Source organism: Poecilia reticulata, linkage group LG15 (genome assembly GCF_000633615.1).
Source record: "Poecilia reticulata strain Guanapo linkage group LG15, Guppy_female_1.0+MT, whole genome shotgun sequence".
NCBI classification, from domain to species: Eukaryota; Metazoa; Chordata; class Actinopteri; order Cyprinodontiformes; family Poeciliidae; genus Poecilia; species Poecilia reticulata.
This window is the reverse complement of record NC_024345.1, coordinates 26970657-27103363: the sequence shown is the minus strand read 5'-3', so window position 1 is coordinate 27103363 and position 132707 is coordinate 26970657. Positions and strand designations below refer to the sequence as shown.

General features: G+C 39.0%; 1 long non-coding RNA gene across 2 annotated transcripts; it reads right to left on the bottom strand.

The window, feature by feature from the left end:
- Nucleotides 1–14717: 14717 nt before the first annotated feature.
- LOC103477299 (uncharacterized) lies at nt 14718–126632 on the bottom strand. Of its 2 annotated transcripts, none has more exons than XR_535617.2 (6): nt 126240–126632; nt 90814–90909; nt 51008–51098; nt 31016–31083; nt 15325–15409; nt 14718–15101 (listed from the first exon to the last, which is right to left on the bottom strand). It is a non-coding gene; the product is annotated as an uncharacterized LOC103477299 (long non-coding RNA). The 2 variants fall into 2 exon arrangements; XR_001777379.1 differs by lacking the exon at nt 126240–126632 and adding an exon at nt 91783–96680.
- Between the last annotated feature and the right edge of the window lie 6075 nt (nt 126633–132707).

The following is a 132707-nucleotide window of genomic DNA, read 5'->3' as shown; positions in this document are numbered from 1 at the left end:
TATATATTAGTGTGTGTCCAAATCTGTCATTAGCCAGGCAGCTCTTTGGCAAGACACTACGTTCACTCAGAATGAGTCAGGGGTGACTTTGTCCCAGAGAGAAAGTCTTGAGTGAGAGAGAGTGGCCTGATACACATGGACCAGACACAAATCCTCTTAGCCAAAAGGGAAAAAGAAGGCTTTTGGGTGGCGGCTTAAATCGGTCATTGTGGCTCAACTTTAAGACTTCCTCTGATGCCTTTCTGCTTTGCACTAATGTAAATAAACGAGCCCCCTCGGGACGAGTGAGAGGGAAGTGAGACCAGCAGGTAAAAGGGGTAGCATCCTATCCCGCACTCTGGCAGTGGCCTGAATAGCTACATCATCGCTCACTTTGGATGGGTGTGCCGACTACGTTGCATTCTTTAAATCCTGCAAATAGACGGTTTGTCGTCCCCTGTACTTGTGTGTTTAGAACTGAAACGGGAAAATGTCACAATAACACAGACACCTTAATGTTCTCTGTTGGTGTAGCTGCCGCGACCATTATCACTTCAGTGATTATTGTGCTGACAGATGAATCTCAGTATTCCCTTGGCACAGAGTGTACCTAAATGCACCGCGTGAGTAGCCATCTTGAGAAGTATGCAAAATTACACTCTCTACACACCCCATCGGAACCATGTGTGTCTACATTCTCAGCTCCTACAAAAGCAGCTTTGCATATGTCACATTGTCACACACAACACAAGTGAAACAGTAGTTAGTCTTGTAGTTAAAATGAATTAAATAAAATAGTACTTTATTATAAAACAATCAAAAACAAACAAAAGGAGGTAGTTGTGCGGTTGGATTAATTGGATTAATTGAAAGTGATCTAAAATTTAATCAACAAAAGGTAAAACATTTGTCAGCTGACAGAATCTTTCTTAAATCAAAGCCAAACCCAAAAGTTACCACGATGGAAATGTTTATTCTCCTCTCAGGAAAAAAAGAGTTACATATATAGACTACATATCTACTGTCAGCTGGGAAATTACAATTCTCAAAGGCTCGCTAAAATTGGATAATAACACAGTGGAAAAAAAACCCTTGTCAAAAAAGTCTCAATTTAAGCAGTGAAATTCACATGTGGTCAGAATTTGGCGTAACATGAAAGGATTGAACCACCCACCCTCCAGTCCAAGTGTCAGGTGGTTATGTAATGGAGTGAGGGATTCTTGTGATTTTTGACAAATGGGCCAAGTGAACATTATTTTAACACCACACTGCACTTTATTGCTGCTGACCGTATACTTTGTATTACAGCAACATGGGCGCATCTCCTGATCAATTTTCCATTCGTTGGCTGTTAATCACTGCAGGATCACAGGGGGTTGGTGCCCATCTCCAGCAGTCATTGGGTAATAGGTGGGGCTCACCCTGGAAAGGTTGCCAGTTCATGGCAGGACAACACAAAGACACGCAGGACAAATCTAGAGACCAGTTAACCTAACAGTCATGTTTTGGGGCTGCGCAGTGAAGCCAGAGTTCCCACCCAAACGTGATACCCAGATTTTATGAGAAACTGAATTTGGGGGTCTTCTTTGTTGCAAGTCATTAAAAAATGTAAAACTAAACATTTTAAATAAAGTAAACTTTATTATAAATAAAGCCACTTTTTGATAATGCTCTGATTTATTAGATCCACCTGCACAATAAACACTAAGACAGAGGACGTATCGCCGATTCATTAAAATGCACTGTGTACAACTTACCTGCTTAAATAAAACCTACCGCCTGCTGTGATGTCTGAAAAATATGCTTAGGAAGTTACAATTAGAATGGAGCTTTGTTGAGGTGTTGCTGGAGTTATGTAACTTGGCAGAAAGTGTGAGTTTTATGGGGAGTTTTTTTTTTCTTTTTAATGTTACCATCATAAAATGCAGGACTTGTTGAACCGTTGCCTTCTTTGTCTCAATGTTTCATGAAAGCAATCAGCCACTTGACGCTTAGCTTTACAGCGATACTGCAAAGCTTCTCATCTGCCTCTCCACTGTTCCAAAACCCACTGTAGTGAAGCCTCTCATGGCTTACCGTTTTAAATATACACTGTAAAGTGACGTGTGATAAGGGTTGGGAGACAGGTTTTTGCCGTTAAAATTTAGATGATCAAGTCAGCTGAACGCCCTGCGAACAGCGAAAGGTTTGCCGTGAAGATGTTTTATAAATTCGTACAGAAAGACACTCCCCTTCAACTGTCAGCGCTGTCAGCGCCGCATTTGTTTTCTACAATTTCCTTTTTTTTGTTCCCGTCATGCACCAGCGACGAGCCATTGGAAATGAGTGGGGATTCATTGCCCTTTTAGAAATCCTGACAAACAACCAGTCAACCTTACAGAGCAGGCTCGCCACGGCCGGTTGGCTAAAGCAGCTTCGTCGCTGTTATAATGTTGCATGCCATTCAACTCGCATGCGAGCGTGTTTGGTTGCTGTTGCCATTCTCGCCGCTTCTCTCAGCCGCCATGTCAGCAAGGTACACATCATCCTCGTTAAGCGTTTGTCTCCAGCCTTATTCACAGATGATTATTCATTTAGTGACTTTAGACAGCTCCCGTCAGCCACAAGGACTCCGCTCATCCACCAAGGGACATATCAATGCTCGGTTTTTTTCCTCCTCCTTGCTTCTTTCTCCTCTTCCTATCCCCTCTCCAGGGCTATTACACTGAGTGTTATGTTTACTATAACCCACATGCTTGTTAATTATAAATCACCGGCTCCTCTTTCGTTCTATTAATTGGTGCCTCCTCTCCTGCTCTATGTGGCGGCTCCCACAAATAAATTCAGGTACGACTTCATTAAGTGGCACTCTCGCAACAGATCTTGACACACGCAACGAAGGTAATAAAACCAGGAGGTTGGAGGGGGTACGAGTGGAGGGCTTCAACAACTGTAATCAGTGTTTAACAACAGTCTGCGCTCCGATTTGAAGACCGCCACGCTCTCTGGTGCTGCTGCTGATGGGGAGCGGTGTTGGACAGAAGAACAACACTGGCTTACATAATCTATGCATTTTTTTTTTTTTTGCGTCGAGCTTGTAAACTTTCTCTGTTTTCTTGTCGTCGGTGTTACTGACTGAGTGGCAAAATTATATCCTTTATTGTACATTGACCAAACTTGCAGGACTTAAAAGAAGTATTTACACCCCCACCCCTTTTTTTTCTTTTACATTTCTTGTCAGATTAACAACAAACTTCAATGCAACATAAAAAAAGAAGAAAAAAAGGCATTGCTATTAGAAACATTTTAGAAATAAAAAATTGAGAAGTGTGGCCTTGGTTTTCTAATAATAAAAGCCATGGCATATGTAATCATAAAATTACTAAAGAGGAGGAAATCTTTGTATAAGATAACTGCGGTATAAATCCTGCGCTTTTGTGAATTTTCCGGGTGCTAGCCTGCCTATGCAATTCCCTTTGATTCGGAGCTTTCTCCCAACAACTTGGATTTTTCCGGTAGAATTTCAACCGGGCCAATCGACGAACAGGAGAATTTGTGAACAACGACGTCAGTTTTCTGCACTGTTTTAGAGTTGTTGTCTGCCTGTACTTCAGCAATCGCAGCAGAGGAAGTGAAAGAAGCTGCTCAGTCCATGTTGGTCATGCATCCAAGTATTGAATTAACATTAACAGCCATCTTGTTCAGCTAGGAACTTGGTTGTTTACACTGCAGGCAATTTTTCTGTAAACTTCGTCACATACGTCACAGTCAAAAGTTAGCGATTGAGTTCATTAAAAAACTTCAACAGAGTCTCAGCAAGAAGCAAACCGTTGAACAAAAGGCTGATTTTCACCAGGTGAGGGTTTTGCTTGAGAGCAAACGCCACCATAAAAACAACAGGCAGGTCAGGGAGAAAGTTGGACAGAAGTTTGAAACAAGGTTATGTTATAAATTTGTGTTCCTAGGCTTTATTAAACCTGTCTTGGAGAACTTTTCAGTCCATTATCTGAAAATAGAAAAAGTTTGACACACCTACAAGCCATGGCCATCGACCCAAAGTGACAGGCTGGGCAAGGAATGCATTAATCAGAGACTCAGCAGGAGCTGCAGAGATCCGCAGCTCAGAAGGGGGAAGCTGTTGACAGAACAATTATTATCACGCGCTCCACCAATCAGGCCCTTATGAAGGAGAGCCAGGAAGAAAGCTGTAAAAAGGCCTGTTTAAAGCCTGTCACTAACCATGTAAGAGACGCAGTGAACATGAGGGAGAATCTCCTCTGGTCAGATGAGAGGACATTTTTGACTTGCATGCAAAACACTAAGTGGAGCAAAAGAATTTAGGCTTCACATCACCCTTAACAGACTTTAATCAAATCATACATGGTGGTGGCAGAGTCATACNCTTCAGTAGACGCAGAGAGTCTGTTCAGAGATGACGGAGAGACCTGTGTGACTTAGTGTTGGAAAGCTCTGAAAAAAAAGAAAACATTTTGAAAGCTGCAAAACATTTTAGGCTGAAGTGAAAGAAGACGACTTTGGCTTATGCGATTGCAGAAACTTATTTGTGGGAGGTCATGGAGAAGGATTTTCAGTTGGCTTCATAAAAGTTATAGAAAGAACACTGCTTAAAGAGCGGATAGGGACCATCCCTGGCTGCTTGGTTTGGCAAGGAACGGGACAGTAGACCCCACAATGAGGAATATTGGCCAGGCACGGCAAGGAGGACTTTGAGTCCACTATCTTAGCTTTTGGTGTGCTGGGAGCAGCCGAGACACCAGTCATCAAATTTATGACTTGTCATTTTCCTGCTACAGAGCTTCATTCAGCCAGCTGACCACAAGCGAAGATGATGCCAGGGATTGGACTGTCTTGATTTCAAAGAAAACATTAGAAAATCTAGCATCTGTGCTATAAATGATACCCACAGGGATGGAACATTTTCAAATAAGTAGACTAACATATTAAAGGCCTGCTCATGGACATAAAATGACTGAATACGCCATCACACCGGACGGTTCCATTAGACCTAATTGGATGAATTTCATGTTAATATATGCTGTGCCACTTAGCACTACACAGAGGCTTAACCTCTGCATGGGATTTCATCTCCTGCCAAGTTCTGCAATCATGCTCTTCAGGTTCACTGTAATGGCTGGAACACAGATATTCAGAGCAGTGGCGGCAAAACGGGATAAATAGAAAACCTGTATATAAAGAATATGCAATGTTTCTGGGTGTGTGTGTTTTTTAGACTACTTTAAATGTCTGTCCTCTATTTTTTTTATAAACTTGTTAAAAAGGTGTTAACTGATCTATTTAAAATAAAATAGGTATGCACTTCAACTTTCACACATTTTGTAATGTTACAAAATCATTACAACATCTATAATGCAATGTAATTTCATTGGGATTTTTGGTGAAAGACCAACAAAAATTAATGTGTTGGAAAAATAAATGTTTCCAGCAGGTTTTACAAATAAAAAAATTAAAAATTTGTTGTGCACATATGTTCAGCCCCTTTTTCCCTGATAGCTCCAAATAAAATCCAATACAACTAATTGTCACCCAATCATTTCAAAAAATTATCAAAATGTCTGTAGTAAAAATGATCTGCAACCAAATCCACCTGTGCAGTTTAATCTCAGTATAGATCCAGCTGTTTTCTGAAGGCCTCAGAGGATTTTCAGCATCATAAAGACAAAAAAAAGGCAAATAGGAGATAAATCAATTGAAATGTTTATAGTTGTTCTTTGTTACTAAACACTATGTCAAGAAGATCTTAAGTAGTGCAACATAACTGCAGACGTTTTAAGTGAACCTGCCAGACCAGAGCACTAGTGAGAGAAACGCCCACAATCCACAGATCTTTTGCCAGGACATCTATAAGTTTTGAAATTCACAGATCCGGCCTTTATAGGAGAGTGGCAAGAAGAAAGCAGAGGTTTACCCTCCAGCTAGAACGGAATAGTTCAGATCAAAACTTAGTATGTGAAAATGGTCAAGTCAAAGTCATTCAAACTTACGCAATTTGGAATCTGAGCATTGGGCCAGTGGAGGTAGATCGAACGTCTGATTTGGTTGCCCTGGTGTGATATTCCAGGCTGGGATCGGCTTGTGAGCAGCTCTCTGCCGGATAATGGATGAATGGATGGAGCATTTGGAGTAGCACCTTCTGCACAAATTAGCATGCTTTTGATTTTTTTTTAAATGCCTTTTGATGCTTAAAATACCTGAAGAGTAACAAATCACAGGTTTACAGTACGCAAAATATTGAACATTATTCTAGCCAACCCTCAGAGGCAAAAAAAAAAAAAAAAAAAGCTTAGCTGAGCATTTTAACCTCACGCCACCCCCTCAGAACGTATCCAGTAAAGAAGGAAGTCCGCAGCTACTTTCTCCAAATTGGCAGGGGCAGAAGAGGCCACAACAGTAATGGGAGGACCCTTCACATTTTTTCCCCCCCGTCTCTTTCTTCCTCCTCATGTTTTTCTCATCAGAGAGAAATCTTTCAACTAGCTAAGGAGGTTTAGGACAACTGTGGAGTCTGACATAATTATCAGTGGCTTGGCTTTAATCACACTCTCCTCTGACTCCTCAGCGCACATTATCTGACACCAAACACACAGAGTTTCCTGCCTGAACCAGGCCAATTTACCCTCCTAAAGCCACTCAGAAAGTTAGCTGTCACAAGCAGCTTGAGATGGACAGAAAAAAGGCAGCAGAATGCGAAAGAGATGAAGACGGGCGATGTAATTCCAGACCATACTTTGTTTTGTTTTTTTTTGTGTTTTTTTTATATATATTCTTTAGCTGTGTTCACTTTTAATCAGTCTGAAAACCTGTCAGTTTGATTTCACGTCTAACAAAGCTGTAGATGATTTATGTCAGAAGGTTGTATTAGATTAAAAGGAGTTTGGTAGGATTTAAGAGACACTTTTTAGAAAGCGAAGCTTCAATTACCTTGAGTTACCTGTACAGGATATTTGAATGATTGCTGGATTAATACAAGCTCTCTGAAAATCTCTTGAAATGTGTTTTTGAGATACTTCAGCTATAATCAAAGGAAATTAAACTGCTGCTCTGGCTAAAGATAATTTGAATTCTTTACAATTACACACAACTCCTCTGACCTGGAAGCTTTGCTTTTCAGATGTGAGCTGTTTTGAAGTCTTCATTGATTTGTTGTTATTTGGCAGTCCTTAGATATGAACTAGAAAAGGGTTTTCAGATCCCCCCCCCCACATCTCTAAAGAAAAACTGTGAAATGTTTATTACCTAATTATTTAAAAAAAAAAAAAAAAAAAAGACGTGAGGAAACGGATGCAGCGAGACATATTGATGCCATTTCTGCCACACCCCTCCACATCCCGAAATGGGTCAGTGAATGGTAGGAGTGGGAGGCAGAGAGGTCGCCGGAGCGAAAGGAGAAAATTTCAAAGTGATGAAAGAGAGAAAGATCACAAACAGAAGCACTCGCTAATGTGTTCCCAGGATGCAGCCCATTCTAACTAGGCTCCCAGACCTTTGATGCTGTCTCTGACAGACCATCCTAAAGAAGAAAAAAAATATGATGAGCCATCAGTGGCTAGCAGTAGGACGCCACTTTCTTTTTTGGGGGTAATAGGAAATGAGCCCAGACAGGGCAGCACGGTGTTTTAACCTCTGAGATAGTTAGTGAGGACGGCCTGATCTATAGGAAGATTTACACATGTGTCATTTTACACATGTGTCATTTTGCTTCTATGGATTTAACTGAATTCCAGGGGCAATTCAGTGCTGTAGAGGGTTTTTTGCATCCATCCTCTGACTTATACTTTTAAATAACTTTTCCTCTGATTTGCTTGGGGAGTTCTTTAGTCTCCATGCAGCAACGGTAACCAGGAATACTGACTGACCAGTGAATGGATTTTCCACACACAGCTGTCTTTAGACTACAATGACTTGAGACACAACACTCAAGTGATTAGCACCAATTGGCCAGACCTCTGTTAAATTACGTCCAGCCAACAATAAAATATTTTTGTATTTTAAAAGGTTTTCATTTAACTGTCATTATTTTTGTAAAAATCAATTTTAACGTTTGTATTCAATGTTTTTTTTTTGTCAAAACAGGCCAATATTGTTGATCTTGAATGATTTGTAAAAGCAATAAAAAAGGTAAAACATCCAAGGAGGTATTCACCTGAACTTCAGTGGCAATTCAGTGCCATAGAGGTTTATTTTTTTGTATCCATCCTCTGACTTATACTTTTAAATAACTTTTAAAAGTATGTTATTTAATACTTTTAAAATACTTTCAGAAAGAAACCTTTCTGAAAAAGGTTTCCGACTCTAAATTGATTTTAGGAATGGACAACATTTTTCTGCTATAAGTTCAGACTATTCAAACATGTTGTTGCTGGAAGAATGTTTTCACTGCATTTTGATGGTCCAGAGGATGCTAAGGTGCCATCTGTTCACGCTTCAAAGGGTCAAACTTTATTGAAAGGATTGAGAACTTTATGTTTACCCAGTTTGATATATGTAACCTTAAAGTAGCACAAAAAATGTCAGTCTTTTGCACCTGAAGTCAAAATAAAAAAAACATGTTTTTATTACAATTAATCAAGGAGGCTAACCTTTTTTAGCTTTACACCACACTGTCAGTGAATCTTCACCGTTATGGCAAATTTCTCCTACAGAGGAAGACAAAACTTTTTATTATGGGAGGTTTAATAGTTTATTTGCACCTTTCCAGTCCTGTGGGATTTAATATATGACAGCAATTAATTTATTTTTGACAAACAAGAACTTGGTTCATCAGTTGGAAATCTATTGTGAATTTGCAAAAAACTATTAGCACCTCAGAATTTGACCTTCTCATTGTTATTTTCAAGTTTAAACTATTTTACTCGTATTATCTTTTGCAACATGAATCACTAGCCACTTATAAAAACAAATTAACTCTTCAGATTTGTATTCACCGCTTTTTAGAAACTACGTAAAAAAAAAAAAAAAAACATGTCATGAGAACTAAGATGGGCTCATTGAGAAAAGGGCAGAGATCGTTTGTTTCCCCCCAAACTGTGCAGCATCAGTGACCGCTCTGCCAGCCTGTGCCACATCAGTTTGAGGAGGTCAAGTCAACCAACTGGCAGGCTGCTTCTGGCCTGGTCTCACCGCAGGGGGAGCGCCAGTTCAGGGCCAAACCTTCAGGCCTGCAGCCTGCTCTCCCAGCAGAGGAACGCACACTTCACTGGCTTTTTACGGGGGGCAAATCAGGGAGCCGCTGGGGCGTGGGGCTTTCAGCTCCATCCTGTACCCTTTAAACCCCTGGGAGGTGTGTGTGGGGGGTGTGTTTGGGGGCGTCCTTGACCGGCTCTAACTGTCAACTAGCCAGTCAGCACATAGGAAAAGAGAGGTGACAGAGGCCACGAGGAGAGGGGAGAAGGAACAGGGGAGGAGAAGAGATGGATGACAAAAGGTTAGGTGGGAGCCGTCCTGGGAGAAGGTTGTCCGGCAGCTTTACTCTGCTAAGTGAGACTGGGATGTTCTGGGCTGCAAGAGAGCTGTGGAGGTATTTTGCTCCTTTTTCTACAGCTAAAAGTGAAAGCTTTAAGAACAAAGCGAATCAAGTTGCAAATAAACGCTCACTTGCAAAGAGGAGTTTGAAATTAAAATGTGTATTTTGTCCATTTTTATTCCTGTTCCTTCAAAATTTGGGTTTGTAAGTCAAAACTTTACTCACAAGATGAAAGGTTTCATTTGCAAAACTAGTAATTTGAAACAAATCTGTTTTCTAGTAAAACATTCAGAAAAAATCCCACATTTTCTTCTGTACCCAACAACCTGTTACTAAAGTCCCAGTCATTGATACTTCCTTTTGACTCTGTGCAAGAGGCCATTTACTTTTCACAGAATTTAGAAGCACCTTTTCTCAACCACACATTTAAAAGATCACAATCAATTCTTAAATATAAAGAAATTGGGCATAGATTAATGCTTTGTAACCAATTGCGCTTTTATAAGTGCTTTAAAAGTAGCAGATAGAAAACTTTCTAACGCACTCCACAGCAAAACAATCTAAAGATTTGTCCAAAAGTGAAAAAATAAAGCACCTTGTGTTAAAATGTCAGTGATGATGTATCCCCATGTATACAAGTCGGGACTGGGTAGATTTGCTGTTTTTGTTTCTACATACTTAATAAACCTGATCTTGGACTGAAGGTTTAAAGCTCTATCAGTGGCTCTTAAGTGGTTTATAAAAAGTTTACATTTCACCTCAAAAGCTCAAAAAGAGCAAATACACAAAAACCTGGGTGATGTTCAGCTTAACAGAACCCAAACATGACTGTTAAAATACACTTTAACATAGTTTATATGAAACTTTACAGTTTGACCCCACACGTAGGATTTCTTAACATTTTCAACAAGATGGCACTCATATGACATATTTCTACAGCAGGTATGGAAACTACTACATATAATAATGCTACAAGATCTTACTTCAAAAAATATGAACAAAACTTTTAGGTGCAAACACACTTGGTGTAGGCAGAAGGGAAATGATCCAAAGAACCCAGAACATCGTTAGACGAAGCGGAGGATTTTTCCAAGTAGAACCAGGTTGGGATGAAATGACTTTTCCTCTTAATTAATGAAATCATAACTCCAAAACTCTCTTTTTGCAATTGCTATGGCTATTTAATTTGATTTTAAAATTATTTTCATGGTCCAAAACATTTAAGCGTGAAAAAAATAACCCTAAAAAACATGAAACCATTGACAGGTCTTGGTCTTTACTAATGTCAAATTTTACCATTTTCTCTGAATATAAAAATAAAATAATCATAGACTAAATAGATGATAAAATAGTAAAAAATGTCATAAGACCAATTTGTTGTGCTGGGCAGGCACATCTCTGCTTACCTCTGAAACTGTCCTTTTGGGTTCAAACATTTTTTTTCCCATCTTTGACTATACAACGCTGGTTTTTTCTCCTTATTACCTAAATTTTTAAAACACCAATCCCTGATTGTTTTTTATGATGCAGTTGATGTTGTCTAGGCCACCTGAAACACGCAGATTATGTTCACTTCCTGTTCGTCTAATAGAGACATTTCAAGTTGCAAGTGCGGTTATGAGTGTGTGATGCTGCGGCTTTGCTAATGCTTGAATGTGTTTGCTCTGTGTGTGCGCAGATGTCCACAAATGCTCGTTTACGTGTGTTTCTTAGCATGCAACGCCAAACGCCTGCCGGTGGTTGTCCATTATTGAGCCTTTGAGAGGAGAAGAGGCTGATAAATTCAAACTCTTTATGTAATTGTCTTTTGCATCTGAATACAAATCCCCGCTGCTTATGATTCATCATATTTATTTTTTTATTTCCTCCAGCAACATCTTTTATTAGTTGTGCACTCGGTGGCGAGATTTAATTTCTGCAGGAGGGGGACAACAGTGTCGGCTTGATGATTATTATTGAGAATGTGATACTACAGAGGCTGAAATAAAATCTATAGTGCATTAAAGTGACAGATTAGGAGGGGAGGAAGGTTCATTTACAAGTGTTAAGACATCAGCGGCTAATGCCCTGCAACGCCAAATAGCAATCCACCCTGCTCTCCGCTCTGCAGGTCTATTTGAAGGGAACAGCATGAGGGAATGTATGCGTGTGTGTGTGGCTGTAAGACGAGTGGATGTGTGTGTAGTCGACTCAACAGGGAGCCTCTAGTGGAGATATCTGAGCATTGCTTGAAGATAGGAAGGTATTATAAGTCACAGTGCCAGAGAGATGAGATCCTAAAAATTACTCAACATAAAACTGTGAAAATTATCTCCCCTGTTGCCTGATTACTCAACACGTTTTTGGGAAAACAGGTTGATGTAGAAGATGAACGTTTTCACGAGCGTATTTTAGGTAGCGTTTGCTGCATGAATAACTAATGAAAAGAAATAGTTTTTTTTTTGTCCTAAGTATTTCTATTTTTATCATATTCCTGAGCAGATGGAATAAATTATGTTCTGGAATGCGTGTGTGACGTGTCCTGGGATCTGGAGTTCTTTCAGGTCCTTATCGAATGAGACGGTTTTGTCCAGACGATCCAGGGGGAAATCATCATTCTCTAGTTTTCAACCCAGCTGCAGCCGACAACTAGCCCCTCATCTCTTGCTTCGAACGTCGCGTGTGGCATCAGTAACTGAATTTACGACCCTCTTCTTGGCCGCTTCCACCGTCCTCCGTTTAATGAAGCCCTTCCACATTAGCGCACAAAGACCTGAAATCTTACCTTGACTGATACAAACCTGGTTTTCCGGTCAGACCTTCTGCACTGCTCTCTGCCAGCTCCTGCTACTTTCCTTCTTTCCTAATCTAAAACAAAATACACCTTTTAACAGGAAATTTGACATTTTACCTTGTTTCATTGCCATAAGGCTCAGCAAAAAAAAAATCACTCAGGAAACACTTTATTGGCCAAATAGAATGAACAGATAAATTTGGCTTTATTCATTGTTTTTCAGAAGACCCTCATCTCAAGTAAGTTGTAGCAGTTAAAATTCTGCCAGAACAAGTGTATGATGTTGTGCCTCCTGCCATGAAGGACTGACCCTGCAGGAGGCTGGTATAACTACTTGACTTCATAGACTTTACCCACTTTGGTCCATCAGCAGTAAGAGGAAGAAACTGTGTTGTCATGAGGACCTTATAACAAAGGACTAACAACACTTGCTCTCGTTTGACCATCGGGGACACAAAATGTGCAAACATTCAACTATTTTAATTTACAAAAAAAATGAGACTGAGCTATTTTGATATTTTCTTTATAACCAAGTGGAACCCTGATTTAGTAATTTTGATCTAAATCCCTCGTTTTATTAATAATTGCCTTAAGCGGTTATTTATAGTTCTTCATTGCCAAACCTGATTCAACAATGACTTTAACTGATGACATACTGTGGTTGGACTAAAGTTGTCCTGAATCCCTTTAGATGCGTTTGTAACTTCAGATTACATTAGGATGCGATGTGTTTTTCTAAAGATTGGAAATGTCAATGTCAAATCCTTGAGCATATATTTAATGCATAAATTAAAATGCATTACCCAGGTGAAGAAGATAAACAACAGTGATGGTTCATTATGATAAACCGCACTGGAAATTTGCATGTTTACATACTTATTCATTAAAAGGAGGGAATAAAGTAAAGCCGACTATGAATTAATAATCGATCAATTAATAACTGATTTATATTTAAGTACTCAACTTGCATTTAAATACATGTGGCATGCTTTCAGCACATCGGACTTAGGTAACCACGTGAACAAGCCCAACTGAAGGAGACAGACTCCTGGATCATTGCTTCGGGCTTAGAGAAGCTAATTCTCACCCTTGGACATCAGACTTTGCTGCAAACCACTCAAGTTTACGCTTAAGGTCACTGAAAAGGTCAACAGACGAACCACACCATCTGCACAAAAGCAAAGATGAGACCTTGAGATTTCCAAATAAGAAACAAATGGAAATGCAATAACCTGTTGTCTTTCTGAATTCGAACAGAATTTCACTCTTTGGACTTTTTGCTTAAATGGAAATTGGAATTACCAAGAGCTACGAGGAAAACGGGCTCCCTACAGCAATTCAAAGGCTCCAATTCTGGTTTGTCAAGCCCGGTGAAAATTATGACAATGGACAGTTGTGAATCATCTACATGTGCATCCTCACTAAATGACTGAATAACAATGAAGGCACAAGTAGAGCAAGATGAAATTAGCTCTAATGATATAATGGCTGCTCTCTTTAGAGCTGACATGTTGAGTCACTTTGCAACCGGTCAAGTCGCATTGATTTTCATCAGGGGTAGAAACCTGATCTACACTCAGTCCTCTTTAACTGACTCGTCTCTCTCTCAGATGCCCCCAGATATTTATGTCTGCTGTCTGATTCTGCAGAGCGGGGACTTAATCAAACCCAGAGTGAGGTCTATCAGTATTTAAGTCTGCTGCTGGAGAGAAAAAGAAAGATAAAGCGAACGTAGAAGCGAAGGAGGAGAGCAGTGGAAGACTGAGCCACAAAAGGCATAGAAATTACAACATGACAGAAAGACAAAGTCAATTTAGGCACACATTGAGAAAGAAGAGTATGCCTGAAAGTCTTGGTAACTTTTGTTCCAACATTGGAACAAAAGAAAACCAAATCCCAAGAAAAAAAAACAAAATAAAACAATTAAAGCAAAATCTACTTATTTCACGTGACTGAGATCAATCTGTTGTGTTTACAGCCAAACAGACTTTAAAAAGAAACTGGAAGAAGACTTAAAAGGAAATAAACAATTACAAATCTAAGAAAGAAGTGGCAGCAATTTATCCAGAAGTTAATATAAACGAACCAGCTAAAAGATTTACTTCCAAACATTTCAGCTAACCACAAATGTATCATCCAGTGTACAATAACTTACAAAAAACTGCCACTGGCTTTCTGCTTTGATATAATAATACTCATCTCTTCACACTGCTTCCACCAGATCATTTCACTGAGTTCAAACTCTCTAAAACTCGAGTGTTGGTTGTAAAACAAGTTTGAACTTCTGCTGCAAAAGTAACACTTGTGTCTTATGTTTTAAAGCTTTAAATAAGCAGCAAAAATGAAATCCAGCCATTTTCCCCCTCAGAGATCAGTTTAATACATGTTGATGTTGTGAGCTTGAGCATGTTGGTATTTTCTCATCAAGTCTAGCAATTCCACCCATACTAATTACAAATAAAGAATGGGATTCTCCACAGACACGAGCTTTAAATTATTAGACTTAAGAGTTTTTATTAGAATCCAATGCTTTTTAGAGATACAGCGCTAAAAGTGACGTTCATTTGTATTTCTAATCATTGATTGTAAATTTAATATTCCAAGAAGTTCCTTAAAAACATTGTCTGATACCTCGAATGTTTGATGGTCAAAATAAACTCTCTACCAGGGATAAATGAGCAAACAGGGATGCAGGATTATCAACATAATGTCTCCTGACACTGATTTCTCTTTGCTTTTCCATTTCTCTGTTAAACACTTGTTAAATTACAGAGCCAAAGGTCAGAATCCTAACAACTGTAACAAGATGATTTTCTCTTTAAGTGCTAACAGGGGTAAGTGTCGACCGTTCCTCCTCCGCAGTGTGGTCTGAAAGGGAAAAAAAAACAACAAAAAAAAACATTCAAACTGTCAAGATATCACTTTTAACATGTTTGAAAATTACAGGACATGAACTTCCTGTTGAAGCCCTCTCTCTCTCTCTGTGTCTCTCTCTCTCTCTCATTTTCAACCTTCACTGAGACCATTCAGCCGCCACCTGATCTGCAGTCATCCAGAGTGTAATTGTGTGATCTGATTGAGATTTCTTTACCGTGTTCCTCCGCGCTCCGCTTTCAGTGAGCCCTCACTGATCCATATTAAATCTGTAGGTTCAGCTGGGCAAAGCTGGAACACTCCTGCAACAGAAAGGCTTGTTTCATATATTTGCTCAAAGTATGACATAGTTTTCCTGATGAAGAGCAGAAATTACCATTACAAGCAAATTGTGTTATTTGAAAATCACTTACTATTGTAAAGTTTTGGATTTCTTTTTCTCACTAGTTCCCTTTGGCAAAGCGTCTTCTTCTCATGCACCCATAATGCGCCATAGAGTTCCCAAAGTCTATTAGTTTTTAATTATGTAATGCTAATTACTTATCTAACGTTAAAGTAATCTTAACATGCAATGCTAAGCAATGTCTTCTGTTGCTAAATAAGTGTCAGCTTAAACAAAACAAGAAATTATAATGGACTGGTTGACCATGATCCTGTCAGAAATGGGAAACATTAGTTTATTATGTTTGTACTACTGAGTGGGAATCTTAGAAACTTTTTGCAGTTTTGATTAGACAAATAAAACAACGTTTAATACCATTTCATTACGACAAGCATGTATTGAGATAAAGAAATGTTATTTATACCCTCTTTGTCCAAAACAGCTCACTTGTTGACACATTCAGTGACGATAAAAGGTATTGACCCTTAAAATGTTTTACTCTTTATTGCTTTTACAAATCAGCCATGAACATTTGGCTTTTTTTAACAGCAAAATTTACAAAACACACTGATGCCAAAGTGAAAACTTATTCCTACAAAATAATGACAATCAAGCAAAACATATTTCACATAAAATAAGTGATGGCATAAAAACTAAACCCCTTCGAAGCTGCAGTATGTAACTTTTGTAAAAAACAAAATGCTTATTACATGTTTGGTAAAACTGTCACTATACTACAACAGTTTTCATACCTGGTCAACCTTAATTGGAAAGTAATGAACATTAAAGGACGCAAATGTAAAACGATTATTATTTTTTTGCATACCCAGACAGCAGGACAAAAAGGAAGTAGCAGCAGGTATTCGCTCTCACATCTCTCATCACATTAAATCAGGCAAACGTCCACGAAAGGTGACGTGAGAAAACGGAGGGAGGCGGAGGGAAGCCGTGTCTGGAGGGATTTGGGAACGCTGAGCTGACTGCCAATGTCTGAGTGTCACACATATGCTAGTTGCTGGGACCTAGCAGAAGTAACCTTATCTAAAAAAAATAAATAAAGAGTACACAAAGACTTTCGTCTTTGATAAACAACAACACCGAGTTCACAGCCGGTGGGGGCATCGGTTTCACATATTGCAGTCAACACCCTGTCTCAATTACTTCCATCGCATATACTTATATATATATATATATATATAAATAAAAGGACGAGCCAACCTAATCAGAAATCAGTATGTGAACCCCTGTCGTCCCTGCAGAATTCAGCTCTTAGATCTTCTTTGTCTTTTGTGAGGCGGGGAAGCGACTGGGCCTGTGGAGGTCGCAGAGCTCGGGCCTCATCAGCAGGGCTAATTTGATTGTGGAGTGACAATGGTTAGTGCAACCCAGGCTGATGCTTGCCTGCTGACGATGCGCATAGTAATGGGCGCCGGACCAGAGTTGCCTTGCGCTGGAAGCGCATACAGCCAGGAATACGCTGTGCAGTGAAAAATACGACCGTGGTGCGATTAAGCCTAATGTGCAAAAGCAACAATCAACATGCTCTACTACTTGTAAAGTAATTTTCTTCACTTTACCTCATGGATATTTTTTTGCAAACAATTATATTGTAATTGTAGAGAGATGCTGTTTATTTTGTACTGTGATTTGTGAATGTCGATGCATTTGCATTAGCAGTGGTGTCACATGAGAAAATGTGGAATATTAATCAGGAGTCTGGCAGCAGCATTTTGTACAGACTAACTAGTCTAGGGAAGTTTTTGTTCACTTATCAGTGCAACATTTGGAAGAACAAAAGAATAAAAGCTTCAGTTGTCTGCCCAATAAGTATCTGAAAAGAAACTTTACCAGACGTCCATTCTATATTCTTGCTGAAGCCTATGCATTAGTTTAAAGATAAATAAATAAATGTTATGGATAGCATGAGTGACCTATAAAAATCAATATTTTATAGTATTTTAGCAGTACTATTTCTTGAATTTCTGTTGTACAGCAGTATGTGCTTCTAATATCTGCAGACTTCTGAACTGTATTTCTGTAAACATAACTCCAGGCAGTCCTGTACGTTCTCATGTTGAAAACACAGACTTGTTACTTTTTTTGATGCCATTCAAAGGACTATTGATTGGTTCTCTTTTTTTTTACATTGTTCAAGCATAGAGTTGATAATTTTCAAAGATTTTTACTGTCTGCAGATCTATCTTACATCTTTCTTTATGTTTTTTTTTTTTATTTTCTCTTCGTCCCTCTGCTTTATCTCTGTACCTCTTTCTAGTGCAAGTGGACACACAGGTAGAGAAACAGCAGGTGGTGTGGTGCGGGATAATTACCAAGAGTTTGGAGCTCCCAGGGAGCCTGTGTTTCTAAGTAGGAGGAACTTAGCGAATACTAGCTGTATTTATGATGTGTTGTGCTAACAGTACGTTTAACCAGGGACATAAAAAATGAGCTTTTGTGGCCACCAAAAAAGCAAACGTAAGAAAATGCCCTTTTCGGTCCTTTTTTAGCTCTCCTGTTACATTGTTTTCGCACATTTATATTCTTTCCCACGACTAAGAAAAAAACACTGTTTTAGTGAGCTATACTCATGAACTGAGGCCATTACTCACACTTTTTACAAAGGGGCATATTTATAAATGTGAATATTGTCTATTTATTGATCTTCAAGCATGCTAAAATTACATAAAAGAAATAAAGGATGTTTTACATCAATCTTTTCTTATGATCATGATACAGTCTACACAAACTTGGCCGGTGAAAAGCTTCCACAGTCGGTGATAATTCGGGGAGTGAAGTTATCTTCTGGTGTTGGTCCACTGTGTTTCATAAAGTCTGAAGTCAGTGCAACCATCTACCTAAGCAAGCTTCTTTCTGCTCACAAACTTCATGGAGATGCTGGTAGGATGTGCCACATGCGTGCACCGTCAGAGATACCAATATCCAACTAATGACTGACCAGCAAACTCATCTGCTTCAAACCCCTTTAAGAAATTATGGAATAATATCTCTGAGGAACACCAGACCCAACACTGCAGATGAGATGAAGGGCAAACCTTGGTTTTAACCTCTGTAAAGACAATGCCATGCTGCACTGATACAATTTATGTTAAATGTAACAGATTGCACCCTCCTTACGGCCAAAGCTTCCATAAAAGGGAAGCCGTCAGGGTGGTGGTCAAGTGTCAGCCCACACGCTCCATTGTTTGGTGACTTTGGGCCACACTGTTGATGTTTCGGTAGTAGTATTGCCTGGGCGTATGGCTATTGTTGGCTTATGCGTCACAGTTCAATCACTGCTTCCTGCTGTCCTTTAGAGTTTTAGACTGTTTGTCTTTCCTTAGAATTTGTGAGGGCGGACTAACAATTTCCCATTTAAGGGTACGGCCTGGCGCAGGGGGCATTTCTTCAGCTCTAATACTCAAAATTCACTGTGTGTAAAAGAAGCTTTGACATAAACAAGTTTCACTTTTAAAATTGAATTGATAAGGAAACTACATTTTTTGATTGTGCTCTCATTCTTTGAAATGTACTCGTTTGAGCAATAGATGTAAAGAAAAGAAGACAATGATACATATATCCATTAACACATTGTGACCAGGAAGACCTCACTGTAAATCGGTCGACATACCCCAAAAAATAAAACATTTTGTCTAGTTTGTATGATCTAAATTAACAATTGAGGCCAACAGAAACAAATTCTCTGATGAGCAAGTAGCACAGCCACAGTGACATCCTGACCCAGCTGAAGAGGAAGTGGTTTAGGTGAGAGCTGAGCCAACAGCAGCATCCGGTTGCCCAGTTGTCCAAGTTCCATTAGCCGAGAAGGGCCATCAGTGGGGGATTAGGCAGCAGGCCCTTTTAATCCTCATCCAGTGAGAGATCCAAGCCCTCATCTCTCCCCCGCCATCCACAGCCAGCTCTTTGAGAATGAGCCAGACTCTCCGACTAGGCCACAAGCTCGGCCAGAGCCCTCGCATCTCAGGAGCCTTCGATGCTCCTCGCTTTAGCCTCAGCTGCTGGAGATGTTGTCCCTAATTAACAAGGGATTAAGCCATCATCTCAGCTTGTAATACAGCCTGGATGGGAATTCCAATATGGATGCTGGGGGAGACAGGGGAGGAGGGATTGGACTGGGTAGAAAGAGAGGAGAAAAAAAAACTGGTGGCGTTTAGCAGCTCAGTAAATTACTCTTGACCCGTAGGACTGAGAGGAGTCTATCGGTATGGCAAGCTGGCTGCCAATTACAACACCTCAGGCATGCCAAAAGTTTTATTGAGTGGAGGGTGGGGACAAGATGGGGGTGACTACTGTGTGTATGTGCATGGGATGTGTGTCAATGAAAGGAGTGGGAATGAGAGGGGGGGAATTTTTAATGGTCTTTCAACGTATTACTTTCCGTCAGGACTGGAAGTGTTTGTGTTTGGGAGAATATTGACATAATTATGATGAAAATTCAAAAAAGGTTTAAACTGGAGTAGCACTTCTTCCCCCTAAGACCAACACGAGGCACAATGTTAGTTCATTTCATTGTTTGGAGAAAAAAAAAAATCACAATTTCACTATTTTTTGTTTTGTTTGTTATTGACCATGATTTTTAAAATTGCTAATAAAAATGCAATGTGGAATTATATGATTCTGACATGCAGTGGATACAGTTTAATTTAATTGTACTTGAGCTCTTTACAACAATAAGTGTTGCACAAGGCTGGTTAATATCACCAATAACTTATGATCACAGAAAAACTCATAAAATGATTCATTTTCTGAGAATTAGAGTTTTATTTGGTTTTCACGGAGTTTGTACTGAAACACAGCCCAGCAACCTTTCACTCTGTACAGCTTTATTTCATTTCCACAACTCAGTCTGCAGTTGCATTTTTCAGGTCAACATCCCAACTTTTTCAAGATTTGCAAATGTAGAGCTTTTGAAAGTTTTTAGACTGACTTTTGAAATATAGATAGAAAAGTGAATGGACGGACGAAAAGAATTACACATCTCAACTTGGGTGTGATGCTCAATCTCTTTCTTATCCACTGAAAGACAAAATGTCATACACTATGTTTCCATCCATGTAATGTAAATTTGAGAACTTTTAAAATGTTGCAAAAAAAAAAAAAAAAAAAATTCAAATTAGACCTGCTACTGGTCTGGATCAAATCAATCAGGCTACATAAATGGTAATTTTGTTGGATGTTGATGTTGCACATACTGTAGATGTATTAAACAGGAAGTAGAGGTTCAAACTACATTTCTCAGAAAATGGAGAGGTATTCAGGTTGCTATCAGGAAAGTTGTGTGTTTTGTCACATTATTCATGATAGCTAATTTTACATACTGTCTGGAGATGTAGAGAATGAAATGTAATTAAAATGTACATGCCAGTATATCTGAATTTTTGGGGTTGAAATTTCTCCAAATAGTTTATTGAGTGGTGTTTTTTTGTAAAAATGCTCTGAAAAGAGGGCACATTTTGAAGTATTTATAGGAAACAAAACACGAGGCTATCATGTTATTATTTCAAATTACCATTCATATTACTTGCTGTAACTGATATTTGTGCCACTGTTGGCTCATCTCAGGCTAACCATTTCACGGAGCAGCCTTAACGTCTATGCTGTGAAACAATGAGTTCCAAATAAGTTCTCCGATTTAGTTTCAGGAATTGTTAAAAGCCTTCATGACGGGTGACGATGTGTACATTGATCCAGCTTTCACAGCTGTGGAGGTGAGGTATGTGCAGGGCTTGGGGAGGTCCAGTCTGCTGCTGTGTCTGTCGCTGATGTAAACTGATGCAAGTTTCAGTCAAGACAAAGCAACCCCTCAAAACAAAAAGAAAAAAAAAAAAACAAGAAACACAGAGCTGGATAAGTGTTCACTATGAACAGCGATACATCTGGAGTGTTTGGTAGCAAATTGCACTGGTGTTTCGTAAACCAGACCTAATAATTGATGGCGTTTGCTGGATAACGATCAAGGATGTCTGCTACTGACAGAGCAAAAAGAGAAGGAGAAAGAGAAACCAAGTCAGAAAGTTTGTTTACACGTGTGAGGTAAAAACTGTGAAAGTGTGGGGGAAATTTGTCTGATCGGGATTTTGGAAAAGTGCAATGCTACAAACTTCAAATAAACGGAAAAAGGAAGTACACTGGTAAATGGAAATGAACAAAAGTGAGGTGCTGAAATGCTGATGAGTTTATGCTACCAGAAGAAACCAAATTGGACCCGGTCAACAAACGCAGAGTGAACCGAAGAACTGGCTAACAGTCTACAAACTCCCTGTATGCTGCAGAAAGCAAGCATGGAGTCTAAATGTATCATTTATAAATAATATATTGAAGAAATGCTATGACAAAACATGAATGTCAATTTAGAAATAAGAACACATGTCCCACAAACTAGTAAATTGCTGACTATGAGCAAAGGGATTTTATTTTTATTTGTGCGGTATCTTTTTTTAGCTATTGTGTTTATTATGCCTAAGAAGTTCATTTCTGAAGTAACGGTTCTGTAACTTAAAGTCATTTGAAATGTTATTGGGAACAGACCAGCTCTCCATCGTTGATAAACAGACAATAATATAAAAAAACAACTTATTCTAAAAATTACCGCAATGTAAAGGTTTATTGACGGCATTATTTTTAACTTTTGAGATCTTTAGGGATATGTATTGCTTTAAGAAGGCAAAAATTGCTTTTGAAGTTATTTCAGAGATGGATGTGTTTCGTCTGTGTGTGTGTGTGTGTGTGTGTGTGTGGGTGTGTGTGCGTGCTGGCGCGTACGTGCGTGTGTTTTAATAGGGTTAATTGATGCATTCATGACATAAATATTCTAATCCTAAACCAAGTACTTCCATTGCTGCAGATGTTACAAAGTTTGTTACTTTCAGAAATAGATGAAAAATTTGTTCATCTAAAAATTCCTCTTATCCATTATCATATCACATATGGGGTTAAAACTTTGGGTATGGATGTTTGTATCTTCTTGTTTTACTATGCAAAATATAAATATGCATTTGTTTGTAAAGCCATTTCATTTTGCTTAGTGAAGCAACACCAGCGTGAAGAGCGACAACAATTAAACAGTAAACTGACCTGCCATCTCCATGCGTTACCTACAGTCTCCTTATGCTGAGCATGTAGTTGAGTGTGTATGCTCAGATGCATGGGTGTAAATTAGATGTCAACAGTAAAAGGAAAAGAAAGTCAGTGTTTCCAAGAAGACATATAACCGACGTACATCGGTTATATGATGCAAAAATATCCCCTCCTCTACACAAAGGGGGACTTATTAGCATGCAGACAGTCGGTTTCCTTTGGCTGATCAGTGACTGTAGCTCACATGGTAAACACGTCCTGCAGGTACGGAGCACCTGACCATGGCAGATTTTATTTCTTTAAATATGCTCAAGAGATCATCTTATCGTGCCATCCTGTCTGTTTACCGCATCTCTAATAAGTCCTGCCTTCTGCCTGTTTGTCTTGTCTTTTGATGTTTTTCTTTTCCTCCTCCCTTTCCTTTTTTTTCTCCCCCTTTTTCTGTATCTTCATTGCTCACTCCCCGCCGCCTCCCCCAGCACACATATAAGGACACAAACATAGCCATTTTTTTCCTCTCCCGCACATGGCCCACCACATAGCCATTTGCATAACAATCTCCACTTGTTTTTCTGCTTAGATGGTATTCACAGCATGGTGCCAGCGTGACTGAGACAGGGGTCATTGCTATGTATATCAGAGAGAGATGGAAAGGGAGTCGGGAAGAGAGGGAGGAGTGGAGAGGGAGGGAGGTGGCAGAAATACACATCCAGACGTTCAAACGCTTCTATAAAGAGACTCATCGGGACACATGCACTGACTGATGGAGAGAGGAGGAAACACACAGCCTGAAAACGCAGACAGGATGCAGATGAAACTGTCTGCCTCTACACCATGTTTTCCATGTAAAGACACATTAAATTACCAAGAGGCAACTGCTGAAGACATGTTTTAGCAATTTTTGACTCGGCTTCTTTTGACACCTTAATATCTATTAATCTAATCAAAATACTCACCAAAGTGTATTTAATCATGTTGCCTTGACTGTGTAGCTGTTTTGTAACATGCCGATTTTGTGCGGGTAACGGACGGGTGGGAACTTGACCTTTTATTTTAATGTGTGCAAAAAGGAAAAAAAAATGTTACAAAAAAAAAGACAAAGGTAATCATTTTATATAATTCTAGCCAGAGAAATTTACTTCTTTAAAACTTGTAGAAAAATTTTTTTTTTACTTTAAAAAATGAAATAAACAAGTAAACAACAGACTTTAAATTGTGATAAAGCATCCCGGTCCACTACCACCACCAAAGAAACAGAAAGGTCAACCAAAACACAGCGTCACCAATTTATCATGCCCAGGTCTCTACCGTCACCTGCCACCTGGTTTGCATGGCTCCCAACCTAAATGCTTCTCCACACAATGGAGAGCACTTCCTCATGAGGATGAACGACGGTGACCCAGGAGACAGGAGTTTGTCTTGTAACTGGTTCGTTGCTGGTTAAAATCTCCCCTTTGTCTGCCTCGTTCCTTGGCTGCTGGTGTTGGCCGGAGGGCCCAGCCGCCTCGCTTCTGTCAGACTGCCAGCAGCTGAAAGAAGTCAAAGTGATGGTTTGGGCATGTAATCATGACAAACCTCCTTTTTGAGTTTTTTCAGGCAAGAGACCGTGAGGTAGAAAAAAACAAAACAAATGGAGGTACTAGATATGCATTTTGGTCTCTATAGAGAGAAGAATGTCTGGTTTCCTCCTGAACCGCTTATCTATGCATTTTGATCTTGCATAAGGAGCATTAGGAGGATAAATACAAATTTTAAATTAACTGAAAGTTAAAAAAAAACATGTATAAATTAGCTTCATTCTTAACAAAAGTTTTAATGAACATCAAAACAACACAACAGTGTGGTTCCATATTATTTTCCCTTTTTTTTAAAAGTCTGTTTCATTTGCAAATATCAACCGCTGCACTGCTCAACAACATGCACGTGTCTAACGTTGGTATTACTCCATCAGTTTATGAGTAAAAGACCTCAGAAACAAGGATACAGACAGGTTTAATAAAGCAAACTTCACAAGTGAAACAAAGCAGTTTATGGACAAAGTCTGCAGCATTTTCACCGAAATAGGACCGTAAATAAATATTAAAGTTTTTGTTTTTATTTCTGTGAAACACACTTTATAATTTTCTCTTAGCCTTATGAGCAGGGCTCCACAGGAATAAACTAATAAAGATAATTATAACTTAATCAGACTTCTTGCTCCCCATGTCGCATTAAATTGGGACCTACAATTCCTTCTAAGTAGATCTCATTAATTTCTGGTAAATGTCTGTTTAGGCTGTAATTAGAGGGGGATCCTGCATTTAAACAACAAAACGTATGTAACACACAAAGTAAAATAAACTGGCACCAATTTTAACACTTTATATTTAGAGGGACAGCATTTCACTGCAAACAAGTTCTACTTGTTCCTCTGAGCAACACGTGCTGTTGCCCTTGGTATGAATATTTAATGTATTGTTGACAAATTGCTTGAAACTCCTTTGGTACAGTCGTAAACCACAGAGGAAAAAAAGGTCGGGAGGTTAACGGAGACAGACCAAAGGACTGTCAATCACCCTGAGCTGAAGGCAGCTGAAAACATTTATTAAAGCTGCTTTTTAAAATCAGATTTAGGTAAAGTGTTGCCATCAGTGAGAAAATAAATTCCTTAATAAGTGGACACATGCACTTTTTTTGATAAATTCATATCATACCTAAAATCCATGTTGCAGTATTTGCATTACACTTTCAATACTGAAATGTATACATTTTCACTCAGCGAGTGGCTTACCAAAAACATCCTAATATAAATCTGTTTTATATCTAAATATTGTTGCATTACACACATTTTACACTCTAAATATGCAAACATTTATTTAAAAATTGATTTTATGCTTGAAAAATTGTGTTTGGTTTTATTATTGTTTGAGCACTTTTTTTCCCCCTTAAAATTTTTATTTAAATTTTAAATAAATAGAATACTACCTCTTAGTATTTGTATCATTTCATGATGTGTTTACCATTTGGCCAGTGCATGCTGGTCAAACTGTTGGCCTCAATGTATGGAACATCGCATTCGTTTTATTTTGCTTCAAAAAGACGCATTTCATGTTTATATTTCTTTTCTCATGCAACTCTCGTCTTTACTAAATTCCTGTGCAAATTCCTACATATATTATTAATTGTTTAATCATTTGGTGTCTAAAATACCATATTTTCTGATTTCTCAGAAAGCACACCAGAAAAGTGAAGGCTGACATCCTGCATTTTAATTATCTATACCTATTTTTTTTTTAAAATCCTTTGTCCTCAGAAGTTTAATGTATTGCGATTTCCCACGAAGAAGATTGCCTTCCCTTGTCATATCTCAATTTCTGCTTCTCTAAAGCAGCACACTAACAGAAATAATAGAAGACAATAAATTAAGTACACTTAATAACCGAACTAACTACTTAGTAGGGTTGGTGTCAAGAGACTCCCTAGATCAGTAATAACCCGCTGTTCTTAGTGAGGCTGGAAAGATACGGCAATTCAATGAAGATACACTCAGAGCTGATTGCAAGTCATTACAACCACCACAGGGAGAGCCCAGAGGAAGGAGCTTAATGGCTGAGGGAGAAGAACAGTCTGAACCCCCCCTACCCACACACACACCTACACGCACGCACACACACACACCGTGAGACTGACACTCTTCCACTGAAGATACAGTATCTGTGTGTCCTTCCACGCTCTCTCCAGTCCACATCCTGACAGACAGTCAGAAGCAGTGGTGCATATGCACGTTCCATGATTTCGTTTTATGATTATTCCATCACGGCAGAGCTTGTTTAAGACCCCATTAGAATCAAAGGGGCGACAATCTTCATAATCAAGCTTAATTTATTAAAACATCAGCTGGCACCATTAACATTAACAGGGTGAGGCGGGGAGGCTGCAATAAAAGAGACGAGACTGTTTCATAGAGATCACTCAGCCAAACGCAAACATCAAAACGGCCACGCAGCATTTTAACTTTCCTCTGTAACAACAAAGGTCGCATCTTCCTCTGAGGCTGGCAACATTTTTTTTTTTTTTTTTGTAATTAGATGTGGAAAAAGTGCTTTCCTGCTAACAGGTCAGATGTTTTATGACAAATGTTACCCGAGTAAACACAATCTACAGTTTTTCATTGCCTCCTATTTTGATTTAGTTAAGGGGATATTAATTTGAATAAACTAATAATCTACTTTTATAACAAGACCTTTCAGTTTTGGAATTAGTGAAAACTTTTCGCATCAGTTTCAGCCTAAGGCGTACTTTTTAGTTTAAGTTGGATTAGAGCTTTTAAAACATGTTTTATTTTTTATTTGAAAGCGTATTTACCAGGACATAAATACCACCTTGGTGGACACTGATAACCTTAGATGTCCCACAAAATCAACTCATTAAGTAATGGTGTTTATTCTCCTCTGTAATTCTGCGACCAATATTTTCTGCTTAATCTAAAAAACAACTTAGGCATTGCTTAATGTCTTCCGATGGGCTGGCTTTTGATATTTTTCAGCTTTCTTCATGTTGCCAGACTTCTCTTTAAGTGGTTACTTGATTTTATTAGTTAATAGGCAAGGCTATGACTAATGAATTTTATATAAATGATGTGGTCAATATTTCATACTTTAAAAACAGCAAATTTGTCATTACTCTGATATTAATATTTGTTTAAGGGGCAGAGATTTTGTCCCAAAAACTCTGTTCTTTCCTTTGCCTCACAGTCAGCCAGCTTTAACACTCTCCCCACAAAGTAAAGCTCCTTATGTGTATTGATGTACACCATTGACAAGTCAATTCAATTTACCTTAGGAAAATGGCTAGTGTTTTTATTAGGCTAATTAGAAAGCGCCCTTTGGGAGCTGTGGGATGAGCAAGATAAGAGATGAAAGCTTAGCTCTCCTGTTATGTCTATCAGGCTAAATACACTCAGACTATGGCAGTTTCTTCAAGAGAAATTATTCATGTACTCAAACCATAAATAGTACAAACGTAAACTATTTTTATATTAACAGCGGGAGAAATAGTTTAATGCAATATTAACAAGTCAAAATGTGAAAACAGTTCATTATCAACTTGATCTTTGTGTCACTTTAGAGGTTTGTTGGTACAACTTTTACCAACAATTTGATGTTTTCACAATGTACAACAGATGTTAAAACCCTCAACAATTTCAGGGATTAAAGCCAAGTGTTTTGTCAGGCTGGTCAAGCAGCTGCGGAGTTGGTCAAAGTGCTTCTACTGCAGCAATGAGACAATATGAGGGGATCTGAATCTGATTCATTTGAAATAAAGTTAAAAACTCTGCTAGTTTTTCCAGGTTTGCATCTTTTATGAATGCAATAGTTTGCTGAGAGGTTGTCAAGGATTACAAATAGTCCTGTTGCATAGAGGTACCATTCAGGAAATGGTGCAAACAGCTTTGGAGGTTTTTCTGGGCATTTGGGGTTTTAAGTATACAAGACTGAGAAAAATGAAAAGATTCCCTTTTTGACAAGAAGAAAACTATTTGTTGTTATAAAGTTGTTTTTTTATTATGTTACAAGTTATTTGTTCTATGATGAGTTGAAAAAAAAAACAAAATGGATTTTTTAACCACAAATGGAAGCTTAACATATGCAGATGTTTAGCCTTTATTTTAGAGTGGAAACACTTTATAAGCACAAACTCCCTATTTGGACTGAACAAATCAGAGCTTTCCACCAAGATGAGGTGAGCGCTGTGACGTCCTCTCAAAGTCTTAAATCACAAATTCCTCTATTAAAGTGAAAACGTGGCAAACACCACTCCTTAACATCAATATGTCGATATCACAGAGATTATTGGTGTATTTAACTAAATGTGTTGCCATGGTTAATTGAAGACACTGTAGATGGAGAACAAAGAGCAAAACAAAAATATGTAAAAAAAAAAAAAAAAAAAAAAAAAAAAACAGTAAGTGTTTAGAGAATTGTGGGAAGATGCCTGGGCTCACCAGAGCTGGCACACCTCTGGTGTATGATGTTTTTTTTATTATTATATCCCATTCTTGCATCTGTCAGCAAAAAACACACAAAAACAATGACATGCTTCTGATTCAATATGGACTTCCATGGCAAACACAAGAAACACTCCGGCTGTCAGACTCATGCAGACTTGAACTCAAAGTGGCACCTGTGACATACATATGCACAAACATCAAGTCTGAAAAAAATAGCATCCAGGCTTATTAGTGTACAGGCTCGAAAGAAAACCTCCCATCTGACATGCACAGTGTACACACACACCAATGTGTCCCCTGCTGAGCTGCACAGACAGAGACCCAGAGGTGGGAACTGCGGACTAGCGGCGAGGAGCTCCCTTGCCGAAAGCCTTATTGATTGGGATAAAGGTCTTTTGATGAGGCAGATTGCTCATCAGGCTGGAACGACATGCTTCTCAGATGTGACGCCTTTTCAGACCAGCCCAGGGGCCCATCGACCAAGGCATAGCCATCGTATCTGAGTATGTTAGTGCGTCTGTCTGTCTGTCCTCTTGTGCACGCTTAGGAGTAGCAAACATTGATTTGAGATAGGCCCATCTGGGTCACTCTGGCCCCACCCTGACATGTCCTCTGCTGGAGGTAAGGACATGTCTGGTAATTGTTGCTGAACTTCATGCTCCAGTCATGATGCACTTCAGATAACATGTCGAACTGCAGTTGATGAAGCATACTAAAATATACTTTATTAAATTCGGACAAAAGCACGGATCAAATAAATAAGAACATATCTATTTTGGTTTGAATATGCCAAGACACTAAACACCTCTGTTGAAGTTTTTCATTGTAAATAAAGAGAAACAGTGGCTTAATCAATATTCACTTATACAGGATGTGACAAAGTCCAAGGTGGTCAGTTTCACATACAGGTCTAACCCAAGAGACCTTTTCTAAATCTCCAGTCATTTGTTACCTTTCAAACATGCTCTTATGTCTTTTATTGTGTTTGTCAACCTACTTAAAGACAAAGAGCCAAAATGTTTTTCTAAATACAGGAACACAAATTCAAGTTAGCCAATCATATGACAGAAACTCAGGCCACGTAAATGTGCTGAAGACGTTTAAAACATCAGAAGGAGAAGATAGATGATTTTAGTGATTTTGATTTTGCCATGAGCTGATAACTGAGTTTTTCCAGAAACTGCTGATCTGTTGGGATTTTCAAGCACAACCATCTCACTGGTTGACTGAAAAAGGTCTGAAAAGGGGAAAATGTATCGATGAGGAAAAGTTGCGTGACAGTAAAAAGTCTTGTTGATGTCAGAGGTCAAAGAAGAATGCGAAGATTGGTTTGACAGGACTGTTGTTTGCTAATCACATAACTGCGACATTCAGATGGTAGGATCAGAATTTACAGTAAACGATGTGAAAGCAGGGATCCATCCTGCCTTGCATCCAAAGTTCAGGCTGCAAGTGGTGTAATGATGTAGCAAATATTGTCTCAGCACACTTTGGGACCCTTAGTACAGAAAGAATATTGCTTAAATGCTTAAAGCATCGTTGCTGTATCCGATGGATACTTCTAGAAGAGTAATGCACCATATGACAAAGCTTTAAACTTTCACAAATTGGTTTTTCAAAGATGACGGTGACTTCAGTAAATCTTGCCACAGTGTTTGCTCAAAGGACTTTGCCATATTTATAAATGTTCTGAGCTCAGGTGACTTTTACAGTACTTTGAAATAAAGAACAAAAATAAGTTAGTTACTTGACAGCCTTGTAATTTACTAAAAAAAAAAGTCTCCCCCATTTGATGCTCAGGTTTTCAGAGGTCAGCCAGTTGCTCAAGGGAAGGCAGAAGGGGAAACACACTGGCTGAGACAACTTGGATACCCAGGCTCTTAATAATAGATATGAATTGATTTTAACCCAGTTCTGACCTGAGCCTGGATGGACATGCAGTGCTGTCCATGCATGAAAACGTACCCATGTGTCTGCATGTGTGTGTGTTGCATTCACAAACTTATGAAGCGATGCTTTTACTGTAACCCCCTAAAACAGATGAACGCGTGGTTTTGTGTCTGCACAGCACATGCATGGCAGAAGAAAAGAGGGCAGTGCGGTGATCTTTAAAAGCTCCTGACGTGCTGCTAGAATGAAATATTTAAGCAGACGAAGCCTTGACCTCCCCATGCTCGCCAAGCGTGGTTCCCATCGATTTCTGACGAAACAACTGGGACACCATTACAACAAAATGCACTATGGCTGACCACACATGCCCTCTGACACTTTCACCAGCTGGAACCACATAGCTGTCTCTGTCCACTGAGCCTGTTATGCTTCTGTATGCACATCTGCTGCAAATGTCCATATGTGAAAGTTTGCACTCTGAATATGTTTTCTGTATTTCGGTAACTGACCAGTCAAACATGGAAGAAAACTTAAGCGAAAAAAGTCACATACCTGATTAGAACCAGATCAGGAACCAGCAGCACCTTGGAGACACACGCAGCATGTCGACGTCCTCCAGCCTGAGACAAAACAAGTTTTGGAGCCAATTGGTTAAAACGATTACTTTTATATATCAAAAAAAAAAAAAATGAAAAAGTGAAACTCAAACATTTATTTCAAAGGGTGATATTTTCAAGTTTTTATTTTGATGATTGACTTGTGATTGATAAAAGCCCTAAGCGTTTCTTGCAAGATGAATGTTATAAATTACTATTAAATCAGAACAATAACATATTTTTAACAAAGAAATGTCTTCTTAAATCTATGTTCATGCACTGCAGAGTGAATGCTCTTGATATTTAATTGGCGCTTCTTTCGCTGCATCAATGAAGCGCGCCATGGAGGTGATCAGCTCTGCAGAGGTGCTAAGGAAACTGAGGTTGCTTTAACAGAAACCTATGACATGGAATAATGTTTCTGTATTACAATTCTTTATTATTTATTATTGGTTTTATGTTCTTATTTTAGGGGAAACATTTTTTTTTCCCAATGGCCACAATTACAAAATTACTAAATGAATCTGTGCTACATGTGTGTTTCACTTGTTTATTTAAACAACATAATTACATTTAATTTTTACCAATATTCTAATGTGTTCAGATACACCTACAACATTGTTTCCACCTGTTTAACAGTTTGTTATTCAATTACTTTAATGTTGTCAAGTTTTTCTTCTGTTTGTCAAATATCAGATTTTTCATGCTGCCGACTGCTTCTAGGAAGAAAAAAAAATTAAATAATAATAATAAAACGAAGAAAACACCGGATAAACTTTAAAATGTCTGACCTTTCCTTAAGCACTTTAAGTATGTTATTCCCAAGATTTTTATGTTTTTATTGTGTTGCAGGTGAGGCGCTGTCAGTGACAGAAAATTTCTTCTCAGCAGGGAATCCATCTTGAAAGGTTTCAAATTACTGCAAATGTATGACAGCATGCTTTTTGTAAACTCATTCATGTGTCTGCGTACATAAATAAGTGAATAAATAAATACATTGCGATTAAAAAAAGATAAATCCTCCGGTTGATAGAACTAACAACATGTTGTTTAACAGTTTCCTGTCGCAATTATTTTCTCAAAAAGACAGAAAGTTAGCAAAAATTATACCAATAAGTTTTTTTTTTCTAGTCAAATAAAACAAGTTCAGTTCAGGTATTTTGGGTTCATAGCAGAAACGAACCCTTTTCTGAGAAACAAGTAAAAATATCAAAGTGCATTTGATTCCGACCATTAAAACATGCACAGATATGTTTTTTTTTATTAGCAAAATTTGCCATGGTACAAACTTTTAAACAAGTTAGAATCCTTTTGTATGCCGAAGTCTTCATTGATCCTTCGATATTGATGTTTCTTTTCAAATATCCGATAGGAACTCAGTCAATACTCAGTAAAAATATCTTTGAAAGTACAAGAATGAAACCCATTTCATTATGTAAAAAGCATAGTCGGTTACTATTTTTCTAATATTGGCAAAGGGATAACTGTAGTCATGCCAACTGTAGTGATCTCAGCTGCACCCAGAAGTGCATCTGTAAGCAGATCACATTTAGGCCATAATCTGTGCCCTGTACAAAAGGTTAATCACACTTTGAATTGGAGAGACATTTGATGCACCGCAGGATAGAGTGCTCTCCTTTTTTCCCCTCACAATTACAGTGACACAAATAACAATGCCATTTTAATCCAATTCCTCCTTACGCCGCTTCCCTGTCCTGCATTCAGACTTAAAATCCTCTATGAAGGAATTGCAAGTTTAGATTTGTAGGTTGGGTTGGTGCCAATTCAACATTTGTATCCTATACCAGTTAGAACTGATTAAATTGGATTACATGCTGGATATACTTTCCTGCTACTTGTTAAGTGAACTTTGAGAGGTTTAAAATAATGCTTTTAATAAATATTAGTCATCTCCAGGTAGAGAAACTCATGGCTGGCAAGCCAGCATTGAGTTTGGTTGGCTCATATTTACACCTGTAGAACAGTTCACAATCACACTAACTGTTAAAAGGAAAGTAGAATGTGATGATTCGGTTTATTATACCCAAGTGCTTATCAGCTTTTATTTATTTTATGGTTGAATCTGCAAAAATCTGACTGTATGGAATGTAGAATTAGATGAATGGACGGAGGAATCAATACAAATTTTAGACAAATGGAAAGATAACAGAATCCTTATTCTATTCCATTTTAATTTAGTCTTGAAGAGCAAACGCACAATTAAAATGTCATCAGTTTATACACAGGTCCATTAGTTGTAGCTGGTGTACACAAGATTTAAAACCTGCACAGCACTACTCCCTGAGAACTAAAGATCTGGTCCACCCTACTCCTACAACCAGATCAACCTTTAGACTCCACTTGCTAAACCTCACAATTCCCATCATTCAAAGAACATGATGTTTACTCTTTCATGAGCAGTTTCTCTTGTGATCTGCCTGCTTTCATTTCTACCTGGTCAATCTTGTGGTGCATGAACACAGAAACACACAGGACAGACAAAGTTACACTTAGCATCGTTTTGTGAGAGCAGCGCTAGTACCTGGAAAAACCCCTGGATTCATCAGGAGAACAACAAAACGCGACAAACCGTCTTGGTGTTAGCCGAGAGCACTTTTAAAAGGAAGAAGTTGAAGCTTTATAATTAGATAACTGTAATAGAAAAACATGCAAAGGCATATTCTCTAAATGGTGTACTGGCGAGGCCTGACATTGATTTTAAATGTTGACTCCCTGCCAAACAAAGTTTTGTCCTTCTTTCACTTGCCAGCATCAGCTCTTGATTCCAGGCCCCTTCTCCATCTGTAACACCCTGGGCCTCCTACAGCTCACGTTCCCTGGACTAATCTCCACCCGCTCAATGTTGTTCAATTAGATTCCAGTTGACATTCATTGGAAGTAGGCACTCCTCCTTGTAATTCAGCCCTCTTTATAGCCAATCTATTTTTTAATAAAGGTTCAGAGGAAAACATTAAAGTATTGATCTTTATTTATCGACCCCGGCCCAAAGCATAGTTAAAGCTGACACAAATCAATCAAAATAAATTTGAAATGATGATAGCACATATGAGGAGCCTGGCCGCCTGTTTCGGGGAGTAATTAGGGGGCTTGGCAGAGGGGAACCTAAGGCAATAAGAGTAACAGTAACAGACACACAGAAGCGCTCCCAGCAGCAGAACGAGTTGCAGAACTGTTTAGCAGAGCGCAGATTAGAAATTTGTTTTGCATTAAATGAGACGACTAAGAGGCAAGGTTAATGAAAGGGCACAGCACTTTGGGGCCGTGGTAATCCACTGAAACCCTCTCTTCATGACTCTAATGCCCAGTCCACTCACACACACACATGCATACACAAAGAGAGAGAGAGAGACAACGCCATGAGGCTGCCTCTGGAACATCCTCGGCTTAGCAAAAACAATGGGTATTAATTTTAAAAAGTGAGTGAGAAAAAAGCTGGTGGAAAAAGCTGGTTGATTACCAAGCGTGAGATAGGGAGTCCACCAGCTCCCAGTGCATTAAATAAATTTAATCTGCCTGGTGATGTCCACTCATTGAAGAGGTCAGAAAATGAAGAGGGCAGAAAATGCTCATTCTCAGGGACCTAACTTCATACAACAATGCATTCTAGGACACCTGGCACCTTGTTTGACTTTTATTGAAGACCAATTCATTCAAACACTGCAAGCACAATTATTGTGAAGAGGCAGCATTTCAGATAAAACCCCTACATAACGAAAGGAGGAGGTTTGCAGCTGTTTTTGTAATGTTGTGTCTTTAGACAAATTTTGCTCTTTGTTTACAGCTCCATATATATGTGCACATATAAGCAATTCTTAAGGCTAACCACACCTGTATCAAGATAATCTCTGCTTTCATTACCCAAACGCCACCACAGTTTGCACAGATATTTTCTGACATTTGGCTCATCACATGCCGCTGCTCAGAGCCTGTTGTCACCTTTCAGTGTGCAGATTAGTCCAAAAGAGCTACTTGTGACAGTTAAATGTAATAAATGTTTTCAAATGAATCTTCCTGGAGTTTAGGTGAAAAAAGAAAGAAGACAGTTGTTAAACTTTTGTGTCTAAAACAGATATTCAAAACGGGATTCATATGTTTAAAGCCAACAGAATGACGGAAGCATGGATAGATATATGATGGCTGGAATCACTTCCCATCAAAATAAAAGTAACAGCATTTCTCTGTGCACATAAACCTAAAGGTAAAGATAAACCTGTACAACAATGCAGACAAAGTATTTTTTTCAAAAACAGCAAAAAGCACCTCTGAAACAGTTTTTCATGATATATTTTTAAAACTAAAGATTAATTTAGTCACTTAAATTACAGCAAACTGCTGAACTGCTGAACTTTGCTACTGGACCTTAGCTGATGCATTGGTAGCTACATGTGGCCATATATGCCAATTTATTCATCATTCATCTGTTTTACATTAAACAGTAAAATCCGATGATTGTGAGAACAGTTCACACAAACTGCTGACTTTGGATTCTTGTCTTGACTGTCAGGAACTAAAAATCCAACAGAAATGTAAACATTTACAGAATTTCCTACTTCCCTAAAGTCCTCACCAGTTAAATTGCCTATTCTGCACTGAACATATACAACCTACAGCCCCAACACCTGAACTCCATTCATCTTGCCACTTTTTGTTCCGATCCTCTTTTGTCCAGAAAATTTCTCCATTTGCTTAGCCAAAGATCCTCGGTCGAGTGAACCATTTCAGCTCGGTTGAGATATTAATGAGTTTACAAGGACCTTCCCGATCTAATTATGTCGAGCAACTGCTGCCTCTTACTGGGCCACGGCTCCCCGGGGAGAACACAAATCTACCAGGCAAGCAAAACTTGCCTACTTTTGACAAAACACTCGACAAGCGAGGATGCAAATAATGTTGAGCATTCTTCATAAACACCACTGGAACGTCACAGGCGAGATTAATATCACCGCCTACCGACGCCACCCCAAATTTAACCTGAAAAATACCCAACTTTGGCTTTAAGACAAGGGCTATTAGTGAAGGGAGGGTTGCTGAAGCTCGGGGAGGAAGCTAAGCACCCTTGAGGGGAGACGGTGAAAAAGAAGAGAGAGAAGTGTTGTAAACAGCGTGAATGTGATTGGATGTGACCTTTGTGCCGGGTGAACTATTTAACATGTTCGTGAAAGTTTCTCCACCTTGCTGACATTTGAACAATGCCAGTGTCAGTGGAGTCTAAAAACACTGAAGGAGACAATCTTACAATCAGCATAAATTAACATAAAAGACCAAGCTTTTCCTTCTTGATGTTTGATAGAGATAAAGGCTCATTAACCTGAGTAAAAGACTGGCAATTCCATATTCAAATGGAATTAAACTATAGAAGATTAATTATTCATTTTCTATCCAAGTTTTAATAGATTTGCTTATTATAGTCCATTTGTTTAAAGCATGAAAAATATCAGGTTTTTCAAAGAGGATTGAATATACAACGGTCTAACAAAAGTTTGCACTTACCAGTTAAAATTTTGTGATTATTTTCACTTTGCCATGATATAAAGTATGTAGTGTTATTAAAGACTGAATGTTGAATTTGAATCAGACCATAGGTATAAAGATGAGCTCAATATAGTGACCAGGATATTAATGTTTTAGTGTTTATATATATTTTTCTTTTAACAGATTAATTTTTTAAATTGCAAAGGATATGTGTCATTCTAAGCATGGAAATAGTTATTTATTAAACTCATTACTTTACCTTCATAAGAACATAATTTTACGAGAGGCGTGTACACCTTTAAGAACCACCCTATAAACCTAATTCTTACTGAAAAAGAAGGAAACAATGTATATATTAATTCTGAATTTGAAGCTTGGTGTTCTGTATTGTACACTACCGTCATCCATAAACTACTAAACCCTATTTGTGATTCATTTTGCTGCTCTTGACACTCTCCACACGAGAGCATCTTTCATCATTCTGACTCAGTCCCACTTTTATCCTCCTCCTGCTTTCTAGTTCTAGAAACCCAAATTTATAGAGTTCTATATTTATTCCTAAGTGAAAACAGTCTGAAGCAAACACATTCATATGTTGTCTACATTTACCAACTATAGTTAAAAAAATCCCTCACAGTAACTAGTAGGGCTAGTCAGACCTGAAAATATGTTGTATTTTTGCCTATTATTCAGATGCAGCACCATCAGAATGTGAGCTTGGAAATTCAAATCTACTGCATATGTTTATTAGAAATGTGGCACCTGTGATAACTAGTAGATCAAATAAAAATATTCTGCAGGAGGACAAAATTTGTAGCAAAAAAAACTCAAAGATGCATAAATGCAGACAGATTATTGTAAACTGACATCCTCATTTACTGGCCTTTGCTTCTTTGTTGTGGCCTCATACTGTTCTTATATATATAAATATAGTAGATATGTAATAATTAAACTTTATTTTGCATTATGAATGAAAGTAAGCACATTTCTCACATTGCTGGACATATTTAACTGAAATAAAATGCTGCAGGCACAACAGCAGCAGACATGCAGGGTCAAAATTTAAGTGTTCGGTTTATTACTTAAACTTTTTAAGTAATAAACAGATACTTGCCTCCTCTACTCCGTCTTCAAAAGCTACCCTTTTTTTGTTGTTGTTCAACTCCAGTTCATAAGAATTAGCATTTATAATATTGTGGAAAAGTTTTCCGTTGAACTTTTTCACATTGGGTCATGTAACAGCTTTTTGTCACAGGATTTTATGTGATAGGCCAACACAAAGCATCTTTAAGCAGAACGAAACAGAAACAAGTTTCTTTTTTTTTTTATGAATAAATAATTATATACTTTTGGAAAATGCTAAAGATCAGTTCAATTCCAGTTGATGGTAGGAGATAAAAGTTTGAACAGAGGCATAAAGTGATGCATATTTTCCAGAGTGTGTCCATTTTCCCAAAAGTCAACCATCATTGAAATGCAGCTCAGAGGACCAAATGACATCACCTCCACATACACTATGCAAATATCCAGCAGGATCCATTACACAGCAGGAGAGATAAGTACGTCCAGAACAGAGCAAGGCCCACTCACACTCACTGCTAACCCCTTGTACGATATATTTCCATACATACACACACAGACGCACACAAACGGTGGACACAAATTTGCTCGCTCACATATACACACACACATTTATCTCTCTTGCTGTAATACAGAAATAAGACACTTGACATCGCGATGACTGCAGTGGCACTGCGCGTGCTGGAGGTGATGGAGTATAATGGCCTTTTAAATCCGTATTCCCACAGAGACACAGACGGAGCAAAAGAGACAGAGGTTAGCATTAAGCCAACTCTGACTTCATCTGCACTTATAGGTTGCTTTTTCATCCAGCCCAAGATAAACACTGGATCTGTGTGTTCTGCTTTTTTATCTGTGCAAATGCTTTTTAAAAACAAGTAGCAGCATTTCAGTCCCACTATTATTTTTTTTTTTACTTTTTTCAGCTTGTCAGGAAGAATATGAACTACCATTTGGCTTGAACCCAGCTAGATGTTCAGAAACACTTATCAGGTTGCTGCTGATGCCTTGTCCTGAACCAGTCTAGCAAGAGCAAACAGATTGGTGCAAAAGCAAAACTGCAATGGGCAGTGTAGCATAGATGTGAAGGAAGCAGCAAAGACGGGTGTAGTGACGAAGATAATCTGATATCAGAAAAATAACAAAAAGAATGCGTCACACCTCACTGGCCACTTCCTGTCTGAATGCAATGAATAAAGTTCACTTGTGCCACAAAATCTAAAAATACCAGAACGTTTTAAATAACCGTTTGAGCAGAATTCATGAATTCAAAAAAATACACAAAATTAACCATCTTGCTTTGCCAGTTCAGACATAAATCCTGCAGATAATCTTTGGGGTGAACTGAAGGGAAGAGAGGTCAGGACAAGTCAAAGTTCCCTTTCTCTGTGTGGTCCAACCTAGAGAAATGTTATTGAATAATATTAAGTGCTTTCCTTTTGATAATCAGGGGTTCTCTAGAAAGTATTTAAAGCAGTGGTGCTGGTAAATATGGTACTACTGATGTAAAACATAATCATACCATGATTTGATTTTTTCCCCCTCCCAAAACAAAATGTGCCCAAATTAAATGCCGTGTTTTTCTGGCATTATGCTACTGCAATAAAATATGAACTTACTTTAAGATCTTCTGACACAGCTTTACACAGTGTGCCAATAATTACAGTGGATGCAGTAAATCAGAAGATTGAGGTTTAGACGACAGTATCACAACATAATGGGACAAACACTGAAATTGAAAAAGCTCTGGCAAAAGCTCCATCTTCCAACCCCTCACACCCATCTTCTGAGATATAAATAAAGAAAAAGGGATGAGAAAGGGGTCAGCACTGGCCACTTTGTTTTTTTTTTCCCCCTCAACACTCAGTAATAGATGTTTTTAAAGTTTAAGTGCTGCCAGAGGGCTGCGAGCCCTGCTGTTCATTAAGCCAGCCGCTGCCACGGAGCAGCATTTACATCAGCGCTGCTCTAAATGCCGCCTCTGTCTGAGCAATTACATCTGCTTTACAGGCTCTGGTTTACAGTCAAGAAGAGCAGAAGAAGAGGAAGAAAGGAGCGCAAGGAAGAGATGAGATGCCAGTTTTAAAAAATATTAAGTGTGCAGAAACGGAGCTACGCAGACACAAACCACTGACTCTGAAAAAGCCATATACAATCAGTTGCTTCTGTATCCGCGGCAGGAGGGGGAGGAAGGACGGCCCGCGGCGACATATGTATTCCATCATGGATGTCACAACAACGCGTTTCATCTGCTAAATACGTGCTACCAGACAACAAATCCAGCAGAACGCTAAGAGCAAAACAAATTTGTTTACAGACAAAGTGACGTCTCACAAAGACATCCAGAGGTAGACAGTTGATAACAGGGACAGATAATACTTGTGCTGCTAAGAACCCGTCTTTCACTCGTAATCCCTTTGGCAACTATTGATAAGCCATGGAATGGGACGTCGAGGACTTTCACTATGCAAGCAGGCGCTGTTTCTTTTTCTTCATGTGCAGAATGGTTTCTGTTTTATGTATCCGTTTGGAGGTGGTCTTTCATTTGGAGTATGGCAACAGTTTGACATGATTGTGGATCCAAAAATTACAGCAGAGTACATCACTGTGAAGTGCTCAGACAAAACAGCGAAGAGACTTGATGGTTTTGTCATTCTTCAGTGACATAACGAAAAGCCTCGCATCACCCTGTCATCAGGGCTGGTTTTACAAACAACCTGCACAAAGCACAGTAGAAGTTTTTGTACTGGTAACATTCTCTTCCAATCTGAGAGTAAACTCATATTTTTAGTAAATGTAGTGATTTAGTACAAAATAATAAAATAAAAAAAAATACAAGTAGCCATTAGGAACCAACACTCCCATCACTAGTAGTAGCACCACACAAACACCTGGCATTGAATTGGTATGAATTGGTAAATCTTAAAATCCTAAGAAATGATGTGATTCCTGTCAAGAAGAACAGTAATAATCTAGACTAGGTTTCTAAACCTTTTGTTTGTTGAATCAAAATTGTCAAGTCAAATGTATCCAGGTTGCCAATAAAAAGATTTTTAAAGAAACTAAAAGAAAAGAAAACTAAAAGCACAAGCATGCATATAATATTTTTTTTATCTACTAATCAAATTGAGCATACATTTTTATTAAACAACAGAAATAATCTAACTTTTTCAAATTCTTTGGTATTTGATTGAAATAAATTGAATAAGAACATAATTTGGGTGAGTGCTTCTTTTGAAATCCTTGGTATTTTTAGTCAGGATGGCTGCGACTGCTACCGATAAAATAAAAAAGAAAGTGAGAATCAGTGTTATTAAAAGATGAATACTTTGTGTTGTATCCAACATTTTCTATTGTAAGAAGATCTGCATTTTTCAATAATAATTTCCCCCTGGTTAGAAAAAAAGTCCGCATCAACCATCTGTCCTGGGTAAACTAAATCTGCAACCTTCTTGAATGAAATTAAGAGTCTGCAAAAAATCGATCCACGACCTGGAAATGGTCCCTGAGTCGCATTTTGGACAAATCTGATGTGAAGGTTGCTGAAACACTGCGATGTGGAAAGAATGTTAAGTAAAAATAGCATTTTTTAAATACTTGATGTCCACATGGAAACATCCTTTAATGTTCTGTTACAGAAACAGATTCTAGAGAAACAAAAAAATTAAAATCCCACCCTTGCATTTCTGTGTAGATAACCACTGAGTCACCTTTTGAAAACACTATTTCTCTAACCTTCTGAGCAAGCGTCATACAAACGCTCCATTCCCTCTTCTCTCTATGCATTTCAGGAGTAGCACTGGAGCACCACATAAAGGTTTGGCGTAGTTATTGGCCGTTTCTTGTCTTTTGTTGTCGTTTCATGCAAGTAAAGTGGTGTAGACAATGTAAAAATGTTCTATACAGGATTTGAACATGTTGACTACATGTAAAATGAGAGATAATGCGATACTCTGTAGGGCCCACTCTATACATTGCTGTTCTATATTGTTGCCTCCTCGTTTTTCCTTTAACTTATGCACTACACTTTTTGTAGTAGTTTTAATGGTTACAAAATTAAAATTTATTATCAATATTTAAATAGTACTACCATATTTAATTGATAACATTTACAAAATTATTGACTATATCTGGTTATGCCACTATTAAAAACAGTCTTTTTTCTTCTTAATTATCCATCAAACTAATTGTCTGATGCATATTTTCCTTGTGTGGCAGGGTGCATTTTGAAACCAGTGAGGATCCGATGCCATATGGGAATGTTGTTGCCATGGGAGAGCGTATGATCTGCAACAGTGTTTAGGTGGGCGGTTCATGTCAAAGTAACATCCGCGTGAATGCCAGGGACTGAAGTTTCCTACCAGAGCACTGCAATGTAATTAGATGGTCAGTGTTATTTACAGTAGTTCACTTGTCAGTCGTGTAATTAATGGGGCGGAGTCATCAGATTCAAGCAAGAAACAAATCAAATCTGTTCTGTGTTCCAAGATAGCAACAGCTCCGGCAATGAGAAACAATAACTCGGCTTAACTGGGTGATTACGTCGCCTTGCGAAAGTATTCAGGCCCCGTGAATTTTTTTTCCTTTTTGACACATTTCTGAAGTCCTAAAAGGTGTGCGGGTTTTAAGGTTTTTATCTTTTTTTAAAATCTCTCTCTCACTGTTAATAAACAGTGATAAAGTTACATAATGCTAATTATGTAAAGCATAAATAATTATGCTTTACATAATTATTTTAATTATGTAAAGCACTTTGAAATGCCTTGCTGCTGAAATGTGCTATACAAATAAAATTTGATTGATTGATTGATTGATTTCAACAACAAACGTCAGTGTTTTTTGTGACAAACGTAAAGCAAAGTAGCACATAAATGTAGGAAGAATTACATTTTTTTTCACATCTTTTAAAAATGAAAATCTGAAAAGTGTGGTGTGCCTTTGTGTTTAACCCCAGTAACTTATTAAAACTAAATCCTTATTCAATTACAGCTGCAAGTCTTTTGATACATTTCTTTGACCTTTTCCTTAAATGTATGTATAGACTTTAACTGGACCATTTTAACATCTAAATAAGCTTTGATCTGGACCATTTTTCCTTCCACTTCACCAATTCACCCTTTACATAAAAGCCACGTAAAATATGACGATGTTTGGAGTTTTGGGTCAAAATGTTCAAGAAAGTCAAAGCAAAACCCTGTAATTATGATACCAGATGTTAAATAAAAGATAAATGATTATATTAATAACATTATTAGGTGATGACATGTTTGTCTCTAAACCGAGGAACTGTGCTCAATCCAAAACAATTGCTGTCTCATATAAGATAGCATAACTTAAAACTGATCCAATGTAACGGATGGTGTGGGTTTTTTTTTTTTTGTCTGGAAATGGTAGCTTTAGGGTTCCTGCTCCAAAACATTGTAACACTATAGAAATTTACTGCAGTATAAAACTCATTTGTCCGTGGTGCTTCGACTTGGCTGTGAGCCTGAGCACATTTGAAAACCCATTTGGAGACGGTTTCCGAACTAAAATAGTACAATGCTTAGGAAAAAAAATCCTATTTAGCCGGAGTTTGTTTTTGTGAGCATAGCGTCATGCTAAAAAGCCTATTTTCACCAAGAACGGCCACCCTATCAGAAACTCTGCAGGGGAGCCACATTAGAGGTAATGTCATCCACAGTTTAGCCCTGCGCTCCTCATTCCCCCATCTCTCCCCTAATGAACTCCCACTGAATTACCACTTCAGCAGCACCCTGCCTTTTTATGATTCTATTTGTTTATCTGTCTCTAATTTCCTCCCTCGTCTTCCTCTGCCACCCGGGCACGCACCGGCTCTTTAATTTTATTGGCCATCGTTAGGGAGCGGCGAGTCGAGCCGCTCGCCTCGCCAGATAAACCAGCCGCTCGAACCCACCTCCACCTCGTTTGGTGAGCTTAGCATTAGCAGATTAGGGCGCTCATCAGTCACAGGAAGAGAGGCCCCCACCGTGACAGCCGCAGCCAAATCGCACAAACATCTCTGGAAGGCATTGGGCCATAATTGAAAGCACAATAATTTCCCCGCCATTAATACATCTCTCATATCTCAGCTTACGCTTTAAATGTCCACATTATCTGTTGCACTTTTCTGTTAATGTCTTCGGTCCTCAGCAGTAACTTTTACAGGAAATGGAATTCGGGGGAATAAGTGAGGAATTGAATAAAATATCAAAACAACCGGTTTATTAAAAGAATACGAAGAAAACAAGTCTGAACTGTGTCTGTATCTGTGACAGCTGGGCAGTGGTCACCACTGATTAGGGTTTTTCAGGTTCAATTTGAAAACTTTTAAAATTTTAATTTCCAAATCACCTATAATAGATTAAACAGTTTTATCAGAAAAGTAGGAATTAATTAAGTTGAGAGTTGCAGCTGTACAACAGAAAACATTAACTTTTGTAAAGAAATAAAGCAGACAAGTGTATAGCCCCAAAAAACTACTAATTAATACGTAACTAATCTGTCTTTGGGCTCTTTTTAAATTTGTTTTTGTTTCTTCATTTTTTTAATGAAAAAGACACATTAATGTTTCTTAACATCCTTTGAAACTCTCATATTCCAAGGTTTTTCAGTTGCAAAACACATGATTAGCTCAGGAATAAACAGGCAGCTCTGGAACGAAGCCAGCTGAAAAGGTTTTGATTTGAAAAACTGCATCTCATTCTGAGTATGTTGTGCCAGAATTGTGTCAGTCACTCAGAGTTCTCATGTCAAGCAACTAAAGTGGATATAATTGGTTGAAAGAGAAAAAGATATATATATGTGCAAAATCAGACTCAATAAAATACTTGTTACGATAACTCAAATTCCTGTTAATCTGCTTTTCCATGAATAATATATGGTCATTAAAGTGATGGCTTCTGATCAGAACACAACACAAAGGGATTTATTTTGGGTTATGAGATTAAAGGGGGAAACAACTCTCCCCTGATCACCTGCCGAAGGTAAGGATCCCCATATCATGACACTGCCATCACCATGTGTCACTGTGGGAATGAAGTATGACTGTCAAGAAATTTCTGAGGAAATTATAGCTATCGACAGCATAAGTAAAATAATAGATATATGGCATAAATGACAGCCGTTTAGCTGTTGTCAATTAAAAACCAAATAAGAATAAAAAAAAATGTAAATGTGTAATAAGTAGTGGCTAAAATCACAAACTATTTCTCTTAATTTCTAGCTTTTTTTTTTTTTTTTTTAACCAATCAAATTAGAATGAGCAACATAAAAAGATCAAAAGTCTCTCCCCTTTCAGATAAGCTATTTTTCTAATGAGGCATGGCAGAGCACCTAACATGTAAAGCGATCAGAAATCAGCTGTGAAGCCAGCTCCTCTCCCGTATCGGCACCATGTCTTCCCGTCTTCTGCTCCGTGGCCAACTTACTTATTGTGTGAAGTTATCTACAGCCTCCATGCTCCAATGTGATCACAAACACACACAGCAGAGAAAACTGAAATCTCACAGTTGCCTTCATCCCTTCAATGTTGCTATGGTTTTGCAGGCTAGCGACCTGCATGTGTGTCTGTGTGAATGCAGATCATTTGTACACATGGTTACCGGTAATTCTTTACCTTCAGGAGCCGGCAAACACTCAGGGATAAGTGCTTAAAGTGCTCGCCGAACAACGGACACATCAGCTCTGGTAGGAGAATTGGTGTGTTTGTGTGGATGCATTGTGAGCGCGTGTGCAAATGGTAAAATAACTAAAAAAGAAAAATCCGGTCCCAGGTGTTAAGAGATGGAAAAGGAGAGAAGTGAAAACTTACAGTGAATGCATTTTCTCTTCTTTTTTCCAGTCTTGGCTATATTTTTACCCAAACTAACCAAGAACTTGCCAAGGAAAATGTATCTTATGGATTTTTATTAGCTTTAAATCAGGATTACAAAATATACTAAACGTCCATGTTTTGATGAATCCATATATGAACTACTGAAATAAATCAAGATTTGCATGATATTCAGTTATCCTGAGATGCACTTGTACATAAGGCTTGCTGACAGCTGTATTCTGTACTTCTTGTTCATTCCCCCTCGGTGTGAGCGAGCTTTTCAGTATAAATTATGTCTGCACATTTATGTGTTTGGTTGCATGTTTTATTTTGGTTGTGCTTTTTCACAGTTTGTTACCGTGTTGCTTTGTGTGCGGCACATGTGTGCGTGGCCATGCTCAAAGAGGCACACCGCCCCGCGGATGTCACTCAGAATGCATTATAACCATTAATGAAAAAGTTAATGGGGCATTTTCTTACATATCAATTTACATCTGACTATTTGGGCGCACAAATGATGTCTGGGCGGTCGCGACCAACGCCATTCGGCATCAAAACAGAGGTCTAATGTGTTTTTGTGGACATCAAATGTTGTGAATAATGATGCGTCCACTGAATGCAAATCAGATGCTACTTGATAGGCTCTGATCAACAGTGCCTGCATGGAAACTTTCACCCACAGACACAATAAAAAAAGAAGAAATGGAGAGATCTGCCATCAGGAAGACAAAACATTTCTTTGCTGCGTTACACCTTTCAAATATGATGCAAAGCCATATTTACTATCTTGCATGAACGCAGCACACAAAAATGCAAAACAAGCCAATAAGTATGTGTGAACCAGTATCGTAAGCCAGAGGTAGCACACTTTGAAAATTTGTGATTAACGATATGCTTCCTATAATGCACTACCCAATGTTGCATCAGAATCATATAATGTCAGTGTTTCTGTGAAAAGCCTGTAGAGCTGCCATTGTACAACTTCTTCTACCTCTGAAAATTGCTATAACAAGGTAAGAAAAAATTCTTCTTTGAGCCAAGTCGCTGGTATTTTCTCCATGTCTTCTGAAAAGTATATAAACATGTGTGTATTTCTCATGACATATGATACATGAAATTACATGATACATATAAAAACTGCAGGATTTGTTTTTACCACAAGGTATAATCAGATCCCAATATGTGGTGACAACCGACTAGTTTGATGGCCGTTTATTGCTAATAGAAGAGTGAATTCAGTGCAGTTCTTCTCTTGTGCACCATAAGTGCTAAATTATTGAACTGTAGATCCAAGGAATCTTTCTAAAAAGTGTCCATGTTGTTTCTATCCCAGTTTGATGTTTGTGTTGCTCAGTTTTTGCATTGTAAGGTCCTGTTTGCAAAGACGTCCAAGTTTCTCTTATGCCAAGTAAGCAGTATTTTCTTTTGTGCTAAAGTTGTCTTTTGAAGAAAAAGCTTAAATATGATGCCTGCAAGACCCTGTGTAATTTCCCAGGCTGAGGTCAACTGATATAAATAATATGCCTGTATTTGAAAGATTAAAAGTTTTTATTAGACTCAGTAATTGGTATCTTCTTTTACCCTTTAGCAAGGAATCAATAAATTTGGATTATAATGTCTGGCAGACTCGGCAAAGACTCACTTTTCTTGTAAAAGCTACCATATTTTTATTCTAAGTGTTTTTGGTTTTCAAAGAGTTCAAGATGTCAACTCTCACAAGGATTTCCAGGTAGTTGTAAAAAATATTGTCCCACGGAATCATTCTGCAACAAACTTCATGTTAACTTGAGCAATAATCCTGGATTCTGATGTCTAGTTGATGCGTGATTAAAAAACTATGACCATTTAGAGTAACTAAAACATTTTTAACTTAAAATACAAAGATAAATTTGCGTATGTATGTTGCTTTGTGTGTACAATTTTCCTAATCTTCTGTCCCCAAGCTGTGACTAAATAAACTAAATAAAGAACATTAAGTCAGTTTACTTCAAGCAAGACAAAAGACCATTTCTTGATGATCCATGTTCTGTTTGCGACATACTGCAGTTCAGTCCACTATTTCTCGAAGATGGCCATGTTAACTTTGAACCCAAATAGTTTTGAAATCATCTCACCTTCATGATTGTGATTTTTAAAACTTCAAAATATTGTTATATTTATCAAACTGGTTATTTCTCTAAGATGTGGACAGTAGCTGATGCTTCACACAAACAATTGCAAATGTAAGCCACCCTGCAGTTTCTCTTTTTGCCTCTCATTGCACCGCTCCCACTCACTTCTTCCAAGCTCACTCCACTTTCATTATTACATTCCTTCACTTGTCGCCCCCCACCCCTCCTAATCCTGTTACTAGCGAGTGGGCAAGAGAGATGGGCAATAACCCAGCACGCCACTTTTTGACTTAGCGCTACCTGCTATGCTAATATCATTAATCAATGGAGCTCAGATTGTCTTTGCTGCGATTCAGAGGATCTAAGGGTCCCAGCGGTGCACAGGTACTTTTTCTTTTCTTTTTTCCCGCCCTCTCCCCTTTTCTTCTTGTTGCTTTTTCTCTGCCATTAAAAAAAGCTCATTTGTGAAGGCCCCCAAGATGGCTGACTTAATGATGGCCACAGAAGTTTTTCCAACAAATTTCATGGGGCATGATCCAAAGATAATAGCTTTTCAGCCCCAATGACAATCCAATTACCGTGCCAATCAAAGCCCTCGGCATGCTGTCTAATTATGATCAAATCTGGCTGTCAGCTCAAACACTAAAACAGCAGCTTTAAGTCCAACAAATCACAGTTTAGAGCTGCGGCCCTGTCTGTTTGTCCAAATGTAGGATTTAACTTTCAGTTTGACAAAAGAGAAAAAGAGAGGTTGAAATGTTTTGCGAGAGTTCACTGATGTGATATTTGACTCACAGCTTTCCATAATCTTATGAATAGCATTTTTAATAGACGTCTTTGTACATTCATTACTGGGAATATAAAGTAAAGAGATCCCATCCTCAAAAAGAAAGGAAAAAAAAACAAAACAAAACATAACGCATTAAAAGTATGTCTGTTCCCGCTTCACATGCACAGATGGATACATAACATGTAAAAATAGACACATAAGACCGTAACAGTCGCTCACACTTTCCAACAAACAAAAAGGCGGCATCAATAACACAAATGATTAAACATTCATGGCCTTTTCAGTGGAACATCTGCTGTGTATGGGCTCTAGCCTCGGGGACTGGGCTGAATCAAGGGGATTTCTCCCTGAGAAGCTCAAGAAAGCAATAAGATGGGGGTAGCAGGAGATTTACATGCGCTTTCCTCACACACGCGTGGACACACAATCGTACGCATGCATGCACAAGCGTACGCACAGACTGAATGCAACACCTCATGTAGAGCAGCTCAGATAAGCAGGTTTTTGCAGAGAATGATGGGAAAATACACATCTCTCACCAACATCTGAACACACATAGACACATAAGGCAACTGTATGACTTTAATGTGTGAAGAGAGACCTCCAACAATTCCTCCCATAATTTCCAAAGCTTTAAAGTTTGAATTTTCCTGTTTTCTGAACACTTATTTTAGTCGCTGGTGTCTTTGACTTATCTGAATCTATGCTACCTATTCAGTCTGTTTGATTCAGTGACATCTCGTGGCACCTGTTGCAGATTGCAATCGAATATAGCGCACATTCCAGTGCTACACCTATTGGCACCTCTTCCATTTCCTACAGAATACAGAAAAACTTTACATTTTTATTTTCATAAAAATTTCTCTTCTTAGCCGCTATTCAAAATGAGAAAGAAAAGACAACGTAGAAAGTATGTGCTCATAAATCGGCTCCCATCATTTTCAACAAAGTTCAAAACTGGAACCGTTTCAAATAAAGCAGGACAAGGAAACAGTTTTATCTTGCCATCAGAGTTTGAAAGCAGAATGTAAAGTGAGGTTAAAAAACCTCCAAAGCTCATCTTTCTTTCAGTTTGATAAATATAACAATATTTTAATTGGAACTTGCTCAGAAGTGACTAATATTGAGCGTTTCTCCAACAAACAATACAGATGATTTGTCAGATGAATATGTGTAAAACCTTATGCTCAATGTTAAGTATGGTAGACGGGTTGTGAGATGCTTAGAAGGTCCAGAGAAACTTGTTAGTGTGGACTTCAGTCTGTTTTTCATCAGCCGAAAAATGATAAAAACATATTGCCAGATCAACAAAGAATTGGTTTGGACACAAAGTCAACCTTCGTTCTTTGCCATCTCAGTATCCAGAACTGCATCCTACAGGAAGTCTGTAGATAAAAGAGCACAGCACTGAGTTTAGGACTGTGGGGAATTAGAGACTGTGAAAAGAGGAATGGCCAAACATCCCTCTTTATGTTCCAGCGATGTTTTATGGTTCTGGAGAAGAATAAGTGATGTCTTGTTGACCAAAGACATGTTACCAGCAGGGCTGTTGTTTCTTAATTTGTAGTGTTTATACCCCACTGAATAGATATACAAATTAAAGGTTTATTTATTTATTTTTTTTTTTTTTTAGAATATAGCCATTGCGTAAACATTTTACTGCAATAAAAGATCAACTGATTATAAGGTTTTTTGCAGATCTTTCCTAGTGGTAGTAATAAGTTTGAAGAAGGTTGTATATATAAAGTACAATTGAGCTACTTAATAGTAACCAGCTACCTTTAAATTCCATCTCCGTTTCATTGTATATTTCTTGTAAATTAAACAATGCGTCTCTAATCTTAGAATACTGCACTTCATTAATGTGACAGCAACTTACAGACGGGAAAAAGTTTTGCGGGAGAATCGACGGATTCAAGACCAGTCTTATCCAAGGCATTCATCAGAGCATGGAAGTGTTGGTCTTATGGTTGAAAACATAACTGAATGACGCTTATTCAATCAGTTTTTCAAATGCAGAGAAACTGAGAGTGAGTAAATGTGCTCCAAGTTTCCTGCATTGCTTCACATGTTCACCTTGCAGAGCACCACATGGAGCTAACCCTTCCTGAGCCTGTAACCTCCATCGACACTCCTACAGCGCTCTAAATTATTTCATTCATAAACTTGTCTATATCCAGATTTCATTAGCAGCGCATTAGCTTCAGTTTTATGCTTTATGTTTATTACAGGCCTGACATGGTCTATAAATAACAAGTTAAACAGGGAAGAACACCAAGAATGGCATGGGCTCTGAAATGCTAAAGGGATTGGTCATTACTGCTGACAACCGCTAATAGACAACCCTCTGGGTCAGTGTCTGCAGCAGCTAAATCACATGCAGTCATTCCCAGCCATGCAGAGACAAAGATTATGGTAAAATCTCTCAATTAAAAGACAAGTGTTGATGATGAAATCTTGTTCATTTCTAACCAGTTGCAATTTGAAATAAAAAAAACATTTGAAAAATGTTTCTAACATTCATTAGCATTTCATTTATATGATTGTAATAAAGATAAATCCACAATTGCTTCCTTTGGGGCATATAGCTTACATGTATTAATTGAGAAAAAAATAAATACATTTTTCCCTAAACATCATCAAAGGATAAGTACATACCATTAGAGTCTTCTGTCCTCTTTACATGCAGGGATTTGCTGCCATAATCTGATGATCTGCTGAGTTCCATCCGACCTCCAGAAAGTACTTTCTGTTCAAAAAATACACACAAAACATTTTTTGTTTGCAACAAACTAAAAGTTGAAGCAAAAATTAGGTATTATGTGTCCATAGACTTAGACGTTCTTCATTGTCATTACACAAAGACACTACAGTCAATTTAGCAGAGACATATTGTTGCTGACTCCTGTAATACTCAGAAAACACAAAAATTGATGTGATTATGTAAATATGTAAATATGCGTCACTAGTGGAACTCAAAATAAACTGAAAATATTATGATGGATAAAAGATGGATTGGGGTGGGAACAATACGCATTACACAGACTAAAGGTATGTAAAGTTTGGAAGAGAATATTTTGAATTGTGAAAGAGAGAAAATGTCAGGTCTGAACCCACTGATGAAACTCTGAAGTCAGCAGATCAACTAAAGATTTTGTGGGTGGATTGTTGCAGAAACACGATTACTGAGTTTTCAGAACCTTGTTAAATCAAAGGAAGTGTCAGTATTCTCAGCACAAAGTTAATTATTTTTTGGCGCCGTTTAGCCTCCACCAAGGTTGCCCATGGTCACCAGGTCTATTTAAATATTTAAAGGCTCTCCTGATGTAGTCATAGAGGGGTAAGTTTCACATTTGGAAGTCTCAATTTTTGGCATCTTTATTTCATGAAGTTGTTGACATGTTTATGTTAGTCGAGGTTTCCAACTGGAAAAATGCGGACTCCTTGCTGAAGGTCCTCATCTTCTAAAAACAGAGAAGTTCACAAATCTTAATCCATTTCCTTATCGATGTGAAAATTTGTGATAGTCGCAAAATAGTTTGCAGATGGCCCCATAACCCTTCCCAGATTGATGGGCAGCAACAGATGTTTCTCTGCATGCTGATGTCTTTTCGTCTCGTCATTGTGTTAAACAGCAAACTGTTAAAACACCTGCTTTCACAGAGACAGTCACACTTGCTGGTGATTAGTTACTCAGCTGCATTTTATTAGCTGCACCTGACTTTTAATCTTAATTCCTATAAAAGATTAATTTTATATGGGTCTAAATGTTGAACCAGGTATTTTTAAAATGTTCCCTGGCATTAATGAGCTGAATGATAAACAAATGCTCCTTTCAGTAGCATTTGGCTAACACCTCACTGCAATTTCATGCCGTGCTGCTTATAATCATATTTCGTATAAAATTCTGATACCATAAAGCAGCAGAATGTCATGGATTGGGATAGCAACGCAACTAAGCTTTCTATATTTTGACACATGATGTGTATAATGGGCAGATTAGGAGCTTTCCATTTCAGCTTCCTCTGTGTCTCAGCCATCTGACACACGAAGAAACACCTTTTAACAACGTCACAATCACAAAGGTGAGGAGGCCAAATCCACTCCCACACGCACACATAAATCTTCCTTCAACACATAACATTTGTACACAGTCACCAATGCTTTTGTCACTGAAGCAACATTTAGATTCAGCTTATGACTGAACATGAGTAATCACTAAACGAGCACACCTTCCCCACACACACACACACAAGCATACACACACGGTGGCAAAAAGCTTGTCATTACAGTAATGTGGTAAACGCTATGTGCTTGATAATGTAGCAAATGATAATCAGGTTCCAACACAGGTCCACCTCTGTGAATATGACCGTTACAGTCACACAGCACTAAAATATTCTGAAACTGTAACCCTGGAGGTACTTAGCCTTTAGTGGTATTCAGAAGAAATTTTCAGAATAATTATTTCCACCGGCAAATGTGAACAGATTAACAGTGATGAAGTGGTAGACGACCTTTCAGCACTGACTTTGGACACCACTGAAGTAAGCCATGATGTGAAACTTGCATTTTACACTGCCGCAATATGACAAATTGAATGAGACACAAGTTACAATAAGTACAAATTAGCCGTTTTTACTCAGACTGCCCTAAGGTTTTATATGTAAGGGAGCCATGTTGGATTTTGAAGTCAGAGTTGGTGACAACCCTCAGATTGAATTCCACATAACTTTCCATTAGTTTTTCGGTCATCAAATTTTGAAATTTGAAATGATAAAACATGTAAAGCTCAGTTACTTTTAGAAAATTATGCCTTTCTTAAGGTTTAGTATATTCTACATAAATAATGGAATATCTTATACAATTAAGGTATTTCAAATAAGTTATTTGTTAGTAAGGTTGTATGGCATGCATTGTATGTCTGTGTATGTTCAGTTTTATTCAGACGCTCTTTTAAAATAAACTAAAAATGATTATTTTGTTGCCTATTGTTTCAGAACTAAAATAAAAACCATCCTACCCAAATTGCGCACAGGTTTACCATTAGCATTCCCTACTCCTTTTACAACTTTACCTTCTTAAATATATTCTCAATGACAGAAAAGGAAACCAGTGGTTAAGAAATGTAAATTTTAACTTGTAAGATTTCTGGGGACTGCCATCATTATCAATGTCACTTGATAAAAGTCACTATAGCTACACAAATGTCAGGTGTAAGCACAAACAGGCGGTCCATTTATTAAAAGAATGAATTATTTCAATGAACTTGATGTCTTCACTAAATCTACTCAAATAAAAAAAATAAAAGTTGTTTTAAAGGGCCGACTACATCTACAGTGTTGAACTAACAATTTGAAATAAATGGCAAAATGCTGTTGAAGTGCTCTAAGCAGCAATTACATGGAGATTTACCATGTCTGAGTATATGATAGCACCACCGGACCACTGGTGCTGTTTCTCATCTTCATCTACTAGTGCAATTACATCGTGTTATTGTGTTGTCTGTTGTTTGTTGATGGGAATAAAGTGGAATATTTCTGTGTGACCACCCACACAACCTGTTAAATTGCTCTTGAGTGAGTCAATGAAACTGAACGGACTCAAATTTCATTGTTTTTTGTATGTATGGGATAATAGCTTTAGTGGTGAGCCGAGTATTTTCTCAACAACAAGAAGCCCCTCGGATCTGTCGGCTCAATTCAATGGCCTGATTGTCTGAAGGGTCCACCGGGGAATACACGGCTCTTCTTTCATATCTTTCTCAATATTTCACACTAAAGTTCATATGCTCTGCTTTAACGAGATCCTCCCTCTCAATTTGATAAAAAAATGGAAAGCTGATGTAATCAAATATGCATTGTAAAGCATATTTGTTGCTGATTAAAAACATTGCCAAGTTTTGTTTGTTTTTTTCTTTTGAATACTTTTTTTCTTATTTGTAAAGTTTAATAGTGTATGTTTGCTCCCACCATCAATGTGATTGGTTTCAAAATTGCTAATAATTAAATAATTGTATGAGAGTTTAGGATAGGACAACATTTAAACTGAAAGAAAATGAGACAAATCAGAAAGACCCTGGACATGAACACAACATTAATGCAGTTTCAGCTAAATCCAAATGTGACCTAAAACTTCATGAGGTATAAACACTTTTGCAGGGCAGAATGTACAAGTTTTACCTGCTACAAGTAGGAAAAAAAAATAAAATAAATATGACAAAAAAATTGTTATGATTATTTTTTAATTCATGGTTCATAACAGGTTTTCAATAATACCTTTTTAACTTCCTGCTGTGCTCCAATTTGTATGTAAACAGCTGGGATCTTTCCATTTCTCAGACATCATGAACATTTTTGTGATATTTAGACATCATGGGGTGAAAGAAGAACCGCAGCCCTGGCAGCTTCTCGCTTCTTGATTTTTAATTTTTTTAATCTGCTAGCATTCATTATTCTTCTTTCATGTCAGTTTCAAAAAATGCAACTTTTGTCTTTATCATTATGCAGAGAAAAATACTCTAAATTGCTGACTTTGACTGAAAAGTATATGTGTGACTTTAACTACCAAGTCACACATATACTTTTAAATATGTAGCTTGAGCCACTGTAAGGATGTTAAAAGAATTCAAATGAATGGTTTTCCTAACCTCAGCCAACAAACAAAAATCTGTCTGCGAATAAATATATAGAATATAACTTTATTTAGAAAATTTTAAGTTATTGTTTTACATTTGCATACTTATGTATCGATAAAAAGTTCAATTTAATTTAATTTCACAAAAAAAGGGAAAGAAAATCAAATATTCTGTGCCTTTGAGGTTACAGGCATTCTTCCTGTCAATTTATCCATTCCTCTAAATCACATTTCACTTTACCAGTTGTTGAACTGTGGGCCTTTTGTCTCTTTTTAGACATTTTTTAAATTGGATAAGGGCCATTAAGAGAAACGGCACCAATCAGCCTTTAACGTCATTCATCTTTTTCAAACGCGGCCGCGCTCAAACAAAAACCTACTCAGGTTGTAAAATGGTCGAGATGTCAATTAGAAAAAAAAATCATCACTGGGTTTATTACTCAAATTAACAGTTCCTCTCAAGCATTTAAATAATTGTTGGTGTTCGCTGTTAAAAAGGAGCAGATTTTTTTCTTTTCTTTCAGCCTTACTAGTCAGACACATCTCCCTTCGGACTCTGACGGAGTGATTTTGGAGGTATTATATTCATGAGGGGTTCCAGTAATTGGATTAAATTGGTTCCAGAATGTAGCAATTTATATTATAATATCCCATTACTTCTAATACTGTTCTTAATTAATTAGCCCCCCCTTTTTTCTTGGTTGGAGTTCCTGATAAGTTAAGTTGGCTCAGGAGAAGATTGGTCTTATGGTGACAGCTTGCAGTTCGCCATCAGTCACACACACCTGGACAAAGACGACAGAGTCGTGGCCCTTTGTTGTAATGTTGGGGTTGGATGAAGATTTGGACTCAAACTCACCTCTGATGGTGGTATTACTTTAGGATTTATGCCTTTAAAAAAATAAATGACAGTTTTTATGTGTGTGTGTGGGCGTGTGCATGTGTGTGTGCACAAGATTTTCCTGACAGGGCCCTCTGAGCAAAGTTTACTACCATCACCTGTCAGCCTCTGTCTGCTTTAGCTGTACTATAAGAAAGTAATTCTCTTTTGAATATAACAAATTAATATCATTTTCAAACAATTTCCATATGCAAATATGATTTAATCAAGTAAATGAAACTCTCAAATGCTATGCCTGGGGGCTAAAAGCAAACTGTGTGTGTGCAGGAGTGTGTGCGTGTGTGTGTGTGTGTGTGTAGGTGTGTGTGTGCGAGTGGGCGAGAATCAGAGACATTACAGTGTGTGTATGTGTAAAATAGGAAAGAGTACAAGTCCAAGAATGTTTTAAAGCAATTTTTATCTAAATATTAAGTTTCACGTTGCTATTATTTAGGAAAATGCTTGAATTTGTGCATTTATAAAACTAAACAAGATCCTAAGTAAATAGAGTAAACAATGCATCCATCAGCAGTTCTTCTTGGTAGTGTAATGCCTAAAACTGTGACAACAGAAAGCTTATGATTTTAGACTAAACATATTTGGTACAAACATATTCTCTTTAGAATAATTTAAGCAATACTAAAAATTCCCTTTTTTTGTTTCTTATATCGTTGGTATATGTTAACATTTCTGCTTGTCTTGCTACTATGGGGTTTTACAGCAAAAAAAGCTGGTAATTTAGTTTAAAGTTCTTAAGGTTTAGCGTATGCTCAATGCACTGTATGAACAAATCACAGAAAATATTTAAAAATGCTTAAAATCAAGAAAGATAAGAGGCATTTTAGATTTCTGATTTCTGTTATTGTTAGCATTGTAATTTGTCAGTCAAGGCAAAGGTTTAGTTTTTTTTTTTTTTTTAGCCTTAATGACAATAAGTTAGAGGAATCAAGGTCTTACTTTAAAATCTGGGAAACTGTTTAGCATGGTAGTAGTACCATCATGCTGTGGGGCTGGATCAGTGCTGGTGGAACTGCTGTACCTCCAAATTTAAATATGAGTAATACTGGTTAAAATGCTTAATGCGGTGCATTTCTTACCTTGTGAGAACTAACTATGTACCTCTTCAGGTACAATGGCTACTTTTGCTTTGCATTGTTTCCACCTGATGGCACTGATATAGCGGCATGCAACTTCCCATTAGATTGTACAATCCTGTTCTATGCCCCTTTTAACTTTTGAGCATCCTCCCCTCTATATGTCTCTCCAGAGTCTTGGTGAGATTCATAGTCTTTTTTTTGTCTTACAAATTTCTGGTTGACTGTAGGAAAGCAAGAAGAAATTGTGCTAGATGTCGGTTGCACCTGCTAATAAAGACGAACACGTCTGTCTAAATAGATATGTATGAGCTTTATGGAACTGAATCTTAAGGGATCTGAACACTGAAATTACACCTATTGCCAAGTAGCTGCAGGTGTAGTTTACATTTTTGTTTCAATTGACTTTGTGGAAATGGTAAGCTATAATTCCTCTTTGAGATCTAATGAAAGGCTTTAACAAGTCGTCTCTAGCTTGCTGATAACTGTTGCAAACCGCTGAACTACAGGTTGCAAAGTTCAACATAAAAGTCACACATTTTCCTTTTACATCGTGCCCTGCTCCATTAGCACTATTAAAAGGAAGTTCACACTGTAAAAATGAGAAAGGTATTCAGATGTGCAAGTAATTATCATTCTTCACTCCTTTTATATTGATATCAGCAATTCATAAACTAATGCAGCTATGGATATTTCTCACTTGCAGTGTTAACAGTTAAAAGACAATCCATAATGATCAAGAGATGTTTTTAAAAGTTGCAGGATTTGAAATTTGTCCTCTCTTTTACAAAACAAGAGGTTTTGAAAAAGAATCAATGAGGGCAGTTGGAGATTAGGGTGATGGCAAGGAGACCTAGATTAACAAAATGAGTTAAAAATTCCAGTGGAGCCATACAAAAAGCTGGTGAGCAGTTGTGTTTAATTTTAATTTTTTATTTTTTTTTATTAATACTGTTTTTACAAGGTTTTCTTTCTTTTAAAGAGACGATTGTGACATTTTCTATAGCAGAAAACTTTTGGATTACATTTTCAAATTGCAGAGGGATTTTTTATTTATTTTTTTGCCAAGGTGTGTGGATAACTTGTGCAGAAATGTACCTAATTTTCTCTCTAGGTTCTCATTTCTGCTGTCCACTGTCATATCGCTGTTGTTTCAATTGTGGCTACCTAAAAAGTGAATTGTTTGAGTAAAACCTTGACAGCTATGCGGGTGTGGAGTGGGGGGTGGGAGGGTGGATGCGAGCAGCAGACAAAAATAAGAAAGTACCTCAGTTACACATGACTCTTTGAACCGTTTGCTGTTGCCTAGGAGAAGCTTATCTATTGTCACGCCGATGAGCAGCAGGAGTGTAATTCGACATTACATGAGGTCGGACACTGGCGGCTTACGGGTGTGACACATCCGTGACATGCTTCAAATTAACATGCGGCGGTGTCAATTAAAAGCATGAAATGCACTTAGGGAAGGGGGGGGGGGCTGGGTAGCTGTGAGGCCTTCTTGAGCTCCGGAAACAGCCTGAGACAAAGTGAGTGAGGACGTATTGTTGCACTGTTTACAAGGAGCGATCACCAGAGAGACCGTATGTTAATTGAAGTATTTCACCTGCTTGGGAAAAAAAAATAAAAAATAGGTAAAGTGAGATTATAATAAAAAAAATAAGTTAAGATTCCTATAGATTTCCAGGATTATGTGCATGTGGTTAGAATTCCTCACCAAGCCTTTAAAGACAACGTGTGAACACGCGTTTGTTCTCTTGCTTTTGTTCCCCCTTCCTGTTGTTGTTGTCTCTCTGCATATTGGCTCACAATATGCAGACCTGCTTGACATGCTGAATAGAAACAAAAGCAAAAAAAAAAAAAAGTGAATTAAAAGTAGCTGAAAGGACGGATGGTAACAGACATATAAGCAGGTGATGTGTTGGCAAAAGGAAAGAGCGGGAGAGCCTTGCACCGTCTCAACTTCTGCTGCTCATCGTCGACGGTGTAATAACAATATCACTCATCTCATATCCTCAGCTTACTTTGCCCCCCCCCTTCTTCGTCCCCTCAAAAGCCACCCCCTCGCTCCACATTTATCATATTCATTTGATATTCAGGAATAAATGTAGCAGAAAGAGAATAATGCACCTCCTGTACGCGCCGTTCATTACAGATACATTTACATGGGGGTTTGCCTTCATGGTTTCTAATGGAGGACTGTTCACTGGTGTTCCTCACATTTGTTGGGGAAGGGGTGAGGTGGGTGGCGGGCGGGGGTGCCGGTATAGTTCTCCTCACATTAGCGCTATCTGTGAGCAATGATAAATGGGTCGATCTTTCCATCTCTGCTGTCACATTCATAAAAAAAAGAAAGAAAAGAAAAAAAATGGTGTTCGTCAAGGGAACTCGTAATATCCGCAACATGTATCCATCAAGTCTTACTTGAGACATATTGAAACGATATGGTGAATATACCTGAGTGAATAATATTTCATCCATGATAATGCAGCAAATACCAGCTGGAAAAAAAAAAAAGAATCTAAATTTTTTTCCCCTTCCCCCCACCATCCCAGCTCCAGAGGATGGCGAAGGAGGAGGAGGGCTACTGATCATATTCAATCTGGAGGCGATCATGTAAATAGCCCTCCATCTTGGGGAGGCGATATGCAAAGCAGCCCGTCTCCCCTGTGTCAGCATCAGATTAATGGAAACCTAAAAGTGGGAATTACGGGCCTTATCCGGCGTGGCGTTCCGGGGAGGGGCCGGGATACAGGCCCTGGGGGAATCTGCCTGGTTCAAAGCCCATTCCTCTGGTTAAGGAACTCGCTAAGATCCATGCACCGAGGTGAAGGGTAATTTCCTTTGATATTCAGCAATGTATTACTGTATGCAGTGTGTAAGCTGCAAGCTCCACTGACACTGAATGTATGCGTGTATCATGCAAATGTATGCAGGCACAAAAAAGCTTGCATAGAGAATCCGTGGACACAGACATCAATATAAAGAGCCGACATAGAAGTGCATGGTCACAGTCTTATGGTGAAGCACGCAGATCTTCGCCAAGACTGTTTGCTTGTCATGCTGAGGAGAATTCAGCATGATTTGTATGACTGTTGGTTGGTTGGGGACAAAGCCACAGTCACAAACAATTCAACCGGGTTCTACAACAGTGTTAGTCAGCTGGCCTTGGAATATTGGGCTGGATCAAGATAAAAGAGAATGAGGGTTATTACCAGAAGTATATGCAAATCATAAAGACCTCAGTAAGTGCAACATAATGATGAAATATACACACTAAGATGTTTCCTAAATTTGTACAATTTCAGTAGTTTTTATAAAAATAACCAAACATAATTAAATGAATGAATAAATAAATGAGCATATTTCATACTAATATTCTGATAGCATTTACTATACCAAAAATAACCAAATAAAAATATTAATATTGCTTGTTGTAGGCTTTGTACACCAAAAATCTTAATTCTCCAAATAAATGTAATTTTTTTCTAATATTATGGAGTTTGTATTTAAAAAATGGGGTACAAACTTTCCACATTGCTAACATGTTTTTATATAGCTGAACATGAAATATACAGATATTGCTCCAAAATAATAAAAAATTATAGTCCATTATCACCATCTCCAACTCATGAAAATATCCAATTAATTCTAAAAAAAGACTGTTTTTATTATTTATATTTATACTCCAAAACAAATAAGTAAAAAATAAATACTGAACTATCAAGTGTTGCAGCACCTTTTTTTTCTATTACAAATAAAAATAACCACAGACATTTTTTATTCTAATACTTAAAATATGTATCTAAATGTTTCTGGGGTTTTTTTGTTACAAAAACTTTATATTTCCTCAGCTTTTGCTATATTTTATTTATTTTATAAATGTTTTTGTCTTTAAAATTCATAGGGTGACAAAAACAAAACTAGAACTTCCTAAAAAAAAGTAGGTTAATTTGAAGTGTTAAATCACAAAGTGCCTGGTTTCCATCGACCACATTATCCGGCTCCAGGTCATAGTTGAGTTTTTGTTTGTTTTCTTCTGTGGCTATGAATGCAGCCTTGGGTTTAGCACCCCTTCAACTTCCACTTCTTTTATTCACAAGAAAATATTTGGTTTGTGTATTTTATCAGGTACATAACAGTTTAGATGCTAATTAGCAACATGCTAATTACATTACATTGGAACCGCTGAGGCTGTAAAGCAACAAAGAGGCGTGCTATGTAACCCTGAACCTGGCCAATCAAAAACAAACTATGAGCGGGATGTCCCTAAAAATATCTTGCATGTGAAGAAGGATTTGGGAGCAGTGGATTTCAATATGGCAGCTTCTCTTCTGGCTTGATCCACAGGGTTGCAGGTTTTGTGGGCTCCACATGGATATGACGATGAGCCCAAATCTATTACCTGCCTGGCATGTCAGTCTTATCGAGGCCGTCCACAGTGTGAGGCTCTGCAAAATGCACGGCAGGTTTCCCAGTGAAGATGGGTGATATGTAATCAAACAGCTCGTACACACTCACACACACGTACGCCCGCACGCATACATACATACCCACAAAAAAACAAAACAAAAAAAGAAGCTCACAAACGCACTTCATAATCCGGTAAACTCCAACGGGGGATGGAAAATTACAACGGAAAAGGCCGCCGTTGGATTTCATTAGGATGTGCTTGAAGTGCTACAGGAGGATATTAAAACAACACACCCACACCTCTTTTTTTTCCCCTCGTTCATGCCGGCTGTCTCTCCAGGTTCCTCCACCCTCTTCCCTTTCCGTCAGCCTCCTTACTATTCACTCAGATCCAATCAAGACTTTGGCACTCCTCCAGCTCTCCCACTCCTCCTCCTATCTCTTCTCCCTCCTTCCTTAGGGTTGCTTAAATTTGAATTTTAATATGTGCCCTACCCTGATGGTGACATCACCGTCTAACACACACACACATACTCTAACGACATCAAATAAACAATCTGACCAGACGACGAATCCTCTTCATTGGTCGCACAGCTGCTCACAATCTACACTGTCAACAATTTATCAAGGAGGGGCCGAGTGTTCCCCGCTGCCTGTGTTACTCTGCATATTCTTTGTGCATTTAACACTCTTCAAAACCTCCCCCAATTGCTTTCCGCAATAAAAACTTGACCTGTGCATTCGCACACCTGAGTGTCTATCTGCATGCGTGTGTGTGTGTTTTTGCTGCAGTTAGAGCATGTGGCTCCCCTCTGCTCCCCGACATTAGTCCAGACAAGAGAATCAGTGGACTATTGAATGCAATTACAGCGCACGGGCCAGACAATAAAGATTGATAGTGGCTTCGTCTTGTATCACGCACCAAAAGTAGCAGAGGTTAAAGCGTGCGAGCCTTGAACTACCGACATTTTAATAATGATTGAAAATATGCCACCAGACTGAGAAGGAATGCTTACATGCTGCTCCCAGCGAAACAAAACAAGTTTTCTTCATTTTTGTTGCAATATTCAAACAGATATTCAGCATGTCTAAATAAAAAAAAATAATCTTTTTGACTTTATTGCCTTTTAAAAGTGTAAAGTGATCTTAAGCTAGAAGTAATAAGCAAAATTATGTTCCAATATCCATGGATTAAAACAGCTCATATGTGATTTCTATTGTGACTTCATAAGCATTCTCACCGCTTGAACATGCTCACATTTTTTAACATTTCAAACTTTAATATGTTTTATTTGGATTTTAAGTGATTTATCAACAAAAAGTAAAACATTTTTGTTATATTGCTAAAAAAAACAATTCAGGAAAAAAGTTTGTTAGAGGATGAGGTGGAAGTTCTCCTACCAGGACAACAAGCCTGACCCTTCAACAGACCGACAGCTGAATTTTATTAATACAATTAGTAAAATATTGGCATCTTAGGCTATCGCTTTCATTAAAGCCATAGGACAGGAAATGCAATCCAAAAACACCAAGGGGTCCAAAAGACACCTGTTAAATATAACAAGGCTACACATAAACCCAAAAAATGGTCAATGGACTCAGCTGCACATAAAACAGTGTGGTAGTAGTTACTTTTTTCAGCTTCATATTTAAAATGAGGGAGGAGCCGTAACGAAGACGGAGTTGTGCTGACATGCAAGCACACAAACATACGACATAACTTACTTTTTGGTTTCAGTACATATTGCCGCGGTTCGTCGTGTGTGAACCCTCGATGTTCCTGCTTCAGTTGTCATATCCATGCTGGCTTGCAATTTTCAGTGTTAAACATTTTCCCGATTCAGATAATCAAACAAAGCTATTTCCGGATTACGGCGCGCCGGGAGGGAGTCACGTGATGATGTAATGACGTAATAATTGAGTGTTTTCTATTAAATTTAATATTGTATTTTTTTTTTGTCACAGGTTTCTTTTTTTAGTATTATGTCAGTATTATCAACCTTTATCACTATTTTTTTCATTTTGCATACTTTGATGTGGGTTTACTTGGCATGCTTCTTGGAACAAAAAATGAACTTTTTGTTGAATTTATTGTTTGTCTTCTTGTAGGTGGGGCCTGTGAGTGACTGAAGGAGGGGCACCTGGAGGTGATGGACATTTGAGATGCTATGAAGGTACTGCTGTTCTGATTTTTATGTCTGTTTTTTAACCTGACTGGACATCGGTTGTAAGTACTAACAGCTTCTTCAACTTGTTTTCACCTGAAGATGAGCACAATAAACTCCATCTAAAGTGAACTACGGCACTGGCCTATCATTTTTGTGAACACAGACATTTACAATATATCTGCCTGCTGGACTAAATTGATTTTGTCTTTGTAATTTTAAGTGAATTTATTTTTCTTCCAAACTTTCACGAGACACTTGACAGTGTCTCAAAGCATCATAGTCCCAAAGCTACTCATGCTCAAATTAAGCTGCAGAAATAACTGACTGCTTTCATTACTGTTTGGTGATTTATTCTGATGTATCACAGCACATTCGGCGTAAAGCAGATGTCCACAAGACAAAAATGAGCTCAGAAGTGACAAAGACACTTTAAAATGGTCACGTGCCAAAAACCTACAATGCATCGTGAGGAAGGAATAAAGCAGAACGCTGACCGAGGACAGATTTGAAAGAGGAACACAAGAAAGAGTGGGACAGAAGAGACAAAGATGACAGGAGAAGAAAAAGGACAAAAGAAAATAAGATTTTGCATGTGTGAGTGTGTAATTTTAAAACGGAGTAGCAGTCACAGGAATAACAGAGGATGAGTGACAGAGTGATTGTTCTATTATGTGGCTGACTGGCCACAGCCCTCTAACATATGAGCATGCATGTATGGCAGCTGTCGTCTGTTGATTATTTCTGTCCTATTAGTGACATTCTTGTTCAGTCACTCATCTTTTCCCTTCTTTTTAACGCTAACCAGAATAAACGCCTTTGTCTAAAACAACACTGTATAACATCACATCGTACAAAACCTCTTTTTTTGTTGTTTTTTACTCTTACAGAAAGGTTAGCATTTAAAATATACACTTATTTTATACATTTTTATAGTGTTTTTTTCTGTGAAGACTTTTTGTTTAGAGAAAATCATTTACATAATGTGCTGTATGCCATGTCCATCAGTCTATAAAGCCAAGTTTAGTCAACCAAGATGCTAAGAAATAAAAACAATTATATATAGCTTTCTAGAGACTCCTTTATACTAGATGATGTTAGAAAAAGTTTCCTTTCTGCCTTCAAATTAGCCTTGATTAGCTGTACTATAATATGTCATCAGAGCGCCTAGCAAATGTATCCAAACACCTTATAATTTTCATATTTTGTCACATTATTTAACCAAAATTTGATCTATTTTAGTAAGGCTTTAAATAGACCAGCCCAAAGTGTATTACTGTGACGTGAAGGGAAAGGAAACATGGCTTAAAGTTGTGGAGAACCTATAAAATAGTATCTCAAGCTTCTAACATCTCACAGAGCACTGTGGAGTCCATCATCTGAAAGACTATGGCACAACTGCAAACCTACCAAAACATTTCTGTCCACCTGCACTGACAGCATGGAGAGCATTAATCAAAGAAACAGGTAAAATACCCATAAAGGCCACAAATCCTGCCTTTAAGACAGAGCGGCTGAATACAAATGCAAGCCATGATTGATTTGGAAAACTAAATGCACTTCAGTCTGCGCAGTTTGTATGATCTACAGATCAATAGGTATAAATACCTTTACAAGGCACCATATGTTAAGGCACCTATATCTGAAACTAATGCAAAAATATTGAACATTTTGGCATATAATGGCCCACTGCTTACTTAAAATAACTGAATACAACTTTAGTTTGAGTCATTTGGATCTTGTGTCAGGTTGAGTTAAAAATAGCCAATAAAGAGGTGGATCGATAATTTCAAGGGAATTTTATTGAATTTACTTGCAGCTAAAACCTGGTACAAAACAGCAAAACATCTGTTAGTGAACACAACTAAACAAAGGACATTGATACAGTCACATATTTACAAATGAATCACCCTCTTCAAGTAATACTTCAGGAACAATATAAACTAGTTAGAACCAAACAGGACTAAAATATGCTGGCATGCAATCTTTTGATGCATTAATTGCATGAGCTGATGTCATTCGACGGAAACACATGCATGCACTCCTAACCCCTGTCAATAGCCAAGATATGGGAAGCGGACGGGATGAGGGTTCGCAGATTGCCCGATAAAAGCCAATATCCTGACACATATTTAAAAGGCTGATATTTTAGTAGTAAACATGTAGGATTTATGCATTATTTGACAACTCCCCCGACTGCCTTGTTGGGAGCTTTCCGTTAAGATGCTTATCTGAAATGTCAAAAAGAATTATGCTGATAGCAGTTGGTATGAATAGGGCCTCCGCCATCCCCCGATAAGGACACGTGTGGACTCCAGCGCTCTCCTCGCCGACACTGGATTTCCTGTACATCTAAAAAGGCGCCTAATTCCACACTAATATGAATATGCCACCCACCTCGCCAACCCCCGCCTCCCTCCACACACTGATGGAAAGAACTGCGGTCCCTACTGAACCGATTCTTACTCTTCTTACCTCTGCCACGACAAAAATGCCACCATAATGTCAGAGGAGATGTAACGATTTAGATTCCGGCGATTGTCCCGTGTCAGGCGCACATCCCTCGGCCCCGGACAAGTTGATTAGAGTTGGGACATCAAAAGAGGCTTCGGATGGAGATAAGAGGGAAAGGGTTTAGGGTAGGGTGGGGTGAAGCGATATTAACGCGCTTCCCGTCAGGAATTAAGGCGACAGAGGAGTTTCAGCCAAAGTTCTGTCTGTCTCGTCTTCTGCTATCTTGAAAGAGATGGCAGTGACTCCAGCATTTTTTTCTTGCACAGGAGCAGAGATAATCTTAGTCTTGTTTGGATCAATTAATGGGGAGACAGGGAAGCCAGAGAGTGAAATGACGAGGGAGTGCAAAAGTCATCCCAGTGTGTGAGTGTGCTGTGTGTACTCTAGGTTCTTTATAAGCAAGAAAATCCTCACTGAGAAGGAAAGAAAACTAGAGTCAGTCATGTTGGATAGTTTAAAGTTCTATTATACCCATTTTACTTGAGCTAAACATATATTTCAAACAGACAGGTTGTTCATATGCCTTCTCTTAACAGTCTGCCCTTTCTCTCATCACCTCTGGTATCTCAAGTTAACACTGCAGCCCTTAGAGGTCAAAAGAGACACTGTGGCGCCAGCTGTCCATCCCAAAGAGGACAGAGGGGTTGTTTGCAAGGGGGAGAAGAAGGGAGAACATTAATTATACATAGGCCGTATTTTGCATAGCTCCCCTCCTTTGCCCCCTTCACACCACTGTCAGGCCTTTGTAGGTTCAGAAGCAAGGGCTGCATCCGTTTCATGATAGCATCTCCAATAACAATTAAGGTGGAAACATGTAATTTGCCAAGGAGAAAAAAAATGTCGATACGCTCTCTTTCCTCTGCATACTAAACACTACAGTAACTGCAGACTTCAGGCTACTGAACTGAAGTCACAACTTTGGTACTTTTTTGCCACACAATTGTCTGTGTGGATCATTGCCATGTGTTTTTCTGATGTGAACAAGCCTATTCTCAACAGAAGCTCACAATGTGATCGTTTCCTTGCAGTGTGGACAAAAAAAAGAGGAAAGCAGAAAGGTCTTGGGTCTACAATCAATTCATCTAGCCATCCATCATCTTCTGCTTACATCAGGTTGCAGGGTTAACCTTCTCCTCAGAAGCAACAATCTTCAGATCCTTTTGGGGAATCCTAAGGCGCTGCAAGGCCAGTTGGGAAACGGAGTCCCTCTAGGGTGCTCTGGGTCTGCCTTGACAGCCTCCTTTTGATGTGGAGAATAATCAACAAGGGTGAGTCAAGCAAATTTCAGCTGCTAGTTTTCAGGAATTGATTTGGTAACAATCGGTGAGACTAGATATGTCAAAGCGGTGGTAAACAAAGAGCTTTGCTTTTTGCCTGAGCTCCTTCTGCCCCGCTACGGGGACTGGAGCAGCGCTCACATTACTGCAGTCAAGGCCCCCTGCATACGAGACAATGACTGACCTCAGACCCACTGACAGCGATTCCCATTGTCCACTCCCCTGCAGTACACGCTGAAGATCATAGTACGTAGATGCCATCAGAATCACACAATTTGCCAAAGCCAGATACAAAACCCAGACATTCACAAGTCAAACATCGTTCTTTCCACTATTAAATCTAAAGATCTGTCAGAGTCCATCTCACTTTTTGCCAATTTGAAGCTTTTACTTTGGTCATACAAGGTCAGAACAGCCCATTTGTTTGACAGCCCTTTGTTTGATTTTAGCAGTGTGACCAACATTGACCATAGAACATTTTAAGTTGTAAAAAACAGAAAGTTCAATGTTTTTTTTTCTTTAATTCTAGTCCACATAAAGCCACAAACCAGTATGATGAAGGATAGAACAAGCTGATCAGGAGAAAACCAGCTGATTTTAATTATTAAATAATTAATTGCTGAATCGCTGATTCTGATACTGGATTTCTGTTAATGTCCTCCAAAAATGCAGTTTCTTCATGCAAAATGAGAAGAAAACTGGATATAAAAGGCAAAGTGAGGTTTGACTAGAACATTTGAATAAAACTGATAATAGATGGACAAGTATTATGGCACTTAGAGATAATTATTATGCCCCTGACATTATATAAAAACGTCTCTTTAATATTTTCTTTGTAGCAGTTGTTAAAAGTCACAGTTGACACTTCCTGACATCAGATATTAATGTGTTTCTGATGAATACTGATACCAGCTACAATTTGCCTTTGGGTCATTGCTACAGCCTTCTACCAATATTTCTGAAGGACCCATTGAATGCACCACTTTTTTTTCTTGTGAAGATGTTAAAGGCCACACTCTAAACGAGGTTGACTTCTTTTAAACAGATGTTTTTAAAACAACAGCAGTTCCTTGTTTTTCTCATCTATTTTTATTCCAATAGGAAGAGAAGCGGGATCGTGCTACATTTCATCCAGAAACTATAGGCGTTTTATCTTCTCTCCACTGGGAAAACAACCAGATCCTTTAAAGTATGTATCCAGGCTGACCCCATCCTTTCATCAACAGTGATAAAAGCTTTGCCTTTACCTCTGATGCTATCTTTACCCCCTTAGCTTCCCACCTTCCTACCTACAGTCACCCCATGACTGCGACTTCTGAATCAAGAATGCAAATGGGGCTGGAGCCTCACAAAGCCTGGGGTGACCTATATTACAGCTAATGATGGGCCACAGTGTCGGAAGAAGAACTGGAATGAAAGAGAATTTGAATGAAGCTGACCCACATACAAAGGCACGACCAGTCGGAAAGGCATGTTCCCTTCCCACTAACTAGGCCACAATGGGCTTTAGGATTATGCACAAGTCCCCCTTTTTCTCCTGATGGAGGGAAATCGGAAAAGTGATGGGAAGCCCCTGGCCACAAAAGTCATTCCTAAGACACACTTCTAACAGGTTTGCGGGAAGGTGGGAGTCCCAAGGGTTTACATGGGAATCAGTTTTCTTTTCCCAACACGGCACGCGATTGACATATACAGTACAGCACGTCGAGTGGAATTGCACAGAATTTCATTTGAGTGTTAATTTGCAACCAGATTAGTATATAAGAATAGAAATCTATTGTGTTTGCCCTAAACGAAGTAGAATAATAACATGGAATTTTAAACCTTATGAGAAAAAAAAGCTAAAATATTTTGCAGTATGAATGAGTTATTTTGTTGTTAATTATAATAATTTAAAGCATTAGATGTTTATGATGTTCATGAACAAGATATCAAAGTGAGAAGGGACCTGTCTCATTGTTGCTTTAGCAGATGATGTGGTCTTGTTGCCTTCTTCAACCAATGATGTTTGGTGGACATGAGCAGTGTGACGCAGTTAGGATGAGAGTCAGCTCCTTTAATTCCAAGGTCAAAGTTCTCAACCACAAATATGTGGATGGCTTCCGTCAAGTAACTTTACAGCTAACTTGTGTCTTGTCCATGAGTGGTTGAGGGATGTAGCAGGAGATAGATAGACTGACTGAGCCCTAATGTGAAGTTATGTGATGTGTTGCTGTAGAGAAACAGCTGAGCTGGGAATCCCACTGGTTTGTTGACCCTCACCAGGTTTACAACCGGCTGCCATCTGGGCAGAGCTACTGAAGTCTAAATGTGGTTGAGACCTGGTTGTGGTGGATCAAACAGACTGAACAAGTCTGGCTTTAACCATTTCTTTTTAGGATCTGTTTAGACTTATGGGTTGAAAATGTCAAACTTTCTGACAAGGACTTGACAGCCTTAAATAGTCAAGACAAAGGTGTCTGTTGAGATCCAGTGTTTACAGGATATTGTACACGAAAACCCTGTAGCAAGGTGACCAGGAGACTTCATGACCAGATGCCTGACTGATTCAAATACAAAATGAAGCGGCTCTACTGGATGTCCTGATGTAGATGTCTTCAGCTCATCATCACAACTCTTCTCCGTGCTCCATTGATGCCATTCATAAACGTTCTTCTAGTTCTTATGAGATCAGCAGATGCATTTCCACCAGGTGTCTGCTAATTGCTGCTGCTGCTAGTCTGGTGGAGTTGTGGAGGAGGGGGGCGGGATTCAGCCAGAGACTGACTTCAAGGTAGAACCTTGGGGAAATGTATGTCCCCTTTATATGAGCAGCTTAAAATTTTGTTTTGTTTTTATTTTATATCTACAGTTTTATTAACCATCTAGTCTGCAGTACTTCCAATTCCTGCCAACGCCTGGGAATATTGTGACCACTGATCTCTAAACTTAGTTTTCTAAGGATATCTTGTATTATCACAGTGCATCTAGAGAGCATAGAGGTTCTGCAAAACAAATGTTGGATTTATTTGCTATGCTCATCTGGGATAAAGTATTGGTATGTGTGTTAATCCTGGGATAACAAGTGTTTTCAAAGGAGAGTCAATGACTGTCTTGCAAGGTCAGTTTAGACCTGTATGCTACATGAATAATAAAGAACAAAAAAGCTAATAGGAACATAATCACGTCACACTCGGGGAGATAAACGTTCACACATAAATACACGTGTTTTACTCTGATTTTCTGACTTCAGTAAAGACCCACTTTGAACTTTACGTGCCAACTTCCCACTTTGGAAACTTTCCAGTGGAAGACAGCCAACCTTGTGCTCAAAGCAGCGCTTTACTGACATCATAGCAGGGGACCCTTCCTTGGGATTATAGCTGGGAGGTGGCGGCCATGCACCGTGACCCGTCCGTTTTTTTATGACTTCATTATTTTCCCTCCCTGCCATGCTCATTTTCATTTGCCAGAGCGGGGGTATAATGACTGCGCTATAAAAACGCTGCTTTAACGTTTGCATACTGTTCTCATTTGGTCCGGCCCTCAACCCTTCAGCTAGCATATGGCAGGTAATCAGGTCTGCAATCAGAGCTGCACGTTACACAGGGCCCCGCTCTCTGCACAGGGGCCATTACCCATCTGTCTTTTGACACACACACACACACATAGATGCACACGTATTTATGTGCAAGCATACAAACACACAAAAATTCACAAATAGATACTTGTACGCAGTTCCCTTCTCCTCACAGATGTAAATGCTTAGAGACTCACACACATAATGAACACGCACACAAACGCGGGCCTTTACCTCAGCATCTCACCTCCAGGAAATCTCCCATCTCAGACTAATGATATTCTCAATGAAATGTGCAGAAACTATAAGTCCCCTGGCTTTTCATACCTCGGGTGCCATTAATAGCAAGAAGCCTGGTGATTTCATGGCTTCATCGCTGCACATGGCAAAATGTCTTTGCTAGTATGTGGTTCTTACTTAACTAAACCCCTTTACCCCTCACCTCCATGCTGCCTGGAATACACATTTAAGCCACATCAGGACACCTACATATGTTTCTATCATTAAACATCAAGTGCAGTACATAGAAAGCCTGTAAAACTGATCATCTAGAGACCCCTAATGGTAGGCACAACCCGTCAGTTTTGTTTCTATTTCTCAAACAGAGCTCCATTGTTTATTACTTTAATGCTATCATGAGTGTGGAGCTGGAGAGTGGAATTTTAACATTTTTTTTAATGTAAAGTTCTGTTAAAAGTACAACACACAAAATGTTGACGAAATTCAGTACTGATGTAGATCAGTGATGAGTATGTGGAAGGATTTGGTTTACAAGTAGATGGCAGTATTGAGAAACCCCCTGCCAACCAGAAACCATCTAGCTTGGACTCACAGGAGGTTGGAAGTAACATCAGTCTTACATATAATCAACGTTTTACAATCTCTGCTGTAGACTTGGACAATGCAATCATCATTTTTTTTCCAATGAATGTAGAAAATAATTCATGAATGCATTTTAGCTTTGGTCCAGACATCAGTGGCTCAAAAAAAACAACTCTGCATGGGTGTACATTTGATTTAAGGCGAAAGAAGAAGGCCTGTGTTGTCTTGAAGCGCCCGACGCGATTGGCAAACCACTGCGCAGTCAAAAGGTCACCGTTGTTCATATGAGGGGGAAACTAAAAAGCTCTGTTTGACTTGGCAGGCAAGAATGAAGATTTCCAAACTCCGAGACATTTTAAGTCAGCATAAAATGCAGCAAAGGCAGTTCTGAGGGCAGCCAAGACGAAAGGCAAAAACATGGTTGTCAGAAAATCTTGTACAGTTGTGTTGACAGGATGAACCCAATCAAGCAACGGGGATGGAAATGATTACTTCCAAGTGGACTGAGGCTTTAGAGACTGAAGGAGTCTTGTGGTGGGAGCACCACCAGCCAGACACACCAACAGAATCCAATACCATTCTCTCATTTGGACAGATGTCCAGCCAAATAATGTGCATGTAAAACTGTTAACCGTCCTTTAAGAGCTCACACATCCACAGCACACACACACACACACACACACACAAACCACATTCTCTTCTGCAGATCTCCCATGTTTCATCCTATACGCCCTGCCCGCGTTGTGTTTGTCGAGCTCTCAGGCCCAAAGCCGTTATTACCTCCTGAAATGACAACTCATTTCCACGAATGTAATCCTTTCCTTTGCCTGTGTGAAGCTCTAAAGTAAACACAGTCTCCTCTTCTGAAAGCGCAGCGGAAGGAGGGTAGAGGGACGCTACTTCAAATTTACAAAAGACACTCACAAAGGGAAAGCAGACCCCAGGAGTGGGATGATAAAGACCAAGAGTATTTGAAGTGAATTATGCCAATGCACTGCAGTCTGTATAGATAAACTGTAAAAAGTAAACACTGCCGTAAGGATTTCACTCAAGTAACTGAAGATCAACTGCACGTAAACAGTTGCATTTGTTCCCCCCCCATCATTAATTTTTTTATATGTGGAGTCACAACTAACAAGCGCAAATTTTCTATTTACGGTATCATATTTCACTGTTATTGAGCTGAGACTGACTTGATTGGAGCCGTCTTTTCTCTATTTCATTAACTGATTTAGTCTTTTTTTCCCCATTCCCCAGCAACATCAAACAATGCTAGTAATTATTACCTGATTGATGTCACAAAGAACAAAACTCTACATGGAAATCAGTATTTTTTTCATTTTTAAACCCAGGAGACAAGCGATGGGCAATTTTAAAGGGTTGGTTATGTATTGAACCTGCCTACTGAAAGGACTAGCTGTGCTGCAGTGCCACTACTCATTTGTACATAAACAAACAAACAGTAGAGACTAAAGTAAATGAACATAAAAACAATGTATTTGTCAATATTTTTAAGTAGTTTCTCTTGAGAATTTCAAACTGCAACTGTTCTAACTTCTTTTAGCTGCTATCTCTGAGGTGGTAATGGTAGCATCTGTGTAAACCAAAGTACAGACAAAAATCAGTAAACATCATCAGTAAACATGAAAAACAGAAGCATTTTTTTTTATCGGCAACTTTGAAGCAGTTAACAGTTTCAAATGTTTAGTTTTTCCACTTTCTGTAGTGGTAGATGTGCTGTAGTGCTGCACTGGCTTGACTGTAAACAGGAACTGTAGAAAAACAACATTTTGGAAGAAAACATATTTGTATTTTTTAAAGTTGCTTTCAGGAAATTTAATTTCAAACTTTATGTAGAAGCTAGCTGTGCTGATATACCATTGCTGGCTTGACTGAGAAACAGAAAGTAGAGAAAAATTAATAAATCATGTATTTACCTGCATTGTGCAAGCAATAGCTCCAGGGAATTTTCAGTTGCTCTTCATCAATGTTACGCCCTTTTCTTGCCTCCTCTACAACAGAAACAATGTTCTTAGATGCTTCTTTATTTTTCAGAGGGAAATTTCTACTTGCTACATCTGTCATCCACTGCAAGGGGGTGGCTACAGCCTCCCACTTACAAAATAACACTACATTGCAGAGGAAAGGGTGAAATTAGATTTACTTTATTACAGATTTTAAGATCAAATAGAGACATTATCTCCATTGCCTGTGTTCAAAGATGATGCATCATGCATATACCACGCACAAACCTATGTAAAACTGCTCCTATTTCTCAGATGCACATTCACAGGGATTATAGAAAAAAAAAACAATAAAATGAAAAATCAAAAGCTTACCGTTCATCAGCCAACCCAGCAATCCATCCCTCACTCTCAGCCACATCATATGCGACTGCTTTAATCGCAGGCCAATCACTGCTAGGTCACAATTAATAAAAGCCACAACAGACGCAAATAAACAAGTCCAAATTGCTGCCTTAATCGAATGATGCAAACATCAGCGAGTTACAAAAGTTCACCGCCGCCACTGACAATTTCCTAATTGTATTCACTCATTCATGGGAATTTTATTAACATGGAGCGGATGTCTTCTGCCCTTCCACTGTCACAGCACTAGGGATCTAATTTCATTATTTTCCACAAGATTTGCTTGACTACCGCTGCCATGCTAGTGGCGCACCGTGGCCAGATGTTTTTGCTATTTAAATGAGGAAGCAAAGCCTGTTGGGTAAACATAATTAAAGAAAGTTGGAAGCTTTCAGCATGTTTTTTTTAAACTTCTTTCCTTTCTTGCCCTCTCTTTGTCTTCTTGCTTCTCCTCCTACATCCCTCTCCATTTCTTAACTTTAGTTCATTAGACATTTCAATTAACATCAGAGCCGTATGTTTCTCTAAACTGGGGCAGAAGGGCGATTTACAAAGAAGAGCGGGACACAGTGGACAACACACACTGCACAGAGAGAGAGAGAGTTAAAGTTGCCTACTCAACTTTACATGCATATATACTTTGCATGTATATATGCAAAGATTGTGCAAAAACATCAGAAAAGAAGTGGATGACAAACAGGCTACAGGTAGTTCTTCTAAACATGGTGTAAAGCGTGGCCTCGTCTTTTTCAGCATCATCGCCAGGTCTTTTCTGCCTGTGCGCAAGATGAATCCAAACAGTGTTGACCTGTTGCCTCCTCATTGTATCTATTTATTAAAATCATCACCCACTGCAACTCAATCACGCACGCATTAATGTCCATGCCTGTCGCATGCTAAGTAACAGCAAATAAGGAAGGGTGGGAGGCTAAATTAAATCACTTCTATCAAAGTACTAATCGGACAGCCTCACTTTACAGGGGAAAAGTATCTGCTCCCCTTTGGTTTACATCTATTTGTGTTTTTTTGTGTGAAATTTATGTTTTATATCATCAACCAAATTTTAATTTTAGACAAAGATAACTAGCACAAATAAAGAATGCATTTTCTAAATAATTATGTTAATTAGCAAAGGGACAGAGTTATCCAAACCAACTTCTCTTGTTTTAACTTTAAAAGTAATTATTGCTTAAAACACAACTTAACTACGATAAGGCCATTTTTTTGGACAGTTGGGTTCAATTCGTGTCACACCCATAATATTACCTAAACAGAAGTGGTCTGACAACATGAAGTAGGCTAAAAGATTTCACAAAGCATGTGGAAAGTCATGTGCATATCACAATCATTTGGATTACAAATTACAAAAATTATATCCTTCTGGTCATAAAAGATATAGCATCTTGTTACGATGCATTCTATTTGAAACTGGTTGACATTATACCTGCTGTGGTTTGATGCAAATTGGAAAATCAAGGGGATTTATTTGAGTGCCATAATTTTTTGTAATATGGCAGTTTTTTAGAAAAAAAAATAGCATGTATTGTTAACAGCAATGATTGTATGTGTTCAATTTAGTCAGTTCATGTTATGTAGTTATCAGCTTTTATTTATCCAAATAATGTAGGGACTCTTTAATAAGAAGTGAACTGCGATATGTGAGCACCTGTTGTAATGACATGCAGACTTTTTACTGCAACCTTGTAGATGTAAAGTAGCCATTTTGGGTTTCAAATTGTCTATTTAAAATTTCAAACTCATTACAGTATTAAGCTTTGAAATTCCAATTTCACTTGCTCACCTGATGACCAAAGCTTAAAATCAGCACGGATTTCTGATTTAACTTTAGATGATGAAAACAAGTAAGTCTACTCACACTCACCCTGTTGTGGCATAAAAGTAAAACGTACAACCAGGTTGGCTATGAGCATGTTGAAACACAACGTGTGTCATTTTTCAATTAGAAGGTTTTGTGTTTTGGTCATAGTTGCTTCTGTTAATTGAAAATGCAGCAGAATGAGACAACAGTAGAGTGACGGCTGTTTTGCACCCTTATGAAATAACTCAACACAAATTTCATCAATTTCATGTTAATACAGGGGGGGGGGGAAATGCATTAACTTGTTAAAAAGGGTGTCCTTTATTTTATAGCCAAACTCACCCCAGCACCTTACGTCCAGCTGTTCAAAGCTTGGGTTCATTTTAGGATGCTCTTCTTCTCCAGTGTGATTTTGTTGCCGTTGTCTCACTTCTGAAAGCTTTCAATTGAACTACCAAAGGTAGAAGCATTTATTTACTCCATTTGATCGAAAACACCCCATTCTCTGCATGCATTACAGCCCTGCGTGGTGGGGCTTGATGGCTGAAATATGCTCTGGGTGCTCCAGCCACACAAGCACTTTTTTAGCATGCAGTGCGCGGCACATTTGATACCCTTTAGTGCACACGAACTGAGTAGCTGTCAAAAATACAACAGGCATCTCAAGTAATTATGCAGATTTATGCAAAACATTAACAAGAAGAATTAAAGGCACAAATGAGGTGGCTACACTTGAATTGTTAAGATTATGAATAATTACCATGAATCTTTTTGCTCTTAATATAACTTGTTTTTGATAAACAAAGCCTTAATTATTGGAATACTTTGGAGGATTCCGGTGACCTTCATTAATCTTAGACAACAAGTCTCCGGTGAGACTTGAGATGAGGCCTTAACACACACATACACACACGCAGGGGCACACACGTGTACAGACACCCCATGCAGGGTAAATACACATGCATGGAAGCATGTATGCTAACTAGCCACTTCAGCCCGGAAGGAAGCACACCGACAGGTAGATCTTCTAGTTAAGCCAAGAGAGTTCCTCATGCTCCCTGGTGTGCCCAGGTATGGTGAGCCAATGAGGACAGATGCACACAAACACACACATACACACACACACACACATAAAGCTGATACTCCCATTATGATTTGCTGCACCGTGTATTTCAGTAATCACAATTACATCTCCGTTTCTTCCCCTTTCCACCTTCTGACTTTGGACAACATTCCAGTGAGATATTGTGCATTGAACATGTTTCTCAATATGATCTAAGATTAAAGGCTTGATGAGCAAGATACAAATACAAAAGGCTCTCAAACTGTGCTTTGAGTGAGTAAAAGAAAGACCCTAAAAGAATGTCATTTTTTATAGCTGAAAAGCAGCATAGAGGCAATAATACAAGCCTAATCGGAGCCTAAACTCCTTCAGCGTTTACGCCTCATTTTACTATACTGAAGTGAGATCAGCTAACCTTCATGGAACATATTGCAACTCCAACTTTGACTGAGGTTCTACAACTCTGCCTAAGTGACAAAATTTCCCTTGTGTCATCATATTTACATGATTTGCTTGGCTAATAATGTTAGGTTGAGTGTAATTATGTCTGTTTAGGACAATAAGCAATGACTCTGCATCAGTATGATGGGTTGACAGGTAGACCTGGTCCCATGGGGACCCGGCACCCAGGGGTCCTGTCAATCATATTGCTGTTGATTGCTTTTGTTTTAGCTGACAGATTGTTTCCATTTCCTCTTAAAGATGCCGTGGTTCTGCAGAGTGACAGTTCACCTTCATCAGCATCCTGTCTGAACGTCACTGGGCGTAATCAAAGGCACTAGGGTTATTACAAGAGCTTCCCATATAAAAGCTATACAATATTTCTTCTCAATGTCAAGCCTGTCTTGGGGAGCACCATCTAATTGCTGTAACAGTGTAAGCTATTATTAGGAGACCTGGATATAAGGATTAGTTGTTTATGCATGACATAACTAATATATCTTTACTGTGAGGGAGAGAGTAAAAATAATGATGTGGTGACATGTTTACATATTTTTACTATGCTGATTGACAAGACAAATGAAACTAAACTTATTTAACATTTGGGTTTTACAGGCTGTAGACTGAGAAGAAGATGCTTGCTCAATATCAAGATATCAAGCTTCTTTAAACCAGACTTTCTAAGACATTATAGGAATTTGGTGTTGTATAAATGTATATTTTCATTGTCCGGTGCAATAATGTGCAGGGCTGCACAGATCAAAACGATGACATGCTTTCTCAAACATTTATAGTCAAGTTCCTCTAGTGTAGGTCACAATGTATTTGTCATTTCTCACAATGAGTGATCCACTGAAATAAAATCAGATTTAAGCATCAGACATGGTTGGCACACCAGCTTTCTCTGCATATGTTTCCTTAGACACCACCACTGGACCGAGCCAAGGCTTGATGAGATGATAGGTCCACATATCAGACTTGTGTGACTGCTCTGCTGGCCTCACAAACAGCATCTTGAACAGTAATTCTCTGCTGCTGTATTGATCATGGAAGCACAGTATCCTTCATCTTGATGAGACCAAAACAAGCCAATATGCTTTCAAATGCTTTACTGCCCTCTAGAAAACATCAATGAAGCAATATTGGCCCAGTTTACATAAAAGAGCAAAGGATGTGAGAGGAGAAAAAAAAACAAAGGGAAGGATGTTGGTAAGTTGTTAGTCAAGAAAGCCAGGTTTATCATTTCCATTTTATGTTCCCACCACCCATGTGGATCAATGGGGAGGAAGTTAATTTAGTCTGACATCAATATCATGGAACAGTTTGCTCCCTAGAACACTTTTTCTCCTGGAGGGAGACTCCAGCCTGAGAGTTGAGCAAAAACGTAGCGTTTCAAGCTCAGAGTCTGCTCAGACTCTCCCTTCCACAATGGTCCCAACAGCTTCTGATGGCCAGTCTGCCCCTGGCTCCAAAAATAAACCTCCATCTTTAAGCTCCCTCAAGCTTTCACAAGGTATAGCAAAAAGGGTGGCATTTTCTTGCAAACAGAATTTAAGGAATGTTATCTCTTTCCTTAAGTTAATTCTGGTCATCTGACAATCCTGCAACTAGGAGATTTTGTGCTTTGGCCATTGGGGGTTCCTTGTTGCTCATCCTCCATCAAAGCTATATTTGTGGAATACAACATTGTGTAAACTGACCTGAGCTGTGGATCTCTCCAGTCCCCCAAACTTATCATAGGTCTTGTCTGCTTCTCTAATAATATGGTAGTTTGTGTTTTTACAAAATGCCATTGTAGAAACGGCCCATACAACCGACCAACCACAGCATCCAACACAGTCAACTCACTGGAGCAGAAAAATGAATTGTGCATTATGTTTATTGTTACACTAATATGATGATGGGCCTAACTCTGCCTCCCCAGTTAGAGTCCAACTGGTGGTGCAAACACTTCCTGAATACATCAGACCGAACTGCACTGGCCTGTCCTCTACCGTTCAGTCATTAAAGGTCTTTACAAAACAGATTTATTTAAAACTCTACAGCTGGTTGTATTTTCTCCTAAAATGAAGACATATTTAAAGAATGTGAATAATTTTCCAAGGCATTAAAGTGAAATGAAGGACCAGTGAGTGACAGTTGTTGATCATATTAAAGTAGCCACCAAGTCATCAACTCGGTTCTGTGACTACACCCTTAATGGCTCCAGAAGATAAAAGCAAATGGTTTCCTTTAAGCCCTACAGAACACATCTCAGCTCAGACCTGACTTGAAAGTTTGTTGTTAGAGGGGATTAACCTCATGTTGGAGCTGAAAGATGACTTTTAAAAATCAGGGAAAGACTAATGACCTCTCCTGAGCGGTTTGGGAAAATGTTTATTCCCTTTGTAGTCGACTTCAAGAACTTTTTAGAACCTTTTCTCACTTCCTGCTACACAGAAAAATCCTAAATGCCCCAGTGTTGAAATTTGGAGGTAACTGGGGGGTGTAAATGCCTTTGGAGGTTGGTATTGCCCTCGCCAGCAGCTTTCTGCATCTTCCCCCTATAACCCTGGATCGAGCCTTTAGGAGACTAGAATGAGAGGAAGACAGTCTGAGTCAAAGTGCTCAAGGGTAGCCCCAACCTCTCACTAGGAACTCTGACCTCCTCACCAGAAAGGGGGTGGGGGCTGGTGGTCGTTGAGGACCCCTGTGGAGGAATAGATCTTGGAGGGGTTGGAACTTGGCAAGGAACTTTGAGTGTGCTAAAGGTGCTTACAGGAAATCATGCCCCAAGACAGGAGAAAAGCCAGCGGCAGCCAGTGAATAATTTGGTGGGGTTGATGTGCCAATAGATTCACTTCCTAGTCCAGCGTAAGTGACTACAGTTATGGAATAATATAACATACTTCAAACAGCAAAATAACATGAAGGGTTAAATTAGCTAAAAGTAAAAAGTCTGTTCAGTAACTTGGAAAATACAGTATTTAATCATTTAATCGGTTTCAACAGCCAATTGAATCAGACTCAAAACTGTGAAAAAAAACAAACATGATAGCCTAGAAGTTCAACTCAAAACTAGCAATAGGCTAAATTATATTAAAACTGAATATTTTTTCTTACATGATACAGTTTCACAATCAAAACAGAAGATCTCAATGACACAGCAGATTAGCATGAAAAATATAAAGATCTACCTTTCTTCCAAAAATATGTAACAAAATCAATAACTCAGACTAGTGTCAAAATTAAATATTGATGAAAACTGGTTAATTTAAACTAGGTTAAAATGACTCTAAAATGGTTCTTACAGAACAGGAAATGTTATTTTTATTCTTTTAAATGATAATAAAAAAACTTTAGCCCATTTACAAGAAGTGAGGGAGTTTTAACATGATACGTACTCATGGCTTTTTGTTTGGATGTGTCTTTTTTTGGAGCTGCTGCTGTCATCTGAAAGTGTTTGTTGTTCTTTTGTTTCTTTCCTCTTGAAAGTAATAACTAAAATATGTCCCCTCTATTCTATCTTATATGTAGGGAAGAAAATGGATGACATTAAAGTCAATGCTTTTAAGCAGATATGCAAAGCCGATTGCACATCTCTGCAACCAGCCCGGTTAAAGAAAAGTCATTAATCAAATACAACCTATAACAAACATATCGCTTCATATCTTGCCCTGCTTAATTAACATCACTGGCACAAGTATGAACCAAATGATTTTCTAACACAGTTTGATTTTTACACTGCTGCACTGCAAATTCTACATGAGATAAACTTGCATACACGGTCTGATCATGACTACTTGCACCACACAACTGAATCCGCAGACGGTCAGAAATATGTTCACAGGCTCAAAAATTTACATAATCTACTTCTAATATTTAGTAGAATATTCTTTAGCAAGTTGCAGAGAAATAAACACACTTTTTGTAGCCATCAATAAACATCTGCTGTTGTCCAAAAATGTCCTAATATGTTAAGACGGGGGCCATTCCAGAAGCTTAATAGTAGTCTCCTTAATTGAGTCTTAAACTATTTTTGATGTGTTGGGACACCTGTTTTAATGGAAATTTCACCACATCAGTCCAATTTAATTTTAAATTCACTTTGCTATGGAAAGTAACACAGGTGTAGCATATTCCAGTTTATGGTAGCCTTTCTTCCTGGGTTGTTCTTATGCATTTTGATATATTGCTTGAGTTAGGTGAATGAATATTTGCCGAATTTGAATCTCCCAAATGGACAATGATCCCAATCACACATCAAAAAAGGCTTGAATAAGGATAAAGAAGTAAAACTTTATTGGATACATGAAATAGGAGTAGATGCAGCTCCATTTCCAGAAATCAATCATTTTAAAGGATTTTTTACTATTTCTCATTAAAAAAAAGCATAGACCTTAATAATGAAAAGAAAAGTCAAGTATACAAATGAACTTGCATGCATAATTTTACATTTGTGTGGATTAGAGAAAATCAGAAATAAATTCACACTTGAGAACCAAATATTGCAAAGCATTAATTTAAAAATAATTAATAAAATGCTTAATAATGCTTACCATGCATTATTCAAAGAACCGTTCATGAGCTCTGAGCCAAACAACCAACCCAAAGTCCACTGTGTAACCACACAGGCGTCTGTGCAACATATTGCACAGATTCTGACCATGCCAGTTCCTAATTAGGCCTAAGTGAAGTGCTGTTGTTGTCTTTGTGCCCTCCCTCCGCCTTCCCCTGCAGTTACCTGTTTCAACATGGACTCCAGAAGATGCTGCCAATCCTGCTGCCATTTGGGCTGCAGTGTGTTTGTGATTCACGCACACACACACACACACACGCACACACACGGCAAGATGAGCCTGCCCCCACCTCCAGGCAAACAGATGTCCTACCCCCGCCTCTTCCTCAGTTAGCTGGGAAGTCTGCATTTACACCCCAGTGCACACACACAAACATATGAGGCTGCACGGATGTTCACAAAAGAAATGAAGTCCTTGGTCGGTCTCTGCTGTTCACACTTGTGATTAGTTTTCCTCACATGTGACAGAAATCTCGTACGTAGTTTTACTACAAGGACACAGCGTCGTAACACATAATTGAAGTTTGTCACATTTGCAAAGACAAAAAAAAAGAAAAAAGAAAAAACTTCCTGACATACACCTGAGACCATTTTTGTTTCATTCGTTCCCTCCTCGTCTATTTTTGGAGCAACGTGTGGCCGGCATTAGCATGGATCAGGCGATAAAAACACCCGCAAGCAACCAACATTTGATTTCTTCAGTCACATCCTCTGTCAAAACTTGAAAAGCATGTTGATTTTATTTTTTTTTTTATCATTTCCACTCCATGCTCATGTCTTCTCAACACTGCTGTCAGCTTGCTGCAGTGTGAGACAGAGGTCACATCCCAAAATAGACAAAAGTGTCTCTTGGATTCTCGTAAGACGGACATTTTGCAAAATGTGCATTTACTTGGGTCACATGGCCAAAACTTAAAACGGATGCAAATCTAGAATTTTTTTTTTCATTTTTAATATCTGTAGGAGTGTTCATGCTCCTCACACTGTGTCATTTTATTCCATCATTGCATAAAGTGTGTGTGAGTAAAAAAAAAAAAAAAAAAAGAGATGATGCATTTGTGAGGGAGGGTCGACCTGACAAATGTATTCACAGCCAAAATTCATGTAAAACACCAGTAACTATCTCCTCATGCTTTTAAAAAGGTTCAGATGATCCGGGATAATGATTCAAATTTCAGCTTTATTATGGATATTCTATCCCCTTTTTTCCACCCAGCAACCCAGTTTGGACTAAGAAAAGGGATGAAAGGGATAAAATCAGCCGTTTCTCCCAGGGACTCGAGCATAATTTGGTGAAACTCATAATACGAGAACAGTTCGCCCATGGTTTTCCTTTAATTCCTCACTTCTTAACTGTGTCATCAAAGACAGAGGGGTTGTTTTACAATTTTAAATCAACAAACATTACAAGAATTTAGTTGATTCTTTCTAGATGAAAGAGGAAGGCTGATGTCTTACGCAGAAATCTGAAAGCGTACGGCGCCTTGCAAAATTAAATGAACGTTTTTGTATTTTTTCATGTGGCGACCACAAATCCCAGTGTATTTTATATGAAATGTTTGTGATAGAATAACACAAAATACAGTATAATGGTGAATGAAAGGGAAAATATACACTTTTCAACATTTCTTGGCAAATAAAACCCTGAAACGTGTAGCATTCATTTGAATTCAGGCCCTCTGAATTGATTGTAGAACAACTTTTCGCTGCAAAACGACTGAACTTTTGCTCATTCCTCTTTACACAGCCTTCCCACAGATTCTTAATTATATTTACATTAAGCATATTCATATATTTAGGTATGAATATGCTTGGATTTAAGCCCTTTCAGTGTAGAGCTGGATAAATAAGTATTTTCACTGCCACTATTAGGTGTTATTTTTGCAGGAATACCTTGTGCTTAGCTCCCATTTTCCCATCAATCTCCGTTTCTCTTGTGAATAAATGTCTTCCCACAGGCTGATGATGCAATCACAATGTTTCACCAATGCATGGTTTAGTCAGGGTGATGTGTGGATGTAGTTCCCCCCAATACACAGCATTTTGAACATGGAACAATAGTTCAATTATTTGAGAAGAACAATTCTTCCATGTCTAATCTCCCATTCAAATGGAACTACTTATGGCTTCCTATAAACAAGCGCTTATTGTTGTCATTTTGCAAATGCATAGGGGCCACAAATAAACATTTAAATAGCTAAAATAAGGAAAGATGTGAGATTTCTAAAAAAAAAGTGCTTATAACTTCCTTTTTCTTGTCTCCAAACATCAATTATTTCCTACTATGCAATAATACACACAGTAGAAAGTACATTTCCACTTCCACAGAAGCTAACATCTATAGTCTTCCTTTTCTCTGTTCTTTGGGGTACAGCCAATCAGCATCAAGGGAAATGATTGGCGCTTCTGGATTGGCTGTCTTTCAAACACCAGCCAATGGTGTGTTAAGATGCATTGCACTTTGGTGTTGCAGCTCCCCAAGCTTCTTTTCTTAATATTTTAAATATACTCTGCAAAAAAAAATTAAATCAAATAAAATGAATAAAAACAAAATTGGCAAATCTTCAGGTGGATGTCCCACAAATAATTTGGAGATACATTCCACATAACAATCCATGAAACAGGTGAATCTGTGAATACTAGCCAGCAAGTAGGCGAGGGCTACTGTACATTTAAACACTTTTCGTCCGTAATTCTGACAACATAAACAAGAAGCATGAGATGAACTGTGGATTCAACCATCTTAAAATCACTTCAGGTAAACACAGAGAATGAAAAATAAAACCAGCATCTGGCACAGTGAGCAACACATTTTTGACTTATTTTGCATAGTTTGGACACATCTCTGCACCCCTTTGTGCCACAAAAACTTTGATTAATTTCTAAATAATTTTAGAATCTGCTCATCTTTCTTCGATCATCACCTAAAAAGTGGCGACTGTATTTTTTACGTTTGACAGCTCAAGAACCTATTTGATACGGTCTCACAACCTCCGAAATAAAAATGTTAAAACATCTGTCAGGGAGAAAGAGAAGGTGACAGAAAACAAGAATAGAATGAGGTAAAAAGAATGTGGTGCAACAGGCACACATAATCACAAGTTCCCCGTAATGTACACGCATTCACCCATTGGACGAACATCTTTCACTTTATTAGCATGACAAAGAGCACAATCATTTCGGATATGCCTGAGTGCTGTTTTCATTAACTTTCCAATGAGTTATTAACGAAAAGTGTCAGGAATGCTGTGAATGCTGCAGGCTTTGGCCCAAAAAAAAAAAAAAGAAAGAAATATGGAGAAATTGAACAAAAAAGCCATACAAAAATGTGTAAACCAAAGAAAGAAATGTCACATTAAAAAAATATTAATGGGCAAACCAATGAGGTGATGGTTTGACAAGTAAATAGAGGTTAACAGGCTGGCAGTTTTGTAGCACCGGATTGCATTCCAAATAAAGTACATCCAATTAATCGTGACATCCAGTATTTTAACTCATTAAAACTGAGCTCTTTTTGTGGGATATGCCTCCATCAGTCAGAGAAACGATTGAAGGTTACACATGATTATTGAGATGTTAAACACATTCAACATAGGAAATTTATTTGGAACACAAAAACAAGCATTTACAGAAAGTGGCCATACTTTTGTATTGGGTACTATGAAATTTAAAGAACCTTATTTGTTGTTGAGGCTTTCATTATTTAGCACTTATTTTCTGTTACAGTAATAGTTGTAGTTTCACAGATGCAACAGCTGCAGTTTTGCAGTCAGGTTTGTATAACTTTGACTGGCCAGAGCCAATTTCTGCCAATTCTACATGGAAAAAGGCAATTCATGCATTACATTTATCATCTGGGAAAAAATGTATATCAATACATTTTAATTTGTTTTACCAAAACTAAATGTGTGTTGGGTCTGTGTCATATTAATTACCAATAGTTCTATGGAAACAGCAAAAATTTAAGGTATTTCAAATTCTGACCAATTTCAGCCAATTTTTTGTTCTTTTGAAATACAGTAAAATAGTGCTGAATTTATGGTTGCTAAACATTTTTTTTACTGAGGTGGGATGCATTTCTTTTATGTCTCTCAAAATATGTGTTCATGCCAGTGGAAACGATTCCTGTTTTAGCAACAACGTCTTGCAAATGTATTCAGACCAATTGAATCTTTTTCACATGTTGACAAGTCGTAGTCATGAATATCACTGCATTAATGTGCTAGTCTATTGTAGTAAAACATTTTCCAAATGTTTTAAAGATGAATATATATATATATATAAATAAATCATTTGTATTCATCCCCCTTTCACTCTATCACCCCTAAAAGATTTAATTGTCTTTGGAAGTCACTTCATTGGCAAATAGTTTTTATCAATGCAATTTAATCTCAGTGTGAATCCATCAGTTGTGTGAAGACCCTCAGAGATCTGTTAGTGAGCAAACAGCAACAAGAATACCAAAACAATTAACCATCTCCACGGTGAAACATGCTGGTGGAAGCAGCATCATGCTCTGGTTTACTTTCAGAACAACTGTTATAAGCCTTCACCCATGTTGAGACAACAAAAATCTCTGTTTTTTGCAAAAATCTCAAATTCAGTGCCAGACATACAAGCATGAAAACTGTAACTTAACATGCATTTTCACCTCAGTAAATACTTAAAATCGATAGCAGTATGATGTCAATATGTGGAGTACTTAGCATGAAATCAAGCAAAATAGGGTGCATACGAATAAAGAGAAGAAAAGAAAAATGGATGAATACAGTAAAAGCTTTAACCGCAAGGAACCATAAATGTGTCCTTGAAGTGTGTTGCTTGGAACCACATTGACTGTGATATACTTTAAAAGGATTTTTGTGTTGCTGTTTTTGGCTGCGGTGGTGTAACCTCTCATTCCTCAATCCTGAAGGCTTCCTATTAGGTTCTACTATCATCAACTTCACAGTTGTACTAGAAAAAAAGCACATCTAACAACTATATAACAAAAAAAATCTGTCTCCCATTGAAGTGATAAAACAGCCTCACTCTCTTCTACCGCCTTTGAAAGAACACCGCCAGTGAAAATAAGCTCAACAGTGTAATTTAGCGAGCCCTATAAATCAATCCTGGTGAGTCCACATATTTCTGTGAGGGGAGAATTTATATGTTTAATTACCGAGCGCAGGTGCCAGGCCCTGGCTTTACTCATTACAGAAAGATATATGAATGGCAGCAAGAACCCGGATAGCGCGGGACAAAAAGTGAGGACAACGTAATTAGCTAGTTCTTATTTAATGGGACCCTTCCTCAAGTCGTTCGTGGCTCCCACCGCGGCTCCTCGTCCATATGCTTCAATTCAGAAGTCATTTCAGAAATCACTAGTGGCAGGTAGCAGAGCAGCAATTAACAGTGGCAGAGAATGGGATCGGCAGGGATTGAAAATGAAGCGTTAAACACTGCGATATTTGATTGTCCAGCTTTACATCGCCCCCTCCCTCCCCTCCTTTCCCGTTTCTGTCTCCAAAGGATTGTTCCAAAGAGGTGAAAAGCTAAACAAGAGGATTCCCCAATGAGTGGCTCTGGGATGCAAATGCCTTTGGCCATGGAGAGGCGGAGGATGGTTTTGGCCATATCGCCGTGTATTCGGCCAAATTGAATGTTTATCCTCCCATGGTCTGTAAGTGGACTTGGCTGTAAATTTGGCTTAGCCTGCAGAGGAGCAAGTGTATTCTGCTTTATTTAGCTTGATGGTACCTGTGCTGTATGTTGAGGTTGGCTGAAGATGTTATTAGCTTCGACACAGTCAGTGTGCCGAGCACACAGAGCCGAGCCAATGACCTGTACTGACCATTAAGACAAAACATTGTCTGGTTTCCCTATCATGGGTTTAAATGAGCAAAGAGTAGCAAGTAAATAAATTCAAAATATTAAAATGTGTTTGTTTTTTATGAAAATGATATCTGAAGCGATTAGAAGTAGTTATTTTCCATATGATTTATCACTTTTCTTTCCAGTTCTGTTTTAGTTCATTGCTTCTTTTCTGCAAAGCTCAATCAAGTTACCAACACAACATTTCAAACAGATTAAGATCTGGATATTAACTGAGCCGTGGCAACATCCTGATGTTCTTTTTCAGCCATTTCCTTGTGGATTTGTTGCTGTGTTTGGGATGATTTCCATGTTACTTATACAGTTTGGGTCAACCTTCACACAGCCTCAAATGTCTGCAAGTTGCCCAGATCCTATAGCTGGAAAACAAGCCCAAATCATCACCCCGCCACTAGCGTGTTGCAGGGGGTTTCATTTAAATAAAACTTTGAAAACCCAAGTCAAGCTGCCATATTCCAAATGGGGTAAAGCCAACCTCTGTTTCAAACTTGTCTGTCATTTTCCAACCTGCCCTGTCTTTCATTTTGCCATTTAACATGCTAACTGAGGTTTGTAGCATCTAAGATGGAGCTCTTAGCTTTTGGTCATTCCTCTGAGCATTGCATAGTCTGAACTTGGGCAAAATATGCTGAAGCATTCACTGCTGGAAAGATATCCACTCAAGAAAAACAAGTACAATTTAAATTGTTTGGAAATGTTCTTATAACCCTTCTCAGATTGACTGGCAGAAATTTATTGCTGATGTCCTTCCTGCTTGGCATTGGGCTCATACACACCTGTATTATCCAGACCAATGGCAGCAGTAGGAAGTGTAAAATTTTTGTCTTTTAGTGATAAAAAAATAAAAGACGTTTCTGCCAACCCTTAACTGATAAGAAAAACGAGAAAGCAATACACCATAACCCTCTCAAGACCAACCCTGACAAATAAACAGAGAAAGAAAAACCCCCGAAGACAGGCTGACTCCTATTTACCCAGTTTATAAACTCAGAAACATATCCAGTAGTGAGCTGGTCCATCCCACCCGGAGGCGTTGTTTGGCCAACACTAAGCCGGGGGTCCCTGACTGGACACCACTTGGCTGTTCCTGAACTCTCTGCACTCGCCGTCTGGCCACAGGCTTGTTGCAATTGGCAGGCTGCGTGCTCCATGTTCCCTGGCAACTGCCCACTCTTGAGTTCATAGCTTTTGACCTGCATGTTGAGAGGATCGCTTGGCTCTCGCTGAGCCGTATAAACATTGGAGCGTGTTAGCCGAGGGCAGTTTGGCCAGAGCAGTAAAACACCTGATGTTCTTAATCTGTCTTGGAGCCAGTTACAGTGACTGTCCTTTGGCAGCGTCAAAACCGTGTTAGACTCCATGTGGGCAGTAATGTAGCATTACCCTGAATTAACATGAGCAAATAAGTAACAAGTGTTGGCATATCTTCTTTGTGAAATCTTTATCAAGTCTTACAAAAGTCTTCGTTTCAGTGCCATTATGCTGTTTTGTGGTTTTTCTTTCCACAGACAAACAGCTATATTTCTTATTAAGCTTAAAATTAAACTGGTCTGAAATCACATGATCTTCACTGCTCACAACCAAGGATCAGTGTTATTATTTTAGTACACAACCCTTAAAAATTGTAGGAGCTAGCGGAATAATAAGCAATCTCTCAGACAAGGTTTTAGTGTGTTTAGGTGAGTGAGAGCTAAACGGGCTGGTCAGAGTATTTCAGAAAGTGCTGATTAACTGTATTTTCACGTGGAACAGTTTTCTCAGGTTTACAGAGAATGGAACAAAAAGTGTGGATAAAGATGCAATAAGGACCTGCATATTTATTGCCTGGCTACTTAATTGAAAGTTTTCTGTTGACAGTTCTTCTGAGAAATTGAAGTGTGTTTTTTTTGTGGGCATCAGAGTAATAATCCTGGTCGGAACTGAAACAGATACTGCAACATTTAACCTAAGTAATTACAGAATTTATCCTATCAAACAATGTTCTATTGTCACAAGTCGACACTCTCACTTACAGAGAAACTGGCCTCATCGCAGAGCACTTTTAAATCCCTCAGCAAGGTGCCGGTTTGCTACATCTCTAAGCTGAAACAGAGAAGAGTTCTCCCATTTTCCCCACCAAAAACGATTTCTTATGTACGTGCTTTTAGACTTGCACACAATGTGAGCAACAAGCCTGAGAACATTGAAAGGGAGAACTTTCATGAATGATGAAATATTCCCTTTACTGCACATTCTGCCTCTGAAATATGAACGTCTTTCGTCTGCTGCTGGTTTGATGCTCATTACTTGTATGGCCCACAACTCTAACTTGCATTTGCATTTGTCTAAATATTTATTTTTGCGACTTAGCACATTAGAGGCATTTCTACTGCTCTGTTCTGTGGCATTAAGCTTATAATTGTTGCATCTTAAATGGTAAATGATGTGGTAAACAATCAAGATTAGGGTCCTTGGGAGAATAAGCAGCATTTTAGATTTCAGTAAAGCCAATTAAGTTAAATAAAAACTGCACTAAAGTGAATTGTTAATCTTGTTTATCGAGTCAATAAAATATAGATGACTTAAATAGAGTAAGAAAAAGATTTGAACTCGTTAAGGTCTTCCAATAACTTTCTTTCAGTGTAGAACTAATGGTATTATCTTTATTATTTACACTGCTGTTTAAATGAAGTCCAAACCATTTCAGTGTTGTAATCTAATTTATTTCTGCCCATGTACAATCAATCAGGATCTGTAAATAGCTCTTAAAAAGTTTACTCAGCGTTAACACACTCACCAACCAAGTCAATAAGGTCTGGGTCAACTAACGCTGCTTCTGCATCAGACTGGGTGTGAAGGGTGACTGATAAAGTAATGGAAACAAAGCGGTGACTCTGTTCTGTGGGTAACAAACTTTGAATGTCAGCCAGCGTGACGGCCACTGACTCAGACAGACACAGGGAGGAGGGTGTGAAACGGAGACGGAGCTGGCACCGATCCCTACCTGGTTGAGAGCAGCTGGCGCTCCTCCAGTCAGCGTGCCACCCTGGCTGCCATCTCTCCTCCCAACTCGTGGCTCCGGGCCCCATTTTCACTCACACTGAGGACACGACCAGAAAAACACCCAAATGAGACAAGAGGATGGGGCCGTCACAGTCAGCTCTCTGGATGAAACGCAGCCTTTTTATTACTGCAAGTTGGTGTAAGCAAAATATTCTCCTCATAAATAACCATACTTTATCTCTAAAACAGGTCAGATATTATAGATGGAAACAAACCTGTGAAAAAAATGATGGATGTATTGACGAAAGCGTTATCAAAACTGAGTTCAGTTCAGTAGCGGTGTTGTACTAAAGGGAGATGTACAGTCAGAACTGTTCCCTTATTGAAACTCCATAGCTTTTCTTTTATCCTACACACTTTGTGAAGCGTCTCAAAGTTTTTAAGCATAAACCTGAGATTGAGTTGAACTTTAATGAAGTGTCAGACAAGAGCAAGCTAAATTTACTGGTTGACATGCTTGTGGCACAGGAAAATGCTGTTTGGATTATGTGTTTCTGCTGCTTTTGTAAAGTAATTTTTTGAAGTAGTATCCAGTTACTAGAGCTCGACCGATCAGGGTTTTCCCAGCTGACAGATTTCTGATGGTCTCTAAAGTCTGATATGCTAATTCCACCCAAGAGCTTTTAACCAGAAAAACGGTACTGAAACAGTAATTTCTCTAAACTTTTTACTTTTTACAGTACTTTTACAGGACTTTTTACAGAAAACCAGTAAAATGCTTCAAATAAATTGGTCATTTACTTGAAGCATAGTAAAGTGCTTCAAGAATATGACAGAGGTAGTAGATATGAACTTACAAGAACATTAGAGAATTACAAGAATATTGGCATTTAAGCCTCAAAAACATCCTTGAAGATTCATAGCGACCCTAAGACTCAGATTTTTAATAAATTTCAGAAAAGTGAATCACCGTTTGTTTATAGGCCAATAATAAGCTGAGAACTCGCTTGATGGGACGAAGATCTGCATCTCCAAATCTGAGGCCATGGACTTGAGATGGAAAAGGGTAGAGTGCCCTCTTTGGATTGGGGACGAGGTCGTTTTCCTGGTGGAGGAGTTTAAGTATCTTGGCTACTTGTTCATGAATGAAGGAGAAACGGAGCAGGAGATTGACAGACAGATTGGTGCAGTGACTGCAGAGATGTGAGCGCTGCACTGGTCTGTTGTGGTGAAGAGAGATGAGCTCTCAGTTTACCGCTCAAACTACGTTGCTACCCTTAGTAAGGCAGCAAAAAACAAGGTCAGGAATACAATTGTTCGAAAAGAGTTTCTTTATTTATTTAGCTTCTTGAAAGAAGAAAGAAAAACATTCCTATGTTTCCTTCTATTGTTCGACTTACTGGCAGCTAAGAAAAATAGGTTAGCTGTTCTGTACTTTTTTTTTTGTTTTTGCCTTGTAGCCTCATTGTATTCATTTTAAGCCTAATAGACCCTGTTTGTTCCATCAATTTATGTACTTATTTTTGTAATTTAATTAATTAGAAGTAAATAGATTGAAACATTTCATGAATGAAGATAAAAAAGAAAAAACAAAGTCGACTAAAAGCAAAAAGCAAATACAAGGGATAATGAAGATGATCTGATTAAATCTTTTATTGCAAACAACTCCACACCGTATAGCCCGAGAAAACAAGTGGAAAAAACAAACAATTACCAGCCACACATTCACGAGAACAATTGAAATAATGAAGAAAAAAAAATGAAGTTATGAGGTGAGCAGAAAAGCTCAAAGTTTAATTGAAATGAGAACAAAAGAAAGATGCAAATTCTCCAACTTCAAGTGATTTGAAACACTGCCAATGCCTTTTCTGCATTAAGAGTCCAAAAAGATGCAGATCATTTTTATTTTTTATTGAAAGCAGCCACATTAAATCCAGTTTTCCTGTTTGTCTTAATGTCTATTGTTCACTAGTTTATCCGTTATAGGTTCTAAGTACTTTGAAAAATAAATGAAACAACAATACTGTCGGTCACTGTTATGAGACACTCAAATGTTACATGCTGAATGTAATGTCAAGATCTGTGATATGTGGCGCCAATCACTGGCTCGCTTTACTCTTTAGATTTTTGGTGTCTTTATTCAGCGAGCTGCTCTGCGTCGTTCGTGTCTTACAACTGAAGTATTTTGTCTATTGTGAAAGAAGACAAAAATGGGGAAAAACCTTGAGCACGTGAAGCTCTAATAGCTGCTGCATTTGTTCCCGTTGGTCTTTATTCTATCATGCTTGTAAAAACTTTCTTTAGAGAAACTTGCTTAGATGGCCTTTGGGGTTTTTCCTGGTGATTACCTTGTTATGGGGAAATGTGAAAAGACTGTTTTTATTATTTGATTTTTGCACAAACATAACCTGTTGAGGGGACAAAAAAGGTTTTCATATACAAATAAAAAATACTGAAAGAGGAAACATGTTCTAGAAACTCCCTGCATATTTAGATCTGTAAAGCAAGATGTACAAAACAAGATTGAGGGCGTATGAATGGAATCTCCATTATAACCGTCACCACATCGTATGGACGTCATATTAATCCGTCTCCACACCACTTTTAATTTGTTTAGTTTAGACTTGCAGGTGCTACATGTAACTTTGATTTTAGACAGTCTTACAAGAGTGTCTTGTAAAATAAGTGTGTTTTCACCACAGCTTATAAATGTTGATGCAAGTAGCAGCCATATTGAAACTTGAAATCGGTCTTAGAAACATTCAGACTTTCCAAATAGGAAAGTCTGAATGTTCTCACTTCCTAGTCAAGACTGACTGGGAAGTGAAAATTTCAGAGATTTGGCTACAAATGTAAAGCCGTCATGTTCAACAAACCAGTTTGAGATGATTCCTAAAAAAAAAAACTATTGGATGAAAACTTGGCATTTAGTACACAATACTTTGGAGGTATCTTATTCTTTTATTTGGAGATGTTAATTTCTACAAACACAAAATTCAGACATTTTTCATCCACTTTATCTTTAGTTTTTTTACAATGATTTTGTCCTTCACTTGTTTAGTCTTCCAAAAACCTTTAGAAGGAAAATCTGCTCACCAAACTCGAAACACGTCAAGGTTTTCGTCCAATAGCTCTTTAACAGCCACCAAGAGTTAAGTGGTTTAAACAGGTTATGTGAAAATAATACACTGATGAGCAATGCTCTGAAAATGGGTAAAACAGCCTGACATTTAAACGACCTTCAAAGAAATTAATAAACCTAATGCAAATGTATGAATACACTGAAACATGAATTATGTTGTTTTATACCAATCGATCTGTAATTCTTACCTATTTTGGGAGGATTCAAATTCTATTTATGGGGTTGAATCTCCCTTATTCCCATGTGAAGCACCATCTAAAAATTAAAGGTTTTCTATAGAGCCAAATAAATATGTGTTGAGTCAAAAGTGATAAATAAGCTATTTTAAAGATTGAATTATTACAATAGAATAGAAAAAAAGTGAAACTAGCAATTCTTTAAATGATGAGAAAGGGATAGAAATGGGGGTGGGGCAGGGGTGGGGTGGTAAAGCTCAGATGGAGGGGAAATGAATTCCCAAAACTAATCTTAGCATAATCAGGGCACTGCCCCAGTGTCCTAACCCCATCTACATGCACACATACACACAGTACAACACATAACCTCCACTGTGTGGGCGGCGTTGTTCCCATGACCCACTTTACACATCTGGGTCAGCTGTATTCAACCACCAATTTACAGACACACACACAAATCCAGCCAGGTGCATTAAGACAAATGAACCCACACATACACAATCAAGAGAGCCGGACTGTTTTCTCCTTCCTCGGCTCAGCGAATGTTGAAATCAGTCGAACGCTTGTTACCGGAGAAAGCAGCAAACCTCTGACACGTTGCTGTAGTTATCTGATAAACTTCTCTTCTGTTCAACAATTATCTGCCCCTCCACAGCCAAAAACTACCACTGCTTGTTTCTTCCTCCATTTACTCATCTCAGTGCCAAGCTGCAGAAGAAGAAGAAGAAGCAGCAGCAAGGGCCGATTGCACTGCCCCTCTTTACTGCATATAAAGAGCACTGTGAGATGAACACCTTGGAAAGCCAAAAGGTTGGCTTGCCAGTTGTACAGCTGGATGTAAACTAGTAAGTTTTGCTGCCGCACTGGGGCCTTTTTGCAGAGGCAGGAAGCAAGAAAAGGGCACATGAAGAGAGTGCTTAGGCTCTTTAAACGCAGGGGTAGCACTGGCTGCATCGCTTCCAAAAATAAAAAAAGGGAAAAAAATGAAAGAAAAAACTTTTGAAGTGTGTTTGTGTTTGAGGCGAGGGAGCAAAGGTGTGCTTTTGCGTTAGAGGCAAAAGGCAAGAGTATCCCTCCCGACTGTATGTGTGTGCGTGCGCCTGTGTGTGCACGGAAGTCCCTCTTGCCAGTTTTAAAAACCATGCGTAGCCCAGGTAAATGGCACGCTGTCGTCTGTACATGCCCAGTGGCTTTTTCTTTCTCTTCACAGGGAAGAGTTCAGAGGGCCAGTTAGCACCGTTCACAGCGGACCCCGAGGCTTCAGTCAAACACACATGTACACGCAAGAAAACACCAACGTGCAGATACGCTGGAAATCATGCACAAAGATGTGTAAAGTGCACACATACACATCTGCACATGCTCACAGGCTCTTGTTAAATCATGCAGCAGCTGCACATGCATGTACACACACACACACACACGCAAACGCACAAGTACACACTGAATACACACACACATTTGCACACGCAGCTGGCCCGTGGCTAAGGCGTTCAAACAGCCGTGATATCGAAAACCAGCAGTTGGGAAAACAGTGGATTTTGCCGAGGTCCATAGCAGGTTATTGATCAAGGTTAGCTTAATGTGCAAACTGCCTGTGGCCAAGAGCCATTCCCACTGCAGAGGTGTGTGTTGCTGCAGATGAGTGTGTAAAGAAAGGGCTCTGTGTCAGTGTGTGTCTGTTTATAGGTGCAAAAGTGTTTGGTTTTTTTTTTTACTTACCTATGCAGTAAGTTTATGAACTAGCTAGGTGGGAGCTAAAGCCAAGAACAATGTTGAATTTAATCTCAACAACAGAAAATAGTTTAGCTGCAGCAGTATAATGATTAGATCTTAATTTAATTTGGAAATGACATGATTTGTAAAGGGTTGGTATGTGTTGAACAGCTGCAGGAGGGTTCCAGTGGATTGGTAGTTTTATCTGACATTTGTCAGAGCATCTAACGGTGAGTCATAAACAATGAATAAAGTTTTCAGAAGAGCAGGTTTCCCCAACCATACAGAAGAGCAGTGGGGGAGGATTAATAATTTGGGCTTTTATTTGCAGCCACGGGACCTGGGAACATTTGCAACTATAGAGTAGATCTCACATGGATCTCAACTGGACACCCTGAATAAATAAAGGCGAAAACATTTAATTAGTAAGAGCAAAAGTACTTAAAGTGGCAGAACATTAAAATTGAGAAGGGATAATTGTCCAAACATCCAATGCCTCAACTCAAAGAATTATGAACAGAAATCTACAAAAAGAATAAATCAGAAGTAATGTAACAGATCTACTCTAACACGCTGCTACAATCTAGAAACTCTGGCCAGCTTCCCTTTCCCTGCTGAAGAAAACCACAGCATGATGGTGCCACTACCATGTTTTACTGTTGGCAGCTTTAACACAGTTGGTTTTGATAGCATTTTATTTCATGTTCCCAGTTTAAGTAGACAACTATGTTTTGGTTGGTCTGTAGTTATGCTATATACGCCTTGCATTTCTCGATGGTTGAAGCACGGCTCTTTCAGATGTTCAAAGCTTGAGATATCGTTTGAGTATAAAAGTCTGAAGCCTTTCCATCCCTCCCTCCCTCCCTCACTGTCATTGCCTACGTGAGCGTTGAAGTCCCCCAGTAGAACAAGGGAGTCCCCAGGAGGGGCGCTCTCCAGTACCCCCAGTACCTCCAGAAGGGTGGGTAATCTGAACTGTTGTTCGGCCCATAAGCACAGACAACAGTCAGAACCCGTCCCCCCACCCGKAGGYGGAGGGAGGCTACCCTCTCGTTCACCGGGGTAAACCCCAACGTACAGGCGCCGAGATGGGGGCCAACAAGTATGCCCACTCCTGCCCGGCGCCTCTCACAGTGGGCAACTCCAGAGTGRAASTACGTCCAGCCCCTCTCAAGGAGACTGGTTCCAGAACCAGAGCCATGCTTCGAGGTGAGGCCAACTATTTCTAGCTGGAACCTCTCAGCCTCGCACACTAGCTCCGGTTCTTCCCCACCTGAGAGGTGACGTTCCATGTCCCAAGAGCCAGCTTCTGCAGCCGAGAATCAGACCGCCAGGGTCCCCTCCCTCGACTGCCGCCCGTTACACACTGCACCTGACCCCTTTGGCCCCTCCGACAGGTAGTGAGCCCATTGGAAGGGGGACCCATGTCTCCTCTTCGGGCTGAGCCCGGCGGGGCTCCATGGGTAAAAGCCCGGCCACCAGGTGCTCGCCATCGTGCCCCACCTCCAGGCCTGGCTCCAGAGTGGGGCCCCGGTGACCCGCGTMCGGGCGAGGGAACGCTAGATCCAAGGTTGTTGTACATCATAAGGGGTCTTCGGGCTGCGCTTTGTCTGGTTCCTCACCTAGGACCTGTCTCCCTTGGGTGACCCTACCAGGGGCATAAAGCCTCAGACAGCATAGCTCCTAGGATCATTGGGACACTCAAACCCCTCCACCACAATAAGGTGGCAGCCCGAGGAGAGGCCTTTTCAATCAATAAAGCATAAAAAAGACACCTTCTCTTGGGCCTGTATAACCTGTTCCTTCCCTGTAGTTTCACTTCTGTTCTAATAAGTAAATCCAAAAATCCTGAATCGTGCCTACAGAAAACACAGGAGAGAATAGTGGGATTTAAACCGCAAAGAAAAACAAAATTGTGTCATAGCAGCTGGAAATGTCTCCCTGCAGCTCATTCCTTCCTGTGCTTCTGGGGATATGTTATCTCTGAAGCTTATATCCATTGAAACCAATATTAGCAGTCAGGAGAAACACAAAGATTAGATATTTTACACACACATATGGTGCAAAAATAACTGCTGCTATGAGCGGAGGCGAGTACTGGAAACTGTACTTGCAAAAATCACAGCACAGCAGATAAATATGCGACTGCCTGCTAACATGACACAGTTCCAAAACTAAAGCTGGCAAAAAAAAATAAAAAAATGCCTTAACACGGAGCCAATATGTGCTAAAGAGACAGAATGGAGCCTACTGCTAAGTCTCCAAATGGTTCACAGGTGGAAAGCTTTTAATAGCAGCGTGCACAAGCAGCCGGGGCAGCGAAGATTCATTTCATTACAGCCTGCTGGACAAGTGAATGGTTAGAAAATCACCCTACACAGCAGGCTCAGTGCTTAATCCTTGGAAAACATAATTTCTCAATATAGCTAAAGCTGAAAACAAAAGTCAACACGGAGCTCTGCGGCTTGTGGTCTCTCAAGGATGACTTTGATATCTGTGTTTTCTTCATTTTGCCGAACACAAATTTGCCCTGAGGCTTATTCATCCAAAACCCTGAAACCACACAACTCAAACATCAAACCACAGAATACGTGCAAATGATGAACCGCCAAAATGTCCCCGCTTTGCAAAGAGGCATTTCGTCTGATCTGCAACTGGTTCTCTAAGGGGAAGCACACGCACACACACACACACACACACACACACGCACGCCCTCTCTACTTGCTTTCCACTGTCCAGTCAAAGTAATAGATGGTGAATTCTGTTGCTTACTCATGCATACAGCTGACAAATTGTCCCTCTTCGATTGCGCGGTGTGATTTGTGAGAGATGGAGCAAGACAGAATGAGCTGGCAGCTCAGACCGAAGGAGGGATGCGGAGACGCAGACAAAAACTAGTCCGAAAAGGTCCATTTGAAGAAAATTATATATCTGAGGGCTTAAAGGCCGCCGGAGTGCAGATGAGCTGCTTTTAAGTGTGAGTGCACGGACGTCTAGAAAAGATCAAAAGACTTGTGAGACACTTCTTCCTTTCCTCCTTTCTTTGCAATGACCTTGGTGAATCCAGCAGTATGAGCCTTTGTGTGTGTGGTCTTCCAACTAACAGAAACAGCATCAACAAAAGCAACAAAATAAATTGTGAACTCATAAGTCACAAAAGTGTGATCTGATTACAAGTTTACCTGTGAGATATCCACATAAAGTCCAACAAATCTGCTTTTAATAGCTTAATATGACACAAATACTGACCAGTAGTTACCACTTACAGTCCAATGGCACACTTTGATTATTTCTGCCACTATCATCCGCTGACTAAGCATTTAGCTTTAGAAGAACTTTGTTTCATTTTTAGACATTCAGATTTGTTTTCTATCAACAAAGGTTTAAAGGCAAGAGCATTGTTATAATTATAAGCAATTTCCTTGTGCAGATAACTGCAGTTAGCTCATTAAATATCCAGCCTAAGAGAGTGTTAAACCATCACTAACAAAAAAAAAAAGGACAGAGAGTGTTAAACCATCACTAACAAAAAAAAAGGACAAAGAAAAGAGAATTACAATATGACAGGGCAGCGGTAAAAGAGAAAGCAATCTTTTCTTCAGGACAGCTCATTGTGGCAAGTCTACCTGAACTCTACTCCCCCTTTCCCTTTTCAAAGGATGTGCAGGAGACTGGATGGGATTTTACAGTCATAAATCTGGACCGAACTCGAGCCGTACACATTATATATTTGTCTACGTTGTGGATAAGCAAGCGAGCTCGACATAAATGTGCTTATCTCTCTGATCGGCTCTTAAGGCCAGAGATGTTTCCGTTTTTGAGACTCGAGCAGCCGAACCACTGACAAGGCAGTTCGACCTGGCAGAGGCAGTGTTTAGAAAGAACTGCTAAGAAAGTAGAAGAAATGAAAAAGAAACAGAGTGGTTATGACTACTAGTGAATGGAGCTTACTCAGGAAATGGAGCATTTTAGACGAGGCCAAAATGGTCGATTGGGAAGGTCGATCAGCTATGATTCAACACAGATGTGAGGCTCTCGCACAGCTGATTTGGGTTTGATAAAACGTTTGCCTTCCTCTACGTGTTACTGTTTAAAGCTGGCTGCATATTCTTTGCACATAACATGGTGCGAGTCCATGGGGGACTCTGGCAGTCAAAAAGTTCACACATGCAAAGTGCTGACTTCGCAACACTTCAAGAGGTACCACTTTAACGATGCAAAACCACGTGGCAGCAGTCGCCCCTGACAGACACAATATGGCACCCACATGTCTATGATGCCATCCAGATGAGCTGATTTAAGTGAACTAGATGACAAGGAGTCATAATGGGTCTGCTTAACCAACTGGTTTTTGCAATCTATCCCCAGTTCTTATATGCACATCACAAATGATCTCAATGTGGCAGTGATTTCTGCTAACATGCATGCAAGCGTTTTATGTAAATTATTTGAGTTTAAAATTAGTCGGTGGAAGTTATCAGAAACAGTAGGTACCTTGTAAATGCACTATTAACTGTAGCCTCTGTTTCCTTTTACAAAGTGGTCACTGAGCCACACTTTTCTGCTGATGGTCTTCTGAGTTTAAGTGACATAGCAATTTAATGTCCAGGAGGTTATAGCCATTTGACAGTCGAATTAGTATAGCAAGTATTTATTGAAGAACCATAAAAACGGTGTCTGATAAACACTCCTCAAAAAGTATTCATGCCTCGTGCAGATAACAAAACTGGATCAGAAGTGAGATATCAACATTGCCGTCTTGCATTGCTTTGTAAATTTTTGTGTGAAACAGCCAAAAACTTCTGACCAATCATACAACATTTCTCAGAGTTCTGCAGAAATTGTTCACCCAGGGCCAGTTATTGAGTTCGTCAGGCGGATGTATCTCTGTGAACAAAGTGACACAATTTTCATCATACCTCTATGTCAGGGGTGGGCAATCCTGGTCCTGGAGGGCCGGTGTCCTGCAACTCTTAGACGTCTCCCTGGTCCAACACACTTGAATCCAACAGCTGAATCACCTCCTAAGTGCAGTCAGGTTCTCCAGAGTCCTGCTAATGACCTCATTATTTGACTCAGGTGTGTAGAAGTAGAGATGCATGTAAAGGTTGCAGGAGACCAGCCCTCCAGGCCTGGAGTTGTCAATGAGAGCTGATCCCAGCACTATGGTACGTGGGAGTCTTTACGTGTTTCAGAAGGACTTTGTTGAAAAAAGTGAATCTAGAAGAAATTCACCCAAAATGAAGCACCGCAAGTGAAACAGTTTGTTGTTTAGTTTGCCAAGTACCCAAACATATCCCTGTCTACCACACTGACACATTTACAGAAACTTTCCAACATCCCATGTTATCCTGCACCAGGTCCTGACGATCGACCTCAGTCAAACTACCAATTCCCTGCTCCATGAATTTGCTACTATTAATATCAGAGGAAGGAGAGCTTGATTTGGAGTGATGGTGTAACAAGGGGGGCATGGACTAATGATGAGTGGTGTCATTACACTCAGTAATAAACCATGTATGGCGACATCAAGGGTAAAGGGCCAGTCCAGCCAGTGTTGTGGAGAGACAGAAAGGTGTTATTCCGGGCATCATGATGTAAGAAGCAATCATATATGACTTCGGGTCACATCTGGTACTAATTTGTAGGACCCCAGAGGTACAGCACCACATCAGTGCCATTCTGTGTCTGCATATCTTATACCTCCTGACACAGCACAGTGGTAGAGTAGTTTTTTCAACAACACCTGTCCACGTGTGTGTCTGCATCAATCTGCCAAATCTGGAAGACTGGCTACAACGGCTGTGGACAGACTCACTATAAATCAGGTGACAGTACGATCCCCCTCTGCACTGAGCCACCAGTCGTGTCCAGGCCTGGAAAATGCAACCTTGTGCTGACAGAACTGGACATTGCTGTCTCTGAAATCCTCTTATCTGACGTGGATAACGATTTTAAAACAATTCAATATGCCGCATTCATGTGTTTATTCATGCTCCATGTTGTCAATGTGTGGCTTTTCTTTTGCTATTCTACACCCACCACCTCCCAGTTTCAGATTAGGCCACAGAGCATTTACCACGAGTTGAGTTAATCCGACCTCTGGCATTCCCACCCCCTTCTGCACACAGTATCTGTGACAAACGTGTGACAGTAATCTTTCTCCGACACTTTTATGATATGTTTCTTCCCTTTCTTATTGAACAGAATGGACATGTGTGTGTGTGGGGGAGAGGAGGTGATGTGGCATTGTCGACTATCGTTCTGACCCACCAGTAGCCCCGTGTGCATACACCATACACAGAGATACCTGGACATGAAAACGATTGCCCCAGGAGGAGACAATGCCGACTGCTGCCAGCCCTGGAAACGCTGGGTTGGAGTGAAGAGCAATGCCTTCCCTCCCTCGTCTCTAAAAATAATTCCACATAATGCACCTGATAATAGGTTTATGCAATAATGCACCCATGCATGGTAATGCATCCACCCCAACATAGTAGATGGAACAAAATGCCGAAAGTGGCATGAAACCCGAAAGGTTCAGTTGTGACAAAAACAAAAAACATTATGCAAATTCCTGGTTAACATGAGAGGATAATAATATGTAAGTAAGCTCTGCAGATAGATCTGACCTCAGTGGCCTTTCACAAATAAAATTAAAAATGACTTTTTTTTTTTCAAATCAAGACAACTGTCTTCATTCCCTGAGGGAGGGAGAGGTTTTAAAGGTATTATTGTTGACAAAAAGTGCCTTTGAAATTATTGCTTTAACATATATTTGTCCTTTAAACACAAATTTTATTTTCTAATACAAAGTGGGGTTATTTTGTTTGTTTTCATCAAACACTACTGATATTTTGGACATTACGTCTATTTGTTGACTGTGGTAGAAATCCCAGAATGTCACAATGCTATTTATGTGAAGCTAAAGCTATGTGTAAGGGAAGAGATACAAAAAAAATTAAAAAAATAAAATAAATAACAGACAGAGGTCAGGATGAGGTCCAACCTCCAACCACACACCTCGCCTGAGTTACGATGACAATACCACCTGTTCATTGCAACTTATTCCTTAGGCTTGTTTGAATTGGCATGCACAGAGGAATTTATCTCTGTGTCGAGCACAATGAGGAACATTGTGTCTGCGTGTGTGTCGGTAAGCAGAAGGTAGCGCTCCACACAATAGGAAAGGAGCCAGATTTAAGAGCACGGTCGCTTGGTGCGCGCCAAGCATCTCCATAAATCCTAATACACATTCCACATTCCCTGTGGGACACGCACAGGAAAAAAAAAAAAAAAAAAAAAAAAACACAGCAAAAGCAAAGAAAGGGAGGGAATGAATGCATTTTCTTCTTATCTATCTGTCTTTCACTCTCTTTCCCCAGTGAGAGAGACAGAGGGGAATAAATGGCTCCCCTCTCCTCTCCTCTCTCCTCGGTGTGGGCTGACAGCGCAGCAGATGGCGGTTTAAGCAGTGAATTTATGAGCGCCACAATCTTAATGTTGCAGAAAGAAAAGAAAAGGACTCGCATCAAACGCCACTGACAAATGCACTTGCTAATATTAATGCACTCCTCATTCATCCAATATGCTGGCTAATTGCTTTTCTGTACACAGTAATATGGCACCTGCTGCTCAAGTCCGGTGCTCCCGTCAGGAGAGGGGAGATCCGGGAGGGAGGAGGTGGACGTGGAAGTGGAGAGAGATGAGAAAGAAAGTATCTCTCCGTCTCCCCCCCACACACATACACTCCCTCCTTTTTTTTTCTTCCTGTGATGGATGCAAGGCTCTGGATCATGCGCCAGACCTGTCAGTGTTCCTAATTAAAATTTTATACTTACAAGCTCAGAGAAACGAAAAAAAAAAAAAAAAAAAAAACGTGGAAAGCACTCAGTAAACAATCACTTATGAGAGGAGAGGAGGAGAGAGGCCATCACAGAATAATTCGTGTGGTGCGGCACACAAAAATCCAATTTTAAATACGGCATCATACACTGAAAAAAAAAAATCCTTGGACTTTATTAGTGCTTAACAAGGCCGCGTTGCCCACAGATCAAACCAGACTCCAGAAGGGCCTGAAAAGCTGCAAGCCGCCCACCTTTCCAGCAAAAAAAAAAAAAAAAAAAAAAAAAAAAATCGGTATCGGAAAGAAAAGCGACTCTTTTATGGGCTCTTGTTGAATTGCTGAATGTAATAAAGGCACAGAGGCTGTTAGGTCGCATTGCTATGTCACCTTCAAAGTGTCACAGACTAAAGCGGCTCCACAGAAATCTGCTGAGAAAGTTGAAATGGCTTAAATGTCTTCAGGATTTATCAGGGCCTCTGGTGCTGATAGGACGGCTCTCGTAAAAATTAAGCTGATCGTTAATAATTAAAAGGAATATTTCCACCAAAACTCAGTTGAGACCAATCAATACGGCGCCGCTCATTTATCACAAGTTATTCAGGTTTTGAAAATACAATTAATTTGCATTAATATAATTTGCATTCCTTATCTCCTGCATCAGCTTTCATTTTTTTCCTTCTTATTTTCCATTTGAGTTTTTAAAGTCAAACAGATGAACATCATTATTTTTGTGCTTTGCATCATGTTTGGGATGCCCATCTGGGGCCCCCTATAGCCTCACCATTATCTGCCCTCCAGCTGCTGTTAAATGCACTAAATTGTAAAATAATGAGTTTGTAAATTGCACGCAATTACGGATGCAAATTGAATAAATCCTCCGAACTATAGATTGTCCTTTCTCCTCACATCAGCACCTAATTGATGCATAGAGAGCAGCAGGTATTTCTCAGACTCTGGGGTAAGAAACTGAGTATTCTGTTTTTGTTGTTGTTTGACTGGCTGCAGAGAGATGAACTGTGATTTGATGGAACAGAGCGCTCTGTACCAGCTGAAGTGAGACGTGCTTCATGCAAAGCCATTTGCTTGGTAAGTGATCAATCTTTGCGATGAGGGAGTGTAGCATCTAAAACAACAAAGGAGTGGGGGTCTGAAGTGAAGAGACAAAAAGAAATAAAAAAAAAATCAGAAACCGAGGTGTTGGGGTAAAAATCTGAACATCTGAAGCAGAAACAGGATGAGAGAGGAAGAGTTAAAACTTAAATGTAAAAATGTGCTACACAATCTAAAAGCATAAAAACAGCTAATGCTAAAATGTAATTACATGTTTTTATAACATATGTACTGACATTATTAGTCTGTTACACAAAAAGGTTTAGCAAGAAGAAGTTAGCTAATTGACTTCTAAGGTAGCCGGGTCACAGTAAGCTTTTACTAATAAAAAATTATTTTAGGAAAAGTGGACTGCATTAATCTAGGGTTCAACACACGACTACCAGAGTTTTTTGCAAATGGAAATATTTCAAAACAAGCCCTGAAATCAAGACAAATAAAGAACCCAGAAGCATGTGAGGATGAGGCGAGTCGCGACCTTATGCTACGTGCCTTAATCTTCTGAATTATTTTTAACACAAAACCGCAATAAATGTAATAAAGAGAGTTTTCTGATTAACAGTGTCCAGCAATAGGCAGGGGAGGGGAAGACTAAAGATAAAATTGAAAACATCTTCCTAAATAACTTTAGTGCTAAATTAAACTGGATCAGGTATAATGTATTTTATAACAGAGCTGTGATAGCATGAATGTTAATATTTGAAAAATAATTATTTAGTCTTACGTGAATATTTGTTGATGTACTTTTCTGTTGTTTTCTTCAGTATTTAACATTGTCATTACTTTTGTTGACTCATTTCAATCTAACAGGTCTATAATTTCCAAAATAGTTGAAGCAATACTCATCGCTACAGCAGAAATATTTCATACTCTCTAACAACATCCTCTATGATTCCAGTCACCAACTTGCTATACAAGCTTCTGCAGAAACCTGTTATTAATCTTTCTTTCCTCAGCTAATTATTCTGCTCAGAAACAACATATGTTTGTTGTAATAATGAGGCAGCAGACTGATGGACTGACCGTATCCCACTGAGCATCCGACACATACACACCTGCTTTTACTGCTTCTTCCTCCCGGAGTGTCTGCGTGCGTGGGTGGATATTTCAGATGCATTTACCACATCTCTACTCCCCTCGATTGTGTGCATGTGTGTGGGTGTGTGTGTGTGTGCATGTGCGCGTGAGGGGGTGTGTGTATGTGTGTGACCAGCCTAAATCTTCTATGCATGAAATGGAGAACACTTTGCACCTGAAGGCACACGTCAACACGCCAAAAACAGACTCGAGTCGTATTCGGCTATTCACACACACAAAAAAAATAGGAAAAAAAAACAAACCTTTCCACCCAGTTCACCATGCGCACATACAAACAAATTCAATTGTACTGAGTGAAATAAGAATATAAATTTGTGTGCTTTTCATTCAGTCATTACAACTAATACTATCAACTATCCCCCATCATAAGACAAATATCGTCCATTGGCTTAATTATTGCTAAGTCCTAGCAGTATAATCTTAGAAGTAAGTCTTGATTAGTGAAATTCAAGAATGAAAGAAATATGAACTTATAGCTGGTTAAATTTAGCTTTTGGCTCACAGGTACAGCTGATCTGATTCCAAGCTGATTTTTTTTTTGTGGTGTGAAAAGTGCTCCAAAAAAACTGAATTCATCACAGGCACAACCGCGAGTCACATGAAAACACACAGCGACATCACCACTGTCATTTTCATGAGAGACATACTACCCACAATCCTTTTCCACGAGCCAACTAATTAGCCACTGAAAGGTCAAATAAAGTCAGTGTGATTAGGGAGAGGAGAGCGAAAAGGGAAGCGAGGGAGGAAACAATACAGGCATGAAGAACAGTAAGAAGGCGGCTCACATACATTTAGTTTTGGAGTCATGCCAAGAAATGTGTAGGCCTTTTTTCTTTTTTTTTTTTTCATTCACACATCCAGTCTATCCTCGCTTTCTCCTTTTACTCGGAGCTTTAGTCCAAAACGTTGGCTTCAATTTTTAATGAAATGCTTATGTTGTAGCACCTGGACACGCTGGCTCGGAGCTGGCCCATCAGGTAAGGCATCCCAGGAGGGTCATTAAATACGGAGACTTGGTGAGCAGCAGGACCTGTCTGGGTGCAGGCCATGGTGATGCAGGGCCTCTTGAATTAAATGCACTGCAGACACACATGCATCTTTTTTTTGTTCTTTAATTAACTTACATACTTTCAATGCAACTAGATACTTTGCATTGCGACTCTTTTGCCACACTAACTTTGCATCTCAATTATTTTTTATTTTTTTAATAAAGCAAGTCAAAAAGTGAATAAGTTAATTCAACAAATTAGAATATATTTTCTGATGAGGTTCGTTTGTCAGATTAAAAGTACATTTGGAAATCACAACCTTAAAGCAGGTATTAACCATACTTTCATTAAGCCCGCATTTATATATTAAAAATATTTTCTTGTTGATTTAATGCAATATTTTAATCCTAAATGTCATTTGGATTCAATGTAAGAGGAAAAACACAACTAACAGAAATAAAGGCTTGAGAACATCAGTCTGCATGTAATGAATCTACATAACATGTTCCGCTTAGGGAATTCAGTAGCTGAAATAAATTAACTTTTCAGAAAAAAATGAAGACCTACCTAATCTAAGCTGCTAATATTTTTAAAATCGTGTTTTATTTCATTGTTACTACTTGTAATTTGATTTTAGTTATACAGTTAAAACAGATGTACCTCATGTCTTGGATGTGTGTGTGTGGTGGCTCTTGAAGCAGTGACTTTAGCCACAGTTTATAAACCCAGACATACCATATACAACGATGAAGAATGCTGGTGACCAACATACTGAATGGTTTTCTGTTTGTATTTGGGTTTTTTTTTAGCTTAAGATTCTTTTTATCAACTGAAAACTTTTATTGTTGATCCATTTGCGTGAGTTTTGGACATGAAAAATATAACATCTTACATATTTAAAGCTCATCTCAAACCATCATTGCTTTGTCTATCACACATTTTCCTTCCACTAAACTTTCCAAAAAGATACATAATGTTTCTGTTATAAAAAAATATATTTATTTATCTTATCAGATATATATATATACTTATTGGGATTAAGTATTCATCAACATCAAAAATAAAAAAAAGTGGATATTTTTAGTTGAATTCTAATTATTGAAATGCACCTGTATGTCTTTGCACATGCATGCACTGTGCGTGGGTGAGTATCAAGTGAAAACATGACATTAGAGGCAGGAACATTATTCCCAGAGAGTCTGGTATGGTGGTCTTGCCGCAGGCTTCTCCCCTGGCTCAGTGTAGAGTCAAACATCTCCTGTGGTATAAAAAAAAAAAAAAAAAAAACCCAAAACAACAACAACAACAGCGGCGGCAGCGCAGCGGAGCGCGCCTCCCTGTCAGCGGCAAAACACAGCGACGTGTCGGATGACAACAACACTGACACTGCACCTACTGTGCACTCCCAACCTTTGGGAATTCACCGGAGTGAGAAGCCCGTGTACACTCGGCGTCATGGATCCGAGTGATGTGGGGTATGTGTCACATCGCAGGCTTTTCCAGAAGCAGCATATGTTTTGCTGCACACCAGCGCAGAGTTCTCATTCACACACAGACAATGGCTGTGCACTTGCCCTTCTACCTCAACTAGCCTGATCCCTAAAGAGGAGAGGTGTTTTAAGACATTCACATACACACACCGACACACGCACACACACATGCAGACGCACGGTAAGTGGACCTGCAGTCTAATGGAGTTTAATTACTCCCAGCTCATCCATCAGGGGCTCCAGTAGGGGAGTGGAGTATTTTATCACCACTTTTAAGGGTTTATTAGTACAAATACACTGTCACCCTGCATTACCACTGCAGCGCTTTAGGGTGCCATGCCCTCACCACATTCATTACAATCTCTATCAATATCTATCAGAACTAAACGCTCCCTCTGTTTCCTCCACAGTCCTCCTTCGACGTTCTCTCCCTTCATTCTTCCCATTAATATGAAGCACTGACTCTCCCTAAACCAGCCTGTCCTCCCCCCCTCACCCTCCCTCCTCTCTGTACGTCCTTCCTTCACCTCCTTTGACACACGGCTCTAAAAGTTTCACTCCATTCATCGTCCAGCTCTCATCTCGGGCCTTAGATGGACGGTGCTTCGCCTGACATTGCCTGAGGGAGACTTAAGGAGCAATGTGGTCATTCCGGGGCCAAAAAGAGGAGGTGTAAGAGTCAGGAACAAAATTTCCAAATACAATGCTTCCCTTTTCAAAATGCTAAAACGGTCTAATTTTTTACATTTAATGTCAAATTTGGAAAGAATGGAGATTAAAGTGACCTTGAAATCAGGTGGTCCGAGCATTAAAGAAACGACCAATCTGCAGAGACTATCTCTAGGGTACAGAGTGGATTGTCAGAAAAAGAAAAATATCCAGTCAGCAACCGTTGTGTAGAAAAAAATATCTTGTTGAAGTCAGTGGAGAATACATAAACTGAAGGCAATGCAGAACTGACAATGTGTGAAACTTTGAAGCAGACAGATTAGAGCAACAGAAGACTCCAAAAGGTGCCACTTATTTCACCTAAGAACAGATAACTGAGACCCACGTTTGCACGATGAGAAAATTATTACGTGTTTGAAAGAGTCTCAATTTCAGCTGTGAAGTTCAGATGTAGGGTCAGAATTTGGCCTAACATATAGGAAGGAATTCATCTAGACTTGCATCAATGTGTCATTGTGATGTCGCAATAGTGTGGGAGACATTCTCCTGCCAAAGATTGGATCCTGAAACTAAAAGGTGCCTCCTAACAATGCATAAAGCTGTAAAGTCATCACACATTATCTGCCATATAATGAGTGGTCTTCTTTCAGAACGCTCTGTAGGCAGCTGAGGCCTGGGCAGCCAAAAATGGATTCTAATCCATGGAGATTAGTTGCATAAATTTGTTGTTTAACTAGCTCCACAGTTCAAATACCAATCAATTCAGCTGTGTTTCTTTTTCATAGCAGCTTTGGCTCAGGAGAATATAACATTATCTCTTCTTTTGTGTCTAAAAGCATTGTGAGAGTATATTAAACCTAGATTCCTGACATTGACTTCTGCAGGTCACAGAAGTTGTTGAATGTTCACAGTACTCACTCCATGCCAAAAATCTAACATAGCTGGCATTTAAATGGCAGTTTGATCTCTTTAATGCTTTTAATTCAGGTTTATGACTACAGCATTTTACTAAAACTGCACTAGGAAAGGTTCTGAATGACGTACGTCTTGACGTCGATGCACCAAAAACTCCAGTTTCTCTGGATCTTTGTGCAGCGTTTGACCCAGTTGATAAAACCATTGGCTTGGTAAAGAAGGTGGGATGACCTGGTTTTGTGCTGCACTGGTTGAGATCTTATTTGGTTCCCCAGAGCTCCATTTTCGAGTCCTGGAACATCTCCTACAAAACCTATGTTGATAAAGTGCAACTCTATAATTATGTTTGACCACAGTCCACTGTGCCCAAGTTATGAAGGAGTGGATAAATGAAATAAATGCATATATACATTAAACGCACATACAATGTAGACTTACAGTAGAAGAACTGCCCAAGGAGAGAGCTTTTTAAGAAAAGTGCATTAACTCAAATGATCAGCATATGTGCATGAACCCCACCTCCATGTTGCTCAGGTTTAATTTTTACTTCACCATTTGACCAGATGCCTCATTAATCTCCCTTAATTATTGTCTTCTTATCCATCTTTTTTCCTCCCAGGATGGTGAAACAAACAAACAAACAAACAAAAAAAAACGCACTTGTTTTCCCAAAGCTCTTGTTATCCAGTGGTACATATTTTATCATGCAATAAAATGCTATTATAATGACTATTTGGATTTTACCCTTTGTTATCTTGGCCTTTCAGGGGTCAGAAAAATTAATTTTACACTCTGTTGCAGAGGAGAGACAAGAAAATGACACAAAAAGCAACTGAAAGCCATCTCATAAAACTTTTAATAGTGGAATAAACCGTTGATGGGTTAGTTCCAACTTTCAAACATTTATGTGTAACTTAATTATTGCTGTGCATACACAGGGAAATCTGAACTCGAAGCCCTGCAGATACGGACATATATCTTTTCAGTGCATTCACTAAATTTAATCTACCTCTGAAAGAGTGGCTAAGGATGTGTGCGTGTGTGTGTGTGCGTGATTGTGTGTGTGTTTGCGTGAAGCACCTCGAGCGCCTGTCATCCTTTGGAGAACAAAAGCACTCAGCATTACAAGTACGTCCAAGCCGAGTTTGGCCCTGTTATTTATGGAAAACGAGGATTGTATGGATTAAAAAGACGATGCCAAGACGAACAGCATTAAAAAAAGCCATGATTCATTTCCCAAACCATGGAAAAAAGCCAAAGGACAAACAAATCAATGGCAGTTTGGATGATATCTGGCCTCCGGCACTGACAGGCCCCCGAAGTGTTTGGCACAAATGTAAATGTGAAAAGTGCAGTTTTCTTCATAAGCAGCGAAGCAGGCCAAACCTACAACATACACTATTTAGTCCTGATTAACATTACTTATTGCATGAATTTGAGACCATTTCAAAAGTACCAAATCTAAGGCGTGTGAGCTAAAAGCATCTACAGTGGCTATAAAAAGCCTACTTTAAAATTTTTGGGTTTGTTTTGTGATTTTATTTTATTTTTAAATGGGATCAAAATAAAGAAAAATAAATAATTTCAGAACTTTCAAAACGGATCAGTCAGAAGAAGGATATACAAAGAATTTCCAAGGCATTAGATAATTGAACAGAAAATATGGTGCAGTTTTACTACAAAGAACTTGAACCACCCTGCAAAATTGCTGAGAAAATTAGATCAGCAAGAGGCTTAACATTATGGAGCTGCAGGAGTTTCTGTTAAGCACTGCCTATGGAGTACATGTGAAATCAATATCCCAAATTTTCCAGGGAGTGAAAAAAAACAATTTCTTATAATGAAAAACATTAAAACCATGCAAAAATATTTACAAAAACATATTCAAAGTCTCTATAAAGTTGAGAATAAAATGCAAAGTTTCATCAAATAACAGAATCTTATTTTTTAGAATGACAAGGACTCAAAGTAGAAGATCTTTCAGCAAGAACCCAGACAAGAGTCCAATTGAACAGACTGTGGTGTGATCTAACGAGGACTGTGTGTGCACAGATCTGGTGCATATCTTTGTATAGTTCGCAAATATTGCTATGAAGATGTGAGATGACTAACCCAAAAAATGCTGCAATAAATTCCAAAGATGCTTACAAAAGAGGTTGCATAAAAGTGCACACCTATGCAACCACATGGTTTAAATTACATTTTACAAGCTACAGATCAAATTAAAGGTGAAAAAAGTTCTATGATTATTTATCTTGCTGTATTAACAGGGTTCAGTATATTTTCTTTTCCTGTGATAGCTGAACAGATTACACAAAAGAAGGGATGCTGATTACAATAAGAGAGCAGAATAAGATGCTTTCAATTAAAATCCAGTCAAAACAATCAAATAAAACACTGGATAGATTGTGTCATCGTGGAAAACAAATCTATGGCTTATTGTCACAGCAACACTTGTGATGCAAATCGGCTGCAAGTCAATATTCAACCAAAATGGTCAGCTACCGTTTTTCGACGGAAATGTTGCGTCAATGTGCAGGCAGAAATTGTCTGAAGTTAACATCTGTTGTTGCAGTGGGAGAAAAAGGCAGGAAAAAAATTGAGATCGCTACATCTTTAATAAACTTTTCCTGAAAAATCTGATTTATCTAGTTTTTATACTTGTCTTCTGCCCTCTGGTGGGGGAAGTTGTGATGGTGCTTCTTTTATTAGCTAAGGAAACTGCGATATCTGGTGTAGCACACAGCTTTCCTCCTTCGCGCATGAGAAATAGTCCATTTACTCTTGATGAGAGAAAGGATGATATTACCTTTTTTGATTTGGAAAATAGAACTAATACATGACTAAAACAAACAATGTATGAATTATGAGGAAACAATGATATTTCATTTGTTCAGGTAACGCTCCGAAGAGATTTTATTTTTTAAATTTCATTTTCTGACTATTGTGTCTTGTTTCAATTGGTTATGGAAATACTTCGGTCACTGCTTTTTCTCAAAGGCTTGACCTTTATTAGGAATCATTCTTACCTTCACTCTGTTCAGACTGCATGTACACAGTCTTGCTATTACTATTGATCAGATGTTTAGATAAAATATATCATTTGTTTGAATAAAAACTCAACTATGTCCAAAGTACTTTGAAAGAAATGGTAAAAGTCAAATTTCCTCTCTAGAGCCGGTTTTTTGGAGCCTTTCATAAACCACAGATGTCAGAACTCAGATCTGGAAATGACATCACGCCTCACACAGCCATGTTTCAGTTGCGAGTTGGAAAACCAGCGGGACCCATTTTAAGTGCTTTCAGACACTGTAGAAGCTGTTTCGCCAACAGAGGTTGACCTTGTGAATTTCATAAGCGAATTTACTGGTTGGCTCTTCCAAAGGAGTATTTATTTTTGTTTTTTCTTGCAGATCTACACACAAGCGCCTCCTATGTCATTCAAATGAGCGAGACTGAGAACAAGCACAAGGGGAGAAGCGCAGCAGAACGCGTGTCGTGTTTGTTTGATACGCAACGTATTCTGAGGGAAAACATTTAATTTCAAATGAGTGGCTGGATGCTCAAAAAAATGTCTGAACCCACCACCATAAAAAAAAGCCAGCTGCATCTGAATGCGCATTTCTGATAACATAAATGGTCAAATAAGACGTAATAGTTCCCAGAAAGATGTCTCGTTGAAGTCTGGGTCTAGAAATAATTTGCATCATCACTTAAGAAACTAATTTTGATCCAAAACGTATCCCACCACTTCTGCCAATGGTTATTTCCTGGACCAACAAGATCTGGTTCTGCTCAAAGAGGCATAAATTCTTAATAAACAGCACCATGTGTTTAACAGATTAAACTACCAGAAGTCCAAAAAATATTTCTGAGTGTGGCAGCCATGTTGGGTTTTGAAGAAAAGTGGTTGTGAGAAAAGTCTGGCCTCAGGGAGCCTTCAGCTTCATGCATAAGGCGGAGGGAGGACAAACCGCCCCCACAAAGTCCTGAAGCAGCAACACTGGACACTGATTTGGTGACGTGGCTTCATCAAGGGAGAATGTTAAGTCACTTCAGATTTAGGGTGGCTCTTTGTGCACTGCCTTTGCTTGCTACGTTGACGCCAACCGGGAGTAATTTTTGACTAATCTTCTGTTCTGACTGTTTTCCTATTGCTATTAATCAGATATTTTGACAAAAAGAGCTGCTATCCCATGTTTTCCAATGTAAATCATGCGTGTGGGGTTTAGACGACCTCTGCTAAAAGCCACATGTGGAAGAGGGGAGCGCAAAGAAACGAGCCCTGGCCGGCTGCCACTCATCTGGGCACCTTTTCTAAGCAGGGCAGAAAATCAAACACGCCAGAGAAGAATTAAAGGAGAAAGAGAGGGAGAGGAAAGAAGAAGAAAAATGATTTTTTTCTTATAAATAGCAGGGCTTGCCAGAAGGCAGAGGAAATGAGAGCAAGTGAGTGCTGGAAAAGAAGGGCTTGAGCTTGACACGGGGCTTAAAATTGAGAGGGGGCGGAAAGAAGGGACCTACTGCGCGAAAATGTCTCCAACCAAAGCAAGGATTAGTGTTCCAACCTCCTCCACCGCCAAGATCTGCCAGTACAACTAATCACCTTCACAGCTTCTCTCTCTCTCTCTCTCCCCTTCTCTTCACTTTTTTACACTTTTTCACCACCCTCCTTTTTTTTGCCTCCACTGTCCCTCTGCTCTTTAAAGTATCATTTTGCCCCCTCTCGTTGTCATTATGGTAAAATTAAAGCGGAGCATGTACTGCCAAGCGCCATTATCTGCTGCAGACTAACCGTGCACGTCGAGGTGTTTTTCGTTTCCCTCTGAGTCACGGGTGCACGGCGCATTACAAGCCGCGTGAACACGCTGCAAACTTCACAAGGCATCTACATACATGAAGACCAGGATGTCGCAGATAAATCACTCCCTCTCCCCATCCTCTGTCTGTCAGCCCTCTTCTGTCTCTCCATCCCTCACCACTCCTTCCCCACCTGCCGGCCCATCTTCTCCTTTTCCCTCTTCCATCCCTTTCTCCACCTGACAAGGTCTCCTCGCAAACATGGCGGCGGTGCGTAAATGTAAACAAGTCAAATTGATCACACAGAGGATGAGCCACCAGGCAGGGGATTTTTTTTTTTTTTTTTGGAGGGAGGGGTGTATGCATGAGACGGGAACAATTACACTTCTTCTTTTTCTCCTTTCTTACCGTTTTACACCCAGCCAGTTGTCTGTAGAATATGGAGGACCAAACCTGTCCTGATTGAGAATAAATACCGGAGTTAATAAATAGCTAAGTAATACACATTTATTTAGCAGCAAACAAAACAAAGATAATCACTTTAAATAATTTTAGATTGATAGAAAATTGATACCGATGTTTTAATTTCTAACTAACAATATACTAAAGCATGAAATATATATATATATATATTTTTTTTAATTAAAGCTACAAGTATCTGGCATGCAAATTTTGCATGCCAATTAAATATTTGCTTCACTTATTGATCCTACTTTAAATGATAAAGATTTGCATATATTGTTCATATTTTAGTGATTATTTTTATTCCTGTCTTCATGGGCTGCTTTAATTTATTTTACTATTTCTCTTTTTCTTGTTTCTTTAATGTTTAGAAGTATTGATGCATTCATCTTCATGCATTTATTTTCCTAATTTTGATTTATTTATTTCATGCATTTTATCTCTCTCTCTAACATTTCCTCCTTTATATTCTCTTTATTTCCACATGCACCTTTGTTTCTATGTTTTCTTTTCCCATTCCTGTCTTCAGATTTTGCATTTCCAAAAGCGCAGCGGGGAGGGGAGGTGTGAGAGAGGCGGATCTTCATGCTTCTCACTGACTTGTTTTTTTCTTATTGGTCATAAATGAACTTAATTATTTCTAGTTAAGTTTAAAATAGGAAAAATGAAGAGGGAGAATTTATATTTCAAGAATCGAGACAAAATTCTACTTCATTCAACAAAACAAATCAAAATGGTTCAAAAATAAAGGATTATCAAACATTAATATTAATTTATTCTGCAATTCAATTGATGCAAAATTACGTAAACTCATCTTTTGAAATGATTTTTCCCAGAAATTACTGCATTGACAAATGTATATGTTTCTGCATTTGTTCTTGATTGTGAGGGTTTTGGCCTTCCATAGTAGAGGAGACAGAACAGAGACAGGACCACTTCACAGACAAATGCCTGGCAGGAGATCGCAGCCGGCGGAGAGTGCGTGAATTTATTCCTCCAGTATGAATAAATACACGCTGCGTCTCTGTACTGTATAGGTGTGAGCACAAAAAATGTAATTAGGCAGTCAGGCAGAAAAGTAATCCGCCTTGTTGTTCCCAGTGTTTGCACATTTTGTCCACAAATAACGCACTACAGAGGCAGACAGGGGAGGAATCGCTCCTGAATATTCATTTACAAAATAACAGTACGGTGATAAGGCCAATGCATGTGATAATCAATTAACAAAATGTTCTACAATAAAGACAACAGCAATAAATATGCACACAGGCCAAATGTGTAGCGCCTGATGGGCAGACAGAATGAAGACTTCAGCACGTCTAAATGTCCGTGTGACAAAATGTCAGCAATAACAGCAGGAGTCCATCTTTAACGAGTTTGTTTTGGGTCGAAAGGCCCCTGGTTTATGTTTGTATGGGAAAAAAACAGAAGTGTTTGACGGACAGTGATGTAAAATTAAAAAGTACTGTATTTTATTCCTCCAAGTACTGATGTGAAATTATCAGGGTTTTTTTTTTTGTTTTTTTATTGTGTGATTCGCCTGCAGGGCTACAATTAATGACAAATAGTTGAACATTGATCAGCTTAAGAGTGTGATATTTACACAAATGTTGCAGGTGTTTTCTTACAGTTAACCTCTATTAAATACATTTATTTTACATTAATCCATCTGATCTAGTGTTTCATTTTTTTTCTGTGTTGAGCAGAAATGCATCAATCCACAGTTAGTTGCAGAACCAGGGCCTCGTTCAAAACAACGTCCCATCTCGAAGAGAACAGCAATCCCAAAACTGACCAAAGCAAAGTCTCTGCATCACCCTGGAAACAGGTAGGAGAGCTAAAACATGTGATACATGAACAGCTCATGCCACAAAATGTAAGTCACCACAACTGATCAGTTTCTGTGTCCTGTGTGCTCCAAACAAGAACAACGAATGATAGTCAGCACAAATAAGAATGAATAGAAATGGGAGAATGCAAAGAAGGATTTAGTTTTAGTTACTGATGGAGTGAGATATTGAACACTCATTATTTACTAGTGAAAAAGTGTTGCTGTTTCTGTTTTCAGAAAGAAATGCTTCTGAACTTCTCCAATATCCGTGCTATTCATCACTAGTTATTACACTGGAAGTGTCACTCATGTTAAGTTTACAAATATGAATTTCTTGCAGAACAAATTATGTGATCTTTGATTTTTAAATGTTATATTAATTACGATACCTTCATGGAATATATTATTGCTAAAAATACCTTTCATACCTTAACTTTCCTACATCAGCAAACAAAAGGTTCAAACTGTGTCAACAATGGGAAGAAATATTAGCTTTTCCTAAAATGATTTTGATAAGTTCTAACATTTTTATCAAAACATTGTATAACTTTTTTGATAAAAAAAAAAAGTTATAACAGAAAGATGCATTCTGTTCTGTTAGATCATTTCTATCCTATAGCCTAAGAAATATTAGCCTTGGGGAAAGAAGGAGGGGAGCATTTTAAAATAGAAGTCGTTCGTATGATGAGCTTAGCAGATGTGCCGTTCCACTGGGTGTTTGCTAATTGCTGCTGCCGCTAGTCTGAAGGAGCTGTGGGAGGAGCAGCGTTGTGAAAATAGGCGGCGCTTGGTGAGAACAAGTGTTTAAGGACCTCTGAATGGTTGCCATGGAAGATTCAAGGATTCCTCAAACATACACAAAAGGAACCAAAGCAACACGGTATATATGTTCTTCATGAGTGAATAACATCATAACATGATATAAAGATCAAAAGTCTGTTTTACGTAATACCACCGCTTTAAGGGTTTTTTAATAAACCAGCTGGAGAACACAGAATCCACCCATTGCACTGACAGAAGCAGACAAACTCCATGCAGAAAGGCTAAAGACAGGATTCAAACCGAGGACTCCCTTGCTGCCAAGTAGCTAACAACATTTCCACACTGCAGCCAGTAATAATATCGATGTGTGGAAAAAGTCTATTTAACATTCTGCAGAAATCATGGTCCACACCTAGATCATGATCTGTGACTTGAAATTGGCCTCTGTCTATTTAAGAAGAGACCGAATTCAATTATTTCTTGAGCAAGAGCTGACACTTCTAACTAAGATGACTGAGATGACGCAGCGCTGGCAGAATATCTCCGAGGCAGATGTGAAACAAAATTCAATTTGGATTCATTACAAGTAAAAGTCATTAAGGTTTCAAAAACAAATTCAGTTCAACTCCTGCTTGTTTTACTTGTTTAAATGTTTGTCAGTGGATTTATAAGTTGAAAAACGCTTCCCTTTCAATTCAAATATATTCAAGTTCAGTTTTGATGTCTGTGAAGTACTTATACATGTTCAGACATATTTTAAACCAACAAAGTGATCACAGAGAGGATGAAAGCAGCTTCGTTTGGATTTCTGCTTCCTGCCATTTATCAATAATTAACAGAATTTGTTTAAGGTTCTTTTGAAAACATACTTGATCTTGTGAGATGCTCAAATCAGCTTAAAAGGGTAAAACTGTTTGGCCTAAACATTAGTGAAATATTTGGGTTTACATAAAGACTTTACAGCATATTTACATTAACTCATGACAACATGAGAAATATCTGCAGCCTCAACATAAAAATTTGGATTATTGCTCAGTGGGATCATAGCAGTTTATGAACATGGATGATTGTTCTTAGTGGCGACTGAAGGTAGTTGGAGGGCCCCCAAATCGAATTCTGTTTATGGCCCCCAACAGCCTGGAACCAGACTTTGAGTGCAGTCTGACCTCCTGGTCAGAACAGCAGCATTCCTACATTTAAACCGCAATTTTTTATTTTTTTTTTAACATGAAGTTAATTTAATAGATTTTACATCCAAGTTTCTGCACCATGTCTGGCGTAGTTAAAGTCTACAGCCAGTATTAAAGTAATATGTACCAGAGTCGCTGCCTCAACAGTGCAGCTGCATGTAAAGCCAATTATATTTTTAGTAATAAGAACTAGCTACTGTTAGTGAAAAAGTAAAAGACCTTGTGACCTCCCCCCATCCACCCCATCCACCCCACACTGCGGGGACTAACAGGACTTGTAGACCTCTGCTGGACGGTGCTTATACTACAGCTGACCATGCAGGCAACCTGGCAGGGAACAAAGAGGCAGCGGTGTGCCAAAGAGGCCTATCGCTCCTTCCTCCAGAGGGGAGGACAGGAGAAAAGGCTTCCAGGAGGGGAGGTGAGCGATGCAGCTGTGCTCTCTGCGCTCGACTCCCAAACTGTATTGGTGCGAGAGGAAGGGGGACAGGGAAGGAGGTGAGGGGGAGTTTGGGTGTGAGCATGGTAACACATCTGTCATCCTATCATCAACGCTGTCACATCACAGAACAAATGGGCTGCACAGACCAAAAACAAGGGATGGCGAAAGGTGTCACAGAGAGAGATCTATTACTGCTCCTGATGATCTCAATAAACGTCCGCCGTCGTGTTTATCACCAGACAGAAGGAGAAAATAGTTACAGACTGAATGAAAAGACGGAGAAAACTAAAAATCGTAGCTCTGCGAGAGGCTTTCCACCTGTCGGAGGGCCCAAAGCATCAAACATCAAACCACGTCTGCGGGATGGGATCGAACGGCAGGAAGTGGCTTATTTAATTTCACCCCCCAAACTCCTAAACATATTTTCTTTTTAATTTTGCTCTTTTGAAGTTTGATGACACCTTGAACTTTGTCCACTCAGTGGCCTCTACCTGGTGGTCATCTTCGTTTAGTCCGGGGTTGGTGATTGACGGAGCCACGAGAGCCGTTTCCGGCGTAACAGAAAATGTGCAGTTACTTACACCAGACGCACACACACACAGTCACACACACCTCGAGCCCTGAACTAACAGAGGGAGGTAGCAGCAGTCGCTTTGAGGGTGGTATACTGTAAAGCGGGTGAGGGGATGGACAATTCTGACACCATGTTGCCCTCTTTTGGTGAGAACACGCCACTGCAGGCCACAGGCCTCTCACCTCAAAGCCAACAGCTCTGCATGTCTTTCAAAGCGTAATGAAGCAACAAACAGTTGATTAATGGGCGAAGCAATGCAAAGAGATACTGAGAATTACCTTTTTTTATGTCTAATAAGGTGGAAACTTGACGGAAAGTTCACCTTGTTTTTAGACATAAAGCTGCACTGGGACAATATCTGAAGGAAAAGTTCAAAACATCTAAAATAAACTTTACCTGTCTTAGAACTGGATTTATGATCTAAATCCCTGGTTTAAAGGATAATCTCTAAAAATCTGAGTCACATTTAGAGTTAAAATAGATATTTTTTATATGAATAGGTCTATAGTGTAGCCTGGCTTCACAATGCAATTCAACAAGTACAAGCAGTTCTGGGCACGATTCCTTACTAAATCCTTTAGGTTTTCTTTCGAGGTAGTCAGATTTTTTTATAATATAATCTGTTAACGTGGGGTTTTACGAGTTTTGTTGCAACTATGCAAATTTGATTTGGAAACATTATCGGGCCACAGAAGATATATCCTGCAGCATGTGCCCCGGTAAAATTGCTAACTATGTCTGGACTGTGCCTTAAAACAGAGTGATTTTTATATTCTCACATCTTCCTGCAAGAACAAATCAGGTTCACATTGTATTCTTTGATCAGGGCTCAAATCATGTCTGGTTGTTATATATCACTAATAAGGCCAGTCATGGTACTAGAAACACAAAGAAAAAAACTTTAGCTTTCCAGACTAACGAGAACAAGCAACAAAGAAAACCTAGAAGCATACCCACACAGTAATGACAAAATGAAAAGAAAGTCAGCCAACAGGTTACAATGAGTACGTTCATGTTCATGAAAGCATTACTCTTTTGTTTTTACTAGATTTGAAGAGTAGTGCGGTTGGTTTCTTTCTAAATTTATCTTATTTCATTTATCGCTAAAGTTAGAAATATGATCAAAATTCGGGAAAATGTAATGCCTAGCGTTAACTTTAGTAAAACAGCCAAAAACTGATGCAGATAGAATAAATCTATGCATTTTGATATGGGTACTTTCCACAAAAACCTGCTGTATTGAATCCAGTTCTTGTTTTATGCCCTCACATGGGAGGTCTAAGTACTACAGGTGACGCATGCTATTTAAAATAAAAATCCAAGATGGCAGCTTAAGAGAAGCGAGTCATCACGTCTTTAAACAAAAAAAAGTTGCAAAAATGGAAATTTAAAACAATTGCTTTTCTATTAAAATAGCATTAAATGAAGTAACGCAGAAAAAATGAAAAAAAAAATATATATATATAAGTACATTTTAGGTGTCAGTAAATCATTAGTTTTAATACATTTCTTGATTTAATTTGAGTTAAATAACACATGTAAATAATTCCTCATTGGGGTAAGCATTAGAATCTAACATTTGTGGCTCTTGACCACAATATGACATTGTATAAATGACCAATACCATATAAATATCTAGATTGATATTATGTTAATGTAAAAATTTTTAAGTGTACAAGATTCTACCATTTCTTCTGTCAGGTTACTTATCAAGTTTGTTGCAAAGAAATCAGCTTGTCATTGCCACAGAGACGTTGAGGATGTGATCAGCTGACGTCATGAACGTGTTGTGCTTTTTGAGAGAACCAGCAATAGAGTATGACATGGAAGTTTTATGAGTGTGCTTGATGAAAGAAAATAAATAAAATAAAAACATGAGAGTGAAAGTTATAAAGTCTCCTCTGTCTTCTCCTGACTTCTGGATTTAAATCCTGAAGTGACGACGCGTGTGCATCTCATGCTGCTGCAGATCTTTCTTTTCCCGCTCCATGCTGGCAGCGCCTGTCGTCAGGCAAAGCTCCAAGCCATTTCCCCCCGATGCATCTCGACTGAATCAATAGGGCCCCTCGCAGCGTATCATTAGACATAAGTATTATAATTACTTGTGTTATTAATTTTGCCTTAATACCAGGGATAATATGATATGTAATTCAACGCAGTTGAGGGAAGAGAAAATAAGATGATCACAAATGCATCTCTTATGAAAATCAATGCTGAAATGGATATTCCAATAATGCCAAACCACCGCTGCAGTTCCCCCCCCACCCCTTTCTTTTACTTCATGCATATCAACCAATCATTTTCTGCTCTCATCTGGAAAAAAATATATAAATACGCACAAACGTATTTCACATGGCCTCCTAGTCCGAGGCAAAACAATATGGATTTGTGTTGCCTCACAAACAATTTTAATAAAAAGCTATCGATTGGGGATCGAGCAGATAGCCTGTGGGCGCAGAGCACCAGACCCCAGTGGCTCCAGATCATTAATGTCCTCAACTACTGGCTTCACCGGCGCAAATTTCTTCAATAAGCGGCCGGCACACGGGCTTCAGGGTTTGATTTTTAAACCAAGGTGTGCGTGGCTCGTGCACGAGCCGCATAAATCAAGACACGTTTAGCAGAAACGTGTTTGTTTGTGTGTTGTTGTTTTTTTCTTTTTTTTGGGCTTCATGAATACACACATTACTCCCATTTTGAGCATTCGTGGCAAACATCACCTGCAGACCAAAGAGCTGAAGTTACAAACAAAGCAACAAATCAACACGCAGTCTCATGATAAGGGTTAAAAAAAACACTCTCATATGATCTGCTTCATGTCAAACAGCAGAAATTTGTGCAGCTTCAGGATCTACATCCCTGGAAGAAACACTTGCATTCCCTTTTCCCGAGCAGGTATAAAAACCTTGCTTCTGCGAGACAGTTTTAATTACCAGCTACTTTCCGTGTGCTTATGATTTCAATTTTTCCCTGCAAAGCCGCTAATGATATTCAAACCGCCTGCTGGCTACTCCGACTCCTTATTCTCCCCTTTTCTTTCCTTCCCACTGAAATGTGAATACTTAAGTTTATGGGCTTATTTGTCCTACAGTCACTTTGTAAAATCTTTTCTCTCTCTCTCTCTGCCCAACACGACTTTTTAAACACGAGCCTCCCTGGAAGGGATGGTAATAAAGGTTTTTGGGTAGAAGGTTTGGTGGGGATCAATGTGGAATATATTAGCCTGCGCTGCCGAGACCGACTTCAATAATACAAGAATTGATCCTCTGAAGTGAAGCTTTATTCCGAGCGCTGGCATGGTAAAGGCAAAAGGAGGATGGTCCATTCCAATGCTGCGTAGACCAGATGGAGAATCACAGCGGGCTTTTTCACCCTCCCCCAAATTTTTCACATTGCATTTTCAATCCGGCGTTACATGCAATCACACAATTACTGAGGGATTTCTGTTGAGGCGAATGCAAGACAAAGAAGCATGTCCAATAATACAGCATATGGAAAAACATATTCAGCTGGCACTACTTTAACTGCCAAATGCAAGAATGTGGGAAAAGGGTGAAGAAAAATAGATGGAGATAAACGAAGCAGATAAAAAAAAAAAAAAAAAAAACACACATAAAGATTACTGGAAGGTATTAAGTGTGGTATTTAAAACTGCTTGTGTGCTTAGTTAAATTTTAGCTAATTTCCCTTTGAATATCATGTTTTCAAAACAGAAGCCACTAATATTTCCATTAGTCGCCGGACACATCTCATCCCAGCAGTGTCTCGGCACGCAGCCGTCGGTTTGTCAAGTGCGGGCGGTAATCAAGCGTGAGGGCTGGATATATAACGAGCACACTTCACAGTATGCCTAACAAGCACACTTCACACACTAATCAGCTCAAGTAGACTTGCGCTGCATCCGCATCTCTGCGTTTGTTTTCCTCCCGGCTTAGATCATGAAAACTGCCTGCATGGTATCAATAGATTTGGCCATCACTGATTTAACTAAGAGCACACTGAGGCGTTGCATGGACGGCTCCTGAGGTGATTAAAATAAAGCGCTGGATGCAAGGAGGAGGTTAGAAGAAACAGAAGAGACAAACGTACACGCACTCACTACATGTATTGATCTTCCTGCAGGAAGCTTGAGGCTCCGCTCCTCCTGACAAGGCAGCAGAGTCAAAATAATACACACAAATTATCCTGCCTCTCAAATTTGGGGCCGTAAATGGTCTCTCCTGAGGTACCATTGGAGTTATTATTCTATGAAAAACACATAAATCGTCAGGAATCTGGTTATTTCATTTGGATTTAAGAGCTCTCAACTTATGAACAACCAACAGGTCAAAGTTCACACCCAACAAAGAAAACAAATCTAATATTAAATCACAGACAACATTCAAATCAAAGAATAAAATTAAATCTAAGAGCCAACTGTAAAAAAAACATATAAATTAAATGTAATGAAATGTAAACAAAAGTAATGAATACATTAAAAAGTTAAATATAACCTTAATTAAGAGTTACAAGTACAATATAAACAAATGCAACATTAAGGAAATATAACACAGAGCATAAATGTCAAATTAACCCAGAGGCATAAACGTAAGTAGATTAAAAAAATCATAAACTAATCAAATGTAACATTAAGATAAGAAGAATGAAGCCCAACATGAGAAATCAAATGTTACTAAACATAAAACACAAATAATTCTAAACACACTGTAAAATAAATGATAAGAAAACATCAACAAATTACATGCTACCATAAATTCTGAACACATACTTTAGAGATTCAGGTATTTGAGGTGTAATGTCTGACAGAAGCTAGCATGAGCCCTAAAAGATTTCTTCAAATAAAAAATAAAGCTGCTTTTTTTTTTGCTCCATTTCAGAAAATGCCCCGAGTCACGTACTGTGTCGTAGTGCAAATACAATTTTAAGGCAGCCGCCTTAAAATAAAGCTGTTTGTAAACTGAAGAATGAAACTACCCCACACTAATAGAGCCAGACAGGACAGACACCACCCCATCCTGTAATCCCATCAACTCGTGTCATACAGCAGGCAGGCCAAACCTATATGTGAGGCCTGTAATCCTGTAGGGCCAAGACTTCATAAAAAGACCCACTAACACACGGAAACACCCAATCTGTCCAAACAAGGACAAGTTGGAAAGCTTTGGCCAATTTGTGCCTAAATGGAGACTCCTCATAAATGCAGAACAGCACTTATGTCCAACTATAGGACTAAAAATGGCTTAATAAGCAGGGAAAAAGTCACAAAAATGACAAACTGATAATAAAATAAAAATTCTTCCTGGTAAAAGAATACGTCTTTAAAGTAGCATGAGTATAAAAGCTCTAAGCCCTCATATGTTTACTTAGAAACTAAAATATGATTTTTAAATCAACAAAATAAAAGAACAAAACACAAGATGATGGACATGCGTAAATTCTTCTGCTGTCAGGACAGTCAATCAACCGGCAGTGCAGGGGAACAATGTGGCCTATTATTATTCAGACACATGCAAAAAAAAAAAAAAAAAAAAAAAAACCCAACAGCGTGAATAAAAGAAATAAAGAACGATATATATATATATTTTTTTTTTTTTAAAGCCACGTCGGACAAGGCACCCTTGGCTTGTGTCTTCCTTCATAGAGAGAGCGGGGGAAAGAGAGAGAGAGAGAAAGAGAGAGAGAGGCAGAGACGACGGGAGCAGGACCCACACGGCGTGGTTCCAGCCAATTGCGTTCCAGAGAAGTGACCATGGCCAGTGATAAACAAAGCACCATAGATCACTCCTCCCGCAGACGGAGCCCGGCACCGGAGGCGGCGGAAGGCAGAGCGGCGGGTCAGACAAAGAGGCAGACGGCGAGGAGAGAGGACGGCAGAGAGCTCACCGACCGACCGACCGACCGCACGCATCTGCCCCTCTGCTCGCCTCTCGCGCTTCAATTTGACGCCCTTTTTTTTTTTTTTCCCCCCCTGTAACAACCGGAATGCCATTAAAGCCGGCCGATCTGCACGGCTGCAGCTTTTCTCTCAGTGGCGAGAAAGAACAAGGCGAGCCACGGCGAGAGAGAGAGAAAGAAAAAGTGAGGGAGCCGCAGTCCCCCTGCTGCCGCTGTGCCGATGCATCATAAAAGAGATAAACCCTTTAAAAAAAAAAAAAACAATAATCACAAAAAGACTTATTTTCTAAAAAGAAAAGAGGGCATTCAGCACTTACCCACTCCCAGGCGCAAGACTCAGATTCAGTGCTCATTCGAGCCCAGTGCGCGTCAGAAACATCAGATATTCCTCCAAAACAGATGTGCAAAGAAGGAGCAGTGAGGTTCTCCCTCTTTTGTTTGTGAGCCTGCCTTGCTATTTTTTTTTTTTTCTCTGTTTGCATCAGCTGGCTCTTTACAGCTTTGAAGCAGGTGGATGACAAAAACATCAATCTCTCCAGGCACATTGTGTGGCATCATGCACGCCTTGACACACTCCCCTCACCAGCTCTATACAGTATAATCACACATTGTGTTCTCCCGCTCACAGCTTCAGGAATGAACACCGGTTCAAAAGGAAAGTGAAGGACAAGTGTGCAATACTCCAGTGTTTTTTTTGTTTTTTTGTTGTTGTAATAAATTTCCATTGGATGAGAAGAGGCATTTTCTGCAGTTTAATTAGCAATATGTAAGGAAAAGTTGAGCAGGACATTTGCTTTGAACGTCAGCGTTCAGGTTATAAAATTGCTCTCAGGAGGTACTTTAGATCGCTTGCTGAAAATCAGCCAATCACAGGGCAGCAGTTTCTAGCACATTTCGGTATCTGAATGTGGTGAGGGAAACTTGATGAAGTTCAAAATACAGAAAAGGATCCAAGAGACTGACTGCATATTTGTTCAGGTGGACTGAGCATTTCAAAAACTATTAATCTGCTTAGATTTTCACTCAAAACCATTTGCAGATTGAATATTTTAGATCAGTCATGGAATACAATAGATTGGCAACAGTAGCTCTATTTATGTACCAACTAAAATCTCTGAACTTAGTTGAACCCTGAGGCAGATGTGCTGCAGCTGCAGAAGATCACAATGGGAGCCACTTTTATCTGCTCTAGAGGCCCTGGTTACACGACGTTTCCAAAAACCGTTTCCTGCTGTGCAAATGAAAAAAGAAATTGCTCTTACTCAACAGAGGCATGGAAATGCTCAAGGAGAAGATGAAATGATGTAGTGTGCATTCCAGGCCTGCAGGAGGCGAAGAAGCTGTGAGAACTTTCTGATCAACAGGCGTGTTTTCGTAAACTTTGCCATGTATAGAGATGAACGCATCATTTGGCGCATACAGTCTCTCGCTGAAGGCATAAATGTTCCACAAAGGCCAGGTTTTACTTTGACAAAGCAAATAATCTTAAGAGGTGACGCAGCGAAGACAGAAGATGGAGGTCCGCCATTGATGATGTGCAGTGTGCAGGTGAAAATTGGGCCTTAATGCGCAAGATGACACTATTGATGTCATTGTCTCCAAACTTTTCCAGTGTGTATATATACGGGCATGATTAGCATTCTAAAAAGCTTCACTCTGGCTCCTGTTGTCAAATCTTTGCCTTATGTCCAGCCAAAAACCCTGTTTCTGTGTAAACGAGAGGCAAAAACGCAACAAAACATTAGCATTTTACAGTCCTGGTGTTGCCTTGTAAAATGGAGCCTGGGCCTGCAATTCACACACACTGTTCAAACCGCACTGAAAAAGCATTGCCTCGTCCAATGAATCTCGATTTTGTCTTTGGCATTCAGATTGTATAATTGGACTGATCCATTCAGTCTTGTACAGTTCAGGTTGGTGATTGTTTGAAGAGGGGTTCTGTAAAATCAATATTGATAACAGATCACTTGAAGTAGAAAGATGTAAGATCACAGTGAGTTTATTGAAAACTGGAGTGGTGACAGTGAGAAGCTGGAAAGATGTACTCTGTCTGGTTTAGCTGAAATTAGAAGTCTAAAAGTCAACAATTTCAAACTTAATGCCGCTCCAGTTTCTATGAGGAGTAACCTCTGAAAAGCCTATGTTGTTTGGGTTTTCTTTTGTTGGTTTTTGCTAAAGGAATTCAATAAAAAAGATACAATTATTTCTAATAAACATATCTGATGACATGTAATTGTATTTGATTAATAAGTAAATGTTAATTCTTAGAAATATAGACAAATGTTCTTATTTAAATGTGTGAAAAAGATTGCTCACTATGGAGGAAAGGGGGTTTTTTTCCCCATAGATTTTGAAACTGAATATTTTTGTAGATTAATATTGGTTACGTTATTTTATCAATAAGCTTTCTCACAAAATACAATACAAGTTTAGCAGGTTCAATGTCTATGGTCCCAATTTCAGTGCATCAAACTTAAGCAGCGCAGGCCTTGTAGCAAATTTAAAAGGATGTAAAACTAAAAAGTGTCCCTTTAACTCTTGTTAAAGTCATTTTTAAACATATTTTTAACGGAATTAACGTGTTTCTTATGAAATTATTTATAACATTTAAATGTGCTGTTGGCACTAAGATATGAGCAAGACTTAAAAAGTTTAACACATTTTGGTCTGTTAGTATGCTATACCTGCTATAAGACGTTTAAATCTCAGAAGTTATTTATACTGTGAAAGAAAGTAAATTATTATTTTTTTGTTGCCATCAGATTTGTCTCCTTCCTTTTACTGTTTTTTTTTTGTTTTTTTTTTCAAATGGCTGCTAAATCCAGGGGTTTTTGAATTTCTTGTACCATGCTTTCTAAGCCAGTTGTGGTGAGTTAGTGGTGAGAGGCAAGGCAGGAGTGACAGGTGGGTTGAAGGTGGAGGTGAAATTAAGCCTGGGGTGAGCTTTGAGTCCCTTCTTGTTTGCTCTAGAGATGGACATGCTGACACAGGAGATCAACCAAAAGTCTGAGTGGATTATAGATTCAGCTGATGACACTGTGATCCACAAGGGTAGGAGCATGTGAAAGGGAGCTGGGACAGGAGAACTTGTATGCTGCAGGGAATAGTAATGAAATGCAGCATGTGAGAATGTGTGTTTGAGACTACAAAATAAATCCAGAAATTACACTTTCTTTCCCCGCAGTTTTCACTTCAATAAAAACAAGCTCTTGTCAGCTCTTCAGTACATTAGTTCACAAAATGTACATCGATAAATTCAGCACAAAATTCACTCAAGTTTGAAATGCTTACAGTGGTGAGAATTTAATTATTTGAAAACATTTTAACAACACTATGAGTAGCCATAGCATACAAAGGGTAGTTGCCAAGGTATAACTTGACAACTACCATGAGCTTCAAGTCAAATAGAGCATTGCCTGAAGTCACAGTGCTTACTTGGAAAGTTGGTGATCCCTGGCAACCCATCCATCCTTCCATTGTATTGGTTACCATCGCAGGCAGTGGCGCAAAAAGTGGGTATGCAGGGTATGCAACGCATAGAGGCACAGCACCAGAGGGGGCGCCAAAACCCAGTCTGGAGGGAAGTTTTCCCATACACTAAAAGAGCCCATAGTAGAAGAGCGAGTGAGCGTCGCTCCTTCACCCTGACGTTCCTTCGCCGATCTATGTTTTCGCATCCACCTGAATAATGTGTAGTTGCGCCACTGTCCGTGCGTAACAGGATTTGTGCGTGCGTAAAAATATATATGTGTGTGTAATACTCGATTTGTAAAACTTAAAAATAAAATAAACCTTCTCCTACGCCTATACATGTTGAAAATGTACACACAAATCACCTGGTTCACACACACAAAACTGCATTTACACACAAATCCATTTACGAGAGCACAACTATTTTTGAGACTCATTTCACGCTTCSGGGAAGCTCCCAGATTTGTGTATATGGTGCGTTTACATGCTAGTAAAAGCTGGGACATCTGAGTTTTGCTCAGAGTCTAGTGTTTTTATCCTCTGAACGTTTCTCTCTGTGCTTGTGCCGAAGTGGCAAATACGTTAGTTCGGTGGAAAACGGTAGWTCTCAGCACTTCCTTATAATATCCTAAAATTATTTATAGACATATTGTGCGTTTTTGAGCGGTATGGCTTAATTTGCTGCAGCAAAGTCCTTCTCAAACAACAAGGTAATGGTGGGTAACTATGGCAACCAGTGACAGTTTAAAAGCCCGCCTACTCTTTCTGCAGTCAGGTTGCGCGCGCATCAGCCGTGTTAAAAAATCTGTCAAACAAGCCCTCTGAATATCAAATGAAATTGTGACATCACAATGTGACATCACAATATAACTCCAAAGGCAGAATTCTGACATCACCAGCGATTATATAAGCTTGTCACATCGATCTACCTTCATCACAACCTGTTAGCAGCCGTTGTTGATAGTTNGATCTACCTTCATCACAACCTGTTAGCAGCCGTTGTTGATAGTTTCTCTTCAGAATTTACTCAGCAGTTCGCAGTAGGATTTTCAACTTTGTTTGGTGAATATTTCTTTGGGATATTTACATCTAACATAACGAGAAATCTTTACAGAGTTTTAGTAGTGATTTATTTTAGAACCATTGTACAAGCAAAGGTTACAATGCAGTCCGACCAGCCAAGAGCCGAAGAGGTCGCATCCGACAACATTATCGAGAGGGATGTACAGCCACCAAAAATACCCAAGCGTAGGAAGAAGAAGGTGTCATTTGGAGTTTGGTGGGCGCTGCGCGAAGCTGAAGAGCTAAAGAAGACAACTGAAAATATCGAGCAGCAGGACTCTTCAGTGGAGAGTCCTGCTGATCAAAGGGCTTCAGATGAAAGTAGTGGAACGGAAGACAATTCGCTGGTTACCGAACAGGAATCGATCTCCGAACTGAAGGAGACACCAGAGAAGGAAGAGTCYTCTAAGTCCAGCGCTGAAAATGTTATCAAGCAGGACACTTCTCTGAATGCAGAAGAAGGTAGTCAGGAAAATAAAGAGGAACCTATGATTTCAACACCAGAGCCAGTCACCAAAAAGGAGCATGACGAGGCAGCTTCCTTGAAAAAGGAAAGCTATTTGACGAACACTGTGGTCTCTCCAAGTGAAACAAAGTGTACATGCCTTTCAAAATCCAAGGAGTCTGAATATATCGAGGTACAGAAAAACTTAATGAAACAGCTGGATGAAATGTTCGCTCTAAATAATAAACTAAGAGCTAAACTTAAACAACAGAAAKATCTGACGAGGAAATTACAAAGGAAGAAGTCAATGGTTTCTGTTGCAATTCAAACTGACTCACAAGACACCTCGCAGCAGAAACCTATCTACAAATCTGCTTCGACGCAAACGGAGATGACAGCTACCATTAAAAATAAGAATCACACAAATAATACAGTTATCGGTAAACAACCGCAGGTGATCGAACAAGAGACGGCCTCCATACCACAATCAAATGGGGACCAGCAAGAGAAAAAGAAACAATCAAGGAAATCGAAATGGAGGATGAAGAGAAAGGCAGCAATGCGAGCTATGTCTGAGATGGAAAAAATTAGCAACTATCAAGTTTCTGGAAATAACACCGAACAGGAAGTTTTAGTACCAGAAATAGTTGAGGATCAGGCTGCCTCCATCAATGAGATTAATAAGATCGAAACAATAATCTCGACCCACCAACCCATCTCTGAAGAGGTTGTTATGTCTGACATGCAACAAAGTGGGAATGAAAAAGTGAAGAAAAGGGCAAAGAAATATAAACAGAAGAAGAAGAGAAAGGCAGAATTGAGAGCTGCATCTGAATTGGAGACGTTAAATAGTGAGAACCTTTCTGTTGAAAACACTGGAGAACAAGAAGTTTCAACACCAGAAGCAGCCGGAAATGACACAGACACCATCATAATTGAAATATATAAAAATGAAACAGTAATTGGGAAACAACAGCAGGAAACAGAGACAGATAAAAACTCAGTCCCCAACGCAAAAACACCAAAATCGGATTCAGAGATTATGCCAGAGATCCCCCCCACAATAGAGACAAAACTTTGCACCCCGTCAGAAGACCTACCAGGCAAAGCTCCTGTAGATTCCATAGAAGGGGAGAGTGATATAACAGAAGAACGTAGAACAGAGTCAGCTGAGAACATCATGTCTGAACCAGAAGAAAGACCCACRAAGAAGATTTCACTGTGGAGACGAATAAAAAAGGCCTTAACTCCAACACCTCTGCGGCAATTTAAAGACAGATGTAAAGTCTGTCCAGCATAGACAGACTTTACATCTGTCTATGCTGATGTAAAGTCAGCATAGACTGACTTTACAGTCTATGAGTATACTGCTCAAAAAAATAAAGGGAACACTTCAGTGTTCACTTCAATGTTAAAGTGTTCCCTTTATTTTTTTGAGCAGTGTATATTAGATTTGAAAGGAGGGTGGAGCCACGTGTGTTTTGGGTGACTGACATTCATTGGAAAAAGAGCTACTGTTATTAATTGGGTATTTTAGTATTAAAAAGACAGGATTTCACGGTGGGAAATGTCTCCCCGTGTAGGTGTGGGTTCACTCCGGGTGCTCCGGCTTCCCCCACGTTCAAAAACATCAGAACTCATGTTCAACCATTGTGAGATTAAAATTTCTAATTCAAAACAGAAAATCAGGCAACCACATTTATTAATTAAAGGGAGATTTAGAGAAAGAAAATGTAAACAATGACAAACAAAGAGAATTTTAGAAGTCTAAACCTTTACATATATAAATCTATTATATATATATATA